This window comes from Salminus brasiliensis, chromosome 2 (genome assembly GCF_030463535.1).
Source record: "Salminus brasiliensis chromosome 2, fSalBra1.hap2, whole genome shotgun sequence".
NCBI lineage: Eukaryota > Metazoa > Chordata > Actinopteri > Characiformes > Bryconidae > Salminus > Salminus brasiliensis.
This window is the reverse complement of record NC_132879.1, coordinates 17,344,530-17,452,744: the sequence shown is the minus strand read 5'-3', so window position 1 is coordinate 17,452,744 and position 108,215 is coordinate 17,344,530. Positions and strand designations below refer to the sequence as shown.

The window sequence follows — 108,215 nt, the reverse complement described above, 5'->3', positions numbered from 1 at the left end:
GTCTGTCTGTCTGTCTGTCTATCTATCTGTCTGTCTGTCTGTCTGTCTATCTAACTATCTATCTATCTATCTATCTATCTATCTATCTATCTATCTATCTGTCTATCTATCTGTCTGTCTGTCTGTCTATCTGTCTGTCTGTCTATCTATCTATCTATCTGTCTGTCTGTCTATCTATCTTTCTATCTATCTGTCTGTCTGTCTGTCTATCTATCTATCTATCTATCTATCTATCTATCTATCTATCTGTCTGTATATCTATCAGTCTGTCTGTCTGCTTACCTGTCTATCTGTATATCAATCTATCTATCTACCTGTCTGTCTATCTATTTATCTATCTATCTATATATATATCTGTCTGTCTGTCTATCTATCTATCTATCTATCTATCTATCTATCTATCTATCTATCTGTCTGTCTGCATCTGTTTTTCTGTCTGTCTAAAAAGGTCTAAAAAAGCTAACGTTTGCAAAAAAAAAGCAAACTCAAAGATTGCAATTTGTTTTTGTAACATATGATATAATTACCACTTCACACGATGTAAACATGGATAATGTATTGTGTGTGTGTATATATGCACAGTTGTTACTTACTACTGGAAATTCAATTAAAAATACCTTTAAAGCTAAAAGAAAGAGAGAAAAAGAAAGCTTTTTCTGAATTTGAGTAGTCTTTGTGGCTGTGCTTTAGTTATTTGCACGTAATGCTCTTAGCACCTCCCTTCCCCCCATTTGACCAATCTCTTCAACCACCCAGTGCTTGATTGTTGATCATTTGAGTTCCTCAGAATGATTAAAGACCATCAATAAAGCACCTGAGATGACGATGATTAAAGGATCATGAATGTCTTGGAATAAAAGAGAAAAACAGCGACGGATTACCTGTTCATAACTTAGTGCCTGTGCCCCCCCCCCCCCCCCCCATGAAAAACATCAAAAGCTTTAACCATGTTCAGACAGATGAACAGAAACACCTGGTCTACTAAAACAAACAAAAACAAAACAAGACAGCAAGTCTGTCAAGTTGTTTGAACACTGCAGACAGAAGCATAAGGTGCTCAGAACATGCTGCACTATGTGATCCTGAAACAAACTCGGATGTCTCACTGCGTTGTGCTGATGGGAAATGCACTCGTGAAGTCCAAGTGCTGAGCCAAGTGATGGGCTAAAGATAAATTCAGAACAACCAAAGGTCACCCACGCTGACTCACCTTCACATCGATTCCCATAGATTGTGTATTTTTCTGGTCTGCTGATATTGAGTGTATTTGGTTTTGTTGTTTGAGCATGAAACTAATATTATTCAGTTGAACAGATTTGTAGCGCGTCACATTCCATGACTTTTTTCCTCTCTTACTATTCTCTTGGCAGCTTTCAGTGAGAACTGTTCTGTAACATGAGCATTGTGAAGGCCGAGTGAAATTCTGGAGTCCCGCACTGAAATTTCATTCAAGGTCTAACTGTAGACTTTGTACCAACATAGAAGAGGAAACCCCCCTTAGACGTAAGAGCAGTTCACAACTGAATCTGATTGTTTTTTGGTCCTTTGTGGTTCTTTTTTATTGAACAAATTTGATGCGGTAAGTCTCCTAGGATAAGACAGTATAACCAGTTTCACCAAACTTGCCTGACTGGACAGCAACACAGATCTGATTCAGCTTGTATTCTAACAGCTTGTTAAATCTGCCTACAGTATACTTTGTGCATTATAAGCAGTCTGGGTGCAATAATAAGGGAGTTGCAGGCATATCCATCAGCCTTACAGACTGCAGTTGACCTCAGGTAACCTGTGATTGGCAATGTAGGGAAGAGGTTAAGTGATGATGTCACAGCTCTGCATACAGCTTTCGATCCCGTCCAGATGTTGAAGAGCCTCCTCGGCTGGAGAGGAAGTTACGACACTAATCCCGCATTATAAATGACAAAAAACACCACAGAATGAAGAAATAGTGGAATACAGAGAACAGCCACGGCACGGACTGCACTCTGGACAGTCGAGCAGCCGTGGTGTCATTTCCAGTAAACTCCACTGGGTGAGATTTAGCAACGTTCTGTTTGCTGTGGCTAATCTATGAGCGTAATACACCAGTAGCTAGGCCACTACAAACAGGAGCAATTATTCAGCAAGGGTAAAATGTCAAATGGCATATTTCATTGTGTGCTGTTATTTATGTGACCTTTGTTATGTCTGGGGTGGGAATTCAATAGCATTGATCTTCTCGTTTCATATTCGTGTACTTTTTCTTGGTGTTATCTATGTTTTGGTTCATTCTTTGGCCACTGACGTTGACAAGAGTACTCTACTCTTTAAAAAATAAATGTTTTACAAAAGGTCCTTTGTACAGATCCATAGAAGAATCTTTTTTGTATGTAGTTATATATTTATTATATATATATAACTATAACTATATATATAACTATAACTACATACAAAAAAATATTCTTCTATGGATCTGTACAAAGGACCCTTTGTAAAACATTTATTTTTTAAAGAGAAGAGTACTATATATATATATATTCAAACGTTTCCTTTTTTCTCCCAATTTGGTACTGCCAACTGACCCACCCCCTTGCATTAGCAATGCTCCCGACAATAGGAGTGTAGGGACTTAACATGCTTCCTCTGATACATATGAAGCCAACCACACCCTTTTATTGCAGACAGCTTACACGCTTGGAGTAATGGTTCTGGTCCCCAGTTCCACCACACCAGCTAACAGATGTCTGTGCAAGCCAACATTGCATGGTTAGAGGAGTAAATGTGCTGCATCATGTGTCCATAGGAAATCGACCATTATCTGTGTGTGTGAGCTCAGTTCGTCCCGAGGGACAGTAGACAATACTGTACCCATAGCTTCCAGCCAGCCCTTACCCAGGGTCAGATCCAAAAAAGGGAAGCCATTTATTTTGGCATGTTTTCAGAGAAAAGTTCACATGGTGAAACTACACACTCATACACAGCTTACACAATGATGATGATAGTTCTGCCGAAAAATTAAACTGATATATTTCCCCTTAGGCCAAATATAATCAATCAGCAAAACATCAGACATGAAATATATCTGATTTCAACATGGATGTATGGGTTGAAGTCAGTTGTAGTTGTAGTCCATCTGTTCGCCTCCTTTCACCCTGTTCTTCAATGTTCAGGACCCCACAGGACCGCCACAGAGCAGGAAGTATTTGGGTGGTGGGTCATTCCCAGCACTGCAGTGACACTGACATGATGGTGGTGTGTTAGTGGTGTGTGTTGCACTGGTTTAAGTGGATCAGACATAGCAATGCTGTGACCATCCACTTACTGTATCCTTTATTAGACATCCCTACGGTCCACCTTGCAGATGTAAAGAGAGACAGAAGCTCTTCAGCTGAGTGAACAACAAAGCACGTCAGTATTTCACTTCGGATAAGAGTGTCCATAAATGTAAATGTAGAATTGTCATTGCTGCTATGAGGCTAAAGTAGTTAACAGGTAATGGAGACATTTAACCACCATCTAGCATTGTGAAAACTGCACACCTAAATCACCCACTTGCCTCAAACTGTCGGTTCGTTATGCCTTACTTTTGTCTATACATTGTTTTTAATAGATCCGTCTGCTTGTGATTTATGGGGTATATGTGCATGTATTAGAATGTATTAGATTTAGTGAAAAAACTGTCCGAATGAACTGTCTGAATTTTGCCTATAAATTTGTTGCTGTTGTTTTTTTTTGGTTTGTTTTATAGATAATAGCATGTCGTACAGTGTTTGTCACCACATAGGCACATCTACCTGACTTACTTAACACTTCAGCACTGATTTGTTTTGTTTTAGGTATAAGCACCCTTTGCTTGTTAGCTACATTGGTCTTACATTAGTTTCAGTGGAAATCTGTAGTAAATTTTAAATTTACATTTTAATGAAGTTACGTGAATTTAGTGTTAGAAATCTTGCCAGATCTTGCTCTACTTGGTATAGCATGGTGTAATTAAAAGGCCAGGAAATTGAACCCTAGTCTGCCACAGGAAGGCCGTGTTGTTACCCCCAATACTACACCAAACACATTTTTAGAACTTCAGGAGGATGCAAATCATATCAAATTTAATAAAGCACCTGTATTCTTGTGAATGTACTGATGTTCTTCAGGCCCTCCAAACACTCTTTTAGAAGGTCTGGTCCTTCATGCTCTCAGGCCTTGACAGACACATAGCCTAACAACAAGACTTGATCCCACACAGATAAACAGAAGGACTGCTGAGTTTGAATAAATGTAGTGCATGACTATGACATTGCTTCAGATTTGGGGTAAAAGTTCAGGTCATTGAATTCTAGGAAGGAAAGTCATTGTGCTTAAGAAGCAGGTAAACAGCTCCTACGCAGAGAGCGCATCCTTAACCACAGAGGCATGTGCTGTAATACATTTAGATATGATTAGAGTGTGCATTTACAAAGGAATGCAGTCTGATGCTTTAATCCCTGCTCTTTAGCAATGCATATTTCTCTTACTAGACATAACCTGCCCAAATTCATGTCAGCAAAACTTTCACCTTAATCTCTGAAGGGCTTATGCTGGATGTAAAATTGCTAAGGCAAAAAGCAAGAACTGGCCAGCAAGCTTATAAGTTCTATATGAGATCTATGACATTTTAGACATATAAGGTTCTCACCAAACCACACCGAACGACGTTGTTTACATCTCAGCCACTGAATTATACAGATCAGTTTATTTCCCCTTTTAAGTATGGAAAAATAAGGGTTGTTTAAACTAACTGTTTACTACATTTCACCTTTAGCCCAAACAAAACCGATCAGCCAATATATCTGCAGTCTGAAGTGTGATCCTTTGGTTCTACACTGCAGCTACAAGGCCAATAGAATAGACGTTTATTTTACTGTAAAAGATTTTGAGTGACTTACACTTCCATTACTTTTAAGCTACACTAGCCTGCGCAAAACTGAAGAAGCAAACTGTAAACACTGAACTGTCTTGGCTGATAAACTAGATTTGTGGTAAAGGTGAATCAATCAACATAACCCCTGAAAGCAGAAAGGCTTATTACACACTAAGATGTAACTACAGGCACTTCTGTACAAACTGGTGAGGCTATTCTTTGGTACCAGCAGTTTGTATTAACACTTAACACGGTAAGCTGTTTAAAGGGTTAAATGCACACTTTTTTTCAAGAGACACATTATATTTTATTGGTGCAAAGTATTGAAACCTATTTAAGAACTAATAGCGCCCCCCTCTGGTGAATCTTGAGCCCTTGAAACATGAGTGAGCAAGTGAGTGAGTTTCACAAGACCAATGTGCTTCATTTTCACAAAAATGGTACTGTACATGTACATTTATATCCCCTAAGGTACAACTAAGGTACAAACAAGTGTCCTCAAAGGTCCATCTAGATTATTAGGTTATTTTGATTATTATTAGTAGTAGTAAATGAATACATAGTTGTATATTTAAAGTATGCCTAAACTATATTTATTTTCCAGTTAGAAAAATAAACTTTAAAAAAAGAAATGTATATATTTCCCCCTTCACTCAAATATGTCAATTTGTTGGGGGGAAAACACTTCCACCATTTCTGAAGGGCAGTTATCCAGCCCTCCTTTGCAAACACAATGAGTATCTGCATAGTTTCCTCAGTCATAAGAGTGTTTACCTTGCCTTATTTTTTAACCTTCACTTTTCAGCTTCTTCAAGATGTTTCTACATGTTCGTTTCCAAATGTTCAGCCACACTGCAATTACATTTTGCTGAAAAAAAGGCTGAATGTCTCATATCTTAGTGTGCCTCCCTCTATGGAGCACTGTGCAGTCCACCTACCAGTATTTTAGCATGTTCTCCAGACTACTGTCTGTCTGGCAAGGGTGTCCCAAAATCTTTGGTCAGGTGGAATAATATTAAATTCACATTTCACAGCCATTTAACTAAAGCAGACACATGGTATTATACCCTTTTGTTATCAATTCAGATTAGAGCATAAATCCGTTAATCCAAATAAATACAGTTGGAGCAAACAAATTAATTCTAAATTAAACATTTTATTATAAAACATTATTATTATTCATACAGAAAATATAATAATAATAATAATAATAATAATAATAACAACAACAACAACAACAATAATAATAATAATAAATTAGAGCACAGGTTTGGGAATTTCACAATAAGGTCATGCCTTTTGGGAGGCAGAGGCAGATTCATGAGCTCATTGCAACAAACGCTTGGTGTGTTGTAGGTGACTGCCCTCTAGTGGAGCACGACACGAGCGCCACTTCCAATCCGACGCTCCACTTGTTTACTCCAGCTGTTTACAGTAGGGTAAATTGGGTGGGATCTATTCACTCGCCTGTATCCCCCGCCCTCCACTCTCTCTCTCTCTCTCTCTCTCTCTCTCTCTCTCTCTCTCTCTCTCACACACACACACACACACACACACACACACAATACTCACCCTCTCCCTGGTACAACAGTGAACAATAGAACAATGGCTCCCTTCTGTATCGCAGCTCGGCAGCTCCGTGCTGTTGCTGTAGTACACACGTAATGCTGCACACTGCAGAAGATGAGCGAGCAGAGAAGGTCAACATCAAGCTCCTTTCAGCCAAGGTCCAGGTGGAGAAAGGTGGATTTACTACTTTGCTGACTCACGGGAATACAGATAAGTTGGAAGCCAGTGGTTTCAGGCTAAAGCATTAGAGCAGTGCAGCTGTCTTGTCTGTATGAGGCTGATGTCTCTGTTGATGAAATGCAGGAGCTGTCATGGCTGTAGGTGGTGGTGATTCGAGCGGTTTAGCTACCGTCAGCTAGTGTGCGGTGTGTTTTAGTGTAGGTGACGGTGTTAATGATGCTTTAAGGGGTCTATAGTGGAGGGAATGTCCCTGGACAAGGTGTCAGACAGGCTGCCATTAGAAACAGCTGTGCAGACAGTCTGTAGTTTGGGCCTTTGTCAGAGATAAGATACATGAAATGCACACATTGTGCACCTCATGACTTATTGTGGTGATGGGGTAATGATGATGATGATGATGATCAAGGTATATTTATATATATGTATGTAATCACATACTACTATTGAGGGGAACCAATCAATAAGTGGACACTGTTTGGTAGATGCAGGTATTCAAAGGAAAAAAAGAAGTTTTTATGATTTTTGGTTTTTATGTGATTTTTGTGTTGTTTTTTTTGTAGTTTGTTTGTTTTGTATTTGAAAGGCACATTTAAAACAACTTGCGTTGAATACAGTGAAAACACATGCGATAAAAAACACGTAGAAATGAATCTTTTTTCAGTTGAATTGAAATGTATCTGAATCTTTTAATTAACGTCAATTTATCGTGGTGTAATAGAGAAAAAATATTAAGCGTTACAACAACAGCAGTCTCAAGGATTGAAGTGCGCAGTGCTTCATGGGTAGTGTAGTTTTCGCCACGCCCACTCAGCGCAGACTACATTGACAGAGCTCACTTCTAGAACTACAACTCAGAAAATGTTACGAACCGAGCTCACGAAAACACACAAACCCCCCGAAATGATAGCGAAAAGCCGTGCACGCCATTAACCGACCCAGACTGGTTACTACGTTATTCGGGTGTCGAGATGTCGCTGTACCGCTCCCAGCGACGCGAGTTTAGCGGTTTGCGCGGGTTTAGCTGCCACTCCGCTGCGGAGGTTCAAACTTGGCGGCCTCCGCCAGTGTCCCACCATTCCGTGTGGGCCAGCAGCTCGCAGCGTGAGTGGATGATGAGGCCCAGCCTGTTCCTTTTCCGGCTACACCTGCTCCGATCCTCCAGGAAGTGCAGCGCCATAAAACCCTAAAGTAATAATCCCTCTTCCCCCCGGAGCGAGGAGAGCCGTTGTTTAGCATGTCGCGAGCACGGGGGAGGCCGTTCGCGCGAGCTCTCTGATGGAGACGTCGTCGTAGTGCGCGGGGGCACGCGATTCATGCAGGGTAGCAAAATAACAACACGCACCGTCAACTCCCTGCAAGTTGGGGTTATTGTTTTTCTCTCCTGGTGTAGCCTTTAGGTCTTTGCGGATCGCCTGCAATGGGATGCTGCGGTAGCACGGAGGTAAGAGACCCGCCTCCTCCGCCCTCCTTGGCGCTCTTTAAACGAGCTCGGGACTGGAAGAAATGCTGCTTTTTGTTGTTTTGTTCTTGCGCGCTCGCGGCCGAGGTCTTTACTGTTTGCTGGAAAGCGTGTAATCCTTATGTTTATGTCCACCCTCTGCCTCACCACTCTCTTTATCCATATGCATGGGTTTGATCCGTACGGGGTTTGTTCATGGTTGTGTATCGGTGTGCAACTCTGGGGTGCTGTGGGTGTTGTTTTTGCAGCGCACCGATGCGCGAAATGCGCACCCAGCTAGCTGCCCATAAACCCGAGCTAAGCGCGCTGAGACTGCGGGGATTTGCACTGGGACCCATAGGGATAAAGCATACGTGCTCAGTGCATGTCACACAAACACCTATGAAGACACACGTTAGCTTCATTACACATTGCATGCGCAACGACACACACAAATATTCAGGGCACCCGTTGGTTCCTCTCCAAGCATGTGCTGGGTTATGATTGCACACTCATTCACTAAAGACAGCTAACTGCGCTTCCTGTTGTTGTGATTAGGGAATGCTTTAAGCTCATTCAGGCTACTTATACAAAGGCACTGATGTGAGGATATGCTGTGTAAACCAAACTAATGTGACTCGGATGACATTGCATTTCTGCCTTTTAGAGGGCAAAACGAGAATGGAAACCCCTGGAGGACCGAAGCTGCACGGATCTGCCATGGTTTCTCCTGTTCACCCTCTTCTGTGTAGGAATGGTAAGCTAAACATGCCCTGGTTTGGGTCCTAGCCTGGGGTAGCAGTGCTGCTCAGTATTGACCGATGCACACAAGCCTTAATCATATTGCAGATAACTGCATCTCAGCATGGGCTATAGTATAATTCCAACTATGTGTGGGATTATTATTATTATTATTATTATTATGAATGTTTGCTTTCATGTTAATGAACTCATATTCATCCATACTTTATTCTGCTCGGATCCATTTCGGACGTTTGTGTGATTTATGTACTGCAAACAGTCGCAATTCAGTTATACAGGACCATTTCCACGTCTCTCGTTGTCCCTTTTGACGAGCTTTGTTTGTTACTGTGCCTTTAAGACTGACCCATGTAAATGAGGTGTGTTCTGATTGACTGTCCCTGTAATGCACCTCCTTCAAAAAGCAGTCCAGTCGGAAAGACGCCGCACAATTTTAACATAAATCGGCAGTTAGGTGGATGTATCCAAATGCGAAAAAATATGATGGGTGCAGCTATATAAAAATTCACTGTTTTTGTGACATCACAAAAGTAAACGGGCTGTTTTTGTAGCTTTTATTGAAAATAAAAAGTGAAAACAGTTGATTTTACCATTATATGAGCCCTTTAATGCACACTTGTTGTAACATCTACCTTTTTTCATAAAAAATTCTAATTGGGGAAAGACCATGGGAGATCTTTTTTAAGATTATATAATCGTGGGTGGTTTCATACTTGCCTCGCCGTACATTGTTTTTTAAAAGGCACATGTAAGTACTGAGTCGTTATTTATTAATCACATAAGAATTATTGATATGATCCTCCACATCCTCTTCTCTGCATTCACTGACAACAGAGTGGTTATGGCTGTGCATGCTGTTAGAAAGGAGTGCTATATATATGTGTTGTATACTGGCCTTCACCTCAGCCTCTTTACCACTTCATGAATGATTGAAAGATCATCCCATTTAGTTTGAATATATATGCCACTTCACTGAACGCTTCAGGTCTATCTTTTTGTGGCAATGAGGACTTGCAGGATGATACAGAAAATCTTGGTTGTTTTAAAGGCAGTGCCGTGTCATGTAATAGTTTTATGATTGCACAGATTGGAAGAGGAATAAAAAAGAGGAAGAGTTAATAATGAAACAAATCATTTATGTAATTTATGGTGTATGCTTTTTGAATACACACTCTCCAAAAACATTACATTATAGGATACAAACAGTGTCTCTGGGTTGGTGCTGTCAGAGATGTATGTAATGTATCTTTACTTAGCACAGTTGTACCGCATTCCTCTGAATCCTTTAACCGCTGGCTTTTAATGTTATTTTTCCTTTAGGAAAAGGTTGATGTTAGCAAGATGTTAACTCCTCTAACTGATGTTAGCTAGATGTTAACTCCTCTAACTGATGTTAGGTAGATGTTGACTGTTGTAGCTGATGTTAGCTAGATGTTAACTCCTCTAAATGATGTTAAGTAGATGTTGACTGTTGTAGCTGATGTTAGGTAGATGTTGACTGTTGTAGCTGATGCTAGCTAGATGTTAACTCCTCTAACTGATGTTAGGTAGATGTTAACTCCTCTAACTGATGTTAGCTAGATGCTAACTCCTCTAACTGATGTTACGTAGATGCTAACTCCTCTAACTGATGTTAGCTAGATGCTAACTCCTCTAACTGATGTTAGCTAGATGTTAACTCCTCTAACTGATGTTAGGTAGATGTTGACTGTTGTAGCTGATGTTAGCTAGATGTTAACTCCTCTAACTGATGTTAAGTAGATGTTGACTGTTGTAGCTGATGCTAGCTAGATGTTAACTCCTCTAACTGATGTTAGGTAGATGTTGACTGTTGTAGTTGATGTTAGCTAGATGTTAACTCCTCTAACTGATGTTAGCTAGATGTTGACTGTTGTAGCTGATGTTAGCTAGATGTTAATTCCTTTAACTGATGCTAGCTAGATGTTAACTCCTCTAACTGATGTTAGGTAGATGTTGACTGTTGTAGCTGATGTTAGGTAGATGTTAACTCCTCTAACTGATGTTAGGTAGATGTTGACTGTTGTAGCTGATGTTAGCTAGATGTTAACTCCTCTAACTGATGTTAGGTAGATGTTGACTGTTGTAGCTGATGTTAGGTAGATGTTAACTCCTCTAACTGATGTTAGGTAGATGTTGACTGTTGTAGCTGATGTTAGCTAGATGTTAACTCCTCTAACTGATGTTAGGTAGATGTTAACTACTCTGACTGATGCTAACTAGTCGTTAACTAGACTTGAACTACTCTAACTGATGTTGAATAGATGTAAACTAATCTAGGTTGGTGTTAGCTAGGTATTGAACACTCTGGTTGATGTTAACTTGCTGCTATCTACTCTTAACTATCGGTCGCTAGATGTTAACTACTCTAGCCAATGTTTGCTAAATGTTAACTACTCTAGCTACTCTATTTCTCTGACAAAGACCTAGACAACGAGTCCTCCTCAGCATCCAACACTGCACTGGTTCATTAGCTTCGTTAGCTCTTTAGTTATTCTGAAGAGGCAGCCTCCAGTACTAAACCAGCATAAAATGTACCAATTTCCCTCAATTTGTGAATAATAAAACACTTTTGTAAAGTCTATTTTGCTGCTAAATTGTGCTACTGTTTACTGTCATCTAAAATATAAGCCTACAGCCCCACATTAACTTTACTGAATCTTTTTTGGTCCCCTTTCCTGATGAGTAACCGTTTATCCATTTGGTAACTATTACAGAAACTGGTACCTGTGCAGTACCCTTTTTTGACAGTGTATATTGAGAAAGCTTGTATCCAGCCTGTAATGATTTATTTAGTAAACAGACAGACAAAAAGATGGATTTGAATTTATAGACATACATGATGCTAATAGTTTTCACTGTAACAAATCACAGTACATACAGCACACAGCATTCCTAAAGATGTATTGATAGGATAAGACGTATAATATGAGAAGGTGTATGTAATAGATGTAATAAGATGGTACTAAGGATGTAATAAGTCAAGTCAAGTCAAGTCAAGTCAAGGGTTTATTGTCATTTCAACTACATACAGAGTACACAGTGAAACGAAACAACGTTCCTCCAGGACCATGGTGCAACATAGACAGTGCATACAAGACACAAGTGCAACACAAACAAACAAACAAGTGATAAGGATATATTACAAAAATAATTCGATTTAGACTTAGAATTGGACTTGGGCTTGGTGTGTTGTCCTTGATGCATGCTGACTGTAAGTTTGCTTTTCACAGGGTGCAATCTGTGGGTACACCATAGTGACAGGGGGCGCAGCACGGCTGGTGTTTGGATATGACAGCTATGGGAACACCTGTGGCCAGCGCAATGAGGCCATCGAAGGGGTCAGACTGAGCGGCCTGGACCATAGGGATAGAAAGTGAGTCAGCCATCTCTCTCTCTCTCTCTCTCTCTCTCTCTCTCTCTCTCTCTCTCTCTCTCTCTCTTATTCCTTTCTCCTCTCTCCACATTTTCTGCTTTCTTGAGCACCTGCTCTCAGCGCTCGGGCAAGGGCACGGGCCACGCAGGGGAACAGTTCTGCGCTCTTCGATTATCACATCAATGCACATGTCAGGCAGCTGCAAGCTTCACCTTTAGATGCCGGAGACCTGGCAGAAGCATACTGAGGCTTTAATAATTCAGAAAGACCCTGAAGGAGGTCTCTGTCGTGTTCCACACAGTGCTGAATGCCTGCCAGCCAGTGGTGGGGGGGGGGATTGGGTGATAGGTATTTCAGGCCCTTTCATTTGCATCGATGTCAAATTACTCCTTTGATGAGCTAAAGTGCGCTTGACGCTTCTCCACTTTGCCAGGAATTGGGAGAAGTAACTCGGCAGGAGCAGAGTAATTAATTAGTGAGACTTTCACTAGTGATATGAGTGTTTTTAAAAACATCTAGGTAGAATTCTTGTTTTGGAGAGATAGCTGTGCTATAGAGAATAGATCTGGTGTTTGTGCTTCCTCTGTTAGTTTGGAAAAAAGCCTTGACAGATACAATTACAGATAAAATTAGGTCACCCTACAAAACCCCTTGTCTTTTTACACATTGTTGAATATGTGGACATTCATTCTAACAGGAAGCAGGATGCAGGTACTATAACTAAACAACTAAATGTTTGAGCTTCCCAAGCCTTTGTGTAGAAAAACAGTCCCAAACCATGACATTACCACCTCAACGCTTCAGCGATGGTGTGAGAATAACACATCTTCTGTTATTGTGCCCAGAAAAACATCTATCCAAAGCACATTGTTCCAGAAGTCCTGGTCTTTGTTTAGGTGTTCTCTAGAAAACATTAGTCTTGCCCTGATGTGTTTTGTGACCTCAAGTCTTCCTTGAACACCTCCTATAAAAAAAGCTACCTGTAGATCTCATGATGACATTTTAGGACTGGTGGAGACTTGTTTATGCATGTTGTAGTCTGATCTTGGGCTAACCATATTAGAAGTTGGTTTAATGAGATCTTTTAAAATCCTTTCCCAGTCTCCTGCATCTGCAACCTAGACCAAGAAAGATCTGTAGGCATCAGAGGGCTCTTTGGATCTTTCCATAGTGCTACCACTCACTTCAACAGTCAAGACCAAACCAAACTGAATGTCTGAGATTTAAATAAGAAAGGTTCCTCTAAAATCCCCTCGTTCTAACCATCTGCAGCTGATGTGCTGCACATTTTTGTTTTACAAGGCTCCAGACCAAAAGTTAGCTTAAGGAGGCAGTGGCTTGTAAAGCAAAACAAATTTGCAACCTATACAGTGGAAACCAATTACAGTGCCAAATAAAATGTGCAAATCACTAAGCAATAAGTACAGAGTAAGGTACATCTGTGCTTTGGCATGGTTAATGCAACCTATGAACTCGGCATAAGCTGTATCATTATCATATCATCTTCAAGACATACAGTTTTTTTCCATTAACAAAATTTGGGAATTTGGTGAAGGGTAATTCGTCATGTGATATTATGTAGGCAGTTTTAAATTTCATGTTAGTGTCTTTGAATTATTTCTCTGCTGTTTTTAGTGTGCACAAGGAACACTCTTTGTTTTTTTTAATGCCTTAAACTCTGTGTTTTTCCCTAATTTGTTTAAATTGGTTTTTTCCTGTTACTAAATCTGTTTTTTCGGCTATAATTTTGGTTGTTTTTGAATGAACTTTGCAGTATATAGCCAGCTATATGTATCTATATGCATGTTATCATACATGAGCCACGCAAATTCCCGAAGTCAAAGTTTTTCTGTAAAGACATGTGTCTTCCAGTAGTCCACTGGTGGGACAGGCATTTTGTAAATGCTGATGTTCATTGCTTAAAGCTTAGCTTGGCTCAGCTGCTGTTTTATTTTTCAGATTTGTAGTGAAAATTCCAAAGTCTTGAAATGAGGTGTGTTCAGGTAAATTTCGGGTGTATTGCTATCTCGGCAACGGAAAGCACAGGTGCGCCACTGGCTGAAAACAACCTAGGCAGACGTCAACACTCAGACGTTCATTTCTGTCTTGGCAGTGAATTGTCAACACAGGCACGTGCCCAACGTGTATACTCCCGCTTTGCACCAAGTCAGACTGCACCTGGCTCTTAAAGGGAATGTTAAAGTGACACGCTAGTTGGTTTATTGCACGTTACACCTAGAACACACCAATGATTAATTCAGTGTGTTTTGTGAGCTTCGAACCGCATCATACTTTTCTCATCATTACGAAAGCAAAGACACATCATTGACATACCCTGATTCAAGCTGCACAGTGAGCGGTTGATGGCTCACCAAAGGATCGTTCCAGAGGAATCATCCCGTATTAAAAACTTGTGTCATACTACAGTGCTCTACTACAGTGCCATCCCCTGTAGTATAGCAGCACATCATTCATATCAGCAGTAGTCAGCAAGGTACAGATCCAAGTTTTCCTTAATGACTTTCATTCTGTGCTCTGCTTTGCTTCTTCTTTGCTGACTCATACAACCAAAATCACGCAGGCCAAATGAAACTTGCCATTCGGGTTTATGAATGTCATCTTTATACTGGAACATCGGTCCAGTGCTGCTCAGGGCTGCTCTCTATCCTCTGGGTTTTTCTGACTCACTGCTTAATTACCACATTAGGTGGCAATTATGTGCATCGTAAAAAAAAAAGTGTAATAGCTGACCGAGGACCTGCACTATTGAAATAAAGTGAATCTGCAGATTCTGCTACCTAGAGATCTTACTGGATTAACAGTGGCCTAAGGTCAGATTAGCTTCATTCTGGGACCGTCTGGAACCACTGGCTGGTGTGGGGAGCATGCTTTAGTTATTAATATATTAATAAACCTAGAGGCAGCTGTGAATTAGCCAGTTAATTTCAGTGGTAGCTGGCTGATACAGTACACAGTGTGTGGATGAAAAGCACTTAGTATTTTAGCACCCTCTTCAGCACTTATTTTAGAGCCCATGCTTTTAGAAATGCTCATTGTAGTTAACAGCTATATCTGAATGGGCTTCAAGTAAAGGAACATGCTTTTTTGCCATTATTGTTATTATTTAATCTGTAATGCTTAGCTACAGCCTTGTAAAAGGTTATTATGATGATAATTGAGCCACAATGCAATTCTGTATCTGTATTTAAAGTGATCAGTTTTTTAAGCATATAGAAAATTATTGTAATCTGTTGTGATTTATGACTTTTATATGCAAAAGACTCCTACAGTGGCAAGAAAAAGTATGTGAACCCTTTGGAATTTCATGGTATTCTGCATTAATTAGTCATAAAATGTCAATCTGATCCTCATCTATGTCAAGCATAATGACAAATATAATGTGCCTAAAATAATAACACAAAGAAATATGATCTTGCATGTCTTTATTTAAAAAGTAAACAAACCCTTGGAATTAATAGCCCCATAGCCCCCCCCCCCCCCCCCCCCCAGGCAGCAATAAACTCAACCAGGCGCTTTCTAGGTAGCTGTTTCTGTCATATTCCCCAGGACGCCTCATGTACGGCTCTATTCAAGTCAACCCATAGCATTTCTATTGGGGTTGAGATCTGGTCTCTGACTTGGCCACTCCAAAATGCTGATTTTGTTTTTCATTAGGACTTCAGTGTTTTGGGTCATTGTCCTGTTGCATCACCCAACTTCGACAGTGTTTCAGCTGACGTACAGACACTTCAGTCTTAGTTTCATCTGTCCACAAAACATTTTGCCTGTATCGTTGTGGAGTGTCAGTGTGGTTTGCAAACTTCAAGTGTGCAGCAATGTTCTTTTTAGTTAGCAGTGGCTAAGCTTATTTGTTGCTGCTGTGTTTGTTTGTTGCTGCATCCTCTATCCGTCCTTCATCAGTGGTCACACTGATTTAAACAAAATGCAGCATTTACATTTACGGTATTTAGCAGACGCTCTTTATTCAGAGCGACTTACAAAAGTACTTTGCTATTTACCCAAGAAAAACCTTAGCTAGTTAGAATAGACTGTGTTACCATGGTAGTGCAGAGAGAGAACTACAGTTACAAGATGTTGTTTTTGAGAGGCATGGTTTTTATGTGACAGCAAAGATAAGTGCACAAAAAGTTCTTATTGTACATTAAGTGTACAAAGTGAGGGTGTGTTTATGCTTGTAGTGGGATCCCTTGGTCCAGAACAAGCAAGAAAATTTAAAATTTTTACATTTCAGAGGGGACGCATGATGCCTCATGACAGGCTGCAAGTAGAGGTCTGCACAAGGCGTGTGTTTGTGGATCCTCTGTGACCCACATAATAACTAATGAGCGGGATTTACTTTTAGAGCACCGCAGCCATAATGGGCAAACTTCCAGCAGGTTGTGGGTTGAAGCAGGCAGGTAATATCTCTCGCTGGGAGAAGCAGAGCTTGGACGGATAGATCACTGGCTGCTTGTGGAAGCAGGGAGAATAAATACAGTGCAAGTGAACTGCAGGAAAAAATAAATCAATTCAACTTCAAATATGAACCCTTAAACCATTGCTTATTAAATCACATCCTCTTGATATCAGTATTAAACCCTATTTTTCATGAAGTAAACATGTTCATTTGTTTATTGCCACTGAACAACGTATGTCAAAGTTATTAAAATAATGTTACTGTGGCTGCATGCCAACTTACGCACGTCTTTACTGAGGCAGCTACACTGATGAATGCTATTGTAATAGTGACAAGTTTAAAAACCCTGTGTAGTGTGGCAGTCTGGTTTAGGAAACAGCCCTGCTAAACTGAAGAGGTTAAAGCAGAGAAACGTGGGCAGGTCTGCACGGAGACTCACTCTAGATGAAGCACGCTGATATGGACGGCATGATGCTGGTGGAGCGGGCAGAAGCGACCTAATGCCCGTGTACAAGTCTAACTGCAGGAAAGCCTATAACTCAACCATCACATTATGTCCTACGTTTGTTGTGTCGTTTAGATGATTCGTATTGTGGTTATACTTCAAACTAGCCGCACTAGAGCCCACCTGCTGAGGTGGTCTCAGCCTGCTTGTTTGGGGAAAGTTTGAAAGGCAGCGTTCACACTTACTCTAACAAAAAAACGGTAACAGAGAGTTTGTTTTAATTGAACCAAAACTGAAAAGCATAAACACACCATTAGTGACATTATGACAGTGTCCAAAGTAGGTCTAAGCATGACAAAGTGACAAGGATAATGGAGGAGGACTCTCAGCTTCATGACTTGTTCAGTAGCCTGATAGCCTGTGGGTAGAAACTGTTCATAATTCAAATAAACTTCAAATATTGATTCAGTGCATCAATACTACTTTTAAATCCAAAAAAATGCATTAAAATACTGTCAGAATTTTCTGGCACCCCTTATTTGCCTATCCAGAGTTGGCATGCCTGTCATAGATCTATTGAGAAATAGTCAGTAGACGAAACGATTATTTGATGTCAATAAAAAAAATAGAAGTAATAATAATAGATTATTCAATAATTATCAAAAAATAGTCAATAAATGTAATACGGATGTAAGAATGGCATGTATTGTATTGGATAGCATTGTTGTATTATGACTAGCATGCTAACTTGTGGCTAGCATGTTAGCTAGAAGCTAGCATATTAGCTAGTTGGTAGATACAATATAAAGAACTTTTGTTTCCAATGTAGTTCTTTTGTAATATTGGATGCATTCAGTTAACAATTCTAGCCATTCCTTAATAGTAATTTTTTTGTTATTTTGTATTTTGTACTTTTCTAATAGTAAAAGTAATTATTTGTTCCTTTTGTAATAGACAAATGATTAGTCACTCAATAGCCAGTATAACTAGTACATATTGCTTGTAAGAGTGATTTAGATAACTGCTTAGTATTCTAATATTTAATAAATTCTTTGATTATAAAAATGATTTCTAATGGGGGTGCTCACTTACAGTGAGCACCCCCTGGGTTTGAACCCAGGCTGCCGTGTTGGAGGGCTGGCGCGCTACTGAGTGAGCTAAAAGCGGCAGTTATCAAAGCGGCCAACAAAAGAAACGTAAAGGGGTTGGATATAATAAATAAGGAGATGTCGCGTCTAACGCGAAACAAAAGGCAGGAAACAAACAAAGGACGCCAGGGGAGAGCTGGCTACCTCTTTAACACTAGAGGGAAATACAACTAAGGGCAAAAAGGATCTCCCAAAAGAAACCAGAAAACTGAGAAGTTACAGGGAAGGCAGACACTCCTGCCTTCCTCTGTAAAACTAGGCACACACACAGGCACACACACACCAGGGAAGACAGACACTCCTGCCTTCCTCTGGTACACGAGTGTATGTGTGCTTCACGCACACACACACAGACACACACACACCAGGGAAGACAGACACTCCTGCCTTCCTCTGCTACACGAGTGTATGTGTACTACGTGCACACACACACAGACACACACACTGCACAGACACAGGGAGACAGACTCAGGAGAGACACATGAAGGGGAGTGACACACACTCAGCCTTCCACTCGAGAACCACAGACTGACACACAGACACACACACCACCAGAGTCAAAAGATCCAGCAGTGGGGCAACTGGATCTGTGTGCCTATGTAGCCTACTGCCCAGGTGTAGGGAATTGGGCTCAATTACTGGCTGGGGTGACTAGGGGCCTCCTCCTGGTGGCAGGGGGAGGCCTTGCCCTAGAGCCACCCCTTACATGATTAATACTTGTATTACATTTCAGCTATAATCCATGAAGTGTATTCCTGGCTGGTCTAATCTAGAACCCTTGCCTCAGTAGCAGAAGCAGCACTGGATTGTGAGCTGGTCTTTTGCCTTCCTGAGCCCCTGGTATCGATGCTGGTTTCTGATAGTGCCAAAAACGAGCTAAGAGTGGCCGGCAGGTAGCAGACCCACTGCTGAGGGGAGGGCTGAGTGAGTGACAGCTCACCGGGGCGAACGCAAATACCTGATGTAGGACTCCACTGAGCTGACAGCTGCCATGGGATTCAATCAGGGTCTGCACAGCTGTCAGTTTACACCATCTCCTGCTCTCTCTCTCTCTCTCTCTCTCTCTCTCTCTCTTGCACACTTTCTTTTTCTTTGTTTCTCTCTCTTTCCATGTGGTTCTGCTAATTGTATTGCATAAAATTTACACCGTGCTGGTCATCGGATTTCTGTTTCTTGGTCACGGTACATAACATCACTGTCCACTCTGCTGTTTAAGACAGTAGGTGAGAAGTCCTCGCATGGTAAAATTAACAATGGAGGTGTAAGTGGTGGCCATTGGATCAACCAACAGAGAAAGCTGAATGGCTAAGGGTTTTAGCTGGTCAAAGTTCATGTGGTTTATACAGATTAACATACCTTCATTCATTCTCTTAACGCTGACCACTGTCACTGGTCCTGCAATACCCTGCCCACCTGTTTTTCTTATGTAATAAAAAATGCCTTTCAGAAGCAGAGTCTGATATTAGCCAAATTATTAAATTTTTTTATGCAGTTTTTATTATATATTATATTGCTGACCCAAAGACTGAAATGTCTGAAAGTCATGTGGCCTGGTTCATGTAACAACCCGTATTCTTATAAATTCTGATAAATTGTGTGCTGCTCTAAAATATAAACAACACTTTACTCTCACAAAGTTGCTTTCAGGTTTTACTGTTTTGCCAGCTTTATAAAAGGGTTTTTGCTATCGGGCTGGGTGTAGCTTTTGGACAGTGTAAATATAACAAGGCCCCTATGGAACAGTTTTAGGGTTTTGGAAATGTCCCTGTTCTCAAGCTCTGTTTTGGTTATGCCAGATTCTCTTTTAAAGAGGAGACAACAGTGTTTGGGGTTCATGGTATGTCACTTCCATGTCTTGTACTCCCATTATTCACCTATGCCAAGATAAATAGAGTTTTACATTCCTGGGCCCTTTTAACAGTTTTCTTGTCTGTGTCTGTTATTAATGATATGGTTTTATGTGCGATTTGCGATTATGATTCTTTTGGTTCAGTAGAAAAGCATGTTACTACTGCTACTCCTACAAATTCAACTACAAAATACTACTACTAATACTACAGCTACTAGTAACACTATTATTACTACTATTATCACTTATAATAATAATAATAATAATAATAAGCCTGCTTGATTTGTTTTTGATTAGCCAGAAAAACAATTGTAATTGTTGCCAATGTTGTGTAAAGCTGGTTCAGTCAGTTTGTACAAAACCTTTGGGCAGTTTTTCGGATGGCTCATTTGCTGTTTTTCATTCTAAACAAGATAATGTAATGTAAAGTAAGATTTTGTTAGTTGTTTGTGTGAGGGTTATTTGGACTGCAGATCAGTGCATGTCTTGTACAGGTTGTAGTGGGTCTGGTTTATTGTCTGATAGGACACAATGGGTCTGTGGGCGGAGTACTCCATCTCTTCTTAACCACATATCAAACCTCTTCAGCACAGCAGTGTTGACAGCCCTCTTTTAGCTTTCAAGCTTTCTCTCTTGCTCTCGTTTTCTCTTTCTCTGCAAACGCATGTGTCTTCAGCTTCTGACAGGCTGCTTTTGTGCTGAGTATACAGGACAATAGGCCTTACGGCTCTGTGTGGGCGCGGTGCCCACTCCACAGCTTATGAAAGACCAAGGCAAGGCCACGGTCACGATGGAGAGGTTGGCTAGAAACAAGCCAAGTGTAGAAACAAGCCTTTGCTTCACCTCTCTGCCAAAAAACTGGGGTGAGCCAGCACTCCTGGGATGAAAATATGTGCTGCCTGGTGTCGATTTTTATCACACAGTGCTGCGGGCTCTATTCTACGCTCTATTTTGGTGTCTGTTCTGCTCAGCTGAGATGAACGATTCTCATCAGTTAGAAAAGCTGCTTTCTGTTATGATTTTGTATATTATCATCTTGAAAATCTGATACACACATGGCTCCATTGTGTTGGGAACAAAATTCAATTAGGTAGAATCACATTTTGTTGCAATAGTTTTACCGGTTTACTTTTTATTATTTGACTATTTAACTGTTTACTTCTACTGTTAATGTAAATACATTTAAACTGCTGTATATCATCACTGTCATGCATCTCCATTTGGGGCATTTTTGTCTATTTTTCACATTGATGTAATGTGTTATAATTATATAATATAACTGATATATTATGTATGTGTATATCATGTAAGTTGTGTGTATATATATATATATATATATATATATATATATATATATATAGTGAATTATATAAATTTTATATATATATACAGTGAGTCCAAGAAGTATTTGATCCCTTGCTGATTTTCTTTGTTTGCCCACTAATAAAGACACTATCCTTCTGCACTTTTAATGGTAGATATATTCTAACATGGAGAGACAGAATATCAAGACAAAAATCCAGAATATAATTTTAAAGAATATATTTTAATTAATTTGTATTTCAATGAGGAAAATAAGTATTTGATCCCTCTTGCCAAACACACTCAATACTTAGTGGCAAAGCCTTTGTTTGCAAGCACAGCGGTGAGACGTTTGTTGTAGTTAACCACAAGTTTAGCACACACACCAGGGGGAATTTTGGCCCACTCTTCTTTGCAGATCCTCTCTAAATCATGAAGGTTGGTGGGCTGTCGCTTGGCAACTCTGACCTTCAGCTCCCTCCATAGATTTTCGATCGGATTGAGGTCTGGCGACTGGCTGGGCCACTCCATGACCTTAATGTGATTTTTCTTGAGCCAATCCTTTGTTGCCTTTGCTGTATGTTTAGGGTCGTTATCATGTTGGAAGACCCAACCACGGCCCATTTTCAGATCCCTGGCAGAGGGGAGGAGGTTGTCCCTCAGGATTGTGCGGTACATGGCTCCATCCATCTTCCCAGTGATGCGGTGAAGTAGCCCTGTACCCTTGGCAGAGAAACACCCCCAAAACATTATGCTTCCACCTCCATGCTTGACGGTGGGCACAGTGTTCTTGGGGTCATAGGCAGCATTTTTCTTCCTCCACACATGGCGGGTGGAGTTGAGGCCAAAAAGTTCAATTTTGGTCTCGTCTGACCACAAAACCTTCTCCCAATAACTTGGTTCATCTTTCAAATGATCATTGGCATACTTGAGGCGCGCCTCCACATGTGCTCTCTTCAGCAGGGGTACCTTTCGGGCACTGCAGGATGTGAATCCATTGTTGCGCAAAGTGTTGCCAATTGTTTCCTTGCAAACTGTGGTCCCAGCTGCCTTCAGGTCATTTGCTAACTCCTGCCGAGTGGTTGCAGGACGATTTCTGACTGTTCTCAGCATCATTGCCACCCCACGAGGCGAAATCTTCTTTGGAGCACCGGGCCGAGGTCTGTTGATTGTCATGTTATACTCTTTAAACTTTCTGATAATTGCACCAATAGTTGTTACTTTCACATCCAACACCTTACTAATCTTTTTGTAGCCCATTCCAGCTTTGTGAAGGTCAACAATTCTGACTCTGAGGTCCTGTGACAGCTCTTTGGTTTTACCCATGTTGGAGACTTGAAATCTGTGTGATCTGTCTGATTCTGTGGACAGGTGTTTTTCACACAAGTGATTAGTGAGAACAGGTGGCTTCAGGTCAGGTAACAAGTTGATTGGGAGTGTCTAACTGGTCTGTAAAAGCCAGAACTGCTAATGAATACTAAGGGATCAAATACTTATTTCACTCCATGAAATACAAATCAATTAATATATATTCCTTAGATTTATTTTCTGGATTTTCTTTTTAATATTCTGTCTCTCCATGTAAGAATACATCTACCATTAAAAGTATAGAATGATCATGTCTTTATTAGTGGGCCAACGAAGAAAATCAGCAAGGGATCAAATACTTCTTGGACTCACTGTATATATATATATATGTATGTATATATTTATATATATATATATATATATATATATATATATATATATATATATATATATATATATATAAATTTTGTGATCTAGAAATGCTCCAAAATGACTTAGAATAAAATCTTCTTACTTTTACATTGCCATTTTTTAAATATTTTTATATATTTGATCACCGACCTAATGTGCTTGATCTGATGTTTTACAGATATGTATTCTTCCTGGATCCCTGCAACATAGACCTTGTACAGAGGAAGATTAAGTCGATGGCCCTGTGTGTATCACAGTGTCCCACTGAGGAGATGAAGACGTACGGAGACTTGCGACGCTTCGCCATGATCAACGGTGAGTCACTCGGTTACACACAACATACTGCACAGCAGAAGCTTGACAATTCCCTGAATACCAACACAAACCCTCAACCCCTGAGGAGCAAAGGAGATTCACACACTAAGTCAGTAACAGAATTAAATCAGCTCAGACTGTAGCATTCCTTGCAGTGGGTTTTTGTTTACAATAAACAGAGAGAACAGGTAGATATTATCAGTAGATAGCTCTATGGAGTGTAGGACTGTTGTGGTGTCATGGTATGATAACCTAGTTAAGAATGATGGTTTCACCACATCCATGGTATTAAGCCACCATTGTAAACAAAATAAAATTATTCTGTTTGTTTTAATTATTAAAACATTAGCAGTTTGAGTTTGACATATTACAGTGTTGTTCTCTTTAGAATATTCATTCTCTTCAGAATAATAATTTTGTTACGCTTTAAGAGAATGCATCATCACTGGCCAACCAACACGCTCAGAGAAAAGCTCCGGGTTCCCAGCCCTGATGCATCGGCTAGCAGACGCCACCCGGAGAGAGCAAGGCCAACTTTTGCATACAATCTCCCAGGCTAATTATATCTCGCTGTCATTATGAACTAAAATAGGGGGCCTGAGGGAAAAAAGTGCCACCAGCATGGTTTGGCAGGCAGTGTTGTGAAGCTTTGAGATGAGCTGTTAACTCTTAAAGCAACATCTTGTTGCATTTTGTTAAAACGAGTGATTTATTAAATAAAAAAACATTTTATTCCAATAAATTACACTGAATTTTCAACCTGTTGGCTCCCCCACAATTGAAAATTCAAAAATTGATGGTGAATATAGTCAGAAGTTCTTAATACTTATAGTTACATAATTATTAGCTAACTAAGGTGAAACATGCATGTAAAGACATGCAGTTAAAATAATGATTAAGCTAATAATGATCAAGCTAAAAATTAGCTGCCAAATACTTGTTGTTGTTTGTTTATTGCTGATAGTATTGTGTTCTCTGTGTGTTTGGTAGCTAGCACGTGATATTTTTGACTAGCAATGTAGTGTGCATATTTACAACAGATGTGAACTACAGAATCGTTCTCCTGGCACTGTGAAGTTCATGTTCCTGATGCTCACCTGAAATATGAAAATGGGGTTCTAGCTTGCTTCAGAGTGAGTTGTGAGAGGCTTAAATGGCTACAGCTTAAATAGGATGGAAATGCATACAGTGCTAGGCAGCGTGAGCAATCAGTTCTTAAAGTCGATGTGTTCTTAACGACTCTGACAAGGTCCAGATTGTGGTGGCTATCCATCTGCGTTAGAGGATCTCCAAACCAGCGATCCCAGTATACAGTGGTTAGTGCCCACCAAGGCACCTTCAGATGTCTTGTAGAGTCCATGTTTTGACAAGTGAGACTGGTTTTGGCAGCCTACATAATATTAAGCAGGGGTTTTTATTGGTTTGGCTAATTGGTGTAGGTAGATATATGTATAGACATTACTTTTGTGCATAACACATTTGCAGACCAGCATAACCTATATCACTGGAAGTAAGAAGGATGCTTCTGCACCACGTCCTACAAGAGATGCTAATGCTGCATGTGTTCAAAATGAAAGCACGTCCAGCCCCCCCTGCAATAAAGTATTGTATTAAAAAAGACTCACCCTTAATAAAACCAAAGGCATTGTGATGCACTGAAGTTTCATGAAGCACTGAACTTCTAAAGCTTATGTGGTGGCAACTGCGTTGATGTCGGCCATACTCACTAACTTACAATGAAATTTGACTGCACATGTTTTCATTGTTGACATTGCAGGTGCACATTGACCTCCTTTATAATTAAAATGGAACTTTATTTATACAGCACTTTACCGAGTGCTTAGAAAGAATTAAGATGTATGGTATAAACACTGCATCACATTAAATACAAATAATAAGAAGAAGAAATGAGGAAAGACAAAGTAAGTTACAGCAAATTTTAACAATTTTAACAATTTTAATAAGACAAAAACAGCTCTGACAAAATGATTCAACTAAAGGCCTGAGTAAAAAGGTTTTATTACATATTATATATGTTTGTTTATAGGTTATATTCGCTCACCGAGCACTTTTTTTTCGGAAGACTTACACCTACTTATTCATGCAGTTATCTAACCAGCCAATTATGTGACATTAGTGCAGTTTGTGAAATCCTGCAAATACGGGCCAGTTTTCTGCAGTGATTTCCTGAGACAGGACACTGTATCTTGGCTACACATTGTGCAGCATATCGTGAAAGCTCTGGTTCTCAATGACTGAATACGGGTGCAAATCCTTGGCAATAAAAGTTAATAGAGTTTGTAATTGGCTTTGCCCTTTCTGAGTTCGGTGGAAGCTTTGACCTCGCTTCGGCAGCAAAGAAAAACACCTGGTTGTAGCTGCTGCCAGCAATAGCCAAAGTGTATTCATACGCTAGCCTTTAATGCAAAAGAGAGTGCTAGATAGATTGATCTGGTGTCTCTTGTATGTGCATGTGACAAACTGTATGGCTTTTATTGTGATGAATTAACATTTAGAAAACAGTTGGTGGCATTTGTAAATTGATTCAGAATTGTCCACATCCGCATTGAGATTTTACACCTACTGTTCATGGCACAACTTGGGTCCGTTAATACAGATCAGTCAGTGCTTGAATGCCACAGCCTGTTTGAGTAAGCATTGCTGCTTACCATGAGCTTTCCTTCAGGACCACAATTGACCATCTTCTAACGGCTACTTCCAGCATGATAATGCCGCTCATCACAGCGCAAAAGTCGTCTCAAACTGGTTTCATTAACATGACTATGAGTTCTTCAGTGGTGATCCCAGTCACCAGATCTGAATCCAGTAGAAAACCTTTGGGATGTGGAAGAATAGTAAAAGATTCAGAGCATGACCGTACTGCTGAGAAATCAGCAGGAATTTTGTGACGCAATTGTGTAAACATGGACCAGAATCTCAAGGGTCTGTTTCCAACATCTTGTGGAATTCATGCCACAAAGAATTATGGCTGTTTTCAGAGCTAAAGTAGGCCTCATGCAGTATTAGTATAGCCTTCCTAATAAAGTGCTCAGTGAGTGTAGATTTATTTTTAAAGAAGACACAATGGTGGCAGATCTTCTACAGTTAGTCCCACATGGGGTGCAAATGTGAAAACTTTAGTAATGAATATGGTGTTCCCTGGAGAACAGCCTACATTTAGCTACTGGGCAAAGACATTGCTGCAGGTCATCATCACAGATGCCACCATCACGTCACGGCTGTGAATTGTTCAGTGCTGCTTGGTCCGCTGGCGAAACAAAGACTTTTCTCATGAGTGCAGTGGTGACCCTAGCATATTGTCTTCCTTCACACTGTATCTCCATTCAGGGGCGTTTACACACTCCCGCTCTCAGCACCTAAAGGACACATACACACACACAGGAGTGTGCTGACTGAACAAAGACTCTATTGACCCCCTCTCCTGCAGCGAGTCTGTTGTTTACAGTCCAGTGGTTCAGCCCTGTGTGTCCCCTCTGCGGTCTGCAGGCTCTGACACAGGCACTGTGGCACCAGGACTGACATGATTGACTTGTTTGTTTCTATACAGGAGTATCATATTGCTATTCTTCTGAATTAATTTGTGTTGATTGTGGTTAGTGGGCACTTTGTCTTGGTTTTCAACAGCAACATTTAATTTCAGATCTCAATAAACACGTCGCTGTTAGCTAGAGAGATCACTGCACCCATTACGTTTAAGTGGAGTCCATACAATCTCATCCTGCCTTATTTTTAAACCGAAAAATGACCACATACAACGTTCAGTTTGCTCACAGGGAGACAAAGTCAATCAATCATTCAGTACATTTTAAACCATCAGCCTGACAATTACAAATGTTAAACTGCTCAGCATCAGAAAAGATTATCATTAGCTTAGTTAACTGGAGAACAGTCAAATTCAGCCAAAGTCTGGCTGAGAGAAAGCACACTCACAAACATTTAAACTAAAATGACTCAAGCAACTGGAGACTGCTTTTCATAAGACAGAAAGCTGAGGTTAACGTTTTTACTTCATTGTTTTTGGGTGTTTTTGGATCTGTAGTCACTAAGCTGGCCTTTGCTTCACTAGCTCTGCTACAACTACATCACCAAGTATCAGACAGCCCAGTGCAGTTGCTGTTGACTAACTGTTGGGCTGTTGACACAGGTGTTGATTAAAAACTGTCTGAAAGAAAGAAGTCGAGCGATAGGTTTTGGGAGTAACAGAAAGGTGAAATGAGACCGGTTGTGCTGTATTTAGCTATCTAGGCTTAGATAAGTTAGCTAGCAGGCTAGACACCACAGCACAATCTGTTTCCAGCAAACTCAGACTCAAATTACACACGAGTGAAATGAGTGGTCTTGAGAGTGTTTTCTACTGTTTTCAGTAGAAAACAGTCTTTCAGCCGAAACTCAGCATTGCTAAACTTGCAGCTACAGTGGGCTGGTGTTTTTCCCACCTTTTTCTGTTTTCAGAGGGCACCCACAGTGTCCCCATCATGTCTCTTAAATGCACATGGGAGAATGAGTTTATTTGGCCAAGTACTAGATGGACACAGAACTGAAATTTGACACATCATAATTATGACATACTGTGAAACATTCTTAAATACTGCTCTATTGCAGTTATACCAGTCAATAGTGTTCTGGTGTGATAACCATCACTGTATATATAGGTATTACTATAGCTAAGACCCCATGAAATGAAGCCACTGTTGTCAGAAAACATTGTGGCCCATTTCAGGTTTTCCCAAGACCAGCTGGATGTTCCACAATGCTAGGTTCTAGGGACAGATGAGACAACTTCTTATTCCAACTGTGAAGCATGGTGGAGGGGGCATCATGGTTTTGGGACTGCTTTGCTGCCTCGGGCCTGGGCGCTTCATGATCAATGAGGGAACAAGGAGTTTCAAAGGGGTATCAAAATGTTACCGGAGGATGTAAGGGCAGGATCTTAATTATGTTTAGGATGATCCGTCCATTTACTCCAGATTTAACAGTAACTGCCTTTCTGTGATTCTGTGCTGTACTCTTTTTGTTTTCCAGGCTCTGAGCTCTGCTCCTACGAGCTAGCTGGCCATAAGTACCCGAGCCTTCCGGAGCGCTTTGACAAGTGTCCCAAACTTCCAGTTCCGCAGAGGTAAGACTCTCCGTTCGCTTCACTTAAAGACAAACCTGTCTCCGTCTTCTCTTCTGCTTACTCTGCTCTGTTCTGCCCTCTTTCTCTCGCTTCTTCTCTCTGCAGTAAAGCTCTGCCAGTGTTTAACCGTTGCACGCCCGTGGATATCTCGTGCTATTCTAAGTTCGCTGAGGCTGTGGTGACGTTTGTCAGTGACAACACGGTGCTCCACAGACTGATCGCTGGGGTGGTGGCCAGTAAAGAGATCATTGTTGGACTCTGTCTGCTAGCATTAGGTAACTGCTTTCCCTGTCTTTCTGCTGCTGGAACCCTGCTCTGCCACACCATGATGACACCAGAATGGTAATGCTAGTGCAGGGGGAGTTTAGGCAGGACCAGTAAGGTGACTCTGGTATGGATAGATAACAGAGATACTCTTTAGGCACCCTTTTTAAGCAGTGGGACCAATCCAGTTTAGAGTAGATGTGCTAGGATGTTTTGTAGGTATTGTAGTGTGTACGAAAACCGCATCCCAAGGGTGAATCCATTGTGGAGGGGACATGGAATTGTTTTATTTAAATATTTTATACCACTATTTTATGTTGTCTTGAATGCACTATTTATGAGTTGCACTAAGATGCAGAAAATAGACTGGTATTTCTAACTGGTATTACAGTTTATTTATTATATACCAAAACAGCTAAATGTTTAGGTGACAATAAGCTACTGAGCTAAATATGCACTGCATATTATGGCTGCAGCAAACGACTGTTTTTAGAGTGTAATAATTTGTCAGTTATTTAAACTAATAATTTGTTATTTGGATTATGATTTACCAAAGGACCAAATACCTTATATAGCTGTCAGCTTTTTAAGTATAGTTTGATGTTGTTTTATGTATTTGCTAACTAAGAATGAAGGCAATGTAGCTAAATATTTTATTCATAAATGTTGTAGTGTAGTGCTACTAGAAAAGAGGCATACAACTCCAAAATCTTTTTTCTGTCAACATAAAAAAACAAGGATGTGCAAAAGTAGCAACAAGAAAATGGGACAAAAGTAAATCGTTTTTCCCTTAATCCCTTTATAGCCTGTTTCTGCATGAAACTCCCACACCTCACAGATATAACTGTGAAGTCCATACTGTGACATTCAGTATAAATATAGGTACTATTACACCTCTAAAATGAACAAAAGTATTTGTTGTCATGCGTATCCTGGTAGATGTAGTTGCAATATCTAAATGATGAATGTCTGTGTCTTTATCAATAGCTATGTCTAATTTATTAAATATTGGATGTTGACATCAGCCCACAGTTCCTGCATCGGTGCATCCCTAATAGAAACAATGGCATATTAAGAAAGGGGGATAGTTTAGGAGTTATTAACCTGAAAGCTATTTCATGATGGAGATGAAGATGGAGGATGTTATGTCTAATGTTCTTAGTATTTCTGAGTCTGAGTGTTTTCCTAACACGCATGTGTGGTTGGTGTGCATACTGCAGTGCTCTCCATGATCCTGATGGTGATTATTCGCTACATCTCTGCCGTCCTGGTGTGGATTCTCACTGTTATCGTGGTGCTTGGCTCTCTAGGCAAGTCTTCTTTCTCTTTTTTCTCTTGACCCTCTCTCTCTCTCTCTCTCTCTCGCTCTCTCTCTCTTCTTGTCTTAGGCTCTGAGTGGGGCTCTTTCAGGCTGGAAAATGGCCATTTGGAACAGTCTGTATTTGTGTCGGGTGCCTGCAGTGAATTTGAATTACCTTGGCTAAACTGTTAGCATCGTGTGTTGTAGCCTCTTGCCAAATCGCACTCTGTTCAGCTCTCCATATCTGCCTTCTAACATGTATGGAGCTGGTTTTACACCTGGCACGATAACTCCAGCGAAGGTGTGAAAATCTGAAGGTGTGTGTTGTGTGTTTGTAGGAGGCACCAGCGTTCTGTGGTGGTTATATATAGACCACAGGCTGACGATGAACGAGACTGTGGTGAAGGATGTGAAGGAAGCGAAAGAAACGAACGGAGAAAATGAGGCTTCCAAAGACCACATGCAAGCCCTGCTGGTCTATGCCATCTCCGCTACTGTGTTCACGGTGAGTCAGAGAGAGAGGGAGAGATTGAAGCTAAGAGGATGTATAAATAATGAACAAGGGATATGAACTTGTTCCTGGTCCTGGACACAATATCTACACAATCCACACAAAGTGAAACACTTACACAGTAAGCTCAACCCATCTCTCTCTGTCTTTTTCTGTCTTTCTCTTGCTCTCATTCTTACTACCTCTATTCTATCTTTCTCTAACTCTCTTCTGTCTCCCCCCCTCTCTTTTTACCTCTCCCTCTCTTCTCTTTCTCTTTGTCCACCTACTTTTTTTCTCACTCTCTCTCTACTTTCTCTCTCCATCTCTGTCTCTCCCTCTCCTCCTCTTTACTTTTTCTTTGTCTAACCCCATATTTTTTCTTTCTCACTCACTCACTCTCTCTCTCACTCTCTCTCATTATTTCTCTCTGTTACTCTCTCACTTTTTCTCTGTCTCTTTGTCTTACCCCCCCCCCTTCCTTCCTCTCTCGCAGGTGATCCTGCTGCTGCTGATGTTGTTTATGAGGAAGCGGGTGGCTCTGACTATCGCTCTTTTCCACGTGGCTGGGAAGGTGTTTATCCACCTGCCTCTGCTCGTGCTGCAGCCTTTCTGCACCTTCCTCGCCCTCTTCCTCTTCTGGGTGTACTGGATCCTGGTGCTCCTCTTCCTTGGAACAACTGGTGAGATTCTAGCTCCTGCTCCTGACCTGTGTAATCTGAAAGGACCATTGGAAAGATCTGGGGGTAGAAATATTTGGACATGGGCAGTGTCCACTCATGCCTGAATGAAAAAAATAAATAAATAAATAAAAACGCATCAAGGGAAGCGACATTTGTTGACCTTCAAATCCTTCTGATGATTGGAGCCCTTTTTTGTGTTTGACTGTGAAAAATGTCAGTATTATGAGAGAAATATGGATATGTATGCTGTAATATTTCTGTACAGCTTTGGGTGAGTAGACATATGTAAGAGATCCACTTACTGTATATGAAGTAGAAATTAGTCATTAAATTATTGACACTCTGCTGATTTTACGCCTTACTTTACGTTTGAGCTGAAGCTGTTGGGACTTGCAGGTGGATGGCCTATGTTGGGGAAGTTGGTCAGTTTAAATGTAGAAAAAGTTTGTCCGTTCATGACCATCACAGTAATGAAAAAACAGCTTAAATGCATGATACATACAGCTTTAATTGATAAACTGATAAATATATAACTACTTGCTAATTCATAGTGGCAACTATATCCATCCAGTGGTTACTGTGCTTGTTAGCCCTAATATGTTTTTGTTTTTAAGGAAATAAAGCATTATTCTATACAGTCTTGAAACAAGTGTTCTTCAAGGCATATGTGCTATATAGAATCATGACTCAAAGAGCTGTTTAGATGCCTCAATGGCTCTTTGCCTGGTTAAAGCATTCTTCGGATTGGTGCAAAACCTTATAATCCATAGATGGATCTACATATAACCTTTTAAAAACATTGGTTTTATAGAGCACCCAAAAGGTTTTTTTTCAGCACTATATAAAATAATGTTTGCTTGGAATGTGTCAGCATGAAGCAGCACATCTCATTGCACTTGCTAACCACATATTCCATGCTGTAGCCTTCAGTGCAGGACAGGGGTTGTGGGCTTTAAGTTAATAACAAAGATACAGTAGCAAGAATAACAAGGATACAGTCTATGCTATGGTTTTAACAAAAAGCAATTTGTAGATGAATGAAACATAACGAATAGCAAAACTACCAACAACAAATGTCTAGCCCAAACCCAAAAGCATGTGCATTTTCTTTGGATTAAACAGGCTTTTTTAATAGCTTTACCACCTTAACTTCCCATGCTGAGTATTTGCTCATGCTTATTAAGTCCACCCACTACAGTACAATGTCTGTTTGACGATGGCTTGGGTGCTCAGACGATAGTGTATTGCACATAATCTCACCTCAGATAAACAAAAAGTCAAAATTCCATTTTATAAAACCATTTTTAGGTGTACATTGAATTGTAGGTGGTATTCATTTACTTCAGCAAGCGTCTCCCCCTGTCTATGGATATAGGTAATCCTGAGAAGAACGAGGAGACGGGACTGACTGAGTTCAGGCTCAGCGGGCCGCTGCAGTATCTCACCTGGTACCATGCTGTGGGTCTCATCTGGATCAGCGAATTCATCTTGGCATGTCAACAAATGACCGTAGCAGGAGCTGTGGTCACATACTACTTCACCAGGTCTGGGTGGCATCAGTGCTATGCCTCTGTAACTCTGCATTTGTAATGGCCAGGAATCAAAATGTGATAATAAGCATGTTTAAATAAAATGCCTCAGTAGGACCACCCTAGATGATTACCATGATTTCTGTCAGGAAACTCAGCACTAGTCATGGAGCTTAAACATTCAAACCTACACTGAGGAACAGCTTGCCCAGTAGCATATATGCTGTAGGCTGTTGTGAATGTTTATGTGGGCACATTACAGATCATTATGTTTAGTTTCCTTTTCCATCTTTTAGACTGATGCCAGCCCAAAATGAAAGCAGACCTCTTTAGAGAAATGTGGAGTGCAGATAAGATGCTAATACATTGAACATTAGTTCCATACAAAAATGACCTAATAACTCCTCTGGCTCTGACTTTGCAGAGACAAGAACAAGCTCCCTCTGACGCCCATCCTGTCGTCAGTGTTGCGGTTGATGCGTTATCACCTGGGTACCGTGGCCAAGGGCTCTTTTATCATCACCCTGGTCAAGATCCCACGCCTCATCCTCATGTACATTTATAACCAACTCAAAGGAAAGGTCAGCACAAAACACTGGACAGTGGATTCTTATGGCTAGAGTCTATATTTCTTTGGTTTCATGTAGATAATAGATGTTATTCAGATGTGGATGATCTATGACAGCTTCAGTATTCAGCTCTTTCTTTTATATGGCCCTTTGCATTTCACATTATACTTGTATTGTTTACCACCACTGCTCACAGTCGTTGCTTCTTGATTATTTAGACACTATGCTAATTATCTTGAAGTATCAGGACATTGAGAAATTACCTTCGAATACTTAGCACATGAGGTTGTAGTCCCAGGTGAAGTATGTGACCATGAGTGAATACAGGTGGGTGTGAGAAGGCTTATGCTTTGTGATTGTTACTCAGTCTGTGTTTACTCTCCAATAGGAGAATGCGTGTGCACGCTGCTTGCTGAAGGCATGTATTTGCTGCCTGTGGTGTTTGGAGAAGTGCCTCAATTATCTGAATCAGGTACCGTAGGGAGTTTTCCAGCACTTTTATACAGTGGGTTGGGTTAATGCAGTGTGTGGAATGTGTGTTGTTTTTAGATCACTACCTGTTGAAAAGACAGTGACTGTTCATATATATATATATATATATATATATATATATATATATATATATTTATATAATAGGTGCACTACACTCTTCTTTGAGCGATGTCATAGAAGAGCCACCTTGGGTTCGGTAAAGAACCATGTTTATAATAGTGTGTGAGGGAGTGTGAAGGACCTTTTAAGGCCTAAAGAACCATCCCTTGATGTAAATGTTCCAATAGTGGTTGTTCTATGTCAAAACTCAAAGAACTGTTGGTTGCACCTTTATTTTCAGGAGTTTACAGTTCAAGGTCTTGCATTTATAGAGGATTGTTTCTGTATTTATTGGTTTTATGCTTTTTCTGTGACTGTGTAGAATTGACATGTGTCAATGTCATTTTGGCTGGTCTAGAATGCGTATGCAGCGACGGCCATCAACAGCACCAGTTTCTGCACGTCGGCACGAGATGCCTTTGTGATCCTGGTGGAAAATGCTCTGAGGGTGGCAGCAATCAACACCGTGGGAGACTTTGTGCTTTTTCTTGGCAAAGTGAGTGGACTAGGATCTAAAGGCTTTCTCTACAAGCCCAGGGCACATATCCTGGAAAACAACTAGAAAAAAAATGACCTACAGTAGCAAAAATGCATCATGGTAGCAAAAAATGCATCATGGTTGTAATGTCATAACCATGAATGCTTTTGAGATGACCTAGGAAGCTGGGGATGAGGTAGGTTGGTGATCATCCAACATCCTGACTTCACTAACAAGAGGGATAAACTCTTTTTCAGTACCTTTTGAATTTGGAAGAAACAGTGAATGAGCAGGTGTCCCAATACTATTGTCCATGTTGTGTATACTATAGGTTGTTAAGAGCCGCAGCTGAAGAAATGAATATATGCTGTGTGTGTGTGTGTGTGTGTGTGTGTGTGTGTGTGTGTGCAGATCCTGATTGTGACGTGCACAGCGTTTGCGGGGGTGCTGGCACTGAACTATCAGAAGGACTACACGGAGTGGGTGCTGCCACTCATCATCGTGTGTCTATTCGCCTTCCTGGTGGCCCACTGCTTCCTGTCCATCTTCGAGATTGTGGTGGACGTGCTCTTCCTTTGCTTCGCCATCGACACCAAATACAACGACGGCACACCTAGCAAGGAGTTTTACATGGACAAGGCCCTAATGGTAAGTCTGAGTGATTGGGTTTGGCTGAATTAGTTGATTGAAGTTTTGCAGTTTAACAAAACCTAATTTGTCTGGGCTGAAAATGAATGAATGAAAGAACTGAAACTCAGCAACTACCCTCATCAGCTCATTTAGCCTCAGCCTACTACTTGGTTAAAGTAAAGTGTGAGGCTGCACTGATATGGGAATAATGGGCCCATGTCATTTATGCAGGAATACATGAGAAGTCATGTTATAGCGTGAGATATTGGCGTGGTTGTGATGCCCTTGTAGGCAATTAGACTGAAGGCTGAATACATCATCAGTATTCATGGTATAGCATGACTTTGAATGTATTACTTTGAATATATCTGATAGTGTTGGTATTTGTTAGATTTCCAGACAACAAAGACACAAAAACTGATTACCAATAAACTTTACTCTCATTCACAAAGAAAAATAATTCAGATCTGTAATGAAGCACTGCTCCACTGAAGATCATCCAGCTCTCTTCCTCACCTCATTGATCAGTTTCTCCTCATCTGTATTTTGGCTGGCTTAACCACGTTCTGATGAAAGATGCCTGACTTCACTGAAGTGTTTTTGTTGAGGTGGAACATCAGCACAAAGCTTTAAACACAGAAACGGGCCATCCATCCATCCATCCATCCATCCATCCATCCATCGAAACCGACACTCCGTGCCGCGTCGAGACAGACCTTCATTGTTTCTAGAGGGAATGTTTGGGTTCGATGTTGTTGGTTGCTCGCGTTGCTTGATGTTAATACACACTACTCTGGAGCAGATAAACATGAATTTGAGCTCCCCCAGCATTGATCTGTGGAATGATGGAGCTTTGTCCAAACTTTTGTTTTGAGTTAGGGAGTGGGGGGATGAGGTGGAATGGTGATCATCCAACTTCCTGACCTCGCTAACGTTCTTGTTGCTGAATGCAATCAAATTCTCCAAAAACTAGTAGAAAGCCTTCTCTGGACAGTAGAGAAGGTTATTTCAACTCAGGAGAAACTGCAAATAGTTTTTTTAATACCCTTGATTTTGGAAGAAACAAGAAATAAGCAGGTGTCCCAATACTTTTGCCCAGAATCTAGTGTATCTGGATTTGCTGATATATAAACATTAATAAAATGTAGCTGTTGTGACTTCATCTGTCAGGAACAGTGCTACAGACAAATGCAACTTTTACTTCTGTAGGGTGATAAATAAATAATATAAACATACTTATTGTTGCTGTGACACAAAACCCTTGTATCTACATTTTTGACGTTTTTAACTGACACAATTGGAATTTGACATAATTGGAATGAGGCAGTTGTTCCCAGCATTTTGTCAATTCTGTGACGAATTGACCAATAGAAACGCTCCAAAATATCTTTGAATAAAATCTCCTTACAGGAGTTTTTTTTTTCTTCCTTTCTCTGTGAAGTTGCTATTTTGGACATATAAGGTTTTTGCATGACAGCATCATTATGTTAATATCAATCAAATTGAAACATTAATTAGATTCTAGTTAGAGCTGCATGATATTAGAGGGGAAAAAAACCTGACATTGCAAAATATTTGCAATAATATTTTTCTGCAATATATGTTATAAAAAAAAAAATCAAGAATTTTTACCAAATCTCACCACACAAAGTCACAAGATGTCAATGATCCAACATTTGGTAGTAATGCAGTCAGAAAAATGTATGGTATTTTTTCTTTTGTATCAAAAAGCAAGGCTTGTGTGAGGTAATTAGCCTTATGTGGTCTGCTGGGGCAGTAGCATCTTGACGGCAGATAAGAAGAGACTAAACAAACTCATAAAGAGGGCCGTCCGGCTCTGTCCTGGGGTGCTTCTTAGACCCAGCGCAGGTGGTGGGAGACAGGAGGATGACAGCCAAGCTGGCATCCATGCTGGAGAACAGCTCCCACCCCATGCATGAGACTCTGGCAGCACTGGGCAGCTCCTTTAGTGACAGGCAGCTTCACCCCAAATGTGTGAAGGAGCGGTATCACAGGTCCTTCCTTCCTGCTGCCGTCAGATTCCACAACCAGCACTGCTCCCAGCGGACCACATACACACACACCTAAACTACACAGACATGTTCAGAGAACAGAGGTCCCTCAACCCCCCCCCCCCCTATGTGCAATTAAGAATCATTTGCAATAATTTGTAAATAATATTGTTATTGCTTTTTTACCCTTTTTGTGACACTGAGAATTTCCCCACTGTGGGACTAATAAAGGATTATCTTATCTTATCTTATCTCATGTAACGTTGCATGTCCTGCAGTGTCATTATTGCGCAGGCGCATTGCCATTATGATTCTGAAACAATATTTTGGGCAGCCCTAATGCAGATCAGATTTTTAAAGCAACTATCTGCCGATGCTGCTATGCTTCGTATATCAGCATCACAGATAAGAAAGCATGTTTAATGATTTTTCAGACCTTCACAGGAGCAGGATTTCACATCTTGCAGATTCCTAAGTCTCTGCTGTCTTGGATACAGAACGGATATTTTAAGATTCACATGGTGTCCTAGATACCTTCTAAGGGTAACATTAAACTTCTGTTCTTGAAAGAGTTTTTTATGTTTGTTTGTTTTTTGACAGGCATTTAAACATGTGAAAAGAGTCCTTTTATGTGATGCTCAACCTTGAATAAACAGCTAAACTGTGCAGTGTTCTGTGCAGTCAATAGAAAGGGCTGTTGCAAAGAGAATTTCTGATGTGGAAGCATAATGAAGCTGCATTCCTGAGTGGTTGTGGAAAAAGCGAATGCCTTTCTTGTTCATATTAAATATGCATAAAGTATACATTGCTGAATTCATCTGAACTTGTACAACTTAAATCTGGAAAAAGTGCAAACTGGAGAAGAGGACCTCCCTTCTGCTTCAGAAAAGCTTCTGCCCTTCTTGAAACACTGTCAAGTCCAGAACTGTGTGTGTGTGTGTGTGTGTGTGTGTGTGTGTGTGTGTGTGTGTGTGTGTGTGTGTGTGTGTGCCATGGACCATTCTTTAAGAAAAGAAGAAAAGCCCTCGGTCCTTTGAGGGATGAATGAGGTCGCAAGCTGAGGCTTGATCAAGCTTAAACTAGGTTGCTGGGGTGAGAGCGCCTGATGCCGAAAGACCGAAACACATGAGGACACTAAGTTTAATCACTGATGATGTGCTCTCATGTAGCCTCTGAATACGTTTCATTACAGCAATTAAAGGATAAATGAGATGCAAATCTGTGCTGAAAAGCATGTTATAAAGATGCTGTGCAGTGCTGTTTAGGTCCGGTGACAGCAAAGGAAATGGATGGTGTTTGTTGTTGCTTTGGTGTTCATGAACCTCTTGTTTATTTGTAGGAACAGTGTTTGCACCTTATATATCCGATCTAGGGTTGCAGCGGTGTACTGGCTTTAGAAAGAATCTGATGGAAAAAGAGCCTCACCTTAAATTCATAAATAATCATTTATTCATTTCATTAGTTACTTTTAAAATGGAGACATTATACAAATAATTCCATTAATAAATAGTTTTTATAGTAAAGTTTTTGTTGAACCAAAAAAACTTTAAGCGGTCATTACTTTTAAGGGGTGGTGTATAATATTAAGAACAGGGACAAGAATAAGAGGTGGAAATATTGTGAAATTTGTATACTGTGATACCATAAAACCGTGATATTTTCTGAGACTGTTACCATACCATGAAAAACTCATTACTGTTGCAACTCTACTCTGACCTCATACTACCTGGAGGGTTGTCACAATACCTACCATTTGAATTTTGACACAGATACCAATGTCACAATATCACAGATACCAAAATGATACCATGGCATCACTGCCTGAGCATCAACACTAGAATGCTTAGATACGAATTAACACTTTCTTTCCTTACAAAAGTCTAGTTCTGTCATCATGCATGTATTGCTTTTTTGAAGTCTATCCACAGATTTTCAGTGATTGTTTTGGTCAGGGATTTGCATAGGCTGTCATGCCAAACCTTTAGCTTGAATCTCTTGAGGTAGTCCATTGGCTGCAACACAAGCCTAAAGCATGATCTATCCACTCCTGTGCTCAACAGTTGGAGAGGTGATCTTTCCATGAATTTCTGCACTGTTTCTTTCTGCAAAAATGTTTCCAAAATGCACCAGGTTTGTTATTTTGATGATTTTTTAAATCCACTGAAACCAACTGAGTTGTGCGGTGAGGATGCAGCAAAGGTTTTCTTCCGATGGCTCGTTGATTAGGATTATATTTGTACAGGTGTCACTGCACAGTAAAACAGTGCACCACCACTCCAGAGTCTACCTGAAGGAAGATTCCCAGTAGTGAAGCAACTCAATCTGAAAGTTTGACCTCCACCCTTCTTATTAACTGCTGTTTCTTAAATAAATTAGAAACTGAGTAAACAGTCACCTGCAAACACTTCTTCTAGTGGTCTTCTCCTGCTGTGAAGGCCTGCTTTGAGTGCAAGGCATCTGATTGTTTGGACAAGGGTTGAGGGATCAGAGTGTTTAAAAAGCTTTAAAATTTGCAACCTGGCCTTTCTTAACAATGATTGTGAACAAGCTATGTCACTAAGCTAATTAAGGGCTGAGACCTTGGCATACGTTATCTAAAAGCTCAAATGTCTTGTGGTGTCCAAATCTTTGCATGTGCTCCTTTCCTTTTTTCCACTGTAAATTGTACAAAAAATATATACACCAGTCTTGTTTAAAATGTTGCAATCGGTCCAGATCACTTTTTTTCCATCACTCGAGAGTCAGTTTTGTGCTGCTAATAACAGATTCGGTATCCATGCGCACTGATCTGGAATACAAGTGCTTTCTGAATGGCAGCCCTGCCAATAATTTCAGCACTGTGAAGCTTACCACGTGTAGTTTTTGTTGAAGCAAGGTCACAGAAGTGTTGACTGCTTTCTGTGGAAATTTGTGAGCCTGTAGATTTGTCTGTCTTTGTCAGTGCTTTGTCAGAACTTCACCTAGCTGTTCCTAAATGCTGATTGTCAGACATCTTTCATAGCTGACATATCCTGATAATTGACATTGAACTTAAGGTCCTTGGCATAAACATCACAGTGATCTGATTGTGGTGCACAATCTAGCACTTTTACACTGGGCCTTGATGAATATAGTTTTTGCGTCCAGATATCGACCGGATCTCATTTCCCTGTGTATTATTTAAAATGGTAAATCAGACTAGTGTGGTGCTGGAGCAGGGCGGGCAGAGCCTTGCTGTGTTTAATGCTTTATAAATTGTTTAGCAATCGTAGCACAGAGTGTTCCAGGCATCTGAAAAGAAAGAGAAGGCAGTGAGTCATGTACATATTGCTTAGCAGCCACGACTGAAGCACAGTTTAAAGTATGAGTAGCCAGAAGTGAGTGGAGAACTGTATGCTCTCCTTTACAGATAGCAAATGCCTTTTTGACTTTTGCGTCCATAAGCCTACATTTGAATACATATTCAGATGCTTGACCTGTAACTTGACTTGAAGTTACATAATGCAGTGGTAGTGTGCCAAGCCTGGAGTAGCCACAGTAAAGATGCCTTTACAGTTATTGAAGCGTCTACATAATTTTGTGACTATTTTAATGTAAAAATGCCCAAACAGCTCCAAATTTGGACTGGGTATTAGCTACTCATTTACTTCATATATTTTTCCAATTAGTTTTCTAAAATTTTGTCCAGCTTCAGTTAGAATTTTTTAGAATTTTGAAAGAAAGTGCTGAAATTTTTTAACACTAATACGAATTTTATTATATATTATATTTTTATGATATATTTATTATATATCTTTCATCCTGATGACATGCAATTCTCTAGAATTTCTGAGAGCAGGTTTACTACAAGAGTCCTGCTGTGGAAAACACCTTCTGTGAAGGCACAGATGTAGCCGACATGCATAATTATGCTCTTATATAATGTTATAATGTCCAACATTAGCAATGTCTTATAAAGATTTGGGAAATTGAGCGTCTCTACTTTTATACCTCTCATATTATGTTGAGCATTTTGTGATCTTAGATGTTTTGTATGTGTGATTGTGACCTGTAACTATCAGAAACCTAAACCACTAATCAGTTTTTTTCAAGACTTCTGTGAAAATTGGAAAAGCGATGGCACAGTACCACTTTTTTTCTATACTGAGATTGGAATCTTGAGTATCAACTGATACCAATGCAGTTTTTTCTCTTTTGCAACTACTTTCTTTAAAGTCTTAACCTGATATTGATACCAAGTACAGTATGTACTGATTTACCATCTCTATCTGACCATGTAACAAGACAGTTACACAGTATTAAAATCAAAGGTGGCAAACAGTTTCCTAGAGCGATACCATGAAACATAGAACCAAAAGTAAAAGAGGTCTTCAACTCCAGACCTTCCTGAAGTGGCAGCTGGATTCAAGGCCCTGAGTTGAAGACCTGTGCCATAGACAAATTTGTTTGATTCCCTATAAATTTACTATTATATGTTTATTAAGGAGACATCTGTAATAGAAGTTTGATGCATCTCTTTAGTAATAAAATTCTGGGTGGCAATAATTTTTACCAGAGGACGAGTGGCGTTTGAAGGTGTGGTTGTGATCATGTGAAAACAAGGAGCAAAGAGCTGCTGGCTTTTATTTCGATTTGAGGCAAAGCAAAGTTCCAACAAAAATATCATTTAATTTTTATTTCTGCAAGATTTCGTTTCACATTCCAGAAAGTGTTTAATATCTACTAGAGAATCTCTGAGTAGGTTCTTGTAGGTTAAGTACAGTGCGGAGCAGCAGCCAGAAATGTCTTTTTCCTAAGAGTCAATGTAACATTGACTTGGTAAAATGTGAATCTGGACTTAAATTACCTTTTAGTTCAGTGAGGAGCTTTTGTGAAGTAGAAAATTAACCTAGCATCTCATGTAAATGTAATCACGCACGACTAGGGCTAATAGGTGCTTTTTAAAGAGAACCTTTTTTGAAAATGAGATGTGTGTGAGTGTAAGAGAACCCTCGTAAAGTTTGAAGAACCTCCACATTAAAGTTCTTTGCCAGGATTTGTCTTAGAACTGGACATCCAAGCCAAAACCATTTAAGAACCTTAATTGTTCAAATCTGCACTAAATGTTTGTCCTCTCTCTATTCCTCCAGGAGTTTGTGGAGAACAGCAGGAAGTCGGTGGCTCCCGCAGAACGGGGGCGGAGCAAACGGTCCCGTGCCCGTGAAGAGGCGGAGCTGACGGAGATGAAGGCCATGGTGAGTGGCCATTTGGGGGGTGTGGCAGGGCTGGATTGGGAGACCCTGCAGGAGTTTCTGCTCTACTACCTGCTGCTGTGTGTGCTGATGGACTGGGTAGTGTCAGAGCAGGCACTCGTCGTGTGTCTCACTCAGGACATGATCATCTTCCTCTGTGTGTGCCTGCCCACCTCCACGCTCTTCCTGCTGCTCACACTGCTTCAGCACACGCCAGTCATTGCTGCATGCTGACTAACACTCACCATCCATCCGTCCCTTCTTCATCCACCCATCCGTCGTTCTGCACATCCAACTAACAAAGTCTATTTTTCTATGTGTGGGATTCTTTTTTGTTTTTGCTGTTGTTGTTTTTGCCTGTCTTTTTTTTATTCTTTTTTTCTCCTGGCTGTCTTGAACCCAAAGTGCAGCTGTGTAAATAAGGTTTTCTTTTTTTTAGTGGCCTTATCATCACCATGTTGCTCTTGGAGAACAGGATGAGCTTGGCCATGCAAGGGATGGAACTGCCAGGCTGGAAATTCGAAGGGAATGAACAGGAGGAGGGAGGGAGAGAGGTTTTAAAAGCTTAGGTGGTGTACACATTCCCAGCCGCAATGGCGTTGAGTCATGTTCCAGCCCCATGGGTGCTATCATTAACTGCACTGCTACTTGGTTCTGCACCGGTTGCTGTTGAAATAAGGGTTGATGTAGATGACTTTCAGGGATTTTTTTTTCTTTTTTTATTTTATGGATCCTGTGAAAGTTCCAAATTTCCACAATGCTGTGACAATGCTGTAAAAAGCAACACTAGACTTGTGTAAAAATGGATAGCACTTGGATATGGACATGAATAATGCTCAGCCAGACAAATTACTGACAGATTTGAAGATTTTCTCCTGGTTTTAGTGTTGGTTTTTTAAGTAGACATTTAGCTGTATAAACTTTTGGTCTCAAGACAGTCTTTATGTCCCAGCATGCTCTCTCCTTTCTTTGACAATCATTTTCATGCTTACTCGCCAGTCTGGTTCTTTTCTTGATCACATTTTGTTAGTAGGGAAGCATAATGATATCGAAATTATATCTATATCTGTGTTTTAACAACCCATACCTCAAATCCACAAATAGAAAAAGATGCACCAGAATGCAGACACACTCATTACCCATTGATTACCAGCTATACATACATATATATATAGCTCTACATAAATACATGGTTACTGTCATACAAAACCTTTGTATTTCCAAAAGGGCTTCTTTCAATGGATGTCAGTATAAATATATATTTTTTATTCCAGGTCAGTGTTTCTATTGGTTCATTCATCATGAACGTAAGCACAATATACACCAATCAGCCATGACATTAAAACAGCTGACAGGTGCAGTCAATAACAGAGTTATCTGTCAAGGGTTGGGATATATTAGGCAGCAAGTGAAGGTGATGTGTTAACAGTAGGACAAATGAGCAAGTGTAAAAATCCTAGACACTTTGAAAAGAAATAAATTATGATGGCAAGACGACCGGGTCAGAGAATCTCCAAAATATCAGGCAGGTCTTGTGGCGTGTTTCTGTTATGCAGTGGTCAGTACCTTCCTTGGGTTTTCCCAAGGCTCCCATTGACACCTAAGACTCATCAGTGTGATCCACAGAGGTCCCACATCACAGCTTACAGGACTTAAAGGATCTGCTACTAATGTCTTGGTGCCAGATACCACAGGACACCTCCAGAGGTCTTGTGGAGTCCATGACTCAGTAGGAGCACGAGGGGGGCTGACACAGTATTTAATGTTATGGCTGATCAGTGTAAAAAACAAATGCACATATAATATAAAAAGGAGCAAATATGGACATGTAAGGATTTTGCATGACATCATGTAAACATTCTCTGTAATGATAATCCAGCTATAACTGGACCCAATTTATATACAGATATTTATAAACCGAAATGCACATGAGTATATTTGATATCTTCCATTTGCTCAAAATTTCTGTATCGGTGCATCCCTATTTGTAACTTTGTCACATTTTGTCACTTCATTTCTTTTGTTCCTCATACATAAGTGACTTTTTTGCATCCACATTTTAATGTCAGTGAGTTTATTTCAGGTGTTTCAATGACGGGTGTAATAAAATTAAAATCACTTTTTTCCTCTTAGGCTCCTGGAACAAGTTCAGCTTGACCAAAAGCAGCCCATGGGACTTTTTAAAGACATTCCAAAATGTTTATTTTTACCAATGTGTAACATGTTTACTATGGTTTCACTCCAGGGAATACAGTATTTTAATAAGAAACTGTAAAAAAAAAAGAAATAACAATGTAATGAAGCACTTTATATTGAAGCGCTGCATATTTTAAAAGGCTGATGCATTTTTCGTAGTGATGTCCTTTTTATAAGACTAAAAAAACAATTGCCATCTAGTGAACGCAGTATTAATAATGTCTAGAATCACTGTTTTTATTATGTGAGATTTTCATAACAAGCTTTTTGTTCTTTTTTTCTGAAATGGGTTTCTTGACGTTTATTAGAAACCCTTGTGTCATGCAGCAATGAAGAACTTTATTCATTTTATTATAATTTTTTATGTCCTAACACTAAAACATCTGCACATTTTTTGCTCCTGTTGATGTTTTATTATTCTCAGTCACGTTGTGGAAGTTTATCTGTGTTTGGGATGGAAGTTAAAAGCTGAGGCCCATGCTTTATGCCTCACTGTTAAGGCGAGATTGGTTTCCGACCGAAGTTGGTGATTTTGGATCTTCATTTTAATGGAAACGAGTCTGCTTTTTCAGCGCATGGAAGAAGTTTTTTTCAGAGAGGAAGGAGTGTCTAAAGGAAGGCTGTCCCTTGATCGTTTTTGGCCAGTGACAGCTGTTCTGCTATCGGGCCTGCTGGTTCTTTCAGGTCTGCTTTGGTTGAAGTTCAGACTGTATGTATTCAAGTATCTCGGAGCAGATGCTAATGAGGAGGATATGAAATGCAAATTCTGAGCTAGGGCTGAATGATATTTCAGGAAAAGTCACATTGTGGTATCTTTTTTTTATGATAAATGTAACAGCAGTTTAAAAAAGAGAGGAGACAAATCCTAACAGAGATATTTATCAGTAAGTGGAAAGTGTGTGTTTAAAAGAGACAGTAAATTAATGATTTGGCAAAGAATCTATTTTAACAAGATTTTCCCTTATCACAGATGTAGTCAGTCATCCAAGACATGTTGAGTGTTTTAATTATATAGTATATAAAATATATATATATATATATACATATATATTAGCTATACATTTTCTTGTTTAGAATTTTTACCTTTTTCTCCCAGTTTGGTACTGCCAACCCATCCGTTAACTCCCTCTAGCACTGACAATGCTCCCGACATTAGGAGCAAGGACTTAACACGTGTCTAATCTGATGCATGCAAAGCCAGCGATCGGCTCTTTTCGGACTGCTGCTGATGCAGCATTGCCGGGCAGCCAACAAGCTCGGAGGAAAGCGTCCGGTCCCCAGCTCCACACCAGCTAACAGATCCCTGAGCCAGCTAACACCACTTATGAGTGATGAGATGCGATGAGAGCATGGCCAATTGTGCTCTTTCAGACTTCGGCCACTGATCCCCTGGGCCATAGAGCGCTTAGGCACTCTGAGCCCTTGATTCTTTAGTTTCAAACTTGGGCTCCAAGGTGAATGTTGCTAAAAAAGCCATACTCAATAGTCACCATGTCTACACACTTCTCTCCAGCTAAGTCCACATCCAGGCTATCAGGGAGGTCAGGCTGGCCTGTCAACAGTATGACTTAAGAAAAATGAATGAAAAATGAGCAGAGCACAAGCCCATCAAACGAATCCAATCGTCAAGGTCCAATCAGCATTTGTTAACCACCCTGTCGGTTACCATACATCAGAAGGATTATGTTCTGAACCACCAGCTGTTTCACACAATGCAAACATCAATTTATTACATCGCTTGCCAGCCAACCATGCTAGTGACACAACACCAACATCAGCATGTGGCTCAGTTCATTTAGGCAAGTTAAAATGGAGTCCACTTTGCTGATGCTAAAAAAAATGGCTCTTTATTCTTTGTTAACAGTTAGCGAAGAATAAACTGCTGTTAATTTATCGGCTACGAACATATCAACAAACTGGCTTCAGACTAGCACAGTTTACTGTAACGGGGTGAAAAAAGGGGGCTAAGCATATTTCACGGGGAGCTGCCTCACCCTATTGTGCCACCGTGGCACCACCACTGAATGATTAATTATTCATTAAATGACTTTACCAAAGTCATATGTTGCATCCAAAAGCCACCATTCAGTATCAGAACTGACCTTGTTAACAGTCTCTGATAATCAATGCTGTAGTTGTGTGGTAGAGTGGAGGGCAAATAAATAATTTTCATTAAAAAATTCTGATCAGAGTCTCCCAAGTACTCCCAGGGGCCCCATAGCACTTGACAGTAGACCATACTCAACATGTCTTCATTGAGTACATCTGGAATAAGTAAAAAATTGTGGGAAATTGTTTAAGGTAGTAGTTCAGGGATGCACAATAATGCCAAAACACAACATTTCAGATGGCAATACACCTTCCAGTATAGTGAAAACACATTAGTGGTCCCTTATATTCATGTCTAATTGGAATGAATGTGGAATGCCTCAATTCGAACACCCACACACTTTGCAATATTGGAGCGATATATTGTGCAGCCCTGTTCAGACCCTCGATCAGCATCCCCTCTCTGAAAGTCTGATACATACTGCCCTTTATTTAGTTGAGCTGGAAACACTCGCAGGCCTTTAGGCATCACACGAAGCTCTGGGCGTGTATTCATCCACAAGCTGAAGTGGAGGTGGACTGCTGACAGTCCCTTGCATGTTCATACTGACCTGAGTTTTAAAGAACTGATAACCGCACTCTTGCTCCTCATGAATACAAGCCCAGGACCTGCTTTCTTGATTATGTTAAAGCACAAAGATTGTTGTTTTTATTATTATTATTATTATTTTCCTCACAAAATGCTTAACACAACAGTGCTATTTTGGGACACCAGGCCCTGCCCTCTTCTCAAGCGCATTGTATTTTTATTTATTCATTTATTTTGCTAGGGCTATTTCTTCAGTTCCTTCTTCAGAGTGCACGGCTAGCGTTTCTGCACGTGAACTTAGCGTTTTGCTTTAGTTTTTTTTAGAAAGTGAAAATAGTACTAACCTGGGTTGAATGTGGCTCAGTTAAGGTTTCTCTTTCTCACACTGCACCCTGTGGAGAGTCCAGCAGCAGCTTTGAAGTCACTGTGTGGTGTGTGAGCGTCCACTTTTACATCTGCAGCAAACTCGAGTCTTCCTATTTGCACTACATTTCTCAAGAGAAGGTTTTTCTTTTTTCGGTTTTTGTGAGGCATCCCTGTGATCCTGAGTGAGGGGGGAGAGGAGAGGCACACAAAATAAACCTCGCATCTTGCCTTAACTCATCCAGCGGGCAGCGCCCCTAACTGGATTGAATTGGTTAGTTACAGTGCAGTACTTTCCCCACGACATTCAACCGTGACAGAGCTTCTGAGCCTTAAACCAGACATACCGCTCTATAACGCACCCTGGACGATATCTCGATGCCCAGATAGGACAGGAGCAGCTACGAGAAAGATGTTTGTTTATTTACAGCATGTGAATGAGAGGAGTTGATGTTTGACTTGGAACCTTTCGTTCGTAGTTTTGTTCTTTTTGTTAAAGCAGTTTTCCACAAAAGGAATTGCGTTTGAAGGGATCTGGCTGTCATTGGCCGACATGAAAGCTGTGAATATAAGCTCCCTGGACAAAAACTGAATTGCATGTATCATTTCTTTTCTACTTCTTGGTTACATGTTCTCTTGTCTTGATAACAGGATCAATCCTGTCAGGTAGGAATTACACCAGCCTCTTGAGATTTGAGATTCAGCCTTGATGTAAATAAGGAAGACCTAACTGTAAACACAGGTATTTCAGGTGTATGTGACCTTCAAGTAACGTGTCGTTTCAAAGCCTAACACTGAAGAGGAGCAGTCTGGCCTGTTCTTTTAGCATGTTAGTTGTCCCCTGTGTTGTGTGACCTACTTCTATTTGAGTAAAAAAAAATCTAAAGAAAAAAGTCTATTTACAAAGAACCAGATTCTTACTTCATCTGTTAGTCCACTCCAGTATCCATGTGAGCAGGAACAGTGCATTACAGGGGCATTAGTCAAGATTCAAGGAAGGTAGGTGAACACAGCAATGCTGGAACTATGGGTTTATGTGTACTTGTTGGACCCACCTTCTATTTTCATTTAAGATTTTCATTTTCAGAGAGTCTTATAATCTTATCATACTACCCAAAAGCTCTGCATATTCTTGGTGTAGTGCTTATGCTCAGCAAGCATGAAACCACTCTGAGGGCCATGATTGAGTGAGCATTTCACCTTAATATGTGGTGTTGCCCACTACGATATCAGATCCCAAGAGTTTATCAGTCACTACTCGTGTTAGCTAGTTAGATTTGTTGGATGCATCTGTTACTAGTATTACATGTAATTTTAAAGCTTCCAAAACTTTACTTAGTTCTTGAAGTGATGGACATTAATTTACTCGATTTGTTATGTAAAGTGCTTTACTAAAGCAGTTGAGTGCATTATACAGATTAACAGCCTTTACATAGATGGCCAGGAGAAATGCTGCTAATTCAGCATCCAACTTTATCTCCTTCACGTGTATTAATTCTCTCCATTTTGGAAAAGCACTTCCAAGGTTAGTGTTGTCAGTGTTTAACGTGTTTTTGGCAGCACAGCATGTTTTTTGCCCTTTATAGAAGTCCCTGGCGATGGAGGGCGTTTACTGAATTACACCATGTTTTCAAGCCAAATAAAAAAAAGGAGGGGTGGGGTAATGGGGAGTCCATTACTCTACTCCTACGTTATTTGTAGCAGTCAGACATGTCTGATAAAGTGAGGTGTCTGATAAAGTGACTAACAGGAGGTCAGTGTAAACACAGACCATTTTAAGACACCTAGTACACATGTGCTGATTGCTTAAATAATTATTATTGGGTTCCACATATTTCACACTTATTTGAATTAGTAAGAAAAGGGACCAATGGATTTTAGTGACTGGGCGCATTGATGCAGAATTGATGCAGAATTGGTGTGAGGTGGTCATAGGTATGTGTATCGAGCTTCAGATATGGTTCATCCAATCAGATCTTACACTTTTTATGATTTTAAGCCCACCAAGTTTGTGCTTCATGTCCAAGCACAACACAACACTGACACTCTCACATTCCAGGATAATAATAAGAGTTTAAGAGTCTGTGTGTGTGATCTGGTCACTAACTGGAGCACTAAGCAGAAAAAGCAGACCAGACCTCAATCTCAATTCTCAGCCTAGAAGAGTTCATAGAAGAGAATGCTAAAGTGGACAGGGAGTCTCAGGAGACTGGTATAGTCCTTGCCTGACTGGACTGATGCTTTTATTCATACATACCGTTAATCAAACCACTCGCTGTTAATTTATGCTCTTATTTAAGTGGACACGTAACCAAGTATTCAAGGAAAATGAGGGTGAGTTTAAATGTACAGTGGCATTTCTCGGACCATAACAATAATGCACATTACAAAACATACAATAAATATAAACAACTATGCGTCCATTTTTATAGTGTGCAAGATTGCCGTAGGTTTTCATCCAAGGCGTCAGTCATTTCACTACTTTAATCCCTTAGACCCTTTATTTAAGATCATGCTTCAGTAATCTCATAACTACATTATGAGATTGGCATGATTAACATCAATTTCACAGGCCCCAAAATAGAGCCTTGTGGAACTCCTGAAGATAAAGCTAAAGCTAAACCAAGCGGTTACTAAATAATTCACGATATTTTCTGTATTAAGATTAATTACTGAATAATAAACCTAGGGTGTAAAGAGTTGAAGTCAAATAAGATACTGACCCACAGCTCGTTTTTCTCAGCTGAGGAGTGTATAAGCGTTGCTGGCCAAACTATAGGACGCAGTTGCTTTTGTGTGGAAATCTCAAGACCATAGAAGGAGCATTTCATTGGGAGTAAAATAAGGTGAATATGATATTGTGAGATATGCAGTTAGAATTTCTATGTACAGTAAATGTGAACATGTTATGATACATGTTGGACTGATAATAACAAATGTCTTTTTTGACAAGGGACCTGAACGTGTATTGTGGATTTTTGTTCATTGGTCATTGTGTCACGTCACGAGGGAGGGGGATGTTATGTTGACTTGGAAAACTTTGAAACCTGGGAGAGAGCAGAAATAATAGCATTATGAGCATGGATTAAGGGGGAAAATAAGCAGATTTAACATTTGCCACACTAGTTTATGTTCCAAGCATGTTACCAATTGCACTAAGATGGTATTGATGTTGACACAGGTATATATTAAAGATATCTGTAAAAATTATATATATATATATATATATATATATATATATATATATATATATATATATATATATATAGTTAAGATCGTCTTATAGTAGCAGAGTTGACTGAAGTGTTTCATGCAGGTCTTAGGGAGGGAGTTCCCTCTAATTTATCCATGGATGCTGGAGAACGCAGTTTTTGATGTGAGACTAATGTAAGAAGTAGACGTGTTCTGTAGTTCTTACTGATTCTGCTCCAGTTGTGGAGGATCTGGGTTGGGAAAAGGCTGGTCTTGGAAGATCAGCTTCTGCAGCCTGAGGCAGTGCTGAGTAATGGCAGTGACCGGCTCTCTGCTCCAGCCACCCCCCCACCCCCCCAACTCCTTTTTTTACAATGGGAAATTCAGACAAAGTGCACAAAAGCTGTATTGTGCTAACTGGTTAAAGAACCAGTTTGTTTTTGTTTTGGAATTTGGTCAGGTCCCTGTTTTTTTCCCTCTCTCTCTCTCTCCCTCTCCCTCTCCCTCTCCCTCTCTCTATCTCTCTCTCTCTCTGTTCCCTCAGTTAGCCTGGCAGCTGAGCAGCTGCTGTGTGGCAGGGCCTGGCCTGTCACTGTCAATTAGAGAGATGTAGAAAAGCTCTGCTTAGAGCCAAGTTAGCAATTCCCATAGCCACCACACACACATGTACACACACATATGCATATGCATACACATGCACATACACACACACACACACACACACACACATATGACCTGCATGCTCCCGGTCCGGGCTTTTTCTAACTCTTTAAAACAAAAGAGCCATTTTTGTAGGACGTGAATTGTTCGCCATTAGAATCCATGTGACTTAAACACTGACTTTAACTTCTAGAACAAATAGCTTTATTCAGCGACAAGCCACTGTTTTCATTTAAGGTTTTGTTTTGTTTTGTTTTGTTTTGTTTTTTTCCGAGATGTGAGTCGATCTCCTCTTCATTACTGGAAACTGTGCTTCTATTCTCGTCACTTGTGGGGAATAGGCCGTTTCTGTCTAAAGATACTGTTATGAATAGGCAATACATCAGTTTACTCGTCTGGTGTAACACTAGCTCTTAGCTTTTACCTGCAGTAAAGTTGTTTGTAACAATGAACTAAGTTTTTGTTTCCGTTCTGTTTTTTATATTTATGATTTCGTATGTATCTTGTTTTTTAAAGTAATAAAATGGAAAATTTTAAACCCTGTCCTGAAGCTCTTATTGCATTGGAACTGAAATGTAACCTGGATATGTGTGAGTGAGTACGCTGGCAGTCAAAAGGAAGCCCACCTACAGATGCAAGAAGGAAAAAGAAAGTGAACCCTTTGAAATTACCTGGATTATTAGTCTGATTAATATGTAAGGGCATTTTCACACCTATAGTTTATTGCTCTGGTCTGAATCATTTAACAAGTTTCCTTTGGTTTGGCTTGTTTTTATGCAGGGAAAAAAACAAGCACTTCAAAATGCATCATAACAAACCACATAAGAATATTCTCTCTGCTTATTGGTCCGTGGCACCTGTCTGGGGCGGGAGCAAGAAAGTAAATACAGGAAAAAGGTCCTGTGTTCTGAACTAGTGCAGATTTCTGTGCAGATTAACATGGATCAATGGCAGAGATGGCATTTGTTCATAGCTGTATTAATTAGCTGTGCAACATGACAGGAGCTGTTGGCTCCTGATAGTTGCTCCAGGAGCTGATAGTTGCTCCAGAGTTCGTTTGGGACTGGACCGAGACCACCGCTACTCAAGCGTCTCCATGTTGTTTTGGTTCACATCCGAGTGTGATTACTGTATACACCTGCCCAAATGAATCACACCAAGGGTGAAATCGAACGAGGGTCCGATTTATCCAGACTGAAAAGCTGAAAAGTCACAATTATAGACAAACCCGATTCACCCGTTGTACAGTTGTAGTCTTTTATTGAGCACACTGAGTAAACATCCACACTGCAGGCTAGAAAAAGTAAGTGAACCCCTTTCTGTATTGGATATTTTTAATGATTACTAATAAAATGAGGTCTGATCATTATCCACAGCACAGGTTGGCAAAAGTAAGTAAACCTTCTCCCAGAGCTAAGGAGATGAGGTTGGAAGTGTTGAATTTACAGGTGCGTTGTCCATTCAATAAAGATAAGTGGGCCCATTCCACAACAGCACTGTGGGCACCATGACACTTTCTCCACACTTGGGTCTTTCTATCACTGTGGAAGAGGTAAATCTTTGTCTGAAGACAGTCTGATCCAGACTGATTCCTACTGCTCAAGAGTGGTTTGCAGTTTGAGGAATTGCTTCTGTATTTCTGCTTTGGAAGTCTTGTTGAACAGTAGATGGATACCTCCACCCCAGCTCTGTGGAGATTGTTGGTGATGTCACAGACTCATTTTTGTTCAGACCCGTTTCTTCACAGCTCTCACAGTGTTCCAGTCATCAACTGACCTGATTGAGGTCTGGTTGTTAGTACACAAAAGGTTTCTTTTAGTTTCAGGGCATTGTTGTATTGACTGTGTTCAATACTTGTGCAGTGGCTCCCTCTGTAATTTTCCCTCTTTTCTCTGTGCTTGCATTTCTTCCACAGACAGCGCTCTGGTCTTCATGTTGTCTTCACAGGCAAAACCCAGGGCCCAATATTTTTGCCCACTTAGAACATGGCACTTTGTGTTTAAACCCACCTATTTGTAAGCAGTTAACACATCCAGATGCAAATATATGGAAATCCTTTATTCTCAAACCAAAAAGCTAAAGAATTGGCCTGGTTGTTCCAATATGTCTACAGAGAACACTGTATAAAAGATGCAGAAATGAACAGATTTGTTATAAATATCTTTATTACAGATATATTACAAACAAGTGCTTCAGTATAAAAGTATTGCTTAAGTGCAGAAGTATAAAAAAGTATTTTCACTGATATGCATCTTTGGTATTTGTGGTAGCTACGGTGCTGCTAAAAAAATGGGTTTTATTTCTGTAAAATACAAACTTTGTATTGGAGTCTGTATTTTATTAAATATAAATTTCACTTAAAACGTGATCAGATCTTCATCCAAGTCCTTAAACTAGACCATAAGAACCTGGTTAAATGCATTATGCAAAAATAGGACCTAGAGGCCTCTCTTGCATAGAGTAATGTCAGTGTTAATTATCAACCATCAAACATACAAAGCCTATTGGAAGACACTTTCGGTGAACAGATGAATTTAAATAAAAAAGTGTTATACTGTGCGAACTAAACACTAAATAAGGACCACAATCACAACCATAAAGCATGAGGGTGGCAGCATGATGGTTTGAGGATGCTTTGTCTTGTGACAGAGAACAAATGGAAGCTGGACCTGTGAATTCTGGATTATACACCCAGTTTCTCAGCAGAATGTCAGGGTGTCTGTCTGTGAACTGAAGCCTATGTGCAGCAAGACAATGACCCTGAGCATACAAATAAAACTACAATTAAATGATTGAAGCAGAAGAACATGTAACATATTGGAATGCTTAAGGCAAAGTCCAGGCCTGAAGATCTGATCCCATTTCAGTGCAATATATGCAAAAATACAGACAATTGTTACTATACAAAAACTACTTTCTAGTTTCCTATTATACTGTCTGTACAAAGCAGGAATCTTTGGTAATCCTCTTATTTTGTTGACAGAAAGCTTGTAAATGCATTTTAATATTCTGAAAAGATGGTTAAAACCATGGGAGACTTTGTGTTTGTTTGTGTCTTGGAGGTGATATATATATTTGTATGTGTATCTTAATCCTTAGTTCTGCTACTAAGGACCTAATGCCTTGAACAGTTTCAAACATTCCCTGATCCAACATCTGATCCAGCTCATCATCTTATTACCAAGCTCATCATGAGTGTTGAGGCAGGGCACAGTTGTAATGGCCAGTAGGTCCTCAGCAGCAGGATTAAGAAACACTGCTGAAAAGGGACTTCTCTCTGGACTGCCCTGTTGGCTGTGGGTGTGTGAATGTGTTCTGTTGCATATCTGCACTGCTACATGCTGTTTAGGCTGTGTTTTGTGCTAGACGTCAGAATTTGCTAATCAGGCCTGTGTATCCGAAGCTTCATCCCTGCCCTGAGTCCTTTTTATAATGTCCATACATCATCATCATCCTCGCTGGCGATCAAGTCCAAGTCCTTGTCTTTGCGCTGGCTGTTCTCTGAAGCATACTCTTTCTGCAGCTTCTCCAGCTCGCTGAGCTCAGCCTGCAGACGTTGCAGGTGCAGGGCCCGCCGGTTCCGCAGAAGCTTCATTGGGAAAGGGTTCAAATCCATGAAGGCGATGCTTGTCAGCTTCCTGTGAATATTGGGCGATAAAGAGGGTCAGAACAGAGGCTTTGGACAGAATACACACTCAAGCTTCTTTTTACAGGAACAGTTTGCTGTAGAAATTTCAACGCAAGATTTACAGTTTTGCCTTTTCCACAACTGTAGTCAATGAGACAAGACATGTTTGCATCTTTAGTTATGTGCTGGAGCTACGAGGCTGATAGCAAGTAATGGAAGCTTATAGCCCTCTTGCTTAAATAGTCTGACACTGATATTTTATAAAAAAGTACAGACTAGCTAGGTGGCTTTTAGTACTATTTGAATTAGACCACCCAACTATTTAGACATTAGTATGTCTGACACTAATCAAGTCTATTTTAGGATACTAAAAAAAGAGTGTGGGCATTAGCATGAGCATACACTTTCTATTTTATGCAGATTTCTCCTTGTCTACAAAGATAATTCAATCCTTTCTTCCTAAAGAAACCACTCGGCCCCTCCTCATCTCAAGACTAGTACAACTCCCTCCTTTGTACCATCAGGCCATGTAACTTCTCCACTGCTTTCTCTGCACTGGCTTCCTGTAGTTGCCCACATCAGATTCAAAACCTTGATACTGGCCTACAAAGCCAAGAATGGACCAGCCCCTCTGTCCTGATGACAATAGTCAAAACCTGATCTCTTCCTAGAGCCCTTCAAGCTTCAAGTATGGCTTGGCCTGACCCACCATTCCTCAAAACGCATGGATGATAAGCATCTATACTTTTTTCTATCCTGGCAACAAGGAGGTGGAACGAACTTCCCCAGGGTGTTTCAACAGTCGAGTCAAATGCAGACTGAAGACCTTAAGAGCATTTAAACCAGCACTAATCTTGCATTTATTAAAGGCTTGCATTTATTAAAGACTGTGTGTACATAGCTGTTGACTAGTGTGCATCATTTGTATCTCTGTATCCATACTTCTATGTTTGGCAGTATCTTAGCCTTGGGGTATCTCTTGACTCAACTGACACTACTTAGGGATATTGTCATTGCCAGTGGACATTGAAGCACTTTTGTAATTTGCTCTGGACAAAAGCGTCTGCCAAATGCCATGAATGTAAATGGATGATTTAGGCACATGGTGAATGATTTAGGCCGGGGGTTATAGGTTGTTTCTAGATTAGATTATTACTAGATTAATAGATTTCTATTACTTTCAAGCTGCATTAGCAAAAGAAGCAAATTTTAAACATGCCAAACCTGGATAAGCTTTTCTCTGCAGCGAAATATCAAGTTAAAAAGACCTATGTGCTAGACATATGCTTTCTGCAGCTGAAAGACTGCACTGAAGCACTCTCAGACTCTCACTCTGGGTGTCAGGTAGATCAGGCTTTGATCAGAGGCTTTCACAGCCCTACAGGTGCCTTTCATTTCAGAGTTTAAGACAAAGGAGGAGCACAGCGATGTGACCCAAATACACTCCATGTCTTTCTCTGCTCACTGCATGCCTGGCCATAAACTCCTAGAACTCGCATGTGTGTTGTGCTCTGTGCTGTGTGTGAGCTTAGTAAATTATACATGCTGGAGTCTGTCTTCCGAGTAAAAATAGAAACACTGTCTACAGCTCTGAGACTATGCTGAAACAAAGCTGCGGAAGGGGAAGGTAGCAGCGCGGATCTGAGTGACCCAGATTGGAGAGGTCAGCAAGTGCATTTTCATGGATCCTCTAAGTTGATAGCAGGAAAAGCAGATAGAAAGAATTCAGATGAGATCAACAAAAACAGAGTGAAACATATTGTCGCTGTCGGGCAAAAACATTGTCTCTCCATTTTGATGAATGAACCTATAAAGTTGCCCTGTAATGACTTGAAATAATGCCACTTTAGACCTATAGTTGGCAGACAATAAAAGAAGGGCAGGAGGCTTCAATATCTGGTATTGCCATTAGTGGACATACGACCAGCAGTGGAAATGCTAGGCTAATACCCAGCCATAGTGTCCCAGTCATTAAACTCAGGCAGCTCAACAAAGTATATGCATTTGACCTCTGTATCGTCACATCTGGCCATCCTAAGACCTTGTTGGACCCACAAGGCCCCCTTACCTGCTGTCTGTGACTGTTTTGGTGAAGAAGCGGAGGTACTGGTAGATTTCCACACTATCGTGTATCTTCAAGATGTCCTCTTCTTTGTATTTGAAAAGAGCAAGTGCATATCGGAATATCACCTGGGAATAAATCGGCGGAGTGATACATGAGACTAGATTCATGCTAAAAAGACAAAGAGCCTTTACATCTTCAATGAAAGTAATTCACACAGCATACAGATGTTTTACAGACATTTCTCTGTAGGATCTGTTGTAAACATGTAACCAATCAGCCCTAACATTAACACCACCTCCTTATTTCTACACTCACAATACATAGTATTTGGGTGGTGGGTCATTCTTAGCACTGCAGTGACACCGATGTGGTGGTGGTGTGTTAGTTTTTAAACAGTATTTACTCTATGGTGGTCATGTGGGGTCCTAACCATTGAAGAACAGGGTGAAAGGAGGTTTGCAAATTATTAAGATCTAACAAATTATGCAGAGAATCAAATGGACTACAGTATGTAACTATAGAACTACAAAGTGCTCTTGTATGTATGTATGTATATAATTATGATATAATGGACAACGAGTAAAGAAACAAGGAGGTGGTGTTAATATTATGGCTGATCAGTGTTTATTCATTCTGTAACAAAACACTGCATCTGCACAGTGGAAAATTTACAGAAGACTGTAAGTAAAACAGATTTGTGGATTACGTTTGTACTATTTCTATTGGTCCATGCCTAAAATATGGTGGTGTACCTTAGTGCCTTCATAGAAGAACGCATCCCAGACCTTCAGCAGGATGTCACTGGGCAAACTCTCTACAAACACCACCATAAACCAATTAAAGGTGATAAGGGACACATCCACATTGTGCTCCTCCAGATGGGCCACCAGGCGTGGCAACTTTTCTGCCATAAACTCCTTAAACACGCGTTGGTCTGCCTGAATGAAGAGGCGGGAGGCCAAAATAGAGAGAAGAGGAAGCACAAAGTGAGTTCAAAACACACCTGTACCTGATTTACCTTGATCATTAACTCTTCCCCATCACACATACTGGTACCTGAGAGCCCAGAAGAGTTTTGGTGTAGTAGTCCTGAGGCATTAGGAACTGCACTATGGTCACCAAGCACCAGAACGCGTCCTCCTCATTCTGCAGCACCAGCAATGCGAGAGCAGCCAGCCTGAAGACATCAGATCACACACACACACACACACACACACATAAATATACAGTGGATCCAGTCCAACTAGATGGATTTGTATTGAAATAAATACACCCAGTGCTATTTCCAGTACAATATTACAGTGTAGATTTAGTGCTGTACCAGCATTACCTAAAGGTTGAATTATTGTTTAAAAAGTGACCACTAGATGTCAGGATTTCCTCTGAAGTGACTTTGCTAAACTGAGGTATATTACAAAGGTCAATTGTTGTAGTTTTAGCTTATTTGTTTGATATTTTGGTCTGAGGAAACCCTAAAGCCCCAATTTTTGTATATTAAACAAAAAAAAGATACATAAAAACTTAATTTAAAATTAAAAATTAATAATAAAAAGGCAAAAGATCATATTATAAGAAGAGTGGAATCTGCATTTACACCTTCTTCTGCTTGCTACTGCTTACATCTAATTTCTCCATCTTTAACTAAACAAGATCACAGAGCTTTGAACAATTTCAGAACGCACATCGTTTATGAATGCATTTAGCACAATCCCCAGAGGATGTGCTAATAAGCACAAGAAAAAAGGAGGATTCTTGTTTGTTCTACTGATGTATGCTCATGTGCATTCTGCGGTCATCTGGGGAGTACTGCAACAATCAGAACTCAAAAGCAAATTAAAGATCTGAGCATGACAAGCAGCCAATCATTTAGCCTACTTTGTTTTTATGCTTCATAAATATGCCACTGTGCATGACTTTGTTCTCGGTTCTCAGATGTTTATTTTAAGCAGGAGCTGTAATTTAACCTGTGAACACCTGTGGTGTGACAGTTACTTCCAGAGAGAATCCATTCCTAGACTTGTAGTAGCCCAGTCCTGTACCACATTTTAGTGGTTTCCCTGCTCCAAAATACCCACTTCAATTCCAGAAGTGTCTCAAACACCTCTTCGTACATTCCAAAAAATAAAAAGGTCACACAGATAAACTTCAACCAAAAGGCAGAGAACACCCCCCCCCCCCCCCCCCCCCAAAAAAAAAAGTGTTTGAAGACCATGCATGTGATCTAATTGTAAGGGTTTCTTCTAGTACACTGTGTTGGGCTAAAGCATGTACCTGTTGAGCCCCTGGCAGTAGCCGACTGTGGGGTTCTGCCAGGCGAATGCCAGCAGGACCCGGTGGAGCTGCTCCAGGGCTGGGCTAGACGGTGAGGAGAAGTGCTGGTTGGTGGTCAGTGTGCGGTGCAGGTCCAACTGGATCTGTCTAGATGCTGGGTGTGGTGTGGTCCGGCTCTTCTCACACAACTGCTGAAAGAGGTCCGGGTAGCGCTTCCGGAGTGACTGGGTCCTGGTCCGCACCATCCAGCGCCACACTCGCCGCCGGTACTCACGCGGGACGCCCCACCGTAAGAGACTCTTCAGCTCTGGAGATGAGACAAGGTCATCTGGGGAGCGGCCTCCCAGGTACTGCGTCCAGCGGGCTAAGAGAGACCTGTCCCCCATATCCTGCTGGAGCAGGTTGTTGGAACGGATCTCCAGAGCCTGGATCTTAGACAGCAGCCTCATGTCCTCCACCTCGTAGTCGGGGATGAGCTTAAAGCCATACTCATCAAACTCTCTGAGGAGCAAAAGCCATGAATTAGGAATTGCCTGATTTTACTGTCCTCTCTGATTAGTCATAGTGGCACAGATGCCCCTTACTAGTATACACCCATGAGCCATAACATTAAAACCAATTTGCCTAATATCGGCAAACAAAGACCACACTCCCACCCAAAATGCATCAGTGAGCTTCAGTCACCCATGACACTGTTAGCAGTTGACATATTGTTCTTCCTTAGAGCACTTTATTGGTATTGACCGCTGTTTATCAGGAAGAAACCCCCAAGACCTGCCTGCCGTTTTAGAAATGCTCTGACCCAGTTGTCTAGTTATTACAATTTGGTCCTTTTTTTCAAACATATGTAGTGCTTGCCTAATATATCACACCCCTTGACAGGTGCCATTGTAACAAGGTAATCAATGCTATTCACTTTACCTGTCGGTATTTTAATGTTATGGCTAATCAGTGTATTTCAAATATTTTAAAGAAAAGGAGTGTCAAGTTCAGGTCCTGTAGCAGATGTGGGCCAAGGTCTTGCAGAGATTAGTGTTTCCTTTCTAAAGCCCTACACCAGCTGGATTAGTTTTACCACGGGAAGTTGTGTAATTTCAGTGATTCCCAATTATATCTGTTTTTTTTTTTTGGTTTCAGTAAGAAACTTCCCATAGTGATAGACCTTCTATAATTCACTGTACTTAGAGCTTCCTCAATAATAGTAGACCTGTTCGTACTGACCTCATGGTAATACAGCATTATTATATAACCTGCTAGTGGACGTGTCCAAGTTCTCCATTCTTACTGAGTGCTGCACCTGTCATGCAACACTGACATTAATACATCTGGGCTATGACCCAGATTTATATCTGGCAGGGTAATTTGGGGAATCACAGTCGCGTCCCTTTCAAATTACAGTACAAAAGCCTCCAAAATCCATCTAAAATCAATCTTTACATAACAGATTCAACTTAAAGAGGCCTTAATTAGGTTAATATGGTTTTTTAAGGCATGTTAGATGAGGTAGTGTCAATCTCTATAGTGCTGTTCCACTCCAGACTTTGTGTAGAAGTAGGATTGCTTACATTTAGAGATTTAGAAATTAAATTACAATTAAAAGAAAAATTATGTAAAGTTTCCCAGTGTTGTTTCAGAATTCTACCCACTGAAGTCTGAGATTTTACCTAACACTGTCGAGTTTGATAACGTCTTTCAGGTTTTCTTGCAGCGCGTCCTCTATTAGTGTCCTCACAGTGTCTCTCTGCTCAGCATTCAGCACTTTAGTGTCCTGGAGTTTTCGCAGGACCCCCAGGTACCGGCTCTCCATCTGGCAGTTGCTGGCCTCCAGATAGGCACACTGACACACAAACACATACAGATAATCTCCTGTTTAGCTGACACTTTTACCATAGCTACCACTGGGCTGTCAACAAGCATTTTAAGTAATAAACTCAAATGTGTAGCTATATGTGAAAATACTCTTTTATCACCTTACAAATTACAAATGAAAACCTAAGCAAGACCCTTGATGCTACTAGTGAGAAAAGGTTTAACCAAATAACATTAAAAAGCTCTTACCTTCACCATGAGACATTTCTCCTGTTCTGAGCTGTTCCGCCACAGTCTGGTCAGCTGATAGATCTCAGAGTTTAGGAACTTGTTCTGGGTCTTATAAGCTTCTATATCATCCTGAAACACACCAGACACAAATAGCATGCTTAAAAACAATGGTAATCAACACAATGGCCCACTCACTGAGAAAGGAAAGGCCTTCCAATGCAAAGTGCATAGGCTGTTAGAACCATTTATAAGGATTAGGCTGTTATCTCACGCCACAAACAAAGGGACCATTACTCCATTTACTCTGCTCGGCAAGACAGACACGCAGTGTTCAAAAATAAGTTGGGTCATGTTCTAAATGTGCCACCATAAATCTGCTTGAGTCATAGTGGGCCAACAAGCAGTCATTCATGAGGCAATTTCAAGTCCTGCTTTTAAAAAGACACAACTCCACATACACACTGAAATAAGTATTAAAACATGATGAAATTATCCATTTTGAACTGAATAAAAAGGAAAATAAAATACTGAATAAACTGGGCATAACCTAAAATGATGAAATACAGTACTATGTACTGGCCATCTGAGGGGAAAAAAAAACTATTTATATGGGCAATGGCTGTTTATTAACTCAGAAAAGTAATCCATTCGAATATATACAATTAAACATTAATCCAACCAGTCTCTTGACCTGTGCTGTTCAATGTAGCCCCTCTTGCAATAACATTGTGTTTAAAGTAGAATACAACACGGACAGGAAATGGTCAGACCAGCTGAAATATGCATTCAGTTTGTGGAAGAGTGGGCTTAAAAAGGACAGAAGCTTCTTAAAGAGACTGGTGTAAAAGTGACACTGGTAAAGTCACCCTACAATGAAAAATCTATTTTTCATGGCATAGTTAAATAATAAGAGTTCCGTAAACACTGCTGTCTCCTCTTTCGAATGAAAATCTGCCACAGAGCTGGAAAATAGGCTGATTCCAAAACCCCAAAACTGTTCTGTAATAGTATTTACTTGCTATATTTATACTCCGAAAATTTACATAAACCCAGCCCACAATCAAAAGCTGAGTCAAAGCTGGAGAAATGTTAAAACGCAACAGTAACTTTGGGGAGAATATGGTGTTGTTGATACTAGAGAGCAGCACATCACCTCCAGATTCTGCTAAAGAGTGCAACCGGGGGAAGAGTGTCTTTTACCATCTCTACTCTCCGCTGTCCGCTCCCTCTAAAGCAAACTGGACCACCTCAGCCTACAAAACTGAGCCAGATGTAGTGCTGTAAACCAGCCAATAAAAGCTGGTCATCATTTCTTATTTTTTTAATGTGCCCTCAGTATCAGGTAAAACAATGTACTTCATTCTGCAGCAAATCAATACCATTCTTTGCCCCCAACCAAAGTCATCAAAGAACAGCCTAAAATACTCAATAAATGCATTATTTGCAAGTTCTCAGATGTCCTAAAAGTACTACACAGTACTATAGATTAAATATTATTTAAGCATATAAATGGCTATGTCTACCTTGAGGCTGTCCAGCTCCTGAGTGAGCTGTCTGAAGGTTTGCATGCTGATGCACTCAGAGGAAATGGTGCGCTGTGGGTCGGCTATGCATGCTGCCAGTTGCTCAGAGAGTTTGAGGATGACCTCCTGCTTGGCCTGGTTCTTCTCCATGAGAAACTTCATGTTGTCCTGCAGCTCAGTCACATGCGCATCGCGTTCACCCAGGCTCCTCTGCAGGGCCTCATTCTCACGCTTTAGCTGCTCCAGCCGCTCCCGCAGGTCAGCGGCGCAGCGCTCACCGTGCCGCAGCAGCTCCAGGCGCTGCTGTTCACCCTCCGTCGCCAGAAACTGAGCACACGCACGCTTCTCCAGCTGAGATGCCTCCAGGGCTTTGTGCAACAGCCACACCAACTCCTAAGACAAACATTATTGATAATAGAGAAAACCATTGTCATTTTGAGGAGAAGCAAAATAATATTATATATTAAATAAATAACATAACATGAATGCACTTTTAATGCACTTTGGTCATTTTGGACCACGAAATGTCATGAAATGTTCATACAGTATAAAAGCCAGGTGACATTTCATAATAGCTTAAAATCAATAAACAAAAATCATTTGGGAAAACACTGATCAGTTGGCGCAAGTGAGCTGGATTATGACTGAAATATAAACATAGTATGAGGGTCAATCGGTAGGTCTGCTGTAGATGATTAGTTGGATTAAATGTGTTCAAACAAAGTCAACATTACAAATTACAGGGCAGAAAGAGAACTTCAGAGCCAATATCTGGGTAAAACCTTTAGAGCATGTTCAAGCATGCTAGCTTGCTACCATATATATATTGAGAAACATCTATAATCTCCACCTTCTGGGCTTTGACCTCCTCAGCCAGAGTCAGTTTCTCCTGCTGGAGGCGGGAGGTGCGTTCGAGGGCGTTTGCCTCCTTCCGGTCGACAGGCAAAGTGGCTGAGTTGCACTGCTTCTTTTTCTCATTGGGCAGAGACAGAGAGGAACCAGGAACCTGTGGGCCTTCATGGAGCTTCTCACAGTCTACCTCTGGTAACTGGACTTTACTGTGAGGAGACCCTGGGGCAGGAGAGATGGCAATGGCTGCGGACGAGTAAGATGTAATTAGATACATTTAAGAAATCACATTGCAGTGATCCAATCAAAGTTGGTGATGACCTTCAGTGGTCAATATGTACTAGAGAAGTTAGATAGAGAGTAATTTAAAGTAGTTACAGTAAGGCATGGCGCTTACTGGGTATGTTGGCTGAGGAGACATTGGAGTTGTCTGTCTTAGGGGAATCAGTGGAAGAAGGATCTACCCAAAATACACTCCGGCGTAGCTCCTGAGATGGCCGTCGAAGAAGAAAGCTGTATACTGAGTTTCTGTAACAAATCATTGGTCATTTTTTTAACACTGCCCCTGGAAAATTACAGCAGGCTGAAGGTCTCCAATATTACCTATCATTAACAAACATTAACAGGACATCCCTGCAATGCTGCATTAGAATGGACACGATGCACATTTATTAGCTACTGTATTTCCAGCGTCCTTACAATGACATAGAATCTGTAAAGCAATCCTGTTCTTATCTTAAAGATACGCAATCTGATCTTAAGGAACTAGCACAAGCTTGTGGCTGAATATGAAGCACGACTTCCTTAAATGTGAAATTACAGGCATACTGAGGAACATTATTTCATCAGTACTTCTTTAAAATGCTTACGTCTTTACTCCGAAATGAAAGCATTGCTACACACTTTTCTATTTTTTGTGATTACTTTTACTAAAGAAAAAACATACTTCTACACTCACTGTATCTCGATGAGTGGGTGCTTGATTGAGACGTTGAGAGGGTTGGTTTGCACAGGTACATTGGCAGCTTCTTCTCCAACCAAACCTGGGGGGATCTTCACAGTGGGAAGAAAGTTAGCTGCAACAAAACACAAAAAACTATGCTGTGATCTGGCTGCTTGCCACAGTTAAGGCCAGAACAGGGTGAAACAATAAGGAGGACATCATAACCACATGAAAGCTTTATTAGTGGGTCAATAGGCCCATGAGTCATTTTGTCTTTTTATTTGAACAAAACAACGGATGGCATGTACAGTATGCAGTCATTCTAGTGCTTGCAAGGCTTGTTTTAAAGAGAAGGAATGTTAAGTTGTGAAGAAGCATAGAGGCAGAGGGGGACAGTCACGAGTTTCATTTACTCAGTTACATGTACAGTATTGTGAAAAAGTCAAACATCACCCTTTCATTTGTGTTCCAATCAAATACCCTTACAGGTAGCAGTAATTCAAAAAGCTAAAAATTGTTAATCGCTGCTGTTTTTCATTTTTTGACATTTACATTTACATTTACGGCATTTAGCAGATGCTCTTATCCAGAGCGACTTACAAAAGTGCTTCGCTATTTACCCAAGAAAGACCTTAGCTAGTTAGAAAAGACTAATAGTTCAAAGATACCTCTAAGCTTTAGACATTACTAAACACAAGACAATAAGGTGACCATAGTACTCAGCTATTCGCTCTTGGAAGAGGTGGGTTTTCAGTCTGCATAATGTGAATCTGGCAATTAGGCACTTTACATTGTTTCAAAGTTTTATGATAAATGAACCAATAGAAACGCTCTAAAGTGACTTGGGATGTAAAAAAAACCACACACTCTCACACTCACACTTCTCACACTAACTTCCAGTGAAAGTTAAGAAAATGCTGTATCATTTTGTTGTGGTTTGAATGTCCAGCCTTTTCCCTTATTTATTTATTGCAAATTTATTGCATTTATTTTTAAAAGATACATGCTTTCAGTTTTATCAGTCTTCCTGCTTTGCATCCTCCAAGTAATCCCAAACACATTCAATGATGTAGAGGTCTTGACTGGACTGGAGTGGTCAGCCCATTGTTTTGAAAACACCAGAGGGTTATTTAATGCTCTGATCTTCTTAAGGGGTTTTATTCCCAACCAAATGTATTACCAGATGTAAAGAGTATATCCACCCTCAATTTCCCTTCTTAACATGTGGCCTTAAGCAGTGGGTAGGACCAAGCATAGCCTTGGATGCTTCATACATCGGGACTCAACACTGGTAATGTCGCCGCCCACCCCTATGCAATAGTACAATCCTCTCAATCAATTTCATCATCAACTGAGGCAGAGTAATTAATACATCAGGACTGAATGTTCAGCCCCTTGGGGGTGCACAAGCCAGGTTTGGAACAGCAAAAGTGGTATTAATTAGCATAAAAATTGTAAGAATTTACCTACACTTCGACATCAACAAACTTTTCCTTACTTATGCTGATAGATTCTAGATCCAATAAGATGTTTTGATTTGGCTCAGAGATCCTCTACATACCTCTGTATAACAGAGCTAAGGAGACTGTCCTTAAAGTGATTTCTCTGTTTACCCTTAGGCCAAAGACACCTGGAGAGCAGCCAACTTCTTTGACTATGTCACATGATCACATGGTGCAGTAAGACATTGTGTTTTTTCAGTCCATGTAAACTGTAATGGGAGTAAGAAGGAAACGCATGGCACTGAAAGCTACGACACTGGTTGATGTAGGTGGAGAAAACACACAAGTAAAGAACTTCGCTCTAGCCGCATATATCAAATGACACCATATGCTGCTGTCATGTACGCCTGTGTGAACAGGGTGAGGTGCCATCACGTTCCAACATGTCCGAAAACATTTCAGCTGTGAGTCAGTCTTAGCCATACTGCAGTGACTGAGGGAACAGCCCCAAAGGCTCAACACGGCAGCAAAGAAGGCCGAAAGGGAGCTCAGAATGGTTGTCAACAGTAATTTCTGCTTTAAGTATGGGTACATGTAATTGATTTCCATATAAATACACAACGTAGGCTAACAATTAGAAAAAACTATATAAAAATACCAATGCAATGTACAGATCCAAACATAGAAATCAGTCAAACAATAGTTCAGACCAAAATAAATCTACAATGAGGCTTACATGTAGCTTGCAGCTGGAATAGGTCAGTTATGCAATTCATTATTAGATCTGTTTTAATTGGCACAGTTCCTCTGGCTGGCCACCTGCTTGATCAGCTCAGCCATTTGTTTCTTCACTTCCTGTGATAGTCACTGCTGTGAGGCCCCACTTTCCTGCAGCTGAGCACTTAAACTGAACAGAGTATTATGGGGAACAGAAGGAAACTGGTGGTGGTGCTCCTTGTTTAATGTACAGTAGATCCCACCCTGAAGGGACCTGCAAGTGGGCAAAACATAAACTGGAAGTAGTCATTTTTCCAGTTCCTAGTAAACCCACTGATTGTGGATTACTGGACAAAATGCCCACAAGGGACGTGATTCATCATTAGATATCCTCCATCCGTCATGCTAGATGGCCTCACACAGGAAACGAATGCAATTTGCAAGCAGCGCAGAACAGTATCAAAGCATTGCTCTGGCTCTGACTCCATGCAGCACCCACCCAGCCACCCACGCCAACGTCATCACTCCCCTCAAGAGTTTGAGATCAAATACACACTCCACCACAAAGCTCAACTTTTAAAAACTGTGTTTTGTTAACCAAGTTCAAGTATTCACTCCAAAAGCAAGAAAAAAGTGTTACAATCTACCAAATCAAACATAAGAGGTAACAAAGCAATGCTGAAACTAGGGCTGGGTGATATCATGGTATGTAAAGACATTTAGACTAATTACACTGTCTGTAAAGAAACATGCAGTTGATCAGTGTTTTTCAAGCACTGATATCCTCAATATTCTTAGAAAAGCATATTGTGTATAACAAATTCACTCATCCAAGCTTAAACACATTAAAACACTGCCTCTAAATCATGGATTTGTCTATTAGTCAATGTGAAACCAAACTGCAAACTGCAAACTTCCCTTAGCATTAGCAACCCACCAAACAGATTTGGTTAACACGTTTTACCCAGTAGACCATCTCAGGCTTTGCTTTCTGACTTTTACGTCAGACTAAACCACCTTTCTGTGAGTTACAGTTCCACTGACATTCACAAACAAGTAGCATTCGTTTCACAGGTTTGCTTATGATAAAAGAAACTCATTATTATTTACCAATTAAAGTCAGATTTACCTAATGCAAAACTTAGATAATCTGAAACTGTTCTGCGTGTTAAATGAAACTCTGACTGGTAGTATGTGTCTAAAGGGTGAAATGCTAGTCTTATAAACTTTCCCAACCTCACAGTCAAAAAAGAATTAAAAAAAAAAACAGAGCTTAAAATTCCTAGGCCAATAATGGCGGATCTGAACTTGTTTGGGCTGAGTCAAAGACAGGCCAGCGCTGCTACGAGAAACACATAAAAACGTATGCGTAGACAGCTCAGCAGCCTGCCAAAGAACAAGTTCTGAAACACAAAGACTACACATTTAACTTTTGATAGTCAGTCACACAGTGTAAAAACCTGCAATGATAAAGTAACTGACTTTATCATCGCTCCACTTAGTTTAGTGAAAAATTCTCCAACTCTAATTTTGTTAGTTCTGCATCTCAATAATACATTTAAGTCTTAACATTAACATCAGTAAATGAGCCGCAGCTGAAATGACTTCCTACCCCTTGATTTGTTTACTGTTTATTAGAACTCCCCCAATTACACGATGTCCCCAGACTAGAGCGCTGAGTCCTTGAACTTATGATCTGCTAATACTGGATGAGCAGACAGTTATACCGTTGTCTAGAGTAGTGCAACTGTAGGAAGCCATAAGTTTCAATCCAGACAACGCCACTGGCCTCCATGTGTAGGCGGCTGATGATTGGAAGGCCTCAAAGGAAAGAGGGTTAGAGGGAGTCCTAACCTGCAGATGGCAATTAACAGTAAACCAATTGAGGGGGAGGAGCCAAATCTCACAAAGCTGCAGCTCATTTACTGTTATGTTGTTAAGACTCAACTTAAAATACAGTATTGCTGACCGAAGTGTGATGCAGAAGTAATATAACGTGAGTTAGGAGAACTTTAGAATAAACTATGTTAAGTTGCCTTAACTTAGTTGGCCTGATTTTAAACTGTTTACAGTGTAGACACATCTTCATAACACAACAGCAACTGGCTGTACTGCTATTGTGAAAACATCTTAAAGGAAAAACACTGGTCCAGGATCAGTTGCCTATTTGTTTGTACTTCTCTTGCATGTTATTTATGCAGACTGAGGTCATTTTGGTTTCATACACTATTAAATGTGCAGATGATGCTAGTTTTATGCAAGTAGAAAGTGAGTTTCCTTTACATTGCTGGAGTGCGCAGTCTTTGCAGCTGAGTATCTGGGAAGGAGAACAGTCTGTTGTGCCTACATGCATAAGTTAATTAGGTTTTAAATCTATATAAGAATCATCATAATCCTGGTTTGCGGAAGTCACTTTGGCTTTTGAATGTTTAAATTAGCCAAAACACCTTGCAGGTCAGGATAAGGAGTAAGGGGGGATTCTTACTGCCCTAAAATGCAGACGGTTGTGCGTGCAGTAACTCGGTAAGGGTTATAGGCCTACTTGTAGGTTGCCTTCATCCACTTCCTTTGAGGTTTGTAATTTACTGGAACTCTGTGGATAATTAACAGCAACATAAAAAGTAATTTCCATGGAGGCCAACTCTCCCTTAGGAAGACACACCCTCCTTCTGCCCTAATACAAACTGCAGATAGACCTTTTTAAGACATTTTTAAGATATTACAACCATTTCAGACATTTAGACACTGACAAGCCTGATTATGTCTGGAAAATACAGTATGGCGAAATCTGTCACATAATTCATAAAAGAGAAAGTGATGAAACTTCTTTTCACTGTGAAAGCCCCTAGATCACGTGATTATTTGATTTGTCAATGTTTTCAGACACTAACCTACCAGTTCGTAAGAGCCAACAGGGGATTTCCTAATGTCTCTGGGTGCATGTTCCCAAAGGCCTTTCAGACTATGAACAGCACTCATTATGCCTCTCTCATATTTCCTCTCTATGGCTGATTTATCCACAGTTGGCCTGCACATCACTTACTGGCCCAGTTTAGAAGTATACAATACCTTAAAAAAATGTTGATACCGTGGTCATATTTAAACACACATTAGGCATAATGCTAGACTAACAGATTAACAAAAGGCATTTTGTCCCATCCGCATTGACAGTGGGGTCACAGTCATGAGATTTTGATAGCCTAGTTACTCATCCTGCTCCTATGCAAGAATAAGGTTCAATTCCCTGTTCATGAACACCACCTGTATATACTAGTAAGAGTCACTGTGCAAGGCCTGCCATTGAAAAGTGCTCTGGATAAAGGCATTTGTTAAATATATAAAGATATGGGCTCCCAAGTGGCACAGCTATCTAAGTGCTGGCCTATTATTATTCTCTTGGGTGGGTAGGACAACCTTCCCACTCCCTCATTACTCAGCATTATGCTAGCCAGGGTGATTGTCTGTTAACAGATTTAACAGAATTGGCTGTGAGCATTCTCCTCCAAGTATACACAATATGTCTCGCAATACTTAATTTATCACCCATTTTTAAATATTGCAATGTTTTTCCCTTTTATGGTGAGCTCATAAATAATTTGAAGAGCTCTGCTGTGTTTGGCTGGTTTACAGAGAGGTGCAGTAATGGCTCACACAGATACAACATGTCTAGCCACAAAAGTAGCATAGTCATAGCTTTGTTTTTAGTGCTGCGACGAGAAAACCGTAATTATCCCTGCAAACTCAAGACTTACCAAAGAGTGCTGCTATCCGTATAGTTACCCTGGCTAGCGAAATAGCTCATGCTGCTAGGCTTAGCCCAGCATAGATACCAACATTGATGCAGTTTCGTTTCCTCACACCCTGCGCTCAATGCCATTCTTCCACTACTGGTTACAGGCAAAGCCGCGGTCACGAGGCTGGTTTGTGTAGCGACCCATGGCCATGCGTTTCCCCATATATTTGATAGAGTCTGGCTGCTGTATGCATACACACTGATGCACAAACTGCAGAAATTACTGATGCACATTCTGGACTACAAAAGCACCATATTTAAGAAATTGTCTGCTACTAGGACAAGAATGTTAGTGTATGTAGAGTTTGGGGGCATAAATCTTAATCAAGTCAAGACTGTTTTGTAACAGTTTTGAATTTTAGAATTGTTCCATTTCACCACCCTCTTCTACTTATGCAGGACGTGCATTTGAATGAGGACACAACAGTATTTGAGGTTCACAATATGTCACTTCCATGTACCGAATGCTCATTATTCAACTATGCCAAGATGAATACAATTTTCATAACTGAAAAGAAAAAGTACATTACAAAATGTAAACCACAGAAACGGGGCAGTTTGGATGTATGCTGTTTAACTCCAAAGGATTACCACTTGTTTTGTCATGGGGGTCATACAGAATAAATATCCTCATATTGACCATTTACTTTAGATACTTTAATACCACAATTACTTTAGATACTTTAGACTTACAAAACCATATTTTTGCAATTAAACCTTTGACCTTTGACCCTTTATTAGGATACCAAGAGCACAATACAATTTGATATGAGGTAATATTTCACATAGTGCGCTACAGTAAATCCAATGTAAGTAAATCCAGAACAAATTATGCCCACTTTGTAACAAAACGTGCAGCTAGTGAATGTTTAATTGCTGACAATGTGCACAATTTGCTCAAGGAGTGTACGGATACATCATTTGGAGCAGTAGCAGCAGTTAAACTGGATTAACACAAACTGCTAGTAGACGTAGAAGTAGAAGTATACTAGCAATTTCAGAAATGCTTGTGTTGCTGGATTACAATGATAGTTCTGTGTCAACTACAATAATGCCCTTGTGTTTCTCTGCCTTTAGGGTCACAAGGCCTGTCCAAAATAGTCGTAAATCGATTGAAACACAGACACAGCACAGTAAAAACTTAAAATTGTTTTTCCATGGTATTTTCCACGATCAACTGACTCACTTTAAAAAGGAAATTTGCTCTTACTCAAACCCTTTCACCTTCTGCTTTCAAATCCATGTACACCACAGTTGAGGAAGCAGCTGGGGTAAAACATGTTGAACCTGTTAATCCAACTCTAAAAAATCATTGTTTCAGGCTTTTGCTTTCTATTAATACATAACTTTGTTACATGCCGGAGTGACCAGCTACAGTCTCACATCCCTGAAAAAATCCCTGCATTATCCAAGTGCAGGGGAATGCAGGTTGCAACATGCTAACAGAGTCAGTGTGTCTTTGTGTGATGTTGTAATTTCTGATCTCATCATTTAAGTCTTGCGTTCTCTTCAGTCTTACCGGGGCAGGTATCTAAGAGCTGCTGGCCATCCTGGATGAGGTTCTCTGAGGTGGACCTGGAGGTGTCAGCGCTCAGCTGGTCTCTGTGCTGCCATCGTCTCAGCTGCAGCTGCTGCAGCCAGTACATCTTAGTATCCCAGTTTGCAGCCTGCAACGAGATCCTTTACTGAGACACAGCACAGGCTGTTCTGCATGTAGCATAGAATTTATATAGTATTATCACAACCGTGTATCTTTTCAGGAGAAAATTTACCTAACGTCTAAGGATGCAGCAAGAAGATTTTCTTCTTATGACTCTTCCATTAAGGTCATATCTTTGCAGGTGTCGCTGCATAGCAGAACAGTACATCACCACTCCAGAGCTTGCTAAATCTTGTGCAGTCAAATAGGCTTCCAGACCTCCACATCATCTCTACCATTTATGACTCTTAATTACACTATGAACTGAAAAACGCTACCTTTGCTATGCTTTGCTATCTTTTTTATGGACTTGTCCTACTTTGTGTGCATCAATTATTTCATTATTCAGAAGGCTAAACAGCTGCTTAGAGGGGCCAATGTTGCTGGTTATTGGGACAAGGTTCGAGGAGCCAATGTATTAGTAATGCTTTTATATTTGCATCGGCTGGCCTTTCCTGTTGACTGTTGATGACTGTAAACAAGCTATGATCCTAACAAGCTAATTAAGTTAATTAAGATTTTAGTAAAATTATCCAAGAACTTCTTCTTTCTTGGGCCTCCTTTCCTTTTTTCTCTCCACAATTGTGCAAAACAAAAATAGTACACTAATCTTGCTTAGAATAAAAGATTAGTTAAAAATCTTTCTATGTACTTTATGCTTTTTGGTGACCAGTTCATCATTACATTAGGTAAGTACCTTACTATATGTATCATGACAAGGGGTGCCTAAACTTTAAGTCATTATATATATATATATATATATATATATATATATATATATATATATATATATATATATATGACTTAAAGTTTAGGCACCCCTTGTCATGATACATATAGTAAGTTGCTTGTTCAACCATTAAACATTTCATTACTTCCCAACTGAATATGTGTACTGATGATGTAACTGCTTGTGACACTGTATATTAGGTTAGTAAAGGAGTAAGGGTGGGTCAGTACTCCCATAATGGCTAAGAAAATATTTCTTTCTTTCCCAACAAGCATTTTTGATTCAAAGTTTACAACAGTCCAATTATAAAACAACACAGCACTGGCTTCAATCTAGCTAAAATACAGCAGCCTAAAAGTAAAGGACTGAAACAGATGTTTAGTGCCAGAAAGTTTCCCTATATTATTTTATTTAGGGATAAACAGAGATTGGAATCCTGTTGCTAATAGCAGATCTAATTGCTTGTTGTTACAAAACTCCAGATGTGAGCAATGTAGTACAGAAACCAGATCAAGTCTTGGCAGTCAAGGCCAAACGTGCTAAACATTTGTGAATGCTCAACCAATGTGGCATTTCACCATTCCTGCGCAAATCGTCTGCAGCTCAACCAACGATGGTGTCCCTGACACACCCTGGTTATTCCCCATTGCTCTAGCTCTCCTAAAATATGTATTTCCTTCATAGAAGTGAAAGCTTTAGGTTTATTAGTTTTTGATAAACTGATCCTCCCAGATGCACTGGATACCTAGATGCCTGGACACATCTACTGAAAATCAATCTCAGTCATTCATTTACAGCAGGAATTTGACAGCAAAAGTATAATATGCATTCTGCAGCCTTGGATGGATCTAACCACCAAGTGTCCTGATTTATGAATAATTTCTTTTTAATTGTTTTAATAATTTTACTACATTTTGGCCAGGAAATGCATAATGCAAAATGTGCATCTGTAGATGCTTCAGAGTGCAATGTTTGTGGTATTTGCAAATGACCACACAGAGTGATGAAACACACTGAGCAAATAACACAAACAAAACAGTGGCAACCTCTTGATCCATAAGATATACATATAGTGTTAGTGTCTGCGTGTCTGTCTGACAGTGTATATGTGTAAAAATTCACATCAGTGTATTATGTGTAGGGTTGCAGCGGTACACAGTTTTTAGGTATACCATGGTATGAAAATTCATGGATATTATACTGTGTGCATTTGCTTTATAAAGGTATTGAAAAAACATACAATTAAACAAAGAATCCCACCCATTTCTTGGAATTTTTAAAGTTTATAAACCAATCAATCGAATAATGTAGTAAATAATTAGCAGATATATGCATAATAAAAAATAATAATCATTACCTAGATACAAAATAGTTAAGTTAAATTAGAAAGAGCTTTATTACATGTGCAGCTTTCTTATTTATTTTTTTTTTTTTTATGTATTTTCAAATGTGAGATTTTTGCACATGCTTTCATTAGAAAATTGTTTGTTGTTTTACTACAGTAAAAACAACCAAAACATCCTTGTTTTCATTTTTTGAAGACTGACGGTAACTGTTAATAACAATAAGAGGAAGAATGATTAAATACCATATACTGTGATACTGTAAAACTGTGATATTTTTGAGACCATCATAATACTGTAAGAATCTCATACTGTTGCAATTCTAATTATGTGTTTATACAAAGTGAGTTGTGAGCTACTGGGCAGCTGAAATCTGTGCCAGTAAAGCCTGAAATAAAGACTGTAATAAAGCACTCTGTGAAGTGTCTCTAATAACTGTGTAATTACAATTTATAATCCAGGCAACAACACTGTAACTACTGGTGATGTATTCACTGTCAAGGGAGTGCAGTTGTACAATTTATGAGATTACATATGTATTTACTTTAGTATTGACTCCTGTAATTACTGTAAGTGTATCCAAATAGCTGTAACAGCCTATTCTCTATTGTGTGGTTATACATGTGTATTAAGATGTGGGTAATTGTGTTTATAAGCACCACTACATTTCCTGTTACAACTATGAGATAAACTGAGACAAAACACATGTTCTTATTCAAGCTGTCCTACTGTAATGCATTTGTAACAGTGACCACAGAGACACTTAACATAAAGTGCGACCTCAATTTTTCACTTTTTTTGTATTTGTTGTGTTTTTTTTTATTCTTATATTATATTATATTTTCTCATTATCTTCTTACATGAAAGCTAACAGCTGCTTCTCATGTAAAAGTATTCCTTTCAAAGATATGAGGTTTTCTGATTATTCTTATCTGAAAGAAAACCTTTCCATACCTTTAGTATGACTGTGCGTTCTGGTGTCTGTATATGGAAGGTGCCTTCCTCTCCCTGCAGTGGGTAGCTAAATGTGGCATTGCACAGCTCCACCTTGCCCAGCGGGTTTACATCCTGTGCCGTGCGATAGTAGAACAGCTGGCACTTCTTCTCATCGTACGTGAACCAGCGGTACTTCCAGGCTCGGAGCGGGCCCCCCTGCTTGTGGAGATAGCCGCATAGCTTGGTGCCAGAGAGATGTTCAGTTGCCTTGAGGCTCACAGCGGTGCTGTCCGGCTGTGGAGCGTCCACTTGAGTTCCCTCCTTCCCCTGGTCACATGTGGACAGACCCATTGTGTCTGTGTGTGCTGCCTCTGGATTCTCTACCAAACTGCAACACTCATCTTTTCCAGGCATGTGTTTTTCTCTCTGAGGGGGAAGTGACCCAGACGCATCAGCACTGGGATTTCCTTCGCACCCTCCTTCTCCCTCCATCCAGCCTGAAAAAAAAATGAGAAAAACAAATGCTCAGCAAAACAGTGCCAGCAGTGGAGGGGTCATTACTCTATATTTACCTCACGCTAGAAAGAATAGTGCATTGTTTAGAATGAAAGACACATTAAATATGCTGACATTTAACTGTACTTAACGTTGTTAAATATTAAGAGCAAGACTTTATCATTCATTAATATTGTTCAATTACATTTTTCATTTATCTATTCAACTTACCATGACATTTCCCTAACACTAAACATAGCACTCATGATTAACTAAGCTTGAACTCAACCCTTGTCCAAACGCTAACCCCAATGCTGCTGATAATGATCTGAGAATGACCTGATAACCTACAGTGACCCAAGAAACGCTTGTGTAGGCTGAAGACTAAAGTGTTGTTCCAAACCTAGAGGCAAAAATGTACTGTACTGATACTTAAAGATATATTTTCACATTATATGTTTTGTAATATTCTGATTTTCTTAACTTAAATAAAGGGCCACACAGAGCTCCAGGGACAGAGGTTATGAGTTTGATCCTCAATCTAGACCCTTTCCATCTGTGAGGAGTAGGTGAACAGGCTATGCTAAATTGCCCCTAGGTGTGCGTGAATGGCTGTGTGTTGTACCCTGCATTGGACTGGTGCCCTGCCCAGGGGGACTGGAAGATATCATTACATTGCCCACCCTTACATGTGTTTTCTGATACCAGTACTGATTCTTAGGTGGTATTTCTTATAGATGCCAAATTGCAAATGTTATAGATGTTGAAAGTGCATGATCAATATATCTTCTTTATCCAAACCTATTTTATTTCTCATCCAATGTTAGACGTTTGTGGTTTTATGACAGGTGCTATTCTTATTACTCTTTACTATTCTGTAGTGGTAGTAGGATTACAGAGATTAGACGAAAAGCTTGGATCATTAATGTTGATTACTTCTTAAGTATTGGATTACATGGAGCTTTTAGATTTTACCATTATACCCTGTTCCACTGTTGTGTGATCACCTCTACCATATATTATAAAGCCATCAGACGTTTCTATTCCAGATAATTACAGATGTTCAGCAGGTCAAACCCACAGAGTGATTCTGTAACTCAGTAGCCTCTCTCTCTCTGGCTATATATATATATAAAAAAAAATTAATAGACATAAACATTAGCATATGTGCATGCTGGAAACCTCCGGAAATCAGGAACACCATGTTATCCAAAAAAAAAAAAAGAAAAAAAAAAAAAAGAAAGGCAACACAATTCAAGGAGCACATTGCTGCAGTACAGTCGACCGACTTCACCATGTTACAGCTCTGTACAGACATTTCTGAATGTTTTCAGTCACTGAATCCACGGTTCTTACAGTACTAGCTTATCAAAAAGTCACCAACCTGCTGTGTTAAGACTTCCAGCTTCTCCAGACGGTGAACAGGACCTAGCTACTTCCTTGACTGATCTGCGAGAGGACACTCTACCAGGACAGGAGGAGGATTTTAGCCGTTTCCAAAATGTTGTCTGTGTGTGGAGCAGGAGGGAAAGCTCTTACATTAGCACTGTGTCACTTCACGTCGTGCCGCTGAGTGTGAGTGTGTGTGTGAGAGTGAGTGAGTGTGAGTGTGTGTGTGAGAGTGAGTGAGTGTGAGTGAGTGTGAGAGTGAGTAAGTGTGTGCTCCAGGCTAAGCGTGTTGCTCATTGCCTTGCTGTGAGTTTTCTCTCACACTCAGAGGGATAGGTCTGCTCCCCGAAACACAGCTAGTCTGTCATTAGACTCATCATCAGTTAAACTTGGCCGTGTTAAGAATAAGCGCTGTAGACAGTTGGCTAGTTAGCCAGCCAGCCAGCTGTGTGTAGTGCTGTGAATCTAGTCGAGGAGCTGACGGTCTGTTAGGGAGATTTGTGGTTTAGTTTCTTACTTTGACAAAACATACAGGCTGCAGTTAAAAAGAAAAAAACGATCTATTTTTTTTCCCTTTTGACATAGTTTGACCTGTGCGTCGCATCGTGTCCAGTTTTCACGATAAATGGACCAGCACTAATGCTTTAAATGGCTTGGAGTAAAATATCTTCACATTGTCTTCACCGCTTTCACCACTTAAAGTTAGTTAGCTAGCAGTTTATGCGAATTGACGTAGAATATTCGTCCTCTTCGTAGATTTGGTGAAGTAAATTGAATGAATTAATGAGCCTCACACAAGTGTCAGATTTGGCTCCAGAGACTGGGTGTTCAGTTCCCCTCCCTGTCGAAAGGGGCGATGTTCAAAAAAGACGACTGCATTTCTGTTCCGTGGCCCGGTGAAGTAGCTAGCTAGCTATATCGATGGTTTTTCAGAGTTGACAGCGTGCTTGTGTTTTCATGCCTCAAATGGGTTTCTTTTCCTAAAAGGTAGCTAGCTAGCTCTCATCATTCTTTCCACTGTCTTTACTTTTAGCAAACGAGCAAACAACGCCAACAGATTAACGTTAGCTAGCTGGCTGCCTCGGGCGTGTTGTGTTCACTGGCCAGAATCCGCGTCCATAGAGCCTCTCAGTGTATGGATGCTGACCTGGCGTCTCACATTGGCAGTACTGTAGCAGAAAACTCTTAAGAAGGATTGTATGTACTATTGTATGTGTGTTGTTAACCAGCTGGCTCCCTCCTGCCGTTTACAGTGAACGGAGACCAACATGAGAAACCTGAAGCTACTGAAGTGTTTGAGCTCCCTGGAGCTGCAGAGTCCTGGTTGTCCGCAGTGCTTCTCTGTTAGGACGGACACTGGCTCTCTACTGATCGCCTCTCAGTTCTCCATCACTGAGTATGATCCCCAGACAGGACAGGTAAGCCCACGCTGTAGTGAAGTGTCACAAAGGTCTGTCCTGTCTCTGATGTGTTTTAGATGTGAATGGAGTGCCCCTAATTACATAAACACAGTAAAAGTCAAAGTAGTCCTAAACACACTGACATTTATGTCATCTGCATTATTTAACATGTCTCTGAATATATTGATATATATGGAAATATATTGATTAGTCTCTTCTGATTGTGTCTGTGTTGAGTAAAGTGTCCTGACAAAGTAGGAATGTAGCACTGATGTCCAATAAAAAACATGTATCTCCCTTTTTGTAAATAATCCTGGATTAATAGACTAAAAGAAAGGCCCTGTATGATTTGTAATAAGCTCTTTACTTTGACTTCTATTCAAAGTCACCATTTTGGAGATGCATGTTTTTCATTGGGCAGCAACTGTATGTAGATCAGACATCACACTCTTTTCATGTTTAGGTGGTGAATGAGGTCTCCTTGACTGCTGAAGACTATCTTCCCGAGGATGGTGAAGGTGTTGTAGTGGGTATTCAGGACCTGCCAGATCAAGAATCTGTCTGTGTGGCCACTTCACGTGGTGATGTCATTTTGTACAACCTTAGCACTAATCAGGTACGTTTTCTGTCATCTCTGCTTGCTGCTCATCTCACAGTCTTTACAGTCTCACACACACACACACATATGTCCTTTATGTTCAGTGTGAACTGAGATGTCGCTCTGTTTGAGTAGTTGGAGTGTGTCGGCACTGTGGACAGTGGTCTGACTGCAATGAGTTGGAGTCCAGATCAAGAGCTGGTGACATTCTGCACAGGTAGGTACCAGTGAGCGAGGTTCATAATGAGACCCTGTACGTTCACTACATCTACAGTGGTGTTTAATGTGGATCGTGTAGGTGTTTTGTTCAGTTGTATCTTTGTATTGTGTCTGTGTTTCAGGCCAGGAGACGATTATCTTGATGACTAAAGACTTTGAGCCCATAACTGAAGTGGACGTTCATCAGAATGAGTTTGGGGAAGGTGTGCTGCATAAGCTGTAGACCACAAGCTTTTTTTTCTCCATTTAAAAATAACCCTTATGCTAATGGTAGACTGATAATGGTCTTGTGTATCAGGTAAGTTCATCACAGTTGGATGGGGGAAGAAGGAGACTCAGTTCCATGGCTCTGAGGGGAAGCAGGCTGCTCAGAGGAAGGTTGCCGTAAGTCTTCATGCTTTGCACATTTTTTTTCTTGTGTATAATAGTAAAATAGTAAAATGATAAATGGTTGATTTGCCTCAAAATGCACTCAGAGAAAGTGTCAAATGTATAGAGTGTAACCAGTATATCATCTCATAATAAATTGGCATAAATAAACCTTCTGTGGGATGTATCCACTGTTGTATAGAAGAAGAACAACAGAACATATATTTTTAAAAACTATTTCTAGTGGTCCGTTTCTCATGAAATGTTCACACAATATAAAGTTTGGCAAGTGAATGTACATGAGATTACGATTTTTGGACGTGATGGTATGAAAATGCAGATGAACACAATTCTGTTGCTGTTTCTCTTAAGCGCATTGGTTGTTGTAGTGTATAGTAGTTCTGTTGCTTATGTGTTACAAACATGCATATCATGTGTTATAAAAGCAAGTGCAGCCCGCTGTGCCATGGGATGATCGCAAGCCGAGGATTACGTGGCGAGGTGATGGACAGCTGTTTGCTGTCAGTGCCATCTGCCCTCAGACTGGTAGGTGTCTTCCTCTTGCATATAAAGAAAAAGAAAATTGTTGAGCATAAAAGCAATATTGAGGTCTTTTGTTATTTCAGGGGCCAGAAAAGTCAGAGTGTGGAACAGAGAATGTATCCTGCAGGCGACCAGTGAGGCTGCCAATGGCCTTGAACAACCTCTCTGCTGGAAGTAAGAGATTTTAATATTAGGGTAGACAAATGGTGATCTGTCTATGGTGATGTTCATGTGATTTGCCTTGCAGGTGTAATGTGTCCCATAAACTGACATTCGTTAATTAGTGTTTTTTGTGTGTTTTTTTGCTAAACTAAATTGCATTCATGTTTTAGACCCTCAGGAAGCCTTATTGCCTCTACTCAGCGGCACCCTAACAAACACAGTGTTGTCTTTATGGAAAAGAATGGCCTGCTTCATGGAGAATTCACTCTGCCCTTTGCTAAGGAGCAAGTCAAGGTAGATCACTTGTTTTTCCACAAAAATAGCTCACCAAGTCACAAAATCACATTTGTATTTAATGGTGGCTGTAATATAGCACTGTTTTGAAGCAGGGATTTAACTATAATGCTTTATTAAATATTTAATGTTATTCTTCAATTTGTGAATAGTAATTATTTTCCATTTTCAGTTTTTTTGAGAAATGAAAATGGTCAGATATGTTTTACCCTTTTTGCAACCCTATAATTTTGCCTCAGAATGAAACATACTGATTTTCGTTTTGTGTTGGGCATGTGAAAACTGTAACAAAAACACTATAATAATTTTTGTAATTATTGCTGAGTCTTACTGTGCAGTTTTGCTGTTCTCTCTTTGTCCTCTCAGCATGGTGTGTGGTTAGTTAGCTAGATTGTAGCCGGCTGGCTTGGTTAGCTGTTGGCGTCCACTCGCTTCACAACGTCCACAAGGGGCTTCTCTGTGCTGACCCTTCTCCCTGCTCCAGTTGCCCTAGCATTAGCTAGCCTCGCTTTCATATTCTCCTGATGTAGCTGCTGCGTTTAGCTGCTGGCTGGTTGTGTGTACATTTTGGGGGGCATAAATATAAAAAGTTAAGACTGTTACATAACAGTCTTTTTTACAGCTTTTTTTACAGCTCTCTTTTCAATGAAGAGACAACAATGTTTAAGATGATTCTTTGTGTCTCAGGTGAAGGAGTTGCTTTGGAACAGTGACTCCTCAGTGCTGGCTGTCTGGCTTGAAGACATGAACTCAGGAGAGGACAGCAACTGCAACACATACAGTGAGAGTCTTATTAAACATTCACTCAGTTTTACTTACAATCCACAGGTCCACTGGTTACCTTCCCATATCTGCTAGTGGTAGCTTTGTCTGAAATTACTGACTCTCTCTACTTGTAGTTCAGCTGTGGACAGTTGGGAATTACCACTGGTACCTAAAGCAGAGTCTACATTTTGGAAATGAGCCCTTGAAGGCCCCAGCCGGTGTGTTCTGGGACCCAGAAAAACCCCTACGTATGCACTTGCTGACTCGAGGCTGGGCCAGCTACACCTATGACTGGGGCTGGTGCACAGACCGCAGCCCTGGAGATGATTCACAGGACAAAGCCAATGTGGCAGTGATTGATGGAGGTGAGAACCAGTGACCAAAGCTTCATAGTAATTAGAGTTTAGGGTTGTGTTTTGACTGCTTTATAGGATGTCTCTACAGATCTACATATCTCTCATATTTTACAGATAAAGTTTTAGTGACAACATTTCGGCAGTGTGTGGTGCCTCCACCTATGTGTTCCTATGAGCTGCAACTTCCTGCTGCTGTCAACCTGGTCACCTTCCACTCACAGCCTCAGAGGACCAATGAGCTTGCTGTGTTAACAGCTAGCAGTCATCTACATATCTACAGTCGAGGTGCAATGACTAGAAAATAAGCGTATAGGATAAAAACTACTGCTTCTTTCCCCTCATTGCTATAACTCTGTGGTGAGGGTTAATGGATAAATATGCACTACTTTTTGATGTTCTTATTAGAGTGAATGTAAGGCTTCTCATCTTTTGCTTCAGGCACTGAAGATGCAAGTGGAACTTCTACTGGAGCACCTGGATTTAGAGTTGTCTCTGAGCCATCTGTCTTACAAAAGACATACAGGTTGGAAAAGACATTAATGCATTTGTATTGAACATTTATTGGCGAGCTATTAGTCCTCTCAGAAAGGTAAGTATGTTTTTTTTTTTTTTAACACTTATTTGCTTTGTTGCAGTGTTGCAGTAGACCAGGAGGGGGTGCTGGCCTTGCGTTTGTTGCTATGGCTGAGGCAGGATGTATTTGTGGCAGTGGTGTGTGGAGTTGGTCTAAACCAGTCACGCCTGATCATGCTCAAACCAGCAGAGAGTGAGGGCTCAGATCACAGGCTGGAGATCAGGTATAGAAATTTCAGCCACTGTCTTTTATCCCCTTTTTTACGTTGTTTTATTTGACTGTGATTCACCTAGCAGACCTGCCATCATTTAACTTGTTACTATTGGAAAGTAAACAGGGAGATAGACATACATTGATGTAGCCTTAAATTGATCACAATATCGTTAAAGCAAGTGTACACTTTAAAAAATACCATTGGTCACATACACATGGACAACAATATTAGGACACCTGTTAATTCATAGTTTTTTCCAAAATCAAGTGTATTAAAGCAGTTTGTCCTGCTTTTGTTGGAGTAACTGTCTATACTGTCCAGAGAAGACTTTGGCACACTGCTGTGAGGATTTGATTACATTCAGCAACAAGCTTGTTAGTGGGATTGGGCTTTTGGATGATCACCACCTCACCTCATCCCCTACTCCACAGCTCATACCAAAAATAGTGGAAGGAGCACCAACCATCATTGCAGAGAACACAGTTCCACTGATCCACAGCTCAATGCTATGGGGCTTTATACTCCTCTGTCCCATTCCTAGGATTGGACATGGTGCCAATAGATTCATGTTTGTCTGCTCCAGAGAGTCCTATTCTATTGCCAGTGCTTTTCTACAGGGACTAGACAAGCTTTGTGTGCATTTGTGCATATGTGTAAGCAATGGGTGCAACTTAAAGTAACTGAATGCATTCATTTGAAGGGATGTCTACAAACATGGACATGTAGTGTATGTTGCTGAATAAGACTCTTGTCACGGTCACAGAAATCTTGAATCTCCAATAAGAAGGAAAATCCTTAATGACTTTTATTTCAAGTCATTTCCTAGTCATTTCTACTGGTCCATTTACTATGAAATGACACAATGTAGAAAATCTGACAGATTCAGATTGTGTCAAAAAGTAAAACAGGTTTAGTGCATATAACTAGGTTATAGCATCAATATACTAGTCTGCATCAGATTGGCATGCACAGTTTGATTTGCTGATAGGTAGAATACACCATGGGCATAATGTTAATCCATTTATATAAGGAATTGAGAGCTAAGTACTGACTTGCTTCCATGTTTCACTATTGCAAAACTCCACTTCAGTCAGGTGTGCCACAATCAGCAGGTGAAACAGAAAAGGCTTTGAATATTGCTACATTCATCTCTACTTTGTCTGTGTGTTTATCAGGTCACAGGTGGAAGTAGAAGGCCATATAGTCAGTCTGTGCCACAGCCCTAAAAGTGACACACTGGCTCTGCAGCTTGAGGATGGCCAGATTAGGAGAGTGAACTGGGGTGAGTGCTGCTAAGCTCCATAAAAGGCTTGGCTGTGGACTTGCACCCTGTATAGAGTGTTTGTGTGAAAGATGACCGATTCTGCATTTAATTGTAATCATCACTGTTGTCAATATCTGATTCATCCTAACACAGTATTACCATTTTAAGTTGAACAGGTAGAACATCATATTAATGTACCTTTGTTCGTACAAATGTTTCTTAATGATTTTTTTACTCTTTTTTACAAACACACTGGTGTTGTACTTAAGTATGATGCTCTTGTTTAGACTCCACTGAGGTGACAGTAACAGAATGGAAGGATTCTTCTGGGTATACTGTAAACTTTCCTCTGCCCTGTGTACATACTGCATTGTGTACCATCAGTGGTCAGGTGGGAGACAATACATTTGCCTTAATCTTCTTACTGTGGGATTATATGTGTGTAATTTAAAAAGGATTCAAGTGTATTTTGTCTCTCAACAGGAGCATTTAATAGGTCTCACAGAACGATACCACCTCTATATTGGTGACTCTGAGGTATGTATTTATTTATATATGACTAACCTAATCCTTTTTTATAGAACCACTGGAAGTCAAAATTCTGAGCAGAACCTTTTCTGATCTTGGCCTTTTAATGCACTTCCTATTTGTCTGCTCACTTGCAGTCTACAAGTTTAAAACTGGTGTATTGAAACTAGGGAACACTAGAATGTATATTTGTCTATGTGTGTTTCTCTGCTTTAGTGGTCACTGTGGTGTTCCTCTGCAGGTGGCCTCAAACATTTCCTCCTTTGTGGTCTATGACGAGTTCCTTTTGCTCACTACACATGCTCACACTTGCCGCTGTCTCCGCATGGCCACAATGTCCCTCAAAGGTAAGACTATAAATGGTCCAATAGCGGGTCTCTTAATAGTGAGGCTTGTTCCTGATCGTTTGGCACTGGCCTGTGTTAATTATGCATTGTGATTCAATCACATTATTTAAGAATACGTCTGCTGTTGTATGTCTGTGACCACTATTCATAAAGCAGGTTTCTGTGCCTTATTCTAAAAACAAGGGCTTTTTGGTCTTGCTCTGTGCAGATCTGAAGGCTGCTCTTAGTTCAGAAGCTACTCAGAATGATGAGAGTACACGTCGAGTGGAGAGAGGCTCCCGCATCGTTACTGTAGTGCCACAGGACACCAGGCTCATCCTACAGGTTACCCCTCAACAGTTTCTGACACCTATGCTTACATGCATATTATTACTGTTACGCAAAAAAATCATGTCTCCAAAAAACAGCTTTACAGGAGAAGGAAAAATCCTTCTTAACTTTCAATGGCAGTCAGTGTTAAAAGATTTTATTGTTCATTTCGGATTGGATTTTTATTGATCCATTCCATTTATCATTCAACTTTTTTCACAGTGAAAAACAAGTGCCAGATTTAAATTATGTCAAAAAGTGGAAAGGTTAAACTAGGTTTAATCTGGGTCCATGAAAACCCGCCTATTGAGTAAATTCACTGGCTTTATAACTTGGTACAGGACATACTTTAGTTGCAGGAAAAAAGCTTATGAAATAATGTTTGGATGTGCCTGTGGGTTTGCATGAATCATTGATGGTTTAAGATGAGATTTAGTATTATTCTCTGTCTCTTATTTCCCAGATGCCCCGAGGTAACTTAGAGACCATCCATCATCGAGCACTTGTACTGGCTCAACTCAGGAAGTGGCTTGATGAGTAAGTGATGTCTCTTTTTAGTACATCTCAAAAATACAAAATATGTCACAGACGTGCTTCAAATGAATCAGGAAAGATGTGCATATAAAGAGTGAGTGAGTTTTAAAATCTGGTCTGCAAGGATTTAAATAAAAAATAAAACTTCATTCCGTTGTTCTAGTCTGAAATTTAGAGATGCCTTTGAGTGCATGAGGAAGCTGCGGATCAACCTCAACCTCATCTACGACCACAACCCCAAAGTGAGTGACCTAGCTGTGATGTCATTTGCTCTCCTGTTGTGATTTTCTTGTCTGTACGGTCTCCGAAAGTGCCTCAATGTTCTTTCATGTGTGCAGGTGTTCTTGGAGAATGTTGAGACATTTCTGAAACAGATTGACTCAATCAATCACATCAACCTTTTCCTTACAGAGCTCAAGTAAGTTCCCCTTTTGCAATTTCCACACATGTAAGTGTAACCCCTCTAACTCTGCCTTTAACATCCGCTGCGAGGGATGATTTTTCATAGCACAGTTTGGTTTAGACTTAGCAGTTATAGTTATTGGCTGTGGAACACAAAGGCATAGGCTATAGCTCCCAGCTCCATCCCAACATACACATAAAAGCAGTGACCAGTACGCAATATTTATTACAATACATGTAATAACAGACTAAATACATCAATAGCGACAGCATGTTATAAACCATTATTCAGATCCTCTCCCGCTCTGAATACAGTGATTTTTATTCATTTAATTAAACCGGTCTTATCACACTGTTAGTAATGAAACCTGCAGCTGATCAGTGTTTATTAAGCACTTACAGTATCCTCGATATGCTTAGAAAAGCATATTATCACAATGAATGAAACAACCATAAACAATCATTACAGACACTACTTTGATGACTAGCTGTGACTCCTACATTGCGTGAGGGGTAAAGGTTTGTTACAGAATGCTAGGTACACATGTAATGTCAAAGCACCTGTTGTTATGATTTGTTTTTATCTCTGAATAGAGAGGAAGATACCATCAAGACTATGTACCCTTGTCCAGTAAGTGCTGCGTGCCAGCCAGCTTCTGGAATTAGAGGAGAAGGAAAGAAGAAAGTGGACATCATCTGTGATGCTCTTCGTTCAGCTATGGAAAAACTTGATCCATTGAAGTATGTTACTTCATCATGAATATTCTCAATACGTTCTTTAAAAACAAAAATTGTGAAAGTTTTTTTTTTTTCTTTTCTTGAAAATGACTTTTTAATGAAATTCTAAAAAAAAAAAAAAATGCCTAGGGTAAATAACATGCTCCGACGAGTTTAGCTGTCTATTGCACTTGCCAGAGGGGCACAAGTTCAAATTCCAGGTCATGCTGCTTTGTAATTAGCCGCTAGAGTCTGACAAAGAGAACAGTTGGCAATGCTCTCTCTGGGTGGGTAGATGGCGCTCATCACTCCTTATCCTCCTAGTGTTGGGAGCATTTGCAGTGGTGGGGGAGCTACAAATGGGTGGGTCAGTTTGCAGTACCAAATTGGGAGAAAAATGGGAAAAATTATTAGACAAACAAAAAAATCTCAAATTATAATATACTTTAATATTGCTTAATAAATCCTTGGACATTGGCAAATGTTAGGCTAGTAGTTGTCTATGAACTTGTTGTCTATAAAATGTTTGTACCCCTATAGCATTTACTGGATGACTGTTTGTTATAAGCTACTAACATAATAACAAATATTATTGACCAGTTTCCAAATAAGTGTTTTGGCTTTTGTCCACACAGATTTTGTTTGTGCATTTTAACATCACACGTGAGGAAGACCACACCAGAACTGGAAATAGCTCTACAGAAGGTCCATGAATTACGTGGTGAGAAAGAGCATGCTTTAAAATCCAGGAATAGACTTGAGTGTGGCGGGGTAATGTATTGTCTGTCATATTTAGTTAAATTCAGATGGGACAAGAACTTTCAGTATATTCTACAAAGATTAATTAAGTACTTTATATTGCCGTTATACTTGCACACTAATACAGTACAACGAAGTTATCTCTTGCTGAAAGCCGGGGTCAGAGCATAGTTAGCCCTGCTATGGCACCCCCGAAGCAAAGAGGGTTAGGAGTCTTGCTCAGGTGGCAGCTTAGCAGACACGGGCATTGAACCCATTAACCAGAGTGCTTTAACCACTAAGCTCCCAGGGATGCGAGTGATTACTTTATTGTCCAAACATTCATTTGAATCATAATCCCATTAGATTTTAATGTATATTCATTACAAAATCATGTGTGTATACATGACCTGTTTGGTGATGTGTTTTTTGTGTTAAGTGAACCCACCCAGTGCAAAGAATGCTGTAAGTGCAGAAGAGGCCCTGAAGTATCTCCTGTTTTTGGTCAATGTGAACGAGCTGTATGAGCACTCTCTGGGAACCTATGATTTTGACCTGGTGCTTATGGTAGCAGAGAAGTCACAGAAGGTCAGTTTGTATGCTTATATGCACATATTATTGCTGTCATGTAAAAACCTTGTCATCTCCATCTCCATGTTACCATTTTCCCCTTATTGACGTGAGGGGAATCTGGCAGTTGTACTTTACATTGTGTCATTTTCATAATGGACCAACAGAAATGCTCCAAAATGACAATGTTTTTGCATGACAGTGATGATATGTAAGTCATACACCTACGCTTGTAGGTTTCTGTTGGGTAATTGATCATCATCACAGACCTACACCCCTTTTACTCTGCCACTCTGATCTCTTTTAGGACCCTAAAGAGTACCTTCCCTTCCTGAACATACTGAAAACCCTGGAGCCTAATTACCAGCGCTATACCATCGACAAACATCTGAAGAGATACAAGAAAGCCTTGCATCACCTCAGCAAGTGTGGTATGATTTTTCAGTCTGTCGTCAGACAGCAGAAAACAAACATAAACATGGCATAACCAGATTTCTCTCTCTTTCTCTCTCTCTCGGTCTCCCTCAGGTGAGGAGCACTTCACTGAGGCTCTAAACCTAGTGAAGGATCAAAGGCTGTATACTGAGGCTTTGCAGCTCTACCCTGCAGAAAGCCAGCAATACAAGGTTGCTTTTGTCTTCAAGCCCTATTAAATAACATGTTCAGTTTTCTGATTTTGCTGACTCCCGGCTACTTCTACTCAGTTTATTTAAAAAAAGTGTTGACAATTGGTCTGCATAAAAGGTTTTGTTAGGGGTGAAATGCAGGAGCAGGTGTTCTGTTGAATTTGTGGATTTGATTGTTTTCTGTTCAGTTAAAGTAGTTTTACTCCTTTACATCATTAACAGCTTGTTTTGGCAGTTGTGTAGCTGCAAGGCACTGTGTCTGACCTCTGATCTCCATGTGATGTGATCTGTAGTTGCTGAGTGTGGCCTATGCGGAGCACCTTGTGGAGCAGCAGCAGGCTGAGCAGGCGGGGCTGTTGCTATGGAGATGCGGAGAGATGTCCCGTGCCCTGCAGGCTTTCGTCAGCTGTACGAGCTGGAGACATGCCCTCGCTGTGGCAACACACATCCCTCTGCCACCTGAACAGCTGGCACAACTTGCCAGAGACCTGGCAGGTAGTGTGTGTGTGTGTGTGTGTGTGTGTGTGTGTGTGTGTGTGTGTGTGCCTTCACAATTCTTTCCTAATAGTGGTTCAGATGTACAAGCAAATTTATAATAACGCATATATGTGTCCTTATGTATCAACCTGTGTGGGTGGCTTAGATTGCATGATTAATATGTATGATCAGACTTATTGGGGTCAATTTAATCAGCTAAGCTGAAGCAGCTAATTTAATAGAGTAAAGTGGAGTTATTAATGCATTATGGCTCATCTTTTCTTTATCTTACACACAGGCTGCACTTTGTTATTGTGTTATTATTAATCTCAGTAATGCAGATGTGACACTAATTTCATGTTTCAGAGAAGCTTCTTGAAGTGAGACGACATGCCGAGGCTGCTCTGCTGTTGGAACAGTATGCTAAGGTACTGGAGGCCCTGCTGTTTTACATTCCATAATTTGTATCCCCTTTAGGCTCTGGCAATTGTTTGTTATTAATGATGGTATTTCAGTAAATGAAAAACAAACAACTACTTTTCAGCATCCCACACAACATTGAGAATCTGTTTGGTTGGATATGGAACCAGCTAATCAAATCACATTTTGGCTGGATTCACCAACTGTTCGATTAACATAACTTCCATGACAGCACCCATAACGGCAAGTGAGAGGCTCTGTAGCTTCTGTGAGTGCTGGGTTAGATAAATATGGACGTACTATCCATATAAGTGGCTCTGAATGACAATTAAGAAAGAGAACTGAATAACAGTGATAAGTACAAAAACAATAATGAAATTGGAAAGTTCAGAGTGAAAGAGTGGAAGAACACTTTCTGTGGCTGGAGGAACGATGATAAGAATGTAACTTCTGCCAAGCCTGTTGTGAATTTTAATGACAGGCAGACAGAACTTAAGTTCTTATTGGGCGTAAAATGTTTAGTATTCCAAAGCACAGCCTCAGCTTTTTACACAGTTGCTCTTAGAAATCAATAAAATTCATTGATGCCAACAACAAACCCACAGATGGAGGTAGCTTGGCTTGTTTATATTGTGCAAAACAGACATACCTTTGTGTTTTGACTAGTATAGTAAAAAAAAAAAACTGAATGGGCGTTGATTGATGGATGATTTTACTATAGCATATGTGTTAATTGAAAATACAGCTTGTATAAATTTTTCTGTCATGCAAAAAAAAAAAAAAATTTCTCCAAGTGCTCCAGAATGGCTGAGAATTAAATCTTTTCCATTGACTTCCATTAGAAGTTAAGAAGGTTTTTCCTTCCCCTGGAAAGCTGCCATTTTGAAGATGAAAGGCTTTTGCAATCTGTGTACCCCTGTTTTCAGCTCCAGTCCTCTGCAAGTCTCCTGTGCTTAACCCTAGTCCTCTCTAAGTCCTGTTTTCAACTCTAATCCTCTCCAAGTCTCCTGTTTTCAGCTCTAGCCCTTACTAAGTCCCCTGTCTAGTTCTCATCCACTTCATCTCATGAAATGTGTGCTGACTGATTAGTTGAATCATGTGTGCAAGAGCGGAACATCCGGGTAAATTACACTGAAATAGTCATTTATGATGGGTTCATAGTGCTCTTTTCTGCATGCTTTTAAGGACTGTGTGTCTGTGTTTGCAGGACTCTGAGGAGGCTATCTCCGCTCTGATAGAGGGAGCTGCATGGGAGGAAGCCCTCAGGCTAGTGAGTAATCTTCTGAGTCTGTCCTTACATTTTATTGATTTATTTATTTCTGTGACTTAGAGGTCTTCAAGCTCGAATGTCTGACCTATTGCTCATTCCACTGTTTCAGATTTACCTTTACAGCAGACAGGACATAACTGAAACCCATCTGAAGCCTGCCCTTTTGGAAGGTACTATAAATTTGCCCTTATCTGACGTTAACTTTCTTTATTAAATTGTTCCATTTTTACCACTTTGTTCTTTCAAACACTGAACATGCTCTTTGTCTTATTTAGCTCACAGTAGTCATTTGGCCTTTCTGGAGTCTCAGAAGGCACTGTTCACACGTCACAAAAACCGTCTGGCTGTGGTGCGAGAGCAGAAGGAGAAGGCTAGACTGGAGCTTCTTGGTAAATGGTCTCCCTCATTTGGTGTGTGTGTGCGTGTGTGTGTGTGCGTGTGTGTGTGCGTGTGTGTGTGCGTGTGTGTGTGCGTGTGTGTGTGCGTGTGTGTGTGTGTGTGTGCGTGTGCGTGTGTGTGTGTGTGTGCGTGTGTGTGTGCGTGTGCGTGTGTGTGTGTGTGTGTGTGTGTTTTCACCTTCATAATTACATTACATAACGGATGTATTGGTTTCATAGTAAATAATTTCATTTGTAGTAGCTACTGAACTTTATCCTAAGTGATACCGGGTCATAGGTTTGGTGAAGACTCATTCTGCTCTATTTTAATTGTCTTTCTTTTGTTAATCTGTGTGTTCCAAAGATGAGGATGGGCCCGACTGTGCAGACGCTGAGCTATATTCAGAGGCCAGCAGTGTTCTCACCGGCAGCCGCATTGGATCGAAATACTCACAAAGCAACTCCCGCATCTCTGCGTAAGTTATATATGGCATATACTTGATTCACATGGTTTTCTACCCACAATTTCAAAGATTTCAAAGACTTGCCCATAGAATGTGCTCCTGCTGATGCATTTTTCCAGTGAAACATTTTTGTGAATATTACTAATAAAGAATATTTATAAACAAGAAAAGAAAACAGTAGCCCCTAAAGAACTTAACCTTGCAGTGTTGCTTGTTAATTGTCTAAGTGGTTCATGCTAAGAATGAGGCTGACTGATGCTCTTCTGTTCAGGAGGTCTTCCAAAAACCGCAGAAAAGCAGAAGGAAAGAAGCACAGCTTGAAGGAGGGAAGCCCCTTTGAGGACATCGCCCTTTTCCATGCCCTCGTTCAGATCATCCATGTGGTTGACAAGATGAGGGGTGAGCTTATATATTGCACATATACTGGCCTATGTTGTGTCTTTGTGACATGGACCATCACACAGTAAGGTAGGTGGGCTTCTAATGTCTCTAATCAGTCTAAAAGCGCCACTGATACCCAGGTCCTTCGCTAAACACCTACGTGTAAAAACACTGCTGCATTGGCTCATTGTTTCAAGTTGGTCTTATGATACCATAAAACGGCTGCACTTCATTGTGATCAACTGCTGGTCAAGTTTCTGGTATGTTTGTTTATAGTGAGCCTTTTTTTTGCTGGTACGATCAGATAGATGGATCTTCTTTTGTTATGTGCTTATTGTAAGTAAGCCTTCCCAAGTGCCAACATAAAGTAATGGTCTGTTCTTTCTTGTCCGTCTCTTGTCTGTTTTTGTTGGTATAGTTTCAGAGAAGGTTTGTAATTGAACTGTTTGCTCTCTTTCCTACAGAGGAAATCCACAGTCTGCTGATGGCTCTGGTGCTGTTTCAGTTTGACATGCTGGCCAGCAGTCTGCAGACAGACTACAGTGAACTGCTCCAGCTCATTGAGAAGGGTATTCCAGAGATCTGGCGTGAGGGTCTTCAACAAAGTCAAACACCAGTAAGAGAGATATACACATTGCACTTATTTTCCTTATATATCCAAAACGTAATGATCGGACACTGTAGTCGTTTTCACGCCTACAGTTTGCTCTAGTCAAAAAAGTCAGTAAATTAGGTTTTTCTCCTTTTTGGTTTTGAGTTGTATTCACACAGGGAAAAATTCAAGCACACAAATGTCACACATGAGAACGTAGTTGTAATTATCTGGGCCATATACCAGGTTAAACACCTGGCTATGGAAGCCATTTAGCTTACACCTGCAGAGTACACCTTCTAGTTTGGTCAGATCAGGGTAATATCATGTTCTCACCAGAGTTTGTTTAGGACAGGACCGAGACTACCACTTCTCAGGCTCTCACGGTTGTTTTGGTCTTCATCCAAGTGCGATTACTGTAATCACACCAAGGGTGAAATCCAACCAGAGTCTGATTTAAATAGACTAAAAAGTGCAGGTGTGAAAACACCCTAACAATCTGCTATGTTGTTAACGTAGCTATGGCCTTTGTCAGACCTGCAAAGTATTAAACAAAGTGATTTACTTCTGCCTCTCAGAGTTTTTTGGAAAAAAAAATCACCTGCTTCAGCTGAATTTCAAATTCTGTGTCTCACTTTATTTTAGGTCACAGGCCCTAACTCAACCGCCAACAGCATCATGGCTTCTTTTCAGCAACCCAGACCATCCACAGCTCACCAGCAAGGTGAGTTAAACTAATACATTCTCATTAACACAAACACTAACAAGCCAGTTTTGTGACCTCTGTATTAATAAGCATTGCGTGTTTCTCCCATTCAGATGCAGAGATCCTCATACCACCCAAGATGCGACAGTCTGTCAAATGGAAACTCTGTATGCTGGAGTAATTGTTGTTGTTCATAAATAAGTAAAATATATTTTACAGTGTATCATTAAATAATATCCTGGAATTGCTCTCAAGCTGGAGAATTTATTTCTACTAATGTCATACATTACTCATGTATCCATTTCTTTGAAAAGAAAATATACTTTATACTTTATGAAACAGTATTAAAACTTCAGCGCACAAAATATCACTTTTGGTAAATAGTCAAAGCCTTCACCATCAAGAACGCTAGTCGATATGCAGTACCGTAGAGAGTGTTTTAATATTTTGTGTATTAATTTTCAATAAATCATCCCTAAGTAGAAGGCAGTGTTTATTTATATATATATATATACACAGTTTCTGGACTGAAGGGAGTTGTCCATTTCAAGCCATTATAGAATTGAGCCACTGCCTCCTATAGCATGTGGACTTGTATAACCTATAGCATGGTTTGTAGCCAGGTTTGCATTAAACAGCAGGAGGTGGCTAGAGCAGCACCAGCACCTACTGTGTGGTAACGTCCTACAGTAACCTTTAGTAGTAGTCAGTGTTACGCACAAAGAGGTCATGAATTCTTTTTACTGCCGAAGCATCTTCAGGAGGATGCGCATTAAGGCTCAGAGGCATTCCTTTGAAACTATTAGAATTTTTTTTTAAACTACATTGCAGAACACTCCAAGTTCAGCATGTTCTTTCTTGTGAGTGAAGGGACTGAATGATTACTCAGCTCAGGTGTTGATGGCTTTTGCGTTTCAACAATCCAGACTTGATCAAACGTCACTTTCACCACCTGTTTTACTTTTTTGGGCTGGAGCAGTGCTTGGCTGAATAGGTTCCACAAAGTAATGGGCCGAGCCTCAATTTTCCATTTTCTTTCTACATTATCAACCCCATAGAGCTCAGTGGGCTGCAAGACATCCCGCTGCTCTAAAGCACTCCACTTACTGTGATGCACATTCCAGTGAAGCGTATTATTACAGAGGCATTCTCCTGAAAAAGGTACATGTCTTCTTTTCTTGGCCTACTTTTCCACCAAACTATTTGTTTTGTTCTCCAAAACACATTTGACAGTCAGTTGCAAGTGTGTATAAGTTGCAAAACATCCACACTAGAACCTTGTGACCAAAATGTTTTAATTGCAAAGGTTAAAGAAAACATTTTACATAAAATACTTGAAAAATATTGACAATTACTTGCTGTCACACGACCACAATGACAAGGGCCCAGAAGTTCAGAGAGGAAACGTCCACATGTCTAGAAGTCTTTTTGTTTGGAAAAGGGACAAAAATGAAAACTCAATCTAACACTCAATTAAAAAAATGGAATATGTACAAAAAAAAAAAAAAAAAAAAATCAAACTTCAAAACTTCTCCTGGGAATATTATTCAGGTCATGGCTGGTGTTTTAAGGTTTCCAGAGCTTCAGAAGGCCATCTTCACTGTATGTGGCGATCATGTTCTGATGAGGGTGGTGAGCAATACCAATCACATCCTTCTCGTGTACCTGGCAGAGAAAAAGAACAAAAAAAAAACCCCACAAGATTAAAACAGTTCTCACACAAATGAAGACTGCGTCACGAGCAACAGCCAGGTTTGAGAGCAGAAACGGCACCAGACATGAAGAGCAAACGTGGGCTTACTGTCAGGGTTCTCTCCAGTTTGCCAGTGACTGTGCTGAAGCAGTAGAGCACAAAGTCCTCTCCTACGCAGTAGATCCATTCTCCTCTGGGGGACAGCGTGCAACACACGAAATCTCCTCCCTCTCGCTTACCAGAGCTGAAACTTCTCACAATCTGCATCAAAGGCATTTTGAGAAAAAATATTTTTAGAATGGGTAAAAATTAAAAGATTAACATTAAGATATTTTATGAACTGCCACATTAATATAAACTATACTATCCATGTGAAGCAGTCAAAGCCTCTTTGGTCTAGACTTGTCCTTACCTGGCCCTGCATGTTCATAATGACCACAGTGTTGGAGCGATTGCAGACTACGAAATGCTCTGGGTTTTTGGGAAGCAGGATCACATTGTTCACTGTGATGTCTGTGCCAGCCGAGGCGCCGAGAGACTTAAATGTGCTGGAGCACTCTGTGGTCTTCACGTTCCAAATCTAAAACAATCCAAATTATGGGAAAAATAATAAATTATATAATATTACATTCTGGAAGTTATTTTTATTCCCTAGTTGAACAGTTCACTGATAAACAACTTAAAGTTGTCAACTAATATATATAGATATATATATATATATATATATATAAAAACAAGAAACTGTAACCCAGAAAGATAGACGATTGTGAAAAATGCTTTTAAAGGTTGTTTACCAATTAAATAAACAAAAGTTTCTTGAAGCCTTTCAAAGGCTTTTCACAGAAACAATGTGTGTTTTTTCTATGCCATTGCTCAAAAAACCTTTTGTAACCGCTCACTGTTAACAGTGCACAGGACGAGCAGATTCGAAAGCACATACCTTCACTGTTCCATCAGAAGAAGCACTGATGATGTGGTGGCCATCAGGCGTGAATGTGGCTTCATTAACGAATGAGGAGTGGCCTCGGAATTCCTTCAGAGACTTGCCTGATTTTAGCCCATGAACTCTGAACACACAAACACATTTATAATAAACAAAAGAAAATTAATAATCAGAGCCCCTGCCCAGTCATACATGCACTTCTATCCAGGTATTTATCAGTAATTAAATGGGGAGGGGGGGTGGAGTCAAAATCCTTTTAAAGCTGACAAGTTAAGAGTGTAATTCCCTTTGACCCTATTTACACCTAGTCACTTCATGTGTGTTGCGAATCAGGATTACAGCTAACTGGATAATATAAGGCCAAGCCACATAAAAATGCATGTGTAAGACACATTTAAAACCAATACAAATTTGATCACTTAAACCGCTTAAGGAAGTGGTCCAAGGTGCAATCAACAACTAAAACCCTTCCCAGTACAACCGAAACAGCACAACAACCGAATCTGCATATTTTCTTCCACACAGATTTTAGTCTTGACTAACTGGAGATGCAGCTGACTACAGAGTGTAAATGTACGTGGCCAATATTTTTGTATCGGAATACAATAAAGATACAAGTCACATAAAATGACCAGGTGTAAACAGGGTCTTTTACACAACTGCTGTAAATACAAACCCTGCTTTAAGTGCCTGCTCATGGACAGCTGTAAATGTGCAATTGTGGACAAGCTGGGAGATACAGAATTGGCAAAGAAGTGACAGAAGCCATTCTTCTTATTGAGAATGTGATATATATATATATATATATATATATATATACACTACATTATGTTGATTTAACTGGAAATAAATCCTGATTAAAGTCTAGATTACAGCCAACTAATTAGTTTCACCACCACAGTTTAGTTTGTGCTGAGCAGGTCACTGGATGTTCACCATGACCTTCATTGCATATATAAATGCATGCATCCCTAGTAAAATACAGTTTAACGGCTGCATGTGTGAATGCTGCAAAGTGTGTCCTGCTGATGTGCTGGAACTGCAGTGGGAATGTGGCTTAGACTAAGCTATAGTATGGCTTTTCTGTCTTAAGCAATAGGTATCAGTATCTGTGGTAATTTGTATGAGTTTAGCCTTCACTCTTTGAACATTTCTCAGGCTGCTCTGGATAAGAGTGTAAAATGTATACTGTGTGATTATTTATGCTTTCGATTTAACGCCTCCTTTGCCACGTAATCCTATCTAGTAGAAAGGGAACCACTCAAGAGTGTGTATGTGATACACACGTACCTGATGGTCTGATCGAAGGAGGCCGAAAGGAGCTGACTGCTGTCCTTAGAGAAGCTCACACACGTCACACCTTTACTGTGAGCACGCTCGAACCGGCGCAGACACTGACCACTCTGGATCTTCCATACCTGCATGCACACACAAATGTACAAAAGGGGATACTCCGATATATTTATGTACACATGACACTGTCCTTTAATTATTTAAGATAGCAACCACTTTAAAACACATGTACATAAACGGTCCCACTGCTAGGCAAGAGGCAGACCTTTATTTTTCCGTCCTGAGCTCCTGTGGCCAGCATCTCTGTATCTCTGCTGAAACACATGCACAGCACAGCATCGTCCATCATCATAAAGTTATCCTGTGCCTGGTACTTCAGATCCTGTGGAACGGAGAAATCATATTAAACAAGGAAAGCCCAACCAATACCTCCCTCTGCTTGCAGATGAAGATTCTCAGTGCAGGCAGGAAGTGTACTTTGTGCATAAGCTGGGGGTAGACCTGCGTACCTTTCTGATCTTGCCTGTAGTGAAGTTCCACACCTCAATAAAGCCATCAACAGAGCCAGTAACCAAATACTGACCATCAGGAGAGAAGCGGGAGCACTCCACATGGGACTTTTGACCAAACTGCGTGCACACACAAAAACAGAGGCCAGTTAAATTTATCATCTGTTCACGTATTGATGCAACCAAAGATATTATGTGGAGTTTCCATAAACTTCATGTACTTAACCAAACAGGGGTTAAACCAGGGGTTCCCAAACCTTTTTTTAAGGCCACGGCTCCCCTGGATAGTTTGTCTCCTGATACAGTAAAACGTGAAACTAGGGGTTCTAAACGTATGTTACTTATATTATTATTAATAAATAATAACCCTTATCTGCTCAGTATTTAAATGTAAACCAATTCAACACAAACCTTTGACCTGTTATCAAAAAGAGCAAAGTTTTCCCTGCCATTTTTAGTTTGATTCCTGTAACTTGGATGAACTGAATGAAATGAAAATGAATGAAAAATGTCATTCGAACAGGGGTAAACTTTTGCCAACAACTTTACATATCCCCCTCTAAGTGTTATGAATAATGTATAGTAGTTACTGAATAATAATGTCATACGAGTATTGCTGTTATTAAACGCTGCAGCTTGAGCGATTAACATAACTGATGGGCAAAGTTTCATATGCACCTTGATGTGTCTGCTCAGCTGGGTGGGGAATCGCTCCTCTTCTACATCCTTCACTGCTGCTTTGCCTCTGAACAAATCAATAGTCATACCAGGAGGCAGAAGACCCTGGTGCTGCTGCCACTTTAGAGACTAAGAAAAAAAGCAGACGCATGACTAGAGATTAAACCTTATCATGAATCATAAGATTGAGTTCGAATGAATGAAATACAATAAATAAATAAATAAATCAATCAATCAATCTCAAGTAAGTTAAATATGTCTTTACCAAGAAGAACACATTGAGAAAACAGTTAAATTAGTTACAGTATATTCTCACCTGTCCGAGCAGTGCCATAAGACGAGAGGGAGGCACCACACTGACCTCCCCAGCCAACGCCTGTGCAATGGCTGCCCGCCGCTTTTCCTTACTGCTGCCATCAGGGTAAGCCTATTAATAAAAACACAGACACAGGTGATAAATAACCAATGTGCTTGAACAGCGATATGCAACACAATTAAAAACGTAACAGTGAACCTCTCATATGATTAAAAACTGGTTTGCAATTATTTTGGCCCAAAAAAAAAAAATAAATAAAAAAGATTCGTCTGCTGGATCACAAATTTGCATACTGCAGACATTTAGTACATCACATCCAGTACTGTACTTAAACATCAAACAAGCAACATATTGTGCAGCACCACAACGCACCTCTCTGGGGTCGAAGTAGGAGCGGGCCAGCAGGTTCTCCAGGTGGATGTACCTCTCAGGTTGCGTCTGTTTCAGCATGATCATGGGGTCAGTCTGTCTCAGCAAAGACCTGGCAGCTCCCAACTCTCTCAGCTCAATCAGCTCCAGCACAACCTATCGGAGGAGCACTGGAATTAATCTGCGAGAACAGCTAGAATACATACTGGCAGGTCAGAAGCAATATGCAGTGGAAGATTGCAAGATGCAGAGAAGATTATCAGAAGATTAGATCAACTGAAGGAGAACTCCTGGTTAAGACTGCAGATACATGATAAAACCTTACCTGTTCATACAGATCAATCAGGGTCTTGTCTGGCAGCTTGAGAGACTGGATAGCCTGTAGTACAGTGTCCCAGTGGCCACTGTTGATATCAGCCACAAAACTCTCAATGCTGTCCACTGTATTGAGGGATACGGTGGTCTCCTCCTGCAGCGTTGCAAGTGTTCGATGCAAGTTATTTTCCTTCAAGTACTGCATAATCAGACGGATCACGCTGCAAAAACAGAAATCACAAGTCAGGATACTTTGTTAGAAAATGTCTTGGGTAGTTAGCATGAGGAACTTTAGCCTGGTCAGGTTGTTCATACTGATGGACCAGTCCGTCATCCTGGTAAAACCGCTTAGCCATCAACTTCCAATTTAAACATTCTCTTTTAGGACTGTGTAACTCTACTAATCTCCTAACAAAAGAAACACACTTTTTATGTAATCAGTGAGATCTGAAGACAACAGTGGCTATCGAGCTGCCAGGGTTTAAACACAGCACAAAATTAACCATCAACATTCCCTTACACCATTATGTCTAGTCTACGTAGGTCAAGAGCTGAGCAGGTCAACCAGCTTAACCATCTTGACCAGCATGATTTTTTTTTTTGTATTACAGTATGGACCTCACGAATGTTACTGGCACCTGTAATATTGCTACAATTGGATTTGAGCTATAAATGTACTTTTAACATATTTACAGAAGAACACTGTCAACATGACCTACTTATTCAATTTTAATGTAAATGCTCAGGAGAGACGTGCAAGAACCATGATGGATTTAGACAGCAAATAAAACGGCCATGTTTGTGTTGTAAATAAACTCTAAAATGCAGACCAAACCCCAGAAAATATTAAATGTAGATTTGAAGCAGCTTGCCTGTACAGTTATGTTATTTAAAGATCTTGCATTCATTGCGTTCCTCAGCGTTGCTGCTGTAGCTATACGTTCAACACACGTAGACTAGCGCTAATGCTTCTCCAGCCTCACAGTTAGCACTAGCTGCTGAGCTAACGCTAGCTAGCTACAACAACCATCCGCTTCGACCATCAACAAACAGTGATAGAGACAGACGTGCATCGAGAATTATGACAAATCGCAGGCAAAGACTTTAATACCGCTTTGTCTGATTGAGCTGGTGTTTGATTTGTCAGATCTAGGAGTCTGGGTCTGTGCTAGAGAAGCTAGCACTAGCTAACTCAGGTACCAGGCTAGCCAGCTAGCTAACTAGCCAGCGATGTGTGCAACCTTGCAAAAAACGCACGATATCAACTCTCAATGTAGGTAAAGACTAGAAACCAGAGTCCGAAGAACTCATAGGAAGATCCACTTACTCTGCTGACTCGATTTCCAGAGACATGGTTTATTTTTGAGAAAAGTGCGAGACACGACACGCACTCAAACACAAGACGGACTGAGGTGTATCTGTATTCCTCTGCGCTCCTCCTTGTCCTGAACGCAGTCGCCACTCAGCGCCACCCTGTGTCCACTCCCAACAACACCTCTCCTCGTACCCTTTCACCCTGTTCTTCAGTGCTCAGGACCCCACATGACCACCACGGAGTAGGTGGCTAGCTAGTATTTGTGTGGTGGGTCGTTCTCAGCACTGCAGTGACACTGACGTGGCGGTGGTGTGTTAGTAGTGTGTGTTGCGCTGGTATGAGTGGATCAGACACAGCAGTGCTGCTGGAGTGTTTAAACATCTCAGTGTTACTGCTGGACGGAGAACAGTCCACCAACCAGAAAAATCCAGCCAACAGCGTCCTGTGGGCAGCGTCCTGTGGGCAGCGTCCTGTGACCACTGAAGAAGTACTAGAGGATGACCAGCACACACTGTGCAGCAACAGATGAGCGTCTGTCTTTGACTTTACATCTACAAGGTGGACCAACTAGGTAAGAGTGTCTGAGTGGACATTGAGTGGACACAGTGTTTTTTAAAGCTCCAGCAGCACTCGTACCAGCACAACACACACTAACACACCACCCTCACCATCACCATCAGTAAATATACATATATTCTTTAAAGATTTTTAAAGAATAATAATTTATCATAACTTTAAGACACTTTTGTGATTCCATTCCCAGTGTGAGGTGCCCCTTCCAGTTTATGAGTGCCACAGCTCTGCGTAAAAAGCTATTAGCATGTTCATGTGTGCCAGGTTTGATAGTCCTGAGCCTTCTGCTTGAGGGAAGTCCACACTTTGGATTTTCTCTCTGGCTCCAGCAATATTCTTGAAATCTCTCTGTCTAAACAAGAATGTAAAAACAGCATTAAAACACTCTGGTAAGCGGGGCAGCCCAGCAGGGGGCACTAGCACCCTACAAAGTCTGATGTCAAATTCCTCAGGAAGCAGCATAACATCCAAAACAGACCTAAATATAGTGCAAAGTTGAAGCACATTTTCGTTTAACTACATAAGCTGCACTCCATTCCAAAGGGTCCCAGAGCAGTGCCCTTGTATTCCCTACACACTAATGATTGACTACTAGTGATTCTGTCTAAGTAAGCTGATATGTTTGTTTGTCATTAGTTGCATTTACTTTAAACATTTACTTATTAACTTATAACACTACAATAATCCATTAATTAACATATTCTTTAATATGTAATATGTTATACCCTGAATAGTGTTTTTCAGTTATAAATGTTTGCTTTCTTAGCTGTTCTGTCTGGAAGATTAGAAAGTGAACTGTGATGCTGTTAGTTACCATAATCAATATTATGTAATTATTGTCTCAGGACCATACTGACAGAAACAACTCCCTTTATACATGCATTGGCTACCACATCTATAAACATAGGCTCTAGATGGCATTAAAATTGCAGTTGGATTTTGCAGTCTGTTATAAATGCAAAAAGCCTCATCTTCCAGGTGGCCCCTGTGGACTGCTTTTATATCCCCACCAAGATCAAGTCAAACCTATGCCCTTGCAGTGTCACATTGTGAATGTGGTATGGAGGTAAATGTAATTCTATGGTCATACAACAGGTTGGTGTCATGTTTACATTGTGTTTTATTGCTCATGATGCTCTCAGATAACATGCCAGCTGTCTGAAACACCAACAGGCACGTGATGCCTGATGGGTAAACCTTACTGTCAGCTTTGAAGTTTGAAGTTTCCACTCTCTACGGTTTGGAATCTCACTAAACATGGCAAATTTCCTGTGTAGTCCATTTCACAGGGAACTACTACTCAAAGCGTGTTGTACAAACAGCAGATCTCCCTAAACTAATCTCTGATGAGAAAAAAGAAAGTTTATGTTGCCATGGTGACGCCGCTGTCTCTGAATCACCCACACACTCCTGATCAGGCAGGCAAGTTTTTGTAGCTTTTATTTATTTATTTATTTGTTTATTTTTCAAATGTAGTGTAATGAATGAATGCATGTGCAAGTTAACATCAAATCTTGCATTTGTTGTGCAAAACAAACAAACAAACAAACAAACAAATTAGTAAAAAAAAATACTGTGTATTACTTTTATCAACAAGGCTTGTCCCTGTATATGAAATAGCAGTATACCCCCCATAATAAGAAGCTTAGAAAAAAACAAACACAGTGAGAGAGAGAGAGAGATTGTGTGAGAGTGTAACTCTCTCTGGAGCATCTCTCAGTCTTCCAAACACAGTGTCAGCACTCAGGCTCCAATAACTATAAACACTATAAAAGCCTCTCTATGGATGTGCGATTGCTCCTCCAGCCCGCGTGCTCCTCTCCTCCTCCTCTCTCGTGGCCAGTCTGTTGCTGATGTAATCAGCTGCACCTCCCCGCTGTGTCCAGTAGGGGGAGCGCGCGGGGCGGCTGGAGGCAGATCTGGCTTTATTGCAGTGAAGGTCTTTCAAGGTTAAACATTTATTGCTGCATCAGTCTCTCACACTGCTCCTTTAATGCAGCGGGCATATTGCTACCCAACAGCACCCACAGCAGTAAACCAGACCGCTCATAGCAAAAAAGCCCACCGCCTTGATTTTAGACTTCACCCTCTGATATAACAGTACAACGAGGACTGCCAGGTCTGCAATATGTCTGCTGAAATATGCTAAAGTCGCTGTCTATTTTCACAGTGTGCAATCTCCTCAGACAGCATTTAAATACGGAAGGCCATAAATATCCTGCTGTAAATCCCACAGTGTCAGTGTACACTTCCTCCTGCTCCCCTGGAGGACGGTGTGGGCTACACGCACTCCCAGCTTGGTAAATTCCACCTCGGTGATGTGGGAGTTCTTCTCATCGAGAAGAAGGTTCAGATTATGTTCGTACGTATTAGTCCAGCTCTGGCTAAGCCATGTTTGTCTTACTGTTACAGATAGCACCAATCCAGCACTGGGTATCGATATTGGGCTAGTGACTGTGATGTGATCCTGTAACAAATCTAGCCTCCAGATTAAACATTGCGAATCAAACGTCAAGTTCTGCTCCTGCAGACTATATATGTGGTGTCTCCATGCTTCGCTGCTTCAGCGGTTCACTTGGTGGCATGGCGGGTACAAAATGACGAGTACATGGTAAAAACAGCACTAAAATGGAGTGCATATGTTCTCATTGGGACGATGCTCAAAGATCCCATTATTAGCACAATTACAAACATTGCTATGTTGCCAATAGTGTTGAAATAAGGGAACCTACTTAGAAGTAAGTGTGTGACTGTGTTTGGGGTGCGGAAATGCTCAGATGTCATTTTACAACCCATTTTTTTTCTACGTCTTCCGTACCTTTTGTCAGGAAACGCAGCTGCACCATATTGTTGTTGGTGTTTTTTGGCATTGACTCCATAAGGCCTATCTTGACTCCTAGTTATCCATCCAAATTCTTGTCCACCTTTTGTGATCAGGGTCGTAGTGAGTCCGGATCCCTTCCGGAATCATTGCGTTAAAGTCCAATGGGTGTTTGCAGGATACTACAAACACCCGTTCACTTACACCTAGGGGCAGTTTGGCATAGCTAATGAACCCACTTGGAGAAAACCCATGCAAACACACCACATTTTCCACAGAAAGCGACCAGAGCAGGGAGCAAAACCCACAACCCTGGGCTTTACCTGCTGCCCCACCACAAAGCAGTCAGGTTTGGAAAAGATACCCCTATAAAGGTGATTGTGGCGTACCTTCAGTGTACCTTCATTTACAGATTTGTACTCTTTTCTGTATTGGTCTTGGTAATAGTAGTGGACAACAAGTAGCACTAGATCTTCCTTATTTGTTATCCTATAGAATGATGCTGGAGGAAAGTATGTGCAGTAGGTGGCAGTGGCCTGCTGAAGACAGCTGAAGCAAGTCCAGCCTTGCTGATGAATACTGGTCAGTTCTGCTGTTCATTAAAGCGAGGTGGATTAGCTTGTGTAAACCAGGTTCTCTCTAATCGCAAGAAGGCGTGGAACCTCAGCGAGGAGGTTTGGTGGGATGGAGAAATGTGTGGACAGCAGACTGTTTCATGTTGCCGCACAATTATGTCTCAGAACTAACAAAAGCCTGGGAAGGCTGGCTCGAGATAAAGAGCTTAGTCAAGAATGGAACTGCTTTGGTAAGCTAATGTGTTAATGGATGTAGAGTGAGAGAAACACAGAGAGAGAGAGAGAGATAGAGAGAGAGTGTGAGAAAGTCTGACCCTAGCACATCCTGTCTGACGCTTTTATTACTGTAAGTGTGTAGCAAGTGTGTAAGCGCTGGCGTATCCTGAGCTGACGGCATCTTTTCCTGGGCTTTCAGAGCTTGCGGGCACTCTCCTCATTGGACTTACATGAAACCCCAAAGTGCTGACACAAGCTAATGTTTGACATTCATGCCTGATCCATCTTTCCAGGCACTGCTGTCGTTTTGGTGCAAGATGCTTGACTAACTCAAGCATTTGTGAAATACATATAGTAGGGTTTAAGCATTCACCTTGTGCATTTTTTTCTGCAGTTTGAAACCTGGAATGTCAAGCTGAATCATGCCATGTTGATTCCTGTGCTCATACTGCATCTGACATAGGCCGGTCTGGAATGGGAATATGGGTTTCAGGCTTTATTTGCAGTCAACCAGTGCAAATGGAAAGGAATCCTCACTTGCTGGATGTCTCAGGATCAGTGCAGTTAATACAGTACAGTAGGCAGTACAGTATATCATCACAAACACACCTAATACCTCTAAAATAGCAACTGTAGAGGTTTCTTATTGAAGCACTGGTGTCCTGTAATTATCCTCTGCATTATTTTGTCCCCTCTGAGGTCCATGTAAACATTAGTGAGGTTTTCTGTAACCTGTTGTAACTGCTGTAATTCATTTCTTCATGGCTGTTTTCCAACCTCTCTTTAGCGTTTAGCGGAGCAAGCAGACTGATTTTGTTATGGTGGGCTCTGTTCTGATTGGCTGCCCTGTGTCATAGGCTTCCAGAAGCTGTTCAGGCTGCAACACACCTTAAAATTTCAGCAAAAATGCAAATAACTTTAGCAAAACTGCAGGAGGCTGAACAGGTGGTCCATTTTTAAAGTTGTGATGTCACAAAAACACAGTTTTTTTGTGACATTACAAAAATATTTATGTTCGGGAACTTAATTAATTGTTAATATAATGTGCACTATGTGGACTCGGTATTGAATGGCACATTTTGAAAGCTTAGCAATACTCACATAGTGCATCAAAGTATTCCACATAATTAGTTCAGAAGTTATTATATGATATACAAATAGCAAATATGTGACTTGGGGGTTGGGGTGAGAAATGCCCAGATGTGTCTTTACAAGCCAATTTATACAGTCATATCCAAATATTATGACCACCTACCTAATAGTTGGAATAACCACCCTGGGCTCGGATGACACTAGCGAGATGTCGTGGCATGGACTGCATTAGGTGATGGAAGGTGGTTTTATTATAGAGGTAAACTGGTCCACAATGGTGTGCCAATTGCTCTGTACCACTCGCTGAAGTCATCGTTCCTCCCTGGCATCAGTGGCCTGTAGGGCACCACTTCTTCCTGTTGGGAGGAACTCATTGTGCGAGATGTCCTTTCGTGGTACACCTTTACTACGGCGGCTCTAGAACATCCCACTAAGTTAGCGGTTTCTGAGAGAATCATATGACCACCCCTGGTTTGGAATGAACTTGGGCCGGGATCTCACAGATACCCGTGACAGGGTTAGCATGTATAAATAAGTAAGGACACCAGTCAGTTATAGCGATCATCATGGGCAACAGGGCAAAGAATATAGGGTACCGGCTAAAAAAAGTTCATTATTTGATTATATATTATATTTATATAATTTAAACTTTATATTATAAACATTTTATATTATTTGAGAAGTAAACTATTCTCAACACAACAGCAAAAATGCTATATATGGTAGAGGTGTGGCAGTAGTATAAAGAAAAAGAACTCGCCACAGTGGCACTGTAAACCTTTACACACATCAGTGCCACTGCTGGTTCCACCAAAAACTGCTCTGTGGTCAGAAACTGACCATGGATGAAGAGCTAGAGGATAACAAGCATCACCTAAGCATATAAGCATGCATCAATAAGTGAGCTATAGTCTCTAACCTAACTCCAGTATGAGAGACCTGCAGAGAGTGTGTAATAAAGGGTCTAATGAGTGTATAACAAACATCAGCACAATGCAGACAGCAGATTAACCGTGCAGCTGTACAAAGACACAAAGTGAAAGAAAAGCCGTGTGACAACATGGCAGAGAAGACAGTGACACGAGGGTAAACAATAGCGTCCAATAGCAGCGTGTTGTTTGAGGGATATTAACGAGAGCTAGGCAGGTTCAGCAAGAATAACAGCAGAGGCCTGTCAGTAGGAGGAGGATTTGTGACTTTAGTTTGTTAATACTGTGTACTACTTAAGGTGGAAACCTGTGTTGGTGAAAGGAAAGCTGGTGGGTTGATGCAGAAGGGTAAGCAGTTTGTGCCTGTGATGGGTAACAGCGTTTATGATAGTGTGGCTTCTCTCCTTCAGAGATGAATGATCTGTGATGGTTTCTAAGCCCTAATCTTTTCTTCCCTGAAATTCATATAGTCTGTTTGTGACAGAGGGAGTAATACACCAGTTATTGTGTTATTGTATACATCAGAACTGTCTTCCTCCCACAGTGTGAAAGGAAATATAACACAGCTTTCACTTCACTGTGTACTTTGTAGGGCTTTGTTTAGAATCAGCTTGTGCTTTATTCAGCTTGTGTAGCAGTAATAAATATATGGTGTTAGTAGTTTGTGACTAGTCTTTTAGCTCAGGGTTAACATTTTACATTGTGGTTAGTCCATTTGCTCAGATCATGGCTAGTCCATTAGCTCAAAGTTAACGGATTACATTGTGATTAGTCCATTTGCTCAGGGTAAACATTGTAGATGGTGGTTAGTCCATTAGCGCAGGGTAAACATTGTAGATTGTGGTTAGTCCATTAGCGCAGGGTAAACATTGTAGATGGTGGTTAGTCCATTAGCGCAGGGTAAACATTGTAGATGGTGGTTAGTTTTAGCTCAGGGTTAATAGGTTAGATTGTGGTTAGTCCATTAGCTCAGGGTTAACGTGTTAGATTGTGGTTAGTCCATTAGCTCAGGGTTAATAGGTTAGATTGTGGTTAGTCCATTAGCTCAGGGTTAATAGGTTAGATTGTGATTAGTCCATTTGCTCAGGGTTAATAGGTTAGATTGTGATTAGTCCATTTGCTCAGGGTTAACGGGTTAGATTTTGG

General features: G+C 40.5%; 4 protein-coding genes across 6 annotated transcripts; 2 read left to right on the top strand and 2 right to left on the bottom strand.

Moving 5' to 3' along the window:
• Nucleotides 1-6,400: 6,400 nt before the first annotated feature.
• Nucleotides 6,401-51,896, top strand: slc44a1b (solute carrier family 44 member 1b). Of its 2 annotated transcripts, XM_072668924.1 has the most exons (17): nucleotides 6,405-6,616; nucleotides 8,013-8,063; nucleotides 8,728-8,817; nucleotides 12,074-12,216; nucleotides 23,275-23,411; nucleotides 28,455-28,548; nucleotides 28,654-28,823; nucleotides 30,033-30,122; nucleotides 30,451-30,617; nucleotides 31,099-31,285; nucleotides 32,661-32,829; nucleotides 33,239-33,395; nucleotides 33,772-33,855; nucleotides 34,333-34,470; nucleotides 34,864-35,100; nucleotides 42,203-42,307; nucleotides 44,438-51,896. In XM_072668924.1, exons 1-17 carry the CDS (start codon nucleotides 6,557-6,559, stop codon nucleotides 44,459-44,461), a joined length of 2,103 nt encoding a protein of 700 aa, XP_072525025.1. In that variant the 5' UTR covers nucleotides 6,405-6,556; the 3' UTR covers nucleotides 44,462-51,896. The 2 variants fall into 2 exon arrangements, with proteins under 2 accessions (XP_072525016.1, XP_072525025.1); XM_072668915.1 differs by lacking the exons at nucleotides 8,013-8,063; nucleotides 44,438-51,896 and having other exon boundaries at nucleotides 6,401-6,616; nucleotides 42,203-42,711.
• A 1,653-nt stretch (nucleotides 51,897-53,549) lies between these two features.
• On the bottom strand, nucleotides 53,550-77,397 carry tbc1d2 (TBC1 domain family, member 2). The gene is made up of 14 exons (XM_072668905.1): nucleotides 77,212-77,397; nucleotides 75,351-75,829; nucleotides 72,144-72,291; nucleotides 64,688-64,805; nucleotides 64,127-64,257; nucleotides 63,731-63,975; nucleotides 62,881-63,273; nucleotides 61,376-61,486; nucleotides 60,982-61,154; nucleotides 59,318-59,818; nucleotides 58,103-58,223; nucleotides 57,799-57,984; nucleotides 57,050-57,171; nucleotides 53,550-54,991 (listed from the first exon to the last, which is right to left on the bottom strand). Exons 2-14 carry the CDS (start codon nucleotides 75,822-75,824, stop codon nucleotides 54,781-54,783), a joined length of 2,934 nt encoding a protein of 977 aa, XP_072525006.1. The 5' UTR covers nucleotides 75,825-75,829; nucleotides 77,212-77,397; the 3' UTR covers nucleotides 53,550-54,780.
• Nucleotides 77,398-78,091: 694 nt separating this feature from the next.
• Nucleotides 78,092-93,676, top strand: elp1 (elongator acetyltransferase complex subunit 1). 2 transcript variants are annotated; one of them, XM_072668894.1, is made up of 37 exons: nucleotides 78,093-78,203; nucleotides 78,470-78,634; nucleotides 79,080-79,232; nucleotides 79,350-79,431; nucleotides 79,556-79,636; nucleotides 79,732-79,817; nucleotides 80,249-80,348; nucleotides 80,429-80,519; nucleotides 80,678-80,801; nucleotides 81,489-81,582; nucleotides 81,701-81,931; nucleotides 82,037-82,207; nucleotides 82,361-82,445; nucleotides 82,558-82,719; nucleotides 83,886-83,992; nucleotides 84,262-84,365; nucleotides 84,458-84,511; nucleotides 84,744-84,849; nucleotides 85,058-85,173; nucleotides 85,622-85,695; nucleotides 85,856-85,934; nucleotides 86,031-86,110; nucleotides 86,689-86,835; nucleotides 87,447-87,532; nucleotides 87,989-88,137; nucleotides 88,427-88,550; nucleotides 88,648-88,745; nucleotides 89,039-89,240; nucleotides 89,589-89,650; nucleotides 90,850-90,912; nucleotides 91,022-91,082; nucleotides 91,188-91,301; nucleotides 91,654-91,765; nucleotides 92,025-92,152; nucleotides 92,599-92,750; nucleotides 93,372-93,450; nucleotides 93,546-93,676. In XM_072668894.1, the coding sequence occupies exons 2-37, from the start codon at nucleotides 78,485-78,487 to the stop codon at nucleotides 93,611-93,613; spliced, it is 3,975 nt and encodes a 1,324-aa protein (XP_072524995.1). In that variant the 5' UTR covers nucleotides 78,093-78,203; nucleotides 78,470-78,484; the 3' UTR covers nucleotides 93,614-93,676. The 2 variants fall into 2 exon arrangements, with proteins under 2 accessions (XP_072524985.1, XP_072524995.1); XM_072668884.1 differs by having other exon boundaries at nucleotides 78,092-78,634.
• A 1,034-nt stretch (nucleotides 93,677-94,710) lies between these two features.
• smu1a (SMU1 DNA replication regulator and spliceosomal factor a) lies at nucleotides 94,711-100,979 on the bottom strand. Its single transcript, XM_072673610.1, has 12 exons — nucleotides 100,876-100,979; nucleotides 99,559-99,769; nucleotides 99,237-99,389; nucleotides 98,865-98,975; nucleotides 98,549-98,677; nucleotides 97,871-97,990; nucleotides 97,627-97,743; nucleotides 97,359-97,486; nucleotides 96,066-96,192; nucleotides 95,538-95,705; nucleotides 95,234-95,386; nucleotides 94,711-95,097 (listed from the first exon to the last, which is right to left on the bottom strand). The coding sequence occupies exons 1-12, from the start codon at nucleotides 100,899-100,901 to the stop codon at nucleotides 94,999-95,001; spliced, it is 1,542 nt and encodes a 513-aa protein (XP_072529711.1). The 5' UTR covers nucleotides 100,902-100,979; the 3' UTR covers nucleotides 94,711-94,998.
• Nucleotides 100,980-108,215: the final 7,236 nt, after the last annotated feature.

Coding starts and splice junctions, on each gene's coding strand:
- smu1a (XM_072673610.1), bottom strand. CDS start 100,901: ATGTCTCTGGAAATCGAGTCAGCAGA. Junction 99,390..99,558: donor TGATTGATCTGTATGAACAG/GTAAGGTTTTAT, acceptor CTCCTCCGATAG/GTTGTGCTGGAGCTGATTGA. Junction 95,387..95,537: donor TTATGAACATGCAGGGCCAG/GTAAGGACAAGT, acceptor CCTTTGATGCAG/ATTGTGAGAAGTTTCAGCTC.
- elp1 (XM_072668884.1), top strand. CDS start 78,485: ATGAGAAACCTGAAGCTACTGAAGTGTTTGAGCTCCCTGGAGCTGCAG. Junction 82,208..82,360: donor TCTACATATCTACAGTCGAG/GTGCAATGACTA, acceptor CTTTTGCTTCAG/GCACTGAAGATGCAAGTGGA. Junction 89,651..90,849: donor TGTTGGAACAGTATGCTAAG/GTACTGGAGGCC, acceptor CTGTGTTTGCAG/GACTCTGAGGAGGCTATCTC.
- tbc1d2 (XM_072668905.1), bottom strand. CDS start 75,824: ATGGAGGGAGAAGGAGGGTGCGAAGGAAATCCCAGTGCTGATGCGTCT. Junction 72,292..75,350: donor AACGCACAGTCATACTAAAG/GTATGGAAAGGT, acceptor ATCTCGTTGCAG/GCTGCAAACTGGGATACTAA. Junction 57,172..57,798: donor TCTTCTATGAAGGCACTAAG/GTACACCACCAT, acceptor ATTTATTCCCAG/GTGATATTCCGATATGCACT.
- slc44a1b (XM_072668915.1), top strand. CDS start 6,557: ATGAGCGAGCAGAGAAGGTCAACATCAAGCTCCTTTCAGCCAAGGTCC. Junction 23,412..28,454: donor ACGCTTCGCCATGATCAACG/GTGAGTCACTCG, acceptor TTTGTTTTCCAG/GCTCTGAGCTCTGCTCCTAC. Junction 35,101..42,202: donor ACATGGACAAGGCCCTAATG/GTAAGTCTGAGT, acceptor CTATTCCTCCAG/GAGTTTGTGGAGAACAGCAG.